A 144,179-nucleotide genomic window follows, 5' to 3' on the forward strand; every position below is an offset into this window, starting at 1 on the left:
TGTAAATGATTTCTTAAAAAGTTAGATTTTAATTATTATTTTTTTCCCTGCTTTTTTGTGGGAAACCTTTGAGGTTTCTAGTTGGAGCCAGCAGTCTTTTTGAGGTGAGGTGCAAGATTTGGGCCTCTGACCACCTTTTAAATCCACATTTATATGCAAGCAAATCTAGCAATGTAAGATTGAAATGTACAAATGTAAAATATTAAATACATAAGTGTAAATGTAACATATTTAAGATATAAATGAGGCTCCACAACAAAGATAACTTTGAAGAAATGTGATTGCTTTTGCCATAAGCAGCCCTATGACAGAAATTGGTCTCTCAAATGGTTGCACTAAGCATCTGCTCAGAGGCACTTCAGAAAGAGGAATACAGGTGCATATTTGAGTACATGGTCAGCAGTATAACAGCCATATCTGAGCACACACACTATGCGCTTGCCAGGGGCAGAACTATGGCAGACAATGGAGGCGCCTGCCGCTGGGTACCAGCACTGAAGTGGCACCTCCTCAATCAGCCACAATATATTCACCCCACTTAGGGCGGTAAATATGTACCCAGAGTGTACCATTACAGCCTCTCAATACTTGGCACCTGAGAAGCTACTATAACCATATACTAGTGGAGGGATCTGTGTCAGACCATCAGCTGCCGCTTCCACCTATCTACATAGCGTGTCCCTGCTCATTGGTGTTGCTCTCCCCAGCAACTTCTTATGCCAGTGAGACATACCCAGCACCCCCCCTCACCCACAACTCTCCATCCCACTCCTCCGTGGCAGCAGCCCTAGCCACGGACCCGTGCACCAGTCCCGGTGCCCTCCTCACACACAACTTCTAGGAGCTGGATGTTAACAAGGATGCACCAGATGGAGCTACGGGTAAGGGTGCATGGGAGGCGGGGGCCTGGGGCACCAGTGAGTCTGGGGGCAGATCTTTAGTGGAGTAACTTCCCGGCATGTAAAGCAATCGGCAGTAGACTGGGCATTTTGTGATTTGAAGTCCCACCACAGTGGCAGTCTTACAGTATCTTAACTCAAACTCAGTCCTCAAAACCTTCACATCAGGTAGTATTCCTCTCCATCAGGGCTATTAGGAAGGTTCCCCACCCACATCAGGTGGTTTTCCCCTCCACCAGGGGTATCAGGAGGGCTCCCCACCCCACAGGTTTTAAACTCCATCAGGAGGACTCTCAGCCTCATGCTAATTGCGCTATACAGGTCAGGTCACTATCTTATCTGTGACTAATGCATAGCTGTATATACTCCTAATTAACCCCAGGGCTGTAGCTGAGGTCACTCTTCATACAAACATACATTACGCTCCTCAATGCAGTCCCCATCTTTATAATAGACAATGTTGCAATGTTATCACTTATCTTGTGTCTCTGGTATACTATGAGAGAGTTGTATACCTTTGCATGGGGATGCGTTCGGCATCCCGACTACCGGTGCTAGGGGGATCGGTTAGGGTTAGGCACTGAGCAGAGAGGGTTAGGTTTAGGGTGCAGGGAGGGGGAGGTTAGATTCAGGCACTAGAGGGGGAGGTTAGGGTTAGGCATCAAAGAGGGAGGGTTAGGGTAGGGAGAGGGGGTGGGTTAGTATACCGACTAACAAGTGTCGGGATGCCGTAGACATGATTCTGAACTCTGGGATCCCGACTGCTGACATCCCATACCCAACCCCTTTGCATGTGTTTCAGGAACATTAACTGAAGGTGATCTATACACAACCCTAATGCAAGCCCTTAACTTCTCCTACAGTGCTACTGTGCATGAGTGGTCTGAGTAGAGAGTGCCAGGGAGGGATGCTAGGGACTTTTTGCGATCTGTAGACTATAGCAGCTAGTAAATAGGCCTAATAGAAACAGTCACATATTCGGGAGGGGGGGCACCAAATGATAACTTGCCTTTGGGCGTCTGGGATGAATTTACGCCAATGGCGCTTGCATATTTCTTGCTTCATGAAAAGAACCTCTTTATGTGGTGCTACAGCATGAGGAGTGAGCAATAAGTTTCTGGATATGCAGTGCATAGGTAGAGTAGACACAATCTGACTGTCTGGTTGTGAACTATAATCTCTGACTAAAGTTCTTGTGAAATTTCAGGGCACATAACAGTATATAAGCAGCACTGCACACCAAAGAAGCCAGCTTGTTCACTTACTTCAAGAAGCTCAACAGAGGCCACTGGAGAGCCATGATCTACTATGACTACAAGCATGGTCTGTGACTGCAGGAGAATTTTGACCGACTGCGAGTTGCTTTTGAGGAGAAAGCACCTTCCCGAACCACTGTTTTTCAGTGGTTTGCAGAATTTCGGACCAGGAGAAGAAGCGGAGCACAGCGGCAGGCCATAGTTGAGGCGGAAGCCAGGGTGACTGTGTCCCAGTTAGAGAAGGATCTAGGCATCTCTTCAGGATCCATTCGCTCGATACGTCACAAAAAGCTTGGCCTGAGCAAGGTTTCTTGGACGCTAGCAGCTCCATCAGCTGACTTAAGAGCAGAGGGTGGCTCGGGTGACTTGCAACCGCAACATGCTGGCCAGGTTTGATGGCGGTCACTCAAACTCTGTCTGGGAGATCATCAGTGGTGATGAATCCTGGAACTACAGTTTCGACCCAGAGACCAAACAACAGTCGGTCCAGTGGACCCCAGTTGGGGGTGCACTACCACAGAAGTTCCCACGTGAGCGCAGCGTAGCCAAGCAGATGTTGGCTGTTTCTGTGGCCAAGACTGGTCATGTAGCTATCGTACTACTCGTACAGTAGTGTGCCGCCACTGGGGCTGGTATGCCAACCAATGCTTGCTGCAAGTGCTGGAAACCATTTCCAGATGCCATCCGAGAATTCGCACTCGTGGTGCCCTTTTCCATCACAACGCACCTGCCCACAAGTCCAGGAAAGTGGTGGATTTTCTGCCCCATGAACGCATCCAGGCGCTTGATCATCTGCTATACAGTCCAGACCTGGCACCCTGCACTTCTTCGTGTTCCCACAAATCAAGTGCAAGATACATGGGATTCATTTTAAGTTACCGAAAGCTGCAGTGGAGACCTTCATCCACCATGTAGAAGGCATACCTGCTTCGGACTGGTCCAGCTGCTTCACTGAGTGGTTTGAATGCATGCAACTTTGCATAGACTCTTCTGGCAAATACTTTGAAAAAATATGTTTACTTTGTTTGTAAATATAATACTCTTTGAACATCCGGAAATTTATTGCACATCCTCATGAATGTATGAAACACATAATTAGTTTAATTTCCTCACATACATGCCATTGCCATGTATTTCAATGCTGTCCGTTTGTTCTGCACATGAATGCCTGCCATCAATCCCAAAGGGGATGTGACCTGCTAAGAAAGGGTTGTGGTCTGGATAGGGCACATCATGGTGTGGCAGTTTGCCAACATTCCCCATTGCGAAATTGCGTCGGTTAGACACAGGAAACTTGGATATAAAGCTCCGTATCCCCCAGTATTTCAATGTCAGTTTAGTTGTTGGCTTATGTTCCATTTGGAAGACAACACAATTCTAAGTGTAGGATTAGAGAAATCAACACACTGTGCACACAAAAGCACATTAGGGCTGATGCAGAGTTGGAAGTCCATCGGGCGTACATTACTCAAAGGTATTGAGCATGGGAAAATAGCGCATTTTCACCCATGCAGAGTTGTATGTATCTGTAGATGTGGCTGCTTCTGTGTGGGCAACATATGCACCTGGTTTACTATCAGTCATCATCATCAGTGTGTATTTGCACCCGCTATATATTAGGTGCAAAAGATACACCTCCTAACAGGTGTATATAGCCCATATGCTGTCCTATGACAGACCCGTCCCCTAAACCAGTGATATCATGAAATCACACTCAGGGGACTGGGCCATCAGCTCTAGGCAGTAGAGCACAGCCCAGAGTGTCCTTAGGACTTTACAGGCACCCTGCAAGCCACATACAGGTGCAGTGGGGCAGTCGGTGCTGTCCTCAAGTCCCCGCGTGACTGCACCTCTCACCTCTAGTCATGGCCGTGTTATAGCCTTAAATGCAGTTCTGCATGGCCTGCATTTGCATTAACACGTCCTCACTAAACTTTGCCAATGTGAAAACACCTCTTCCCTCCCCTATTGTGGTTGGTAAATTGCAAAACAACTGCATGTTTTGTTGGAATTCAGGCAAGATATGCTATGTAGCAATCAGCCACACTGTGCATATATATACACTCAGTGCACACATTGTTTGTACACACTAAATACACACACTCAACTGACAAGCTTACCTGACGGAATGTAACGAACAGGATAACACACTACATATAAATATATTACATATTTACATACTGACACACAGACTGACCAGTTCAATCATTCCCTCCATGTAACTTTTACACTTTTGTCAATCCATAATTGTTTAATGCAACAATAAAGTCACTTACATCATAACAAATGTATCAAGAATAAGTGATTATTGAAAATTTTTAACCCAGTGTTTTTCATAATTTGAGTGACCGTTGATCACAAGGTGATACTGGAGTTTCCTAGGTGTTTTTTTAGATAAATGCAAATATCTGACATTTCACAAATAACAGGCTTAATATATAAAAATTGTGTATCGGATACAAATTTTAAATGTTATACAAAAAAAATCTATAAGCGGGACATTAACTTTGATTTTACAATATAACATATATTGGTCTCATCTCAATGAACACTTATGGCTTCCAATGTTTATACCATTAGATAAGTAGTATCCCTTTTAGTAAAGGCGCAGTGTACATAAAGTATAAGTCTCAGGCAAAATAATTTTTATAGCAAACTGTTTGGCTGAATAAGTGGGTGTGGTATATTAAGTCAACATGATTATTTACATTCAGAATTTCATCATGGACAGAATGACAACCTGTCAAATGCATTCACATTGCGAATATCGACAGTCGGAATTGCGTCAATGCAATTTTTATCTAAGCCTAAACCTAACCCTCTTTTGACTCATAGCAGCTCGTAATGTAACAATCGGTGCTGTAGACCACAGGTTCTCAAACATGGTCCTTGGGACCCCAAACAGTGCATATTTTTCCCTCACAGATTCACAAGTGAAATAATTAGCTCCAACTGTGGATCTTTTAAAATGTGTCCGTTAATAATGACTACACCTGTGTGTGGTACCGAGTTTGAGAACCACCGCTGTAGACACATTACAAACCGCAATGTGTCAAAAGAGCAGTGCTTGCTATTGGTAGAAGGAGGATCAGTTGAGAATCTCCCAAATGACAGGAACCCCTGCTGCTCTTGTATCCGAGAGAAAGAGTTTACTGGTAAAATAACTATATGGGTGGACATCTCCTTTAAAAGTGTACAAAACACACACACGCACAGAGTGGTGGCAGCTATTGTGAGTGACAATCCAACATTCAACCTATCAGTTCACATGGAACTAGGGACATCACTGAGGCATTATTCAGTGATGTTACAAGTTAGTAGCAGACAGATGGGCTACAGTCTCAAGAATATTGTTTTACACACAATATGTCCATATAAAATGGTACTGCATTTCCTATGGCATTTGTTTTGCTACATTTTTGGATTAAATTAACGAAAATGTTATATTCATGTTAAAGATTGGATAATAATACTCCACCTTGAAGATAATGAATATTTACATATTTATAAAAAGCTAAGACATTTCAAGCTACAAAATATTTGTATCTATCTATTTTTTTCTTGGATGATATTACACCTCAATGTGTTATTTAAGGCAAGCTATTATAAAGTTTATGGTATTTATCTGTCATTATCCTAATCATTCCTTATACAATTTACTATAAACATTTGGTTATTTATAAGCAGTATACACTATAATAAAACATATATTTACACTTTTAGGGGAAAACATGAAATTTTGCAGTGAGTTATTTATTGCTGATACCTATTATATGCATCATACCTCACTGAAGGCACAACCCACTTGACCAAATCAAATATCTTTCCATCTGTTATGTTATTATAGTGCAGTATTACACATTATAAAGGTTTACTTTCTTCAAATATTTACAAGAATACTTATCTGCATGTTTGTGTTACCCATAACAATTCTTACACCTTTGAGCAGTATATCTCAGGGGCTACAGCACTGTATGTCTATCAGAGCCTTAATTCTCAATAGTGGTGGCACAACAGTGGTAAGATAATCGTTCCAATGTAAGCACTAAACAAGGCAAGTGATTATCATCTCTGATGGGGTGACAGCAACATATATCTGAGACTTATTGAAAGGGTTGCTGTGATACAGTAGTTGACTTATTAAGGGTGTTATTTCCAGCCAACTTGTAAAAATAGTGCTTACTTCCATTATGTACATTTGGCTTTGGCAGAAAATAACAAGACAACTTTTATTTTGCTAAGTACCTTTTGAACAGGAGGATGAAAGCCCAGACAGATTTGACAAAATGGTGGACAGTTAGGATTTTAGTAATCCAAAACCATAATCTAAAAACTACATCAAGTGAAATTCTTAATCCAAAAATGTTGTATACAATAAATATACTTTCACATGCCCCGCGGCAGACATGGGTACATGGGCACAGCGAAAACTATGCATGGCCTGGGCATATCTAGGAGTTGTGTGGGAAGGTTGGTCTCATGGACTATTTTGTCACAATTTTTCTTTCTGAAGTGATGAGAGTTAAGCATCAGGACCACCAAGGTTTGATAGTCCAACATAGATATAACTAAACAAAACTATGATGTTCCAGGCGGTGCTAAGGTTAGGGAGCAGCATTTGCTTCCAGCCAAGACCTGATGCCATTTTTGTTACTTGCAACCCATGCAATGTTGTTTTTGACAGTTTCAAGTGCTTGTTTTCTTGGGGTCGCTCCTGCCCCGGCTTCTGGATATCTCTCAAAGAAATTTTCCATCTAGAAGATAAAAAGAACAAGTGAGGAAACATTTTAGAAAAATACAATATAAAGTTGTAAAAAATATTTAAATGATTATAGATTTCTGTTTAATTAAATGAAAAGAAAGAATAACACTACAATTACATTTGTTCTTTACATTGAATTCTTAACGGACTGTCTTTAAATCCAGTATTTATTTTCATTGAATGTGTAAACATAAAAGGACACCACATATACCATTTCTTAATTGTTTGTGACAATATCCACCAATTGATGCTCTGTTAAATCTACTCTTACAGCCTCATGCTTTGGGTAGCATTTCAAGACAAGAGTGAATGCAGCCTTTTCATCTTATTGATGTTAGGGCTGACAGACATGGAGGAAATAGGATATGCATTGCTACAGGCCTATTTATGAAGATGAAACATAAGGCTGAATTTCAGTTATCAGTGCAAAATCCTAAAAAATGTGACACTCAGGTCCCCAGTGATACTAGCTGGCAGCACAGAGGCTGAATTTATTGCTATGCCCGACTCCGCCCACCTGCTTCTCCTTACCAGGCTTCTCCCGGGGAGGAGAATTTATAAGTCAGCAAGCATGATCCAGTTCCACATTTAAGGTATGGCCACAAAACGTCTTACATAAGCTTACCTATGGAAGTCATAATTCTTGTGAATAGTTTTCACTGGGGTTAGGGCTTCCTATCCTTTAAAGCAGGGATGGGGAACCTAAAATCATTTGGTCTGGACCTCGGAGCTTTTTTCTGCTAGCCTCATCTGGCACCCTGCAGCCAGAATCTATGCAGCAGTGCCGCCTGGAGCATCCTTATGACACTTCAGATGGTCACACTGCGGCTCTTACATCTCCCCGGAGCATCCTCAGGGTAAACAATGACACTCTATTCTGCATACTTTCTTATAAACTAATCTTATTTCTAAGGTTTTATACATTTTTATTTATTGAAGTGGAGTTTTTAAAAACAAAAAATTATATCATAAGAAAGCGAAATAATTATGTCATTATGGGGAGTGTAGTTAATCAAGACTGAAGGAGACAGTATCACAGACTCAGAAATTAGTCCCTGGGAATGATTTTATACTTATAGTTTGTAGCGTTCCCGCTAGGCTGTTTTAGCGGGGCGTGGCGCCCTGCCCTCCTTCTGGAGGGCAAAAAGCACCCTGCCCTCCAAGAGGAGGGCAAAAAGCGTCCTACCCTCACAGCCTGCAGGTGCCGTTCTCACCCGCGGGACGCAGTGTCCCGCGGGTGGAGAAACATGCGGTGACCCAGTCACCGGCGGAGAATAGACGCCGGGCGCATGCGCCCGGCATCTATTCTCCCTTTCTGCAGCGCTTGGGGGCTGCCCGGCATGTCCGTTAGCGCCGGGCACGCCCCCAAGTATGACGAAAAGGGGACGCGTCTTATAGACACACCCCCTTTTCATGACCACGCCCCCTTTTCGGGCATGCGCGCCTTCGGCGCGTGCACAAGGTTGCCCTCTCTAACTCTGGCGCCCTGCCTGCCGCCGGAGCTAGAGTGAACACTAGTTTCTTTGATAGTGTTATCTGAAACCTGGTCTGATGTTGGCACATTGGTGGAGCCAATAATCGCTGCCTGTATTTGCAGTTATCCACCAAACGCACAAACATGTGTCCAAATTTTTCACAAGTACCTATGCCCAGTGTCGGACTGGGACATGAAGAGCCCACCGTGGGAATGCAGTGATAGGGGCCCATATTTAGGGGTGTGGCCAGCCTCTAGAGGGGATGTGGCCAGCCTCCACAGAGGCTTGGCTAACCATTAGAGAGTGTATGGTCTGGGCCCCTTTAAAAATATATATACTAAAAACTGTTAGTGCATGCAAGATAATGTTCCAGATTAATAACAGCAATGCATTGTAAAAAATACACCATAGTCCTGTGCAGTATAATGTAACATATGTATAATGTATAATTCAAGTGCACAGTCTCAAATCTGATCCCTTGGGAAGGGGTTGGGCCATCAGGCAGTGAGGCCCACCGGGGGTTTTCCCCTGTACCCCTGTGGGCCAGTGCAACCCTGCCTATGCCAAGTGACAGGGTGAGCTCATGTGCAGCAAGAGTATAAAATAATTATTGTCTCAAAATGTGACCTACTTTTTATACTCACATAAACTAAATAACTGAAACATCATAAAAGTACTAAGGTGATTGATAAAAATATTAAAGAGACCTTTATTTCTTTACTCATGACTTAATCAATAAGAGCCTGATGTAGAATTGCATGGAAAACAGCGATGCGTGGTCCCGTATTGGGTATATTTGCCTGTATGCAGAGTTGTACACATCTTGTAGTGTGCATGCTCCTTATCTGCATGCTGCATAGCCTGAAGCCCATGGTCTTGCAGAACTTTGGCCACGTGGGGCTAATATAAGAGGAGTGATTCAGAGATGAGTGTCTCCAGGAGCTGTAGAACTACAAGATCCAGCATGCCATGTCAGCAGCATAGTCTGAGAGACATCTCTGCTCACGCCATTGTGGCCCCAGCTGTTATCCGGGCAAATATGACAATGGAGCGCATCTAATAAACAGTACTATGGATTTTCTATTGAAATATGATATGTTTATATGTCTATCCACAAGAGGCGTCCCTTGGTTATTAGATAATTGTCCCTAAGTTCAAAAGACATACTTAAGTTTTCACCTGTCCATGTCCCTATTTGCACCTGTCCATGTCCCTATTTGCACCTGTCCATGTCCCTATTTGCACCTGTCCATGTCCCTATTTGCAACTGTACATGTCTCTATTTGCAACTGTACATGTCTCTATTTGCACCTGTACATGTCCCTATTTGCACTTGTACATGTCCCTATTTGCACCTGTCCATATCCCTATTTGCACCTGTACATGTCTCTATTTGCACCTGTACATGTCTCTGTTTGCAACTGTACATGTCTCTATTTGCACCTGTCCATGTCCCTATTTGCACCTGTCCATGTCCCTATTTGCACTTGTACATGTCTCTATTTGCACCTGTACATGTCTCTATTTGCACCTGTACATGTCCCTATTTGCACCTGTCCATGTCCCTATTTGCACCTGTCCATGTCCCTATTTGCACCTGTCCATGTCCCTATTTGCACCTGTTCATGTCCCTATTTGCACCTGTCCATGTCCCTATTTGCACCTGTCCATGTCCCTATTTGCACCTGTACATGTCTCTATTTGCACCTGTACATGTCCCTATTTGCACCTGTCCATGTCCCTATTTGCACCTGTCCATGTCCCTATTTGCACCTGTACATGTCCCTATTTGCACCTGTTCATGTCCCTATTTGCACCTGTCCATGTCCCTATTTGCACCTGTCCATGTCCCTATTTGCACTTGTACATGTCTCTGTTTGCACCTGTCCATGTCCCTATTTGCACCTGTACATGTCTCTGTTTGCACCTGTACATGTCCCTATTTGCACCTGTACATGTCTCTGTTTGCACCTGTACATGTCCCTATTTGCAGCTGTCCATGTCCCTATTTGCAGCTGTCCATGTCCCTATTTGCAGCTGTCCATGTCTCTATTTGCACCTGTCCATGTCCCTATTTGCACCTGTCCATGTCCCTATTTGCACCTGTCCATGTCCCTATTTGCACCTGTCCATGTCCCTATTTGCACCTGTCCATGTCTCTATTTGCACCTGTCCATGTCCCTATTTGCACCTGTTCATGTCCCTATTTGCACCTGTCCATGTCCCTATTTGCACCTGTCCATGTCTCTATTTGCACCTGTCCATGTCTCTATTTGCACCTGTCCATGTCTCTATTTGCACCTGTACATGTCTCTATTTGCACCTGTCCATGTCTCTATTTGCACCTGTACATGTCCCTATTTGCACCTGTCCATGTCTCTATTTGCACCTGTACATGTCCCTATTTGCACCTGTACATGTCTCTATTTGCACCTGTACATGTCCCTATTTGCACTTGTACATGTCTCTATTTGCACCTGTACATGTTCCTATTTTAAAATAAACAATGACACTCTATTCTGCATACTTTCTTATAAACTAATCTTATTTCTAAGGTTTTATACATTTTTATTTATTGAAGTGGAGTTTTTAAAAACAAAAAATTATATCATAAGAAAGCGAAATAATTATGTCATTATGGGGAGTGTAGTTAATCAAGACTGAAGGAGACAGTATCACAGACTCAGAAATTAGTCCCTGGGAATGATTTTATACTTATAGTTTGTAGCGTTCCCGCTAGGCTGTTTTAGCGGGGCGTGGCGCCCTGCCCTCCTTCTGGAGGGCAAAAAGCACCCTGCCCTCCAGGAGGAGGGAAAAAAGCGTCCTACCCTCACAGCCTGCAGGTGCCGTTCTCACCCGCGGGACGCAGTGTCCCGCGGGTGGAGAAACATGCGGTGACCCAGTCACCGGCGGAGAATAGACGCCGGGCGCATGCGCCCGGCATCTATTCTCCCTTTCTGCAGCGCTTGGGGGCTGCCCGGCATGTCCGTTAGCGCCGGGCACGCCCCCAAGTATGACGAAAAGGGGACGCGTCTTATAGACACACCCCCTTTTCATGACCACGCCCCCTTTTCGGGCATGCGCGCCTTCGGCGCGTGCACAAGGTTGCCCTCTCTAACTCTGGCGCCCTGCCTGCCGCCGGAGCTAGAGTGAACACTAGTTTCTTTGATAGTGTTATCTGAAACCTGGTCTGATGTTGGCACATTGGTGGAGCCAATAATCGCTGCCTGTATTTGCAGTTATCCACCAAACGCACAAACATGTGTCCAAATTTTTCACAAGTACCTATGCCCAGTGTCGGACTGGGACATGAAGAGCCCACCGTGGGAATGCAGTGATAGGGGCCCATATTTAGGGGTGTGGCCAGCCTCTAGAGGGGATGTGGCCAGCCTCCACAGAGGCTTGGCTAACCATTAGAGAGTGTATGGTCTGGGCCCCTTTAAAAATATATATACTAAAAACTGTTAGTGCATGCAAGATAATGTTCCAGATTAATAACAGCAATGCATTGTAAAAAATACACCATAGTCCTGTGCAGTATAATGTAACATATGTATAATGTATAATTCAAGTGCACAGTCTCAAATCTGATCCCTTGGGAAGGGGTTGGGCCATCAGGCAGTGAGGCCCACCGGGGGGTTTCCCCTGTACCCCTGTGGGCCAGTGCAACCCTGCCTATGCCAAGTGACAGGGTGAGCTCATGTGCAGCAAGAGTATAAAATAATTATTGTCTCAAAATGTGACCTACCTGCCATAGTTGTTCCTCTGTATTATATGTTCCTGATATTCTTAAAATAATACGGCCAAGGTTTCGGTCATTGATAGTATATCTGCGAGAGAGAACAATGTTGTTTTACAGTGAAACGGGAAAAAGAAACAACACATTAAGAAACTCACAGGGAAACAACAAAGTACCTTTTGACTAAATAGTCCCAGTTAATCCGCACCCAGTCCCAAGCCATTTGTTTTCCAAGCTTGCTGTATACAGATATATAATAAATGACGTTCAGTGCATCCTGGCTCTTAATAAGATTGGTGTCGTAAATATATTTGAGATACCTAAAGCAAAATAAAGAAAATATATTATCAATTTTATAATCATAAATACAGAATGACAAAATAGTGAAAAGTAGATAAACAACATAGCATCACATATAGGAACATTTCTAGTTGGTGGATAAATGCAATTTCACAACATACAAGGCAGCAGGAAAAGTTCTCAGCTGACCTGTCCAGAAGTGGGATGCTATTTGCTGATGCTAGTCCTTGCAGTAGTTTTTCTTTTTCTTGAGCTAATGAAGTGTTTAGATACTTCTGGAACATGAACTGCCAAGATTCTTCATCATTAGACTGCTTCATCCCATAGCGGTACACCAGTTGCCTGAGATTCACCGGAATGCTAGGGATATTACATGTACAAACAATGCATTAATGAGAATGTTTAAAGATCCACTGACTCATGTTTTAAAATCTTAAATATTAATACGTTACAGTACAAAAAGTTCCTTTTCCTGGACTTTCCATATCTTCTATAAATGTATTGTTATGCTTTATTATGTTTTCTTGAATTTGGCATAGTCACAGTTTCATTTCTGTCCTATAATCACCTTACTAATGATTCTGTCAATGCTAATCATACAGTATATTAAAATAATCTAACATATAGCCTGTGCACCTGTCCTATTGGCAGCATGACATCATTGGACGCAGGGGCACTGAAAGGGGGATTGGCTGGACATAAGCCTGTCAAAGAGGTAAAGCCACGCCCACAACATGGTGTGGCAATGCTCCCTTGAACACTGCACTACAATGAATTTGTCAGAAGTCACAACCTGCAATGGTCACACTCCCACAAGGTATGGTCATGCCTCTTTCATGTTAAGCATTTCTCTTGGCAGCCCTGGGGGCATGACAAAATGTTTTTGGGGAGAGTGGTCAGGGTTAGAAAAATATGTCTTGAAGTAAGCCATGAGGGGCAGTCATAAAACCCTCATAATAACATAATAACATAAAACTAGGGCTAGCACAGTGGTTCCCAAACTTGGTCCTCAAGGCACCCCCGACAGTCCACGTTTTGAAAATGGCCATAGTTAAGTCCAGGTAACTTAGTATAGCAAGAGTCTATCATACGAAGAAGCAGGATAGCAACAAGAAAAAACTCCTTTTAGGGGCACACTTGTGAAATATAAACTATGTAGTTAAAACTTAACTTTTAATATAGTTTCTATAAAAATGAAGAGAGAAATATTTAAAAGTATAAAGGTAGATTGGGTAGAAAATATGGTTTTCACAACACCTTTAAAATGAGGATTAAATATAGATATTTATAGTAAGCTATGTAGATCCGTACCAAATAATCTGAGAAATTGGCAAAATATAACAATTATAATCTGACAGTAACCAAATACGTTATATTAGGATATTCCCTAATCACTGCTGACAATAATTATCTATTGGAAAAAAACAAACGATAAGAATGATGTGCATCTACTAAACATCATATGTAGTCATTTACATGCATATTAGACTGCCTGAGGTGTTTCCACGGGCCTACTGGAGGTCCCACAGTTCACCGCCAAGACAACATGCGGTGTGTAAGCGCGTTTCATCTATAGGCTTTGTCAACCCTGAGATCATTCTAGAGGATTTACTGTGGTCAAATTATTTTGCATGTTATTATCATGCCAAAAGTCTTTTTTTGTCATACATTATCCTGCATGTGATCATTATCCAGTGCATAACAACAATGCTTAAATAAGTTATTTTTCTTTCTACTGATATTGTATAGCAGAGTACACACGATAATTCAATGGCCCACTCTGTATTGTAAAAGTGACTATTAATTATAAGCCAAATATCATTTTCTCTGTATAGAGGGCCTGATTCAGATTATGAAATAGAATAAGATAAAGCAAGTAATTGTGCACCTGGACAAACCATGGTGCAATGCAAGGGGTACAAATACATAAATTTTTTTGGCATGTTGAGTAAATACTGGCTGCTTTTGCATGTAGCCCACAAATGTTGGACAGCTTTATTCTTGCAATGCAATTTAGATGTCAGTTTGAACACGCCCCTCCCAAAATCTAAATGTAAATCTCTCTGCACATTTTAAATCTGCCCCACCTGCAGTGCAGTATGGTTTTGCCAAGATGCAGTTACTTGCTATAGCTTACTCACAATGCGGTACATCCCGCCTCTTAGGTATGTACTTAGAAATGCGATTAAAATTGCAAAGGACAGCTCTCCCGATAAGAGCTGTCCTTTGCGATGCCCTAGACAGAGGGACTTTCGGGTTTAACACCCAGAAGTCCCCCTGGCTTCCTTCTGGACATGCGCTGAAGGTTACGTGCTGCGGGGGGAGATGGGAGGGATCTGATCGGATCCCTCTCAGAGGGGCATCCCGAAAAGAAGCCCACAGGCTTCTATTGGGTAACGTCACCTGAAGATGGCATTACCCATGGGGATGAAACTTAGTACATATGGGAAATGCGATAAACCCCCCCAAAACTGCATTTCGGGGGTTTTACCGCATTTGTTTGTTTAGTAAATCCCGCCCCTTGTTTGATCATTTCTTAATATTCAAAATCCTGAGGAGACCTATTCTATACAGGAATTTGCTTTTGCTCATACATAAACATTATCCTTCTCTAGTGGCATTTTATCTCTACAGGTACCAGTGGTTGTACATTTATATGCTTCCATGAATACACAAATGACTACATATGATCTAATAGTATATGAAGATCATTCTCATCTTTTGTGTTTTGCCAATAGATAATTAATGACAGTAGGTAATATCTCAATATAATGTATTTGATTGCTATCAGATTGCCATTGTTATGTTTTGCCAATTTCTCAGATTATTTGGTAAAGATCTACATACTTTACTATAAATATCTATATTTAATCCTCATTTTGAAGTCTCTCTCTTCATTTTTATAGAAACTATATTAAAAGTTAAGTTTTAACTAAATACATTTTTCACAAGTGTGCCCCAAAAAAGGAGTTTTCTCTTCTTTCTATCCTGCTTGTTCACATGATAGACCAGAAATTCCCAAACACTGTCCTCAAGGCTCCCCAGCAGTCCAGGGTTTAGAGATATCCATGGTTGAGCACAGGTGACTTAATTAGTACCTCAGTCAATTTGAATTAACCACCTGTGCTCAACCATGGATCTCTAAAACCTGAACTGTTGGGGAGCCTTGAGGACCATGTTTGGGAACCTCTGTAATAGACTCTTGCTTCATGTATTCACTACATTACTCCATGTGAGCACCATCAACAATGTTTATATAATACAGAAAGAGGAAATTGTCCCGTTATTGGACACAGAAAACGTTGCATTTTATATGCTTTTATATGATGTGCTAGTCCTGGGGGAAATCATATACCATCTTTGCACAAGCATGGTTTATCCTTAATTTCTACTTCAGGGTCCATAGGGGGTCCACAGGGTTGACCTTGGGGATATAGCTGGATCAGGATCCATGGGCACCACACAGTTAAGCTTTTAGCTCCCAGGATGCACTTGGGTCCTCCTCTATACCCCGCCCCCGAGCCACAGGCACCTCAGTGTAAGTTGGTGCCCGGCCGGAGTCGGTCACCGCGCAGGGGGGCTGCAGGAGCAGCCCCCAGAAGCTTTTTATTTTCTAATAGATTTTATTTATTTTATCTTTTTTACTACAGACGGCAGCAAAGGGCTGTCTATACAGACGCCCACGCTGCTGCTCTGATCCCCGACTGGCGCCGCGACGCCAGTACTGATCTGGGGATCGCGGCGGGAGGACAGAGTCCGTACTAGCCGGACTCTGTCTACCTCCCAGGACTGCTGCCGGAGTCGCCGGGGATTCAGGTAAGCCACACGTCGCTGGCTAGCGGCGGCGCGCGGAATGCCTTCAGATGCAGTCCTTTAGCCTCCGGTCCTGGGGACAGACCGGAGGCTGCTGGCAGTGGCGGCAGGCCCCCCATAACCCGTGGGACCACTAGACCACTTTCAGCACGCAGTCTGGCGTCGCTGAGCTGCAGACTCTTCGGCCACTCCTCCTCTGAGGTCTCTGGGGGCCATTTTCTTTGTGGCAACGCAGATCTCAGGGAGCACGCGGACCGGTCCCCCTGTGTACCTCTCCCCTCATTTAAGGACAGTGTACACAGCACTATATCCCTCCCAGACACTGAATCTGGGCAGGTTGATTGTAGTGGAAAGGTGCAGTGAGTATATCTTCTCTGCATGGTATGTGACTTTTGCTAGTGCTGCCTGTCTGTGCTTATTTTCCGCTTACTGTCAGCTTATACCTGTCCCTTTACTTCTCCTACAAGCCCTACAGGTTTGCGGGGGAGGGGCGTTTCTACAGACCTCACCTATATAAATCACGTATTTGTGAGGTTCGTCACATGCAGTTTTCTGGGACACAGTGCCATATTGTGGGCTGTTGTTCAACACACCGGTGAGTGCGTTTACTTCTGCCCTGTTGCCAGATATATAATATATTCTGTCATGTCAGGCGAGGAGGTTGAGCGCTCAGTGGCTCCGGCGTTGGCCTCCTGTGGACGCTGTTCTGCAGGAGTGGATGGGGAGGATTTGTCACAGGATGGCCTGTGTAGTCGGTGCCAGGTGGCTCCTGGCCCATCCAGACCTTCTCTGACGCAGGAACCACCGTGGGCGATGTTTTCTCAAGTGCTGGTGTCTATTGCGGACCGTCTGTCGGTCACGACTGCTCTCCCTACTAGGGCGTTACCCCAGCCGACCATCCCCCATTCCCCGGGTGTCCCGCAGTTATTGCGGAGTTCTCCTGGGTCTCAGTCTGTGGGTCCATATGCGGGGTTGCCTATGTATATACAGGCTTCCCCTGTGCCACAGCAGCCTGTGGTACCTTTTCAGGCCCCTATGGCGACTCCTCCACCCTGGGTGGATGTGCTCTCCAACTCCGTGCAAAATTTGGCGGCCACATCCTCGGCTTTTCAGTCAATGTTGCAGACTGACATGCCTTCCAGGGTTTCAAAACGCCCACTCATGGCGCGGGCGGCTCAGGTATCGGACTCATAGGGTTCCTCAGATGATGGGGAGGTCCCTGATGACACTGACTCGGACGCCTCGGGCCAGGAAATGGATACCAAGTCGTCCATTAATGTGCGAGCACTGGTTAGGGCGGTGCGAGCTATTCTTCTTATAGAGGATGAGGCACCGGTTCCTAAGTCAAAGTTTCCTAGTTTCAAAAAAACTAAGGTGGCTTCTGCAGTGTTTCCCCTGTCGGATCAGTTGACGGATCATATGGCGGTAGCTTGGCAGGCGCCCAGTAAGAGATTCCTTCCTCAGAAGCGGTTGACTTCTAATTATCCCTTCCCTGAGGCACATTGTAAAAAATGGGAAACTCCACCGGCGGTGGATTCCCATGTCACCCGTTTAGCTCGGGGCGCTACCTTACCATTACCGTCGATATCCTCGCTGAAGGATCCCACGGACAGGAAAGTTGAAACTTGCTTAAAGTCTATTTACTCCCTCTCCGGGGCGGTGGCCCGACCGTCCATGGCCATCTCCTGGGTGGCCAAGGCCATTGAGGGGTGGGCCAATGCATTGGAAGATACCTTCCCGGACAACGCTCCGGATGTCCAGAGGGTGTTGTTGGGACAGATGAGGGACGCTGCTTCTTACATTGGGGAAGCTTCTTTAGATGCTAGTCTGCTGACTTCGCGGGTATCGGCTGCAGCGGTGTCTGTCCGCCGATCCTTATGGTTGCAGTCCTGGAGAGCGGACTCTGATTCAAAGAAAGGCCTGGAGGCCTTACCTTTCAATGGGGAATTACTATTTGGTCCGGACTTGGACAAAATAGTGGATACCCTGGCTAAATCCAAGTCGGCTTTCCTCCCTTCGGCGGGACTGCCTGCTAAGGTTCGGAGTTCGGCTTTTCGTTCCTTTCGGGTTCAGGGTAAGGCAAAAGGTCAGTCCTTCCCGAGACAGTCTGCGAGTAAGACTGCCTCTAAACCCAAGAAGCAAGCCTGGAGTACTCGGCGCCCTTCTTCCAAGCAGGAAGATAAACCTGCGGCCTGATGGGACGGGCCTCCCTCTGGGGGACCTCAGAGTGGGAGGCCGACTTCTATTTGCTCAGTGCTGGCACAATACCACCACGGATGCCTGGGTTCGAGAAGTGGTCTCCCAGGGGTACGCCCTGTCTTTTCGGCACAGACCACCCCACCAGTTTTTCTGCACCAGTCCTTCTCAGGACAAAACCAAGGCGTTACAGATTCAGGAGGCTATAGAGTCCTTGCTGAAAGCAGGGGTCATTGTTCCCGTTCCTCAATCACAACGAGGGACGGGGTATTATTCGTCTCTGTTTCTGGTGCAGAAACCCAATGGTTCTCATCGCCCTATCCTCAACTTGAAGTCTCTGAACAAATTCCTCAGAGTTCCCAAGTTCAGGATGGAAACGTTATGTTCCATCATTCTGGCGATGGAACCGGGGGATTACATGGTGTCCCTGGATATCCAGGACGCCTACCTCCATGTTCCGATAGCACCTTCGCACCAGCGGTATCTGAGGTTCGCTATCCTTCAACACCACTATCAGTTCCGAGCGCTACCCTTTGGTCTCTCCACTGCACCGAGGGTGTTCACGAAGATTATGGCGGTCATGGCCGCACATCTTCGGAACCAGAATGTACGGCTGCTGCCGTATCTGGATGACCTCCTGTTGCTGGCGAGCTCCCCAGAGGTAGTGCTTCAACATCTCCACCTGACGATCGCTTGCCTGCAAGCACACGGGTGGTTGATAAATTGGAAAAAGTCATTTCGGAGCCCTGCTGGATTCGCGTCAGCAAAGGATTTTTCTGACTCCGGAGAAGGTCGCCTCCCTACAGCTGCGGATACGCAGTTGCCTGAGCAGTCGCCGCCTGTCGGTCCATTCGGCTATGAGAGTTCTGGGGTCCATGGTGTCGACATTCGACATGGTGGAATTTGCCCAGTTCCATTCCCAGCCCCTGCAGGGGCTGATTCTATCGGAATGGAATGGGTTACCTCACCGGATCCGCTCTCAGGTGCTGGCGTTGTCTCCGGAGGTTCGGCAATCTTTGGCTTGGTGGCTTCAGACAGCTCATCTGGTTGAGGGGCGCCCCTTTTGAGCCCGGACTGGGTCCTGCTCACGACGGATGCCAGTCTCCGGGGTTGGGGGGCAGTGACCGGTTCATTGTCTTTCCAGGGTCGTTGGTCTGCGGAAGAAGCACTTCTCCCCATCAACATCCTGGAACTGCGGGCAGTATACAGGGCCCTGCAGTCGTTCGGTCCCGCTCTTCACGGAAGGGCGGTACAGGTGCAGTCCGACAACGCCACCGCGGTGGCGTATATCAACCACCAAGGAGGAACTCGCAGTCGGGCAGCGATGTCGGAGGTGTCTCGCATCCTGACTTGGGCGGAGTGTCACATTCCAGCGATCTCGGAGGTCTTCATCCCCGGAGTCCTCAATTGGGAAGCGGACTTCCTCAGCCGTCACGACGTGCATCCCGGGGAATGGTCGCTTCACCCAGAGGTGTTTCAGCTACTCATGGACAGGTGGGGACTGCCGGAGCTGGACTTGATGGCCTCCCGTCACAATCACAAGTTGCCCGTTTATGGGTCAAGGACAAGAGACGCAGGCGCAAGTCTGGTGGACGCGCTGTCGGTGAAATGGACGTTTCACCTGGCGTATCTGTTTCCTCCGATATCCCTACTTCCTCGGGTTCTGCGGAAATTCAAGCAGGACGGCGGCACACTCGTGCTGGCGGCTCCGGCGTGGCCCAGACGGCCTTGGTACTCCGATCTCAGGAGCCTCTCCATCGACGCACCGTACCTTCTTCCTCAGTGTCGGGACCTGTTGTCTCAAGGGCCCTGCCTTTACCCGGATCTGGGTCGGCTGTCTTTGACGGCGTGGCTCTTGAGACAGCCGTCTTGAGGTCTCGGGGCTTCTCCAGTTCGGTTATTGGTACCATGCTCAGGGCACGCAAGCCTGCTTCAGCACGGATTTATCACAGGGTGTGGTACACTTACTTTCAGTGGTGTGAGTCCAGACATTATGATCCTCAGGTGTTCCGAGTTTCTAGGATCTTGGAATTTCTTCAATCAGGATTGGACCTCGGCTTACGCCTTGCATCTCTGAAGGTTCATGTGTCCGCCTTGTCCGTGTGGTTTCAACGGCGGATTGCAATACTGCCGGATGTTCACACCATTTTCCAAGGTGTTCTCAGGATCCAGAAACCCTTTGTGCCTCCTGTGGCTCCTTGGGACTTGGCGGTGGTTCTATGGGTCCTGCAGGGTCCTCCGTTTGAGCCTCTTGAGTCGGTGAAGCTCAAGTGGCTGACATTTAAGACTGTTTTTCTCCTGGCAATTGCTTCGGCCAGGAGGGTGTCTGAATTGGGGGCGCTTTCCTGTCGCCCTCCATTCCTGATTTTTCACCAGGACAGAGCGGTGCTCCGCACTCGTCCTGAGTTTTTGCCCAAAGTGGTCTCGAAGTTCCACATTAATCAGGAACTTGTTGTGCCAGCTTTTCAGTCCCCTGATCTTTCAGCTGGTGAGACTTCCTTAGATGTGGTCCGGGTGCTTAGAATCTATGTGGACCGGACGGCTTCGGTTAGGAAGTCTGATTCCTTGTTTATCCTATTTGGTTTTCACAAGAGGGGTTTTACCTGCCAACAAACAAACGTTAGCCCGTTGGCTTTGTTCCGTTATTTGTGAGGCTTATGCACAGGAGGGTTTACCTGTGCCAGCCTCTGTTAAGGCTCATTCCACTTGTTCTGTGGGTCCTTCTTGGGCTGCTAGACGTGGCGCTTCTGCTGTTCAGCTGTGTAAGGCGGCCACTTGGTCTTCAATTCAAACGTTTTTGAGGTTCTATGCGTTTGACACCTTCGCCTCTCAGGATGCATCCTTTGGGCGCCGGGTGCTCCTTTCTGCACAGGAGCGTCCCCGCCCTTAGTTGAACTGCTTTGGGACATCCCCAAGGTCAACCCTGTGGACCCCCTATGGACCCTGAAGTAGAAAACAAGAGATATGGTAAGAACTTACCTTTGTTATCTCTGTTTCTACGAAGTCCATAGGGTCCACAGGGCGCCCGCCCTGACGCACCTGGCTTCAAATGGGCTGTGTGGCTGGTCACCGGTTTTCCGTCTCCCATTTCTGTGAGTATGGTTTCTTGTGTGTTCCAGTCTTCCTTCTCTCTTCCATATTCTCCTCCGGCCTAGGCTGCTTACCAACTGAGGTGCCTGTGGCTCGGGGGCGGGGTATAGAGGAGGATCCAAGTGCATCCTGGGAGCTAAAAGCTTAACTGTGTGGTGCCCATGGATCCTGATCCAGCTATATCCCCAAGGTCAACCCTGTGGACCCTATGGACTTCGTAGAAACAGAGATAACAAAGGTAAGTTCTTACCATATCTCTTGTTTTTATCCTGCCACAGTGCTATTTTTCAGCAGGAACAAGCAGGAACTCAGTTCCTGAATCTCTCATTAACTATGATGTAATATAATATCCTGGCCCAAAATGTATTTTCTATAAGATAAGTTTTATTTCAAAGGCCCTTTTGAGTGCCTTATTTTCTAAATACTATATACATACATACATATATATATATATATATATATATATATATACATATATATATATATATTATATAGAATATATATGTATATATAAAAAAATTATATAGCTCCACCCCCAGTAGCTCCACCCACAGTTCCTGAACCTAATTTTCCAGAAAAATAGCCCTGTCCTGCCCTAATCTCTGTAACACGTAACTCACCAAAAAAAATAAGTACCTTTCGTTTTCACTAGGTTTCTATATCAACATCATCTCAGCCAACTCAGCCTTGGACACTTCATCAAGCTGAACAGTCTTCTACTGCCTGACAAACATGCCTGGCCTGACTAATCTATCTATACATAGCGCTTAGTATGACAGTATGTATACTGCTCTAATGCATGAATCACAACTATTTACAAACCCTGTATAGTATAGTAAATTCTATTTTCTCAATTGTTTCCTTTATTATTCCAGTTAAATGTAACATTATGCTGATAAAACAAGTATTATGCAAATAGTAAATGACTAAGGTCTCTTGCTTTGCCACACCATTATGTCAAATGATTTGGGGCGCCTGGCTTGATCTTTCAGTGTTACGCCGTTATATATCACAAACAAAAGAGAACAGCATATATCACAAATGGGATGCACATTACATCAGAAGGAAATACGAGAATGTTTCATTTAACTAAATCAGTGACAGGAATGTTGGACTTTCAGATTTTTCCACCATTCATGAAACCTACCTGCAATTCCATTTTGCAGAAATGTCCCAAAAGACAGGAAATTAGGTATGCACTGTGTGCGCTGTAAAACATTTGGGCCATAGAAGCTAAACTCACAGCTCTCAGGTTGCATGATGCCTTTATGGTGATTTTATGGCGGCTCACATGAAGCCAGACAGATATAGAGGTGGCGGAACAAAACGCCAAGGTAGATCTACAACAGTAACATCTTGGGTCTCCCTGTATCTATCCTGTTTTGCATTGTTCCACCCTCACTGTACTGGTGGGTGTAGGGGTGGACTCTGTCCCACAGCAAGACCCAGTCATTCATCAGTCAGGTCATACAGGGGAAGATGTATCAAACCTTAGAGAGAGATAAAGTGGAGAAGTTGCCCTTACCAACCAATCGGCTTATTACTGTAATTTTACAGACTGTGCTATATAAATAATAGCTAGAAGCTGATTTCTTGCTGTCAGCAACTTACCCACTTTCTCTCTCTCTCTAAGGTCAGATACATCTTTCTCACAGTCCGGCAGTGAATCAAAATGTCATTAGTCTCAGATATAATGCCAACTAACTCTTAACTCAGGGCAAGTAAGTAATTTGAAAGGTAAATGTGCTACAGGTGAGAGGTAGGGATGCAATATTGGAGATACACATGTTAGAGATGAGAAAGGCAATTATTATCCAGGTCTGTTACAGGGGCATTAAATAAATGTATTATAGGTGAGAGGGAATAAATATGTATGCATACGCATCCAATTGGGATAAGTGGTAGATTGTACCTAATATAGATCACTTTCATGTATTCATCATTACCTGGTCCCTGTTTTCCAGTTATTGAAACGTCTTAATGCATTGTCTAGTGCGTCAGTGTCTTCCATCTTACAAGCAAGTGCCAATACAAGAGATCGGAGAAGTCTGAAAAATTAATCATAGCAAAATCAGTGATATGTGTCATCCTAAAATACTGCAAAGCATCCTAAGATACTGGACAAGCTGCATTTTCACTGGGTTAGCTTATACTTACTTCTGTACATGAGAGCCACTATCATCCCATCCGAGCTCATTTGTGATTTGTCTAACTTGTTTGCGTAAATACTCCTGAAATATAGCATACATAGGATCATAGCCATACAGCCTGCAACTTGTCTATTATCATCTATGCAGCACCATAAGAACAAGGCATAAATAGAATGCACAGCAGTAAGTACAGAGCATAAACACAAACATTGCGAGTGACAAATACAAGAGAAAGGGTAGAGCAATTTGTTATAGCTGGAATCAACAGGCTGTGATGAGCCAAAGGAGTACAACAGCTCTCAATGAACCCGTACCCAATGTATGGGTGAGCAGACAGGGTCAGAATCAGAGGGGAGAAGGAGATGAGAGACAAGGAGCATTGGTGATAGGTAATAACAAGAGAAAAGGGGACAGTGTAAACATTTGGAGGGTGAACTGGGAAGGAGACATGGTGGGTAGGAGGGGGGACTGGGAGAGGCGTTAAGAGTAGGGACTGGTAGGCTTTAGTGCAATGTTGAGACTTAACGGAGAGTTTAAATCTGGGGAGACTGGAAGAAGGTTTGACTTGGCGAAGAAATGGGTTCCAGGGAAGCAAAGGAAGGGGGGAAGGACGCAGAGGGAGATGGGCAAGGGAAATTACATGGGTAGGGGTCTGAGGAAGAGTGGAGAGGGTGGGAGGGAGAGTGTACAGAGATAAGTTTCTAGATGTAGGTTAGGAGAAGTGATTAAGGACTTTAAATGTAAAGGGTCAATCCAATTACCCACAAAGGGAGTGAGTTGCCATTGCAACGGCGTACAAAACCCTGCAACGTCACCCAAACTCACGGTCCCTTCTCATGCCGGACTCACACATTTTTGTACATAGCCCTATGGGGTTGCAACATTTGCATCCCCCTCTCTTTACACTTAAGGGTCTATCCAATTCCTGCGAGTCCCCTAGTGGTGCGAGTAAGTGCGGCTGTATGATGCATCATACCGTAAGTGAGGCATACAGCCGCACTTACTCGCACCACTAGGGGACTCGCGGGTAATTGGACTGAGCCCTAAGTGTAAAGAGAGGGGGATGCAAATGCCATGCAGTGAGAGGAAAATGAGCTGGCAGCAGTGTTAAGGACAGATAGGAGTGGTGAGAGGCGACATAGTAGGCAGACCACAAAGGAGAAGCTTACAATAGTCATGACATGAGGTGATGAATACATGGATGTTGGTTATAGCAGCATCTGCAGTGAGGAAAGGACTTATCCTAGTGATGTTATGGAAGTAGGAGCAGCAGGACTAAGATGTGAATGTGGAGAGAGTAGGAAAGAGCATAAGAGAGAGTGATGTTATCAACGGAAAGAAAAAAGGTGGAAGGTGGAGGGATCCTGGAAAGGGAGTAGCAATGATTTCTCTCTTTGGGCTGGATTCAATTAGAAGCGAAAAGTGCCGTTTGGAGAAAAGTTTCCGCGGATTCGGACTTTCCGCCTGTTTTCAAAATACATTTCCATATTCAATTCCAGAACAGTTTTGCCTAAACGGAAAGTCAATGCAATGTAATATGCGGAAAAGTATCTCCTATGAATAGCAGGTAAAAAAAATCGTTATTTTGGGGGTGCAAAGATGGGGAAACAACCCAGAACCCTTTGGACAGCTCCCCAAAGGAAAAATCAAACAAAAAATAAAATTAAATTACCTCAGAACACCCCAAAAAAGTACTTTAGTTTTGGGTCGAAACAGTAAAAAGTGTGGGGACAACTATAAAAAGTATCTAAATAGACTTCTTGTGGTGCTGTAAGGAGGGGCACAGTGTTTTTGGGATTGCAGGTGCATGTATGAGGGTGGTTTTTCACGTTTTTTAAAAGTTCACTTTAAAAATATGCTAGCACCCATTTTCAAGTACCCCAAATTTGACTGGACTACTTATTTTCACCAAAAAAATACTGCTTTATGCCATTCTTCACCACTTTTACAAAGACGCTAATAAGAAGCAATTTAAACAACTTAAGTACCCCAAACACTTTTATTAGGGCTATTAGTATACATCTAAATTGATTCCCTATGTTAGTGCATATTTTTTGGGGGAACAGACTGATTTCCCCACCTCTGATAGTACTTTCCACCTGTTACGCATTTGCTGCTCTCAGTTTTCGCCTGTTTAGGAATTGATTAATGAGAAAAGCAGGGACGTGCGTGTAAAGTTTCCGCCTCTGAAATAGGTGAAGGAGGCGGAAAGTCGAACAGGCGAAACTTTTCCGACTTTTCGCCTCTAATTGAATACGAGCCTTAGTCACAATAAGATTTATAAGTTAACACAGAGACAATTAGTGTTGCAAGAGCGAATGGAGGGCGAAAGGTCAAGAGAAGAAAGGTAGATTTGAGGGACATCAGCAGTGACATGGTACTGGAGGCCGAAGAAAGTGATGAGATTTCCAAGGGAGGAACTGTACAAAGAGAAGAGAAGGGGGCTTTGGGAGATGCCAACAAGTAGAGGGAATGAGGGGGAGTCACGGTGGCTAAAGGAATGGAGTTTGTGAAAGAGGATGGTGATTGACAGCATTAAAGGTGGCAAACAGATCAAGGAGAATTAGGAGAGAGTAGTGACCCTTAGCTTGGAGTTGAGAAGGTCATCGGTGACCATTGTGGAGGCGGTTTCTGTGTAGTGGCAGGGATGGAAACTAAATAAAGGGAGAGTTAAGAAGAGAGTGAATAGAAATGTGGTAAGGCGCAGGTAGGCAATCCTCTCAAGGAGCTTGGAAGCAATCAGACAGAGAGGCACAGGGCCTGATTCAGAAATGCATGATAACCAATTGGTTAGCGCACATCTCCAATGGTATGGGGTCTGTGCATGCGCAGGACCCTTTCTGCATATGTGCAAAACGGAGTCTGCGATCTCGCTCGCAAACCCCCCTAAGCAGCAGTGTGTTTGGGGGATGGAGCAAGGGGACGTGGCTGGCTTTCCAGGAAGGACGAGGCCAGGGCAGATTTCCTGGCATCGCAAGTGACTAGGACCCGGTCAGGCTGCAGTAAGCTTCAGTCTGGCCAAAGGAGCAACCATCGCAACCAATGGTCACGATGGTGATCCTAGGTTGCAACTTCGGATGCAGCGCTGGGATTGCAGATGCAGCTAGGTGTCTGTTTCCTACAGACACCTACTGCTGCATTAGCATTTTAGATGGACGGAATTGCACAGCCGCTTGTGTGTTGCTCTGTAACTCCAGCCATCTCAGAATAAAACCCATAGTTTGATATAGAGTCAGGGTCAAGAGATGGTTTTATCAAGATGGGGAAGACAAGAGCATGTTTGAAGGAAGAGGGGACTGAGCTGGTAGACAGTGTAAGGGTGAAGAAAAGAGCGAAGTAAGAACAAACAGGACAGAAGGAATAGAGGAGGTGATAGGGGATAGGGTCAAGGGGGCCTCTTATCAAAAATAAGAGGATTCGGACTTCATCCGCGGTGGGGGTTGAAAAGGTGGAAAGGGTGGTCAAGCCAGACTTGGGGGAAAAGCATTGAGAAAGTCGGAGGCTAGGGGGAGGAGATGGCATTACAGATGGTTATGATTTTGGTAGTGACGTAGGTGGTAAAGTTGAGGGCAGAGAGGAAAGATGAGAGGAGATTGGGGCAAAGGAGGGAGTTTAAGGTGGCAAAGAGGCTGCTGATGGGTAGGATGATTGGGAGGATATTAGAGATTTATGACTGTTTGTCATGAGAAATTACAAATTGTAGAGGAAAGCATAAATTTGCAGTGGAAGTAGTCAGCGCGAGTGCAAGACTTCCTCCAGTATCATTCAGCTGTACATTTCGGCAGGTAGTGAGTGAGTTTAGAGAGCCAGGGTTAGTGTACAGAATGACAGAGTCTGAGGATAATTGCAGGGGCAGCAGAGCAAGAGCAGAGATGAGGGTGCAATTTTAGAATGAGACATCTTGTCTAGGGCAGGAGAGGGTGGAAATGGTAGAAAAGAGGATGTCCAGTGAGGAGGTGAAATGGAATGGGCCAAGGGCATTAAGGTTGCATTTCTTATATACTATGTATACTTGGGAGAAAGGAGGGGTTATGGAGATAGGAAAGGCAGAATGAGAGAAGTTGGTGGTTAAAAAGGAGGTGGAGTTCAGAGCCGTGGGTGAAAACTAGACTCATCAAGTGACCGCTGGAATGGGAGGGGGGTGGAGAATCCATTGGGTCAGGTCAAAGGAGGAAGTAAGAGATAGCAGCTTAGAAACAGCAGCATCCATGGAGTTGTCTAGTGGGATTATGAAATCACCCATGATGAGAGAAGGAAGGTCAAAGAAGAGGATGTGTAGTAGTGAGGTAGCGAAGTTGTCAAGAAAGTGGCAGAAGGTACCAGGGGTATGGTATATGACCGTGACACAAAGATGAATAGGGTGAAAAAGGCAGATACAGTGGTGGAAAAAGAGAGGTAGGGTTCAGGAGGAAGTATGGGAGAGAGAGTTCCCTGAGGGAGAGAGCCGCAGGCAAAATATTATCAGACTGGGATTGCCAAGTTACAGTGATGGCGAGGAGGTTGAGACAGTTTGAGATAAAGTAGTCGTAAAGGCCAGTTTAATGCAAGGTGATCTAGCATTTTAGAGTGCACTGGAGAAAGAAAAGGAGTGATGAGGGAGATGAGGACGAGGATGGGGTTGGCAGGATTCTGGGGAGTGGCTGTGCAGAGAATAGGAGGTGGACCAGAAGAAACGTAAAAGTCTGAGAGGGGGTTAGTCAAGAAGAGGGAGAATAAAGAGGAGGCAGAGGGAGAAGCATAGATGGGTGTTTGAAATTGTGGAAGGATTATAAATATGAGGTGTGATAAATATAAGGGAAGAGTGGAACATGAGATATTGGAGGGGCGAGAGTGTAGAATTGAAAGTAGAGTCAGGACCAACAGAGGTCACAAGTGTTGGGGGGGGGAAATAATAACATGGTGGGTGACTGCACATGTAATGGAATATGGTGGCATAGCAGAAGACAGGGGGAGCAAAACACCTAAGGAGGTGCTTGGCTTCCCCCAAGTCTCACCTCAAGGCGAATAGATTCACACGGCGGTGATCCCACTCCAATGTATTCAACAGAGTAGCCCCCTGCAAATAATTCTGCTTGGGCCATTTAAACACATATACATACCTGGAATTTTGGATAGATGGTATTGTCATCTTCCATCATATCATTTAGGTAGGAGAGGGCGGAGTTCACTCTCTGCCAAGGAAGATAGTCTCTCTCATTCTGAAGATATTTTGTTACATCAAGAGATATGTTGTAATCCAAACTTTCAGCACTGAAGTCAAGACCGTCATACAGATAGAAATTATTATAACGTCAAGATTTTCATATAAAGTTTCATTCATCAATTTTACAGGCTGCCAGCATGTAACCAGTGACTATGGGAATAGCATTTTAGAGAAGGCAGGGACAGGGTGGCCAGCTCAGTGCAACAGGACTAAACAGTTAAGATTGAGGCACAGGCAGGGTGAAATAATGGTCACTAAAGCAGCGCTTATAGCCATAAGCAGCAGACAAAGAACAAGTCTAGGTTGACAACAGAAAACAAAACAACACATGGTAAAGACGAACTTTGTATTATCATATCTTTATGTATATAGAACAATAGATCATATAGTGCTGTACAATCATAGAATGCCCCAGTAGAGCTTACAATTTAATTTCCCTACCATGCACATATAAACACATTCAGGAGCCATTTAAACTACCAGTAGGTTTTGGACCAAAGGAGAATCTAAGTGGTATATTTACTAAAGTGCGAGTTTACAGAAGTGTAGTTGTTGCCCATCGCAACCAATCAGATTCTACTTTTAGCACCTTCTAGAAGAGAATAGCTAGAATCTGATTGGTTGTGATGGGCAACAACTCCACTTCTAAATACCCACACTTTAGTAAATATACCCGTAAAGGTATCTAAAAAAAATCCACATCAACATGGGGAATATATGCAAATACTGCACAGATTGTGCACTGGATCGGAACCAGGGCCCCAGGGAATATAAATAGTAGACTAAAAGTACAAACCGGTTATCACTTATGCACCCTGATTATCACTGTACAGATCATAGTATATGCACATAGGGTACAGAATATGCAAGATGCAAATGCAACTGGATATATGCTTGCATTGGGTATTTGATTACTACATATAGAGCTAACCATTTATATTAGTCAAAAAGGACACAAATACACTCTTAAGTTAAGTTTCTCAACAAGTGAAATCTGTATATTTTATATAAAAACTTAAACCGATGAAATTGTGTTTTTTACAACAAGTCATAATAGAGAATCCCATTTGTAATACTTATATAATTATAGTCTACAACTAAAATAAAATATCAACATTTCAGTTTGTAGTCTCATATTTAAGATGCTACATGCATGTTGTTGTCATGTCTGAGCAACAGTTTAATACATTGCAGGGTCTACAGTAGCTTTTTTTATGTGCCTTGCACACTATGCAATTATCAAACCAAGTGGTTGCTTCATGATTCCATTTGCACAAAACACAGCCATTAGCACAGCATGCTCTCTATTAGTCTCAGGCCAGGTTCCACAATACCTCATGCAGTGTATGCTAAGACTGTAAATGGAAAGGACATATAGCTCAATCAGTGTATCATATGTGCTGAGATAGTACTTGGATAGGACACACACCTCAATACACGTAGTGTATGCTGAGACATAGAGTTACAGCTCAATTTGGCTGCACAGTGGCTGCATTGCTCATGGTTATTTACTGACAAAGTGTGTGTGTGTGTGTGTGTGCAGTTAGCCATAGCAACCAAACAGCAATTTGATTTGATCGGTGTAATGCAAGGTAGACAACTAAAATAATTATCTGATTAGTTGATATAATTTACTACATATATGCACTTTGCTAGTAAATAACCTCCATCATTGTAGTGATCTTGGCACCTACTGTTGCTGTCCTGTTACTCCGGACTGTCAAACCATTTCTTTAGTGACTGTAATGATAATCCTTGACAATAGGTATCTAAATATAAGCTGTTACAAGCAGCTTGCTTTCTTATTTGTGACAATAATTATCAAAATTCTAGAAGGAAATTCCAGGCCACACTCTGCACTTCGTAATGTGTGACATGTCATTGTGAGGGTAATCTGTCATTCTCACTCCCTGGGGCCCTTATCCAAATGTTGCTTTTGGCAGGCAGAAAATTGTTTTGCATCAGCCTGTGGTTTGAGACATCTCAGAAAAACCTTCTATTCTTATTATAGAAAAATTGCTAATTCTATGTAAAATCTGCCCCATATCTTAAACATTTATGAAAGTGATTACATAAATAAATAATGTAATCAGGAAGCATGTACAACACGGCCTGCTTTAAATGTTTAATTTTAACACAAAACAGTGTTTATGAATTAAGGGGGATATTTATCAAAGCTTGGAGAGAGATAAGGTAGAGCAGGGTAAAGTGCCAACCAGTCAGCTCCTAACTTCCATTTTACAGAGTTTGAAAAATGACAGCTAGGAGCTTATTGGTTGGAACTTTATCTCTCTCCACTTTATCTCTCTCCAAGGGGTATATTTACTAAAGTGAGGGTTTTTAGAAGTAGAGCTGTTGCCAGTGGTGTAACTTCATCCCAGGTGCCCAGAGGCAAGATAAATGTTGGTGCCCCCCCCCCCAAAAATTAAAATGTACCACCCCCCCAGCACCTATGACAGCTCCAGCTGCCGCCCCCTTATGCAGTTCCCCCAGTAGTTGTCCCCCTGTGCAGTGCCTTCTGTAGAGGTCCCCCTATGCAGTGCCCCCCAGTAATGGTCCCCCTTATGCAGTTCCTCCAGTAGTGGTCGCCCTTTGGAGTGCCCCCAGTAGTAAGGGCCCCTGTAGTGCCCCCAGTAGTAAGCCCCCTGTAGTGCTCCCAGTAGTAAGCCCCCTGTAGTGCTTCCAGTAGTAAGCCCCCAGTAGTAAACTCCTTGTAGTGCCCCCTGTAGAAAGCCCCCAGTAATGCCCCCTGTAATAAGCCCCGTAATGCCCCCTGTAGTAAGCCCCCCTAATGCCCCCTGCAGTAAGCCCCCAGTAAAGCCCCCTGTAGCAAACCCCCTGTAGTAATCCCCCAGCAATGCCCCCTGTAGTAAGCCCCCTGTAGTAAACCCCCTAGTAATGCCCCCTGTAATGAGTCCCCAGTAATGCCCCCTGTAGTAAGCCCCCAGTAATGCCCCCTGTAGTGAGCCGCCAGTAATGCCCCCTGTAGTGAGCCCCCAGTAATGCCCCCTGAAGTGAGACCCCCCCCCCCACCCCCGCGAGCGCATACACAATACTTACCTGAAACCCCGCTCCAGTGCCGCTGCCTTCCGTCCCCGGCGCCCGCTCCTCATGACGTCACTCCCATAGTGCATTGCAGGACCCGGAAGCGGAGCTCAGGAGTGAGCTCCGTTCCTCCGGCTACCGCCGGGGGGAAAGAAGGAGCTGGGCGCCTGCTGGTAACACACTCAGCGGGCGCCCGGCAAATAGGGGGTGCGACCACACCCCCTGTATTGACGCCGCTTTAGGTGGAGCGCCGATAAGCGGCGCTCCATCTCCATAGCAGTGCCCAGAACGGCCAGGGGGACAATGGAGCCAGGAGCCCCCTTAAGGGCTGGAGCCCGGTGGCAAATGACTCCATTGTCTCCGGGAGTTCTGCCACTGGCTGTTGCCCATAGCAACCAATCAGGTTCTAGCTATTATCTTTTAGAAGGTGCTAGATAAATGATAAGTAGAATCTGATTAGTTGCTATGGGCAACATCTCCACTTCTAAAACCTGCATTTTAGTAAACATATCCCCAAGTTTTGATAAATATCCCCCTAAATTTGGGAAATCAATTCGTAAATATTTTATCAACCATTTTATTCTGACAGTGTTATAGATAATTTTCCCTTTAAAATGTGGCAAATTTTTGTGACCCTACCATATTTAGGGCTCCTTTTAAGAAAGTTCATTATTACCAGGGGCATATTTTGTTTAGTATCACAGTGATACTAACGAACATGCCACTTATATTCATCATTATTCACCTCTCCAGCGAGATGCGGCTGGGTCCAGCAACAATTCCCCTACTCACCGACGTCTTCTGCTCTGCCGAAAGCCTATCTCTACCAGCAAAGGGGTTTCTGTGTCGTGTGCATATGCATGACACCTTTACCTGGCAGGGACCCGGAAGTGCCTGGAAGGCTTCGCTGAAGCCAGAAAGGCTGCTGACAGGTCCCCATTGCCGACAATAGGGACCGTATTGCTCTTGCCATCTAATGATGACATAACCGATACAGTGGCAAACAGCAGTAATCTTAAATTACAGCTGTTTGTTAAATACTGAAAAGAGGACATAACACCTCCTACAGCAGGGGTTCCCAACCATGGTCCTCTAGGCACACTAACAGTCCAGATTTTAAGGATAGTCGTACACAGGTGTATTAATTAGTACCTGTTATTTTCATTTAACCATCTGTGCTCAACCACAGAAATCACTAAAACCTGGACTGAAAGGGTAAATTTACTAACATTCGTTTTGGTCCGAGATTGCTATCTCGGGTGAAAATATAACTATTTTGCTTAATGGGAATTGACTCTTAATTAAACTTGGGTGATTTATTCATCTTTTGGGGATGAAATCGGGTGTGTTAATGCCACAAATTTGTCCGTTTTCATCACTAGAAATGAATACACCATCAGCTCAAATCGGAAGTACTTTTCATTCACTTCAGCCTAAATCGGGAATTAACCATTATTCGTTTTGCTCTATTTGGCCGTTTTTGCAGCCAAATTGGGGAGTCAAAAGAAGTTTCAAATGCACCACCTCCTGAGCTGTGAGATTCAATCAAACATACACAAATCAGTGTGATTTGTGTATGTTTAATAATGAAAAATGGCTGCGGTGCCTGTCGTGGGGGAAATAAAATGCGTAGGGGTCCCCCTATATTTAAAGCCAGCACCGGACCCAAACTGACTGGGGTGTAATGCCACAGCCAGGAGACCCTATTACAGGGTCTCCATGGCCAAAGCATTCGCATCCCAAGCTGGTCAGCCCAAGCCGGGGATCTCAGGGGAGGTGGGGACCTCCCAAAGAAGGGGTCCTCCCTCTCCTAAGCACCCCAGGCTTGGGCTGAAGCCCGTGGCTCTTCCCCGCACCCCTGGAGTGGTCGGTACGGGGGTAATAATGTGTTAAATAGTTGAAAACTATTGTATTTTACAGTGGAACTACAGGTGCCAGCATGCCTGCCCTTTGGCACTTGTGGAACTACAAGTGCCTGCAGGCGGCCGGCACACATACCCCCACTGTAAAATAAATCATTAAAAAAAGACAGAACGCACACACCATATATAGTACAGCCTACCTATCTCATTCACACATACTTACCAACTACCAGCTGGTCTGTCCCCTTGTCCCATGTAGAATCCATTTGGATGTACCTGGAATAAAGATGTGATACTCACCTCCATCCTTCACCCTTAACATATAAAAAAACAAACAAGCAGCCTGCACATATTTCACTGATATGTGCAGGCTGCTTCTTCGGGAGAGAACGTCAAGCAGGAAATTCTGGGCTTCAACACGGACAGGATCGATCAAATACACCATCAAACAAAATGATCCTGTCAAAACCGGGAGCTTGGTAAATTCTCGATTTTTAAGGTGAAAAAAACAGCCATTTTTGATCAATCCTATCCGAGTTGAAAAACGGGCCAAATCGGGACCAAAACAAATCTTAGTAAATTTACCCCTTAGTGTGCTTTGAGGACAGTGCTGAAGGTGTTATGTCTCGTTCATATATGGGGCCCTTGATCCAAAAAGATAACTGAAATAAAACAATGCAGCATAATTCTTACCTTGCTAAGGCAAAAGCATCATCAATTAATCCAGCTCGATCTCCTGTAGTAAAAGCCTAAAAAAAACATGTAGTGAGTAAAAGTGAAAACAAATGTACAGCTAATAATATCTTACTCCGCTGGGTTGTTATTTCTGAAGCAATAATTACTATTATATCATAAACGGATAAATGAAAACCCTTAGGTCTAATTTACTCCTGTCCACTCTTAGGGGGTTATTTACTCATCTGCAGTTTTACAAACTGCTAACTTTTGGTAATTTTGAAGCAGGATTCAAAACAGATTTTTTTTTTAAAGACAATACACTATGCATATTGGTTTGAAAAAAAAATCAGCTCTTTAAATACCACGGCAAAACCACTTCTTAATGTTCTGTTCATCTGCTAACGCCTGAAAAGTCCATTAAGATATGATGAATGATTTCTTAGCTGCTCCTTCTCATGAATGCACTATAAGACTCCGGTGCTAGTTTTGGAAAATACTGGAGACCCGTACGTCTTTTGACCCCCGTATTTTCACAACAAGGACCGTCACAGAAAAGCCTTGTGCTGGTTGTGCTTTAGGGGCGGACACCACGTCATATTTTTTTTACATTTTAACACTTTACAACCTTTTTCCACACTGATCTGTGCATGCATCTGTGTAATTCACACCTGCTCATACTAAAAATTCCAGCATGAAGCAGGTCTATTATTTTGGGGATTTGAAGTCCGATTTTCTGTTCGATTTGGACATGGGCATGCAAAATCGAACAAGATTTTTGAAAAGGCTTCCAAAATTGAATTTTAGTAAATGTTGAATTTTGATAGTGATTTGTACATTCGAGTTGATTTGATTTCAGGTGAGCTAAATCGAACATAAATCAAATGCAAAATCAACCTTTGATAAATATGCCCCCTAGTATCAGCCGTCTGAAACTCCTACTGACAGTGATTTACCTGTTTAATAACTGCTGCGGCAATCACATTTTGGATTGAGAGGTCAACATGGACCTTGTTTATAAATTGGATATCAACAGCTAGGACTAAAGCTGGGTACACACTGACAGATACATTGGCCAATCAATTGATCAGCCACTATATCTGCTGATCGTCAGCCAGTGTGTACCCGCGATATGTTGGTGAACATCGGCATTAACTGACATATCGCATTGGCTGTGCTGCACATCTGATGGACAGATATGTCTGCAGACCACCCATACACACACAGCGGCATCCGCGAGGGGGCGGGACACGCCCTCGACCCGCCCACCGGGTCCTGCCCCCTGGCCGCCGGGACCCGAGGGTACAAGCAGATGAACGACCATCATCTGCAGATATATCTGTCAGGTGTGTACCCACCTTTAGAAACCTTCGGGAGGCTGCTACAAGCTGAAAAGAGTTTGTAGGATATATTGGCTTAACATTAATTTGTTTACATTGATCTGACCCTAAACTGGCACTTTGGAGAAATAGAGGGTATTTTTTTTTTTGCATTTAATTAATTGTTATAGTGAATATTTTTTTCTTAATTATGAGGCAGTTTTAGAGTATTGTTATATTTATTTATATTTGTAAGGTGAAAGTGCATATTGTTACTTCCATTCTATTTAGGACCAAAGTTGGTAGCTCTTACCCATTCATCTGCAGAGCCTTAACAGGACACAATTGCGCCCTTTGTGTCAGCCCTGCCCCGAGTGCGTGACGGCATGACATCATTATGAGCGGCAGCTTTGCGCATATATTGTGCAGGGTGCCCATCTGGAGCATACACAGGACACTCCATGGATGCTGCAGCAGCAATCCTGGCTGCAGGGTGCTGTTCCGGGCACCCTGCTAGCCAGGAGCAAGGCCCATGGGCCGGCAACGGTGCTGCTCATAGAGCACTGTGTTCTGTGCGGCAACACTGGTCGCCTATAGCTAGTTAGGGTCCTGTTCATCTGTATACTATCAGTAGTTGCTGATATTTCATATGATTACACAGCTGCACTATCCTCTCCTCCTTTCCTGCCAGGCACAGTCTCAGCTGATAACCTCCCTCCCCCTATTTACCAGGGCATGGAGCAGTCTTTGATTTAATGATAAAAGTAAATCATTACTTCATAAATAAGCAGGATGGTGTCATGCCAATAAGACTTTATATGAAGAAGGCCTTTTAGAAGATATAACAACATATTTCTTCATGCAAACATAACAAGACGAGCAAAAGTCATTAAATCTGACATCTAGCAATATATCATAATATTCCTGAACATTAAAATATTTAATATAAAGGATGCTGGTATGCTTATTTTTTATTCAAAACAAATAGAAGAAGCCATTCATAATATGATAATAAAAACCATATAATATAATAATATGGTGAGAAATGCCAGACTGGTATAAAAAGTGTCCAGCTATAGCTGCGGTAATACATACCTCGTGACCTGTCTCTAACAACATAGAGAGCTGATGCCAAGTTGGAATTTCATAATTTACTCGAAAAAATCCAAAGTGTTTGTAGTTTATTTTAAAGAAATCCGCAGAAGAGTTATATGGAGTTAAGGTCAATGATGTGTCTAAAATACAGAAATACATGTACATCTATTACTTTAGGAATATACATTTATATTCTTCAAGTAACAGGGCAATGACTGTGTGCTGTATGTTTTTGACTCCTGCAGTCCGGCATGTATGCTGACTGTCTGCTACTACTAAATCTTCCCCCCCCCGTGAGAAATGCCAGCCACCTTCTGCTGCTTTGCTTTGCCCCTGCATGGTTATTAAGATTTGTATGCAACTCCATTCTGAGGATGGTTCATGCAATATAAGCACTACGCGTGCTCCATGACTGCGCATGCGCAATTAGAAGCAGCTGCCGCGGGTTTCAGAGTCACATTTCCACTTGCAGCTGAATGGGTGTAAGTGGCTGGCACAGGGCATTTGCATGTAGGCTAAGTGTCCTGGCTGTGAAGGTGAAATTACTGGCTATGCTGAGTTGAGCAAAGGCAGAGATCTGTCTGATAGCAGACGGATCATTTGCACCATTTGTAGGGCTAGTGCTATTGCTGGCTGAGAGTGATGATGGATAATTTTTGTGCAGCAATGAGGCCGCACTTGTGCCGACTTGCGTGCAGCTCTGAATCATGCCTACAGACACTACATGAGGAAGAACAATTAGCACTTCCTCGTGTAGTCACTTAGGAGAAGTGGAGTGAAAGAAGATGAGGTGAGAGGAGTAATAATATTTCTTTGCCTTCCCTGTACCTCTACTGCTCCTGTTGTCAGCAACTGGTGAAGTCCTTGTGCACTGGCCGCAGCAGGCAATGCAGGGTGAAGGGTGAGTCACTCTTCATCATGTGACAGCATGAGCAGCATGGTGACTGAGGGTGAGGGAAGGAAACTCCCTACTACACCTTGGTGAGGTCCATTCTGATCCTTTGAAATATCTGTTATCTCCTATTCTCTTCAGGTAATTTTATAAGTACTTTAGAGTCGTATTCAATTTGATTGGACCCGCGATACTTTTCCGCGTCCCGGACTTTTTGCCTACTTCGCCTGTTTTGCAGGCGGAAAAGTATCACATGCATGCCCGCGTATCCCTGTGTTCAATTTGAAAGTACGCGAAAACGAGACCCGGCGAAACTTAAACAAGCGGAAAGTCATGTCAGATTTGGGGAAATCAGGTATTTGGTGTTTTTAAACAGGATCAATAGCTGCTAAATAGCGTTTTTGTATAAGTGGTGAAGAATAGTATTCAGGAGGGTTTTTTTTTCAGAAAATAACTTATCCCAGCAAATTTGGGGTACTTGAAAATGGGGGCCAGCATATTTTAAAATTGCTAAAGTTAAGTTGAAAAAATCGTGAAAAATCCACCTGCCGCAAGCCCCTGCAATGAAAAAAAACACCTGGGGCATACTTGGGGACCCCCCTAGACTGTATTTCTCTAGTTTTTAACTTTGTCCCCCAATTTTATTTTTTTTTGCCCCCAAAATTTAAGTGATTTTTGGGGTGTTCTTAAGTGTTTTTTTTTTCATTTTTGATGCAGTTTACCTTTGGAGGACTGTCTAAAGGCTGCACGGGGGTTCCCGCAATGTTGCACCCCAAAACCCCAATTCTGCACTTTTTTCCACCTGCTATTCATAGGCGAAACTTTTCCACCTATTACATTGCATTGACTTTCCGCCTAGGCGGAAAGTCTTTCAAATTGAATACGGCGGTACTTTTCCGCCTGGCGAAATGACGTCATCGGCGAAACATTTTTGCCGATTCCGGCTATTCGCCTCAAATTGAATACGGGCCTTAGTGTTATATGATTTCTGTAAGGGCATATGTACGCTTGTGGTGCTAAATAAACAAACATCAACATATAACTATATAAATACATATCTATAAAATATATAAATTCATACAGTACATCTTGTCCCTCATTCCAACATTATTGAGTGTGAGATTCGTTATCAGCTACAATTCATAGACCCATGTAATAGGACGGATCACATGTACTAAAGACCCTTTATCCCCTTTCTTCCATTGTACCTGATTTATTGTAGATAGAAATAAATATGTCACTGGAATTGGAAGTTGCATAATAAGTTACTGGAATGTTCCACATGTAACTGAAATGATACAAACAGAGATATTATAGGTCATCTTCATAGTTAAGTGCAAATACATAGAGGGGAATTCAATTGAAGGCGAAGGGTGTGAATTGCCGTTGCAACGGCGATAAAACACCAGCAACATCAGCCCTTCTTCCAGCCTTCGCATGGTCAGCCGAATGCCCAATTCGCTCAAAAGTGCTCGTTACCCTATGGGATAGCAAACACTTTTGAGCGAAATCCCGCTGCTGTAAAGTGTGGCAGCTTCCACGCAGATTCGACCGGGCGAATGTATTCGTTTCTAATTGAATTCCCCTCATAAAGTCCAGATTTCAAACAAATTTGCTCTTATTGACCTCAAGCTTTCTACCTATCCACTGTACAGTCCAAACGTGTGCTTATTATTATTCACAGATCTCAGTGCTTATTATTATTAATATTATTATATACAGTACATATATAAGATACTTACTTTACTATAAAAACAGGTGGATGCCCTGAATGTCATGCAAGTCTCTTATATATAACAGGTAAACGGTTATATGGGATACTGTGATATTAGTGATACTATAATATACAGAATCCTATGAGACATGCTTAGACCAGTGATTATTACAGAAGCGGGCTGGGAGTGAAGGCTACTACAATTTATACAGAGCATATACATTTAAAACTGGGGTCATTTATGGCAGCTAGGTACAAAGGTTGTATCCTACTATATAAAATTGATACTGTGTGACAAAAATATACCTGCTTACCAGCCAAAGGTGGTGTTTATATACATATATATCTTTGTAGATATTCACACAAATGTAGCAAAGCGATTGTAACATACAAGGGGCCAGAGCCGTAACTAGACTTTTTGGTGCCCTGTGCCAGAAAGAGCATTGGCGCCCCCTCATTTTTCAAAGGGACATAATGCACCCAAAAAAGGGCCATGGCTTCATGGGGAAGGGCCAGGGAAGAGATAGGAGAGGCCAGGAGATGCTGGGGATAAAATAAGAGGAAACTACAAGTGAGAATGATAACAGAAATTTGACAGCCCCAACCTGCGCCCCCTGACCTGTGGTGCCCTGTGCGATGGCACCGGCCGCACTAGCCTAGCTACAGCCCTGCAACACAAACACAATATGGCAGCTCTGCATCACTGCTTTTCAAAGAAACTAAATGGAAAGGTGACCAGGCAGAAGTGTTCGGTCACCCCCCCATTAGCCTAGGCTGCCCTCGTACGGGTACTAACAAGTGCACTGTGTGACACTATTTTCTCCACTGTTTCTATACTGAATATGACCCACTATAACTTTATTAACTTAATTCCTGCTATATGATCAGAGGTGTGGTTCAGAACAGCATCACACAGCTTTTTTTTAAATCTAATATTTTGATATATAAATACAAACAAAATAGTAACATATAAAACTTACTTAAATGGAGAAGTTAGTCCTGTTACATTTGCTGTTGAATCCAAAAGAAACCGTTGCTGTATAACAGTATTTCCTGATTCCACATTAAGTACTGGGTAACCCATCTGTCTAGTCCAGGTATCCATAACTTCCTTAACTGGTTTGCCGCTTGCCTAAAGGAAGATAGCATTAGTCATTTATGTCACACAATAATAAAGCATTATTACATCTCAGTGGTACAGAGAAAACAAATGTGTCATATGGCCCCACCTGTGCCAGCGAAGCCCAGAAGTCATCTGTTTTGGCATTCTTGAAGTGGTAGTCCTTTAGGTAATTCTAATGTATAGAGAGAATACTGTTATGGTTTATACTATATTATATTAATAGCAGGGAGAGATTATACAATATTAACATGAAAAAACAAGCGAATTGTGTAAAGTAAATCTTAAGAGTTTCACACAAAAGCATAAGCTTGCAGTAAAGTATAGCAACCAATAGCAATCAATCAACTTACTATTTACCACTGTTCAGCACATATTTGAACATAAATACAATATTAGTAAATAACTCTCTGTAATCCCCTTCTTATGGTTGGCAGACAATATTTACCACACTGACAGTCATGAGTTCTCCCAGGCTTGCAGAGAAAACAATTCAGTACAGCTGACTTCTCTTTTGCACAATCTCTTTATGGACTATGTTATGACAGTGAGCAGGCAAAGGGATAGAGACCAGCTCCCTCACCATTAAGGATTGTGTATTGTGTTGTCAGTCACAGCAATGTAACACCTATAAATGCATTTGAAAATTACAGTGTGTGTGGACCTTGGAATTTTGTATATTTTGAAAGAAGTGATTGCCTACTTTTTGGCCCAGCACCCCTCCCATCTATCCATAGGTATTTGTAATCAAAGCAACATGTTTCCTACCAATTTAACTTATATTTCAGAGGCACAAAGTATGGTAAGTCTCACATTAAAATTCTAGTGCTGGTGTAGGTTCCCATCTGAAAGCCGTCACCTTCCCATAGTAAATGGGCCTCCACAATTTGATCACAATGTACAGTAAGAACCTCATGCTTATTCTACAACTCAGATTATAAAATCTATATAGTCCAACAGCCATTATATTATTGTATTAGTGTGAAAAGTGTGCACCTAGATTTTGGATTATGCCCATGGTTGACTATTTCTGGGCACAGCCATAGTTGTACACATAAAAGCTATTGTCAGACCAGAATACTTTCTTGTGGATATTGGGCCTGATTCAGACGCGCTCGCAAGCGCATAGCGTTCGGAAGTGGACCGATAGCCGGGCAGTGGGCACGCCGCGCATGCGCGAGCCCCGGAGCGAGTGAGAAATTCACTCGCTCCGGGGCTCGCTACAAACGAGGCGGTTGTCGATGTTGGTCGACAGCTCGCCCCATTTTGTAGGCGAGGAGGAGGCGTGGCTGGTCAAATGGAGGAGTTCCTGAAGGAACGCCTGCCGTTTGGGCGCGGCCCCACTGACATCACCAGTGATGTCAGTAGTGAGCTTCCGGCTCTATTACAGCCGGAAGCTCACTGGGGCTTGCGGCAGACGAGACCCTACCACAAGGGTCTCGTTGCAAGCCCGATGGTCGCGATGGTCGCCCTCCAGACCTGCGAGCTGTCTCCGGCAGCGAGCGGGTCTTAATCAGGGCCATATTGTTTTATGCTAAGCATATTCACTGTGTAGGCTGTGCATGCATCTAGCTGTACTATATTCTGTAGCTTTAGTCTGTATAGTTAACGCAGATAGAAAACATTCACCTTTGTATGCAGAATACTCATGGCAAGCACTAAACTAAGTTTTTTATTTTTTTAAAGAAAAGTATTTATACTGTACCTGACATCCTTCTTGGAATTTCTGTGGAGTAATCCACTCTTCAAGCATTCTCAGGATGGATGCTCCCTAGGAAACATAACTCACATTTACAATGTGAACTTTTATTTTGCTTGTTTGCGCATACAAGTCTATTAGAAAAGGGTTCTATTACATTCTATGATATGTACGATCTATGTAAATACTATGGCCCGTATTCAATTAGTGAGCGAAAAGTCCATGCTGGACTTTTCGCTCCACATCGGAACTTTTCTGGGGATAAAGTATTGGGCGAGTGCCCGCTTTATCCCCATATTCAGTTTAAAATATGCGAAAACGGGACCCGGCGACTTGGGATCTACGGAAAAAAACGGGAATTTTCGGGAAATAATTGTAGGACCCCCCTAAAGATGTCCACACATGGGGGATCACTATGGGTACCCCCGTTTTTGCTAGCAGAAGAAAGTCGGGTTTTTAATTAGCCGCGGCAGGTGTTTTTTTTCCGACATTGAAGAAATGATGCAGAAGAGCACTTAGATTTTTTTATTCGTTTTTTTAAATGATTCCATCAAATTTGTGGTTCATGAAAATGGGTACTAGCATATTTTTAAGTCCCTAAAGTAATTTTCTTTTAAATTCTGCAATAATGCACCCTCCGCTAATAGCCTATTCTAGAAAACACCTGCCGCATACTTACAGAATAGCCCTGAATCTATTTCCCTATGTTTAAACACTGTTTTCCCTTTTTTTTTACCCCACATTTTTCATTCATTTTTTTGGGGTGTCCCTATTTTTTTTTTTTTACTTTTTTTGAAACAGTTACATTTTAAATGACATTCCCAGGGGTGCAGGCTATTTTTTTAGCCTGCATCCCTAAACCCCAATTCTGCACTTTTTTTCGCCATGTAAAACATGGTGAAAAGTTATCCCCATTTTTTTTAAAAGACTTTTCGAAGCTGCGAAAAGTCTTTGAAATTGAATACAGGGATAATTGAAATAGGCGAAAATGACGTCATCGGCGATAAATTATTGCTGATTCCGACTTTTTGCAGCCTAATTGAATACCCCCCTGTATGTTTTAAAAAGGCTATTGCTATAATAAATAGATGCGGATGTATTGCAAAATCCAGATATTTGTCTTTAAAGATGATAGGATTTGAAATGTAAGTGGAAATTTAATTTATATAAGTATTAATATAATTATTATATAGTATAATTTTTATATTATTTATAAGTAGTTCTCTATATATTGTTATTAAAATAGTACTTGTCTCGCACAAAGTGCTCATGTAATAGGGTGCGAGTGTTTATGTATTTTTAAAGTGGCAATCATTTTAAAGGCAAAACCATTTTGGTTTTGCCTTTAAAATGGTTGCTTCTTTAAAAATATGGGAACAATCAGATGTATTCCGGCAGCGGCACAAGCACGCACCCTATTACATAAGCTCAAAGGGTACTTATTTGTATAGAGCTTGTGACCGCAAGCATGGTAGCTCGCCTCACGGTGGTAGCATGTAAGGTGCTCTCCTTAAGGCAGTGGGCTGATGACACGCAAGTCGCACATAGGGCAGTGATCGCAAAAGCCCTATAGGAGTCCTGAGCATCTCCTCGTCCAATTGCCACCTAAGCCCTGCCGACCACCTCCCCACTGGCACTGCCTCCTACATTCCGGCAGCTGCTAGGATATTATCCCGGTCTGTCGCTGGTGATTGGGGCCGGCTACCTCTCTGCATATAACTGGCCCTCCATTGTCTGGTCACTCAGGGCCGGCTCGAGAGCAGTTCCAGTGCAGCTGCCACTGGGCACTAGACTTGCGCTGACCCCCAGCTGCCGGCAAAAGCACCGGGGTCTGGCGCAGGTGAACAGCCCATTCTGTCACCTGGGAGGTGGACACTGCCCAGTACAGAAGGGAGCTGGAGGTCTACACCCAATTGTTATCTATCCTTGACCTCCTCCCTATCCCCAGCACTGCCCCAGCTTCTGTCCTGGCCCCATTTCTACCCCCAGCACTGCCACCAGTATTGCCTGATTCTAATGCCCTCCTTGCCCCCCAGTACTTCCATAGCTGATATGTATCCTTACCCCCTTCCCTACCCCCAGCACTGCCTGACGCTAACCCCATTCTTGCCCCCTGTACTGCCTCAGCTGCCATCTATCCTTACCCCCAGTACTGCCTGCAATTAGCCCCATCCCTGCCCACCAGCATTGTCCCAACTACTTACAAATTAGGGATGGGGAACTAGGAAAGCACCTCTGCACAAGGTTTAATTTGATAAAGATAGTTAATATAATGGCCCCAAATTATTGATAACTCACTAATGTATAATCATCCCATGGGGGTGCTGCCATAGACAGTAATAAATGGTAGAAAAGAGAGAAAAGAGAGAAAAAAGGACTGTCTCTTTGTTGGCGCACAAATAAAGAGATAAATTAAAATATAACTTTTATTACAAATATTTAAAATTCACTTTGCCTCACTAGTGAAATATTCCATACATAATAAAACATGAAACACACATATGAATATATATTGCTCTAATTATTAATTATAAATACCAATCAATTAAATAATTTATAGTACGTAATTTATAGCCGACGTACGTTTCACTATTTTTTTTTTGCCTTGATAAAAAAAATAGTGAAACGTACGTCGGCGTTAGCGGCCATTGCCGCGTGTTATGTCCATGTTGTGACAATAATAATAGGGAATTGTCTTTCTGTATTGCACTCAAAATTATTGTAATAAGATAGTGTCAAAAATCTATGAGTGGAGATAATGATATGGGGTAATATAATTCCCCCTAACTGAATACAATGTGTATGATCATGCTAATATAAGCAATGCTAATTAGTATTCCATGCAGGCAAAATCCTAGAACCCTATAGGGGGAGCTATAATAATTGTATTTACTCAATATCATTTCTGTATTCCTACAGAGGGCGCTGTAATAAATAGATGACACAAGGCGTTAGCGGCTACTGCCGCGTGTTATGTCCATATTGTGACAAAGATGAATAGGGAAATCGTCTCTCTGTTTTACACTCGAAAATTATTGGAGTAAAATATTGATAAAATATATATGAGTGGAGATAATGACATGGGCAATATAATTCCCCTCAACTGAATATTGTGTGTATGATCATGCTAATATAAGCGATACCAATTAGTATCTCATGCAGGAAAATCTCAGAACCCTATAGGGGGAGCTATAATTTTTGTATTTGACTCAATATAATTTCTGTATTCCTACAGAGGGCGCTGTAATGAATAAATGATACAAGTGCATAGTAATGCTGATATAAGCAACTGTGCAGCCTGAGTTTAATGCTGTGTATATGATAGAGCTAATATAAGCAATTAATATGTAATATATAGAATCTACCCAGCATTAAAAGAATATCTATCTGTACTCTCTTCATGATTAGAAAGAACTTTACAGCCCTAGAGGGGGAGTCACAATACTTGTATAGATTCAGATGCAAAATAAATTTTTTTGTGTTCCTATGGAGTGCGTTGTAATGAATCAACTTACATGTGTATGGTAATGCTAATATTAACAATTGCGCATTACGCACCTTACAAACACCTCTATATTTGACTATGTCACTGGTGAATTTCACAATTATGATAGTGGTTAATTTCCATTAAACCAATATTATAATCTAATTATATACCCCTATAAGGGACGCTGTAACAACAAATCTGGATAATAATTTTCAGTCTATGCAATTAAAGGTTTGATTATATTTTAGCCTAACAGGGGGCGCTACACCTTATAGTGGGATATGGGTGCATGTTCCCATGTAGTATATTACCATTATTGAGGATGTATTTTGCCCTACAGAGGGCTTTGTGATTGTTATATTGGAAACAGTCACCAGTTTATAGTCCTGATTATTAATCTTAGGTAATTAATGGCAGAATGAGACTGGCAAGCAATATTAGTTGCATGCATTATTAGATTGGAACACATTTGCCTTTACCAATACATGAGTTTACTATATATCTACAGTCATAGGTTTGCAATGAACACAATTTATCTGGGAGTGCATTATCAATAAGGAAGTCACCACAACCCAATTATAATATTGAATGTTTTATTAAACACAACAGAACAAGGACACAAAGATAAACACACTATAAATTATTTAATTGATTGGTATTTATAATTAATAATTAGAGCAATATATATTCATATGTGTGTTTCATGTTTTATTATGTATGGAATATTTCACTAGTGAGGCAAAGTGAATTTTAAATATTTGTAATAAAAGTTATATTTTAATTTATCTCTTTATTTGTGCGCCAACAAAGAGACAGTCCTTTTTTCTCTTTTGTCCCATCTGCTGTCTGCACTTACACCTTCCTATCCCCAGCTCTACCCCAACTTCTCCCTGCTTTTAACCCCAGCTGTACTCCAACTACCGCTTGCCCTTAACCCATTCTACTCCAAATGCTACCTGCTCCCAGCACTGCCCAAGCTGCCACCAGACCCAGGACTGTCCCAACTGTTGCCTGCTCTCATCCCCCATAATATTAGATGGGACCCAGAAACCGTAGAGTAGGACTCCAATTTTTGAAAGTGAGGGGTTCCTGGGACCCACATTTTTTTTTGCTCAGTGCAATCATTGATAGGGCATGTGTTATAAGTAGGGATGAGCGGGTTCGGATTTCTGAAATCCGAGCCCCCCCATCCGAGTCGGGAACTGAAATCGCGGCAAAACGTCATCATTCTGCCTTCCGGATCTCGCAGGTTTTGGATTCTATAAAAGGTCCCCGCGTCGGCGCCATTTCTCATTCCGGCTGTGGACAGTGAAGAGGGAGGGAGGGAGCTAGGGCTGGCTGGGCTCTGTTGTGCTGCTGTTGTCCATAGGGGCTGTGTCCACTCAGTCTATAGGGGCTGACTGGACTGTGTTGTGCTGCTGTTGTCCATAGGGGCTGGCTGGGCTGTGTTGTGCTGCTGTCATAGGGGCTGGCTGGGCTGTGTTGTGCAGTCAGTTGTCCATAGGGGCTGTGTCCACTCCAAAGTCTATAGGGGCTGGCTGGACTGTGTTGTGCAGTGTCCCAAAAAGGCTGTAGTTCTAAAGGGGTGCTGTAGTGTCCAGGGGGTGATCTGTCCATCAGGGGTGCCCCCCCCATATTTATTTTTCTGTGTTTGTGAATTGTGTGCGCAGTAGCCGCACATGCATCAACAAAGTAGCGCCAAGCGTACGCCTGTGTCATAAATCAAGGGCCGGCTGGCTTGTCAGTTATAGGGTGCTGTAACCCCCAAAGTGCACTCCAAAAAAAATAATTTTTTTTTCTGTGTTTGTGAATTGTGTGCGCAGTAGCCGCACGTGCATCAACAAAGTAGCGCCAAGCGTGCGCCTGTGTCTTAAGTAAAGGGCCAGCTGGCTCGTCTGTTTAAGGGTGGTGTAACCCCCAAAGTGCACTCCAAACCAATAAAAAAATAATTTTTTCTGTGTTGGTGAATTGTGTGCACTGTGTTGCACATGCATCAACAAAGGAGCAGCGCCAAGCGTGCGCCTGTGTCCCATAAGTAATGGGCCATCTGGCTCATCTCTTAAAGGGTGGTGTAACCCCCAAAGTGCACTCCAACAAAAATAAAAAATTCTTCTTTTCTGTGTTGTGAATTGTGTGCGCAGTAGCCACACGTGCATCAACAAAGGAGCAGCGCCAAGCGTGCGCCTGTGTCCCATAAGTCTGTTAAGGGTGGTGTAACCCCCAAAGTGCGCTCCACAAAAAATAAACAATTCTTCTTTTTTTTCTGTGTATGTGTGCGAAATGTATGCGCAGTAGCCGCACGTGCATCAACAAAGGAGCAGTGCCAAGCGTGCGCCTGTGTCATAAATCAAGGGCCAGCTGGCTCATCTGTTGAAGGGTGGTGTAACCCCAAAGTGCTCCAAAAAATAAAAAACATTTTTTTTTCTGTGTTTGTGACTTGTGTGCGCTGTAGCCGCACGTGCATCAACACAGTAGGAGTGCCAAGCGTGCGCCTGTGTCATAAGTCAAGGGCCGGTTTGGACATCTGGTCCGGACTGAAGGACGTGCCAACAATTTCTGACATGTCTACTGTCACTGCATATGATACTGTCACCACTGACAGAATGGTGGAGGTTACATTGGTGACAGCATCCAAGTAGGGATGTCAGACAGTGGAAATGAGTGGAAATTAATGTTATTGAGGTTAATAATAGCATAGAAGCAGAAAAACCAACACATTCTGTGATTTTAGCTGTGTTTATGCTTTTTTAAAAAAAAATACAGATCTAAAACACAAACCCCAGAACCCAAAACACAGAAGGGTGGTTTTGGCAAAACCAATCCAGATCCAAAACACGAAGAAAGATCCAGAACCAAAACACAAAACACGAAAAGTGGCCGGTGCACACCCCTAGTTATAAGCGGCGCAACGGCAGTGCATGATGGACACTGCTAGCAGCCTCGCTGCTGTCCACGCCGTGTAGACACCGGGCACTTGTTTGGAGGGAGTGTAGGACCTGTCCATCCACTGTCCTGCCTGCACAGTCCATCTACCAGCCCTCTGCTCCCCACTGACAGCTCTCAGGCATCAGAGGTAGAGTCGGGCACTTTGAAAGAGGGTGTGGGGCCTGTCCATCCAATGTCCTGCCTGCACAAACCATCCAGCAGCCCCCTGCTGACAGTTCTCCACATTTTATTTTTGAAAACTAAAATCTGACTAATAATTGCATTTTTCATACAAAAACAATAATGCATTAATTAATACAGTGATTTATCTCTGTATTAATAAATGCATTGTTGTTTTTCTATGAAAAATTTGGTTATCAGCTAGATTTTAGTTTTCAAAAATAAAATGTGACTCTTCACGACGTCTCATTTTTCTCAAGTAGCTCCCACCCCAATTAAGGTTGGAGGCCACTGGAACAGAGAATATCATATTAGCAAATCATACTCATCCTTACGCCAGAGAATATGAAGTTTTTGCTGATGAGCTGATACTGTGTGTACATGTGTCTACATTGTCATTTATTTGTGAGCACTACACAAAACTAAATTAATATTGAACACATATACAGTATTACATTTGAATGAATCACTTGACCAGGCTAGCCCATTACTTGCAAAAGTTTTTAATATTAAATTAAAGCTGGGATCAACTCTCCTATTAAATGGAAAAAGATCCTTCTTTATCTGATAAAGACGCACATTGATGTGGCATTATTGCAGAAGACATATCTCACCAATAATGAACATGCCAAACTGTCATCTATGGTTTATACTATGGTGGGTTCTGCTTCTTATTCCTCTAAGGCGGTCTAGTCAAGAAATCTTTCAATTCTCAAGCAAGACTTATTTCTGCAGATCCAGAGGAGGGATATGTAATTGTGGAAATTTCTAAATTAACAGAAAAGTTTATATTCTGCAATCTGTATGCATCTACCACGTATTCTAGGGCATTCTTTCAGGTCTATTGACAAAACTATACCCGAATGCTCATACCCCAATGTTAGTAGGGGGAGATTTTAATATGGTTGCCCTTCCCTTTATGGATAAATCCTCCTGTCCCAAACGTGCTCCTAGCCAGCCCTTATTGGGAATTCGACAACTCACCGAACAACTCCACTTAATTGACTGTTGGAGATCCGTGCACCCGACAGATAAAGTAATTTGTTTGTTTGCAGCACATGATACATTGTCCAGGATAGATAATCTACTTCCAGCTAGTATTATGTTCTCCAAGATTATAGATACTGGTATATCTTCTATATGTCTATCTGTTCATGCGCATATTTGGTGTACTATTTCAAAAGTAATAGATGTAGGCTCTACTTGTCATTGGAGATTACCCTCATATCTATCATCGTCCCTAACATTTCATAATATGTCCATAATAATCAGGAACATTTATCAGAATTCCTGTTATTTTGGCAAACAGCCAAAACGATTATGCAAGGCTAGATAATATCATTTTTAGTAAGCATAGAAAGGAACATTTAACTTATTTTTGCAGTCCCAGGCTACATATGTCTGGTTTAAATCCTCTCTCACTTCTACACACAAGAAGGCATATTAACATGCCAAAACTCAATTTGATGCTGTTACAGACTATCAAGCCACACTGAATACATTGTACAGCATGGCAACAATTTACAGCACTACAGCACTTTTCAATTCTATCATCATGGCAAGAAGCTGGGTTGTCTTATGTCTAATCTAACTAAAAATGCCATAATACCACACATATCACAGCACTGAGAAATGCGGTAGGATCCCGAGTGCACAGAGGTGAGGAGGTTATTGAGGTCTTCTGGGACTATTATGCCCATTTATATTCTCAGGAACCAATAGATTATACTCATAAGGCTGCCTTTTGGGCTACTCTTTCAATGCTTAAGGTGTCCGACTCTCATTCGTAGTCACTCCTTGCTCCGATTACTACTGAGGAAGTCTCAAAGGCCATTACTCAGTTGAAACCGCTTAAAGCGCCTGGCCCTGACGGGGAATATTACACAATTCTATCTGTTAGGGCAGGGGGCATATTGTGTTATGTTTTTAATGCTCTTCCCCAGAATCGATCTATACCTCTTATTTTAAATCAGTAGCTGTTCGGATGTTGCCGAAACCTGGCTGTGACTTGGAGGATCCTGGGTCCTATCATCCAATTTCACTTTTAAATGTAGAATATAAACTACTGACAAAGATTCTCGCTGAGAGATTTAAATTTATTTTTTCCACTGTCATTTCTCCTGACCAAACAGGATTTATAAAGGGCAGAGATTTGGTGGTTAATGTCTGTAACGTATTGGCTGTAGTTCAGTAGTAGGGACTTTTGGGTGGGTCTAGTGAACAGGTGGTAATTTCTACGGGCGCTGAGAAAGCTTTTCATCTAGTCACTTGGCATCACCTGTTTAAAACGCTGCTTCGCTTTGGATTTTCTAGTGACTTTGTATCTGCACGGTTGCCCGTTGTCGAGACTTTTGTTTGCTCTAGCTTTGGACCCATTAGCTATTGCTCTTTTGTGCTAATGCTGATTTTAAGGCGATATCTATTGGCCCAGTAGTATTAAAACTTTGTCTATTTGCAGATGATATGTTGCTTTTGGTATCAGACTTAGGACCTGATTCAGACCCACTTGCTAGGATGCGTTCGCTCATAGCTGCCGGTGGTTCGCATTGTGCGCATGTGTATGCATTGCATTTCGTGTACACGACCTATTCCATGTGATCGCGAAGTGATCGCTCCATGTCTAAAGACGCCCTGCCAGAATGAGTGACAGTACAAGCCATTTGTGGGTGGTGACAGGGGTTGGTCTATGAAAACGGGGGAGTGGAGGTGCGAACGCAGGCGTGTCTGAGCGTCTTAATGCTGTTTCAGAGGTGTGCATAATTAAGACGGAGCGTCATAGTACACGTCACCTGGCTGGATTTTACTCTGAAGTGCTCGCAGTGCTTGCAGTAGGGTATGGTCAACCACAAGCGCTGTGTTCGCTTCCAATGGTAACGATGGTTGCTTACACTTCATGGATATGACGTGCATTAGTGGGCATTTTAAGACAGGCTAGAGGGCATCTGCATACACAGAGCGATCGCACGCCAAGACATAGTGGACATGCTTATGCCTTGCCGAGCGATCGCCTGCCTTGCTGACGCTTAGCCGAATTTGCATACGCATTGAGCGAGCGAATGCATCTAGCGAGCGGGTCTGAATCGAGCCCTTAGCTCGCTCTATCCCTGCATATTGGAGTTATAAATCCGAGACCCTCCAGGTCACCGGTCCTACTGTTCAGCCTCTTCCCCCTCAATTGTTGGGTCAATTTAAGGTGACTACCCAATCCATTCCATATTTGGGTATACAAATTCCTACTCCTACTCATATTTCTCAGTTATATCGCAGAAATTTCTCCCTGATTATCAACAAAATATCTCAACTTTTAGAGAATTGGAATTTTCTTCCTTTACCTATGAATTTTGGGCTAATCCACTTTTTCAACCGGGCCTAGATTGTGCTAGTTTCTTACACTGGAAAGAAAAAGAGATAGTGACCATAAGAGATATCTTTGACCTGGGAGGTGCATTTTTTTCTTTCCAAGTCCTCAGAACTAAGTTTTGTCATTCTAATAAGGATTTTTATATGTTTCTACAAACCAGATATTATGTTCAGTCATTACCATCAACTATGGTGCTCCCTAATGCTTATGATACATTGCACTCATTATTTACTATGTGCAGTGTTCCCGCTAAAATAGCATGCGCTGTGCTTTCCCCAATCGTGGGCCACAATATCCTTTGGGAGGGAAAAGTTTCAGTGACCAATCACAACCGGGTGAATACAGTTTTCCCTTCAGAAAGGGCACTCTACAGAGTGTGCCAAATGGGGCATGCCCTCTAGAAAAATAATGTGCGCCCCCTTTTTTCTCACTCTTGGGGGCATGCCCGGCACTTACACATGCTGGGCTGGCTCCAAGCTCTCCTCTCTCTGTGACATCTGGAGGTAATTGTGAAAACCTTAAATCTCCTGCAACATAGCAGAGTGTATGTCAAGACTCTACATAGGACTTACCTGAAACAGTCATAGGAGGTACTGAATATGGCTCCGGGGAAGTCTAGAGCTTGCCTTATGTAGAAGCTCACAGGTCTCTTTCTATCACAGTTTGTGGGAATGTGGTAGAATTAAAAAAAAATCTGGGATAAAACCATAAAGTTTATTAATGGAATATGTGGTTTACACCTGAATAAAGACCTGATGGCCATGCTTTGTGCTAATTTTAAAAATTGGGATTTGCAGGGTCGTCATAAGGAACTTATCCCATTCCTCATGACTGCTGTTACGGTAGCAAAGAAAATTATTTTACGTAACTGAACGGTCTCCTCCAGCTGTTAAAGCTATACTGCTCCAACTTATGTATCTGGGTAGGCGAAAGTCTTTGCACCATATTGAAAAGGGGGTGGTTTGGTTTCATCAAAAGTGCAGAGTGTACATCGATTCCCTGGATTGTGACACGCAGACACACTTTCAGTATATTTGAATCCACTAACTGGTACCTTTAATGCACGCTAGAATGATACTGAGGCTCTGGGGGGCGGCATTTTGAATGTTATGTCCCATATTTTTTATTTGTATTACTCATATTGTACTATGTTTTTTGGTATGTGTCTATACCAATCCTAGATAAGATGCATTGTTTTTCTTGCAGTCTAAGATTGCTTTTCTTATGATAAGATGTTATTGATCTGGTTGCACTATTTATATTCTGTAAATACATCTATGTGACATGCATTTTGTATTTTAACATGTGTATGTATGTCATAATGTTTTCTATTTCCATTAAAATTACTGTTTGTGAAAAAAAAAAATGAAAGCTGCCCAAGCACAATAAAATTTAACTTGCGATGTGATCGGTGCTAGAACATGAAAAACATACACACTCCAAAAGCAGAAAGCACAGCACTCAGGGAAGCATAATATACACTCCAAAAGCAGAAAGCACAGCACTCAGGGGAAGAATAATATATATAAATACACTCCAAAAGTAGAAAGCGTCTGGAGTGTCTGATGCTTTTTATGTTCTGGCACCGATCACATCGCAAGTTATACTTATTCAACCTTCTAAAGAGGACAAGTGGAGATGTTGCCCTTTGCAACCAATCAGCTGCTATAATTTACCAAGTACATTTTATAAAATGATTGCTAATAGGTTGCTATGGGAACCTTCTCCAACTGTCCTCTTTAGAATATTTGATACATCTCCCCCATAGTCCTCTATTTCTGTGGTCACCAGTGTAATGCAGATCTCTAGGGATGTATTTAATTCTTTATTGGTAAGATTTGTTTGTAAAGACACATAAAACTCTATGAAATTAATTGTATTATATCCAACCTTGTTGTACGAAATGGCATCAAAGACGGACGTGATCTCTGCTGGAGTTGAGACTGTGACAATGATCGGGTGGGAGGACAATAATGCATCGTCTCTCATTACAGGTAACAGGTCATCAGTTATAATCTGGTCAATCTGAAAAATAAAGTGCTCTCATGATGAGAATTGTTTTGTCTGGATATTAATAAATCAGTCAATTATAGTAGATTAGTAGCATACCTTATTATAGTCTAAAGGCATAGCATATCTGTATTGCGCAAGCAACATGTCTATTAAGGTGTCAGAATTTCATTGTTTTTTTTTAGTTTGAATGGCACAAATACAGTAGGTTTTGTGAAATTTGAGATCATGTCTAAGACGCCTTAATGGGACATGTGAAACCGTAAGGAATTTCATAGCTTTTTTATAATTTATTAACCATCAGGGTTTTGTCGAGCAAACCGGGCCACCTGCAGGGCAGAAGGACAACAAATAGGTACACTAGCATGGGTGGAGGAGTGGACAGCACACAGGAGGTGTTTAGGGGGTGCAGAGGGAGAGATGGCTGTGGAGGCAGGCTGCAGGTGTGTAGGGCAGTGGCAGCAGCGGGGGTGCGGAGCAGTGGCAGCAACAGGGCCGTGCACAGAAGCATCAGCGGTCGACAGAGGGACTCTGTACCTGAGAAAATCAAATCAATAAGACACAGATGCATGGACGTATCAGTGAGGTCCATCTATGCATCTGTTAAAAAATTAATGTGCAATATAAAAAAAAAATTATGTGCTCCAACAGCACAACCAGCATCGGGCTTCTGAGCCCCAATGCTGGTTGTGCTTAATACAGGGGACAAACTACGTAGGGGTCCCCTGTATTAAGTACAACCAGCACCAGGCTAATCAGAGCCAGTCCTGGTTGCCAAAATACAGAGGACAAATGATGTAGGGGGTCCCCTTGAAAAAAAAAGAATTCTCCCATAGAGAACTCTTGAAGAGGAGTATGGTGTTTAAGGGGCTACAATTCAAAAGCTATTGGAGGTATCGAGCTGAAATTTGACATGGGCTGGAAGAACTGTCGCTTGGTGCTGCATGCCAAATTTCAGGGCAAAAACATAAAAAAATGAGGATTTGGGAGTAATCTAAAGTTCCAACTGTCAGTTTTTTCTAAGACTCAATTAGGACCCCTTTCCTGCTGTTCTTTATGGGGGATTTTTGGGAAGGCATAACTCAGGGTAGGGGGCGAATTTATACTTGGGGTTTGTTTTATTACTTAGCTATTGTTCCAGGGTAGGGTCTTTTGGGGTTCAGGTAATTGAGAAGGTTACAGTTTTTAAACTGCCTCACAATTGCACCATTATAGAGATAGGAAGTTTCAATTCCTTGCGCAGCCTCAGTAGGAGCCTTCAGCAGGTGCAGCATAAAAGTGGTCCTAATTGAGAGTGCGAAAAAACTTTGGAAACTCCCAAATCCTAATTTTTTATGGTTTTGCCCTGAAACTTGGCTTGCAGCACCTAGCCACAGTTCTACCCACCCATGCCAAATTTCAGCTCAGTACTTCCAATAGCTTTTGAGCTGTAACCCCATAAACACCATGCCCTCCCCCTCCAGAATTCTCTAAGGAGAAACCCGTTTTTTTCGATTCAGCCTTAATATTAGGGCACGACTGTGCCAATATATATATATATATATATATATATATATATATATATATATATGTATATATATGCTATAACTGTGCATATTGTTATGACATCGGGTGAGATGCACTAACACAGTGCAAAACTTACCGTCAGTCACCGCATTTGTTCTGATCACACATGCACTAACACATACGATCAGTATAGCAAAGGACAGCTCTTCCGATAAGAGCTGTTCTTTGTGATCTCCGCTGCGCCCTGGACTTCCGGGTTTATGACCCAGGAGTCCATCTGCGCATGCGCAGAGTGACGCAGCGGCCGCTGGGCATGCTGGGAGGGATCCAATCGGACCCCTCTAGCAGCACAATGCAGTAGAAGCCCATAGGCTTCTGGGTAATGGCAGCAAAAGCTGGCGTTACCCACCGCATCGGAGCCCGGCGGCCAGGACAATAGTACATACGGAAAATGCGGTAAAACCCCAGAAACTGTTTTTACCGTATTTTCCATTTAGTGCATCTCGCCCATCATCTGAAAAATATATTGAGTTATGTGTACTACAGAAATTTGTTCAAATGATTTATGAATATATATGTGTCGCCATTTAAATATTTTCTGCAAATATGAGTGAAGTTATTATTTTATTATTATTATTAGATCAGAAGCCCTGTTGGCAAATTTTACAAAAAGTTGATAAACATAACTGATAACTGTTGATTTTGTTGTGTGAAGCGTTTTTTAATATAACCAATTTGTTTTCACCTAGAAAGTAAAAAAAAAAAAAAAGAAAATTGCTGAGGTGACACATGTATTCAATGTCAATAAAATTGTCACCCATCTCTGTGTAACTGGCATCTGAAAGTCTTATGTACATATATAGTATATCACAAAAACCATAAATATATAGTGGTGTTTTTATTTTATTTAATACGTCATCCCTGAAAGCAATTTACCATTTCCCAAGTGGGTTCTGCAGAATTTACTCCGGAATATTCAAAGAAGCTGGCAAAGCCTTCATTCAGCCACAAATCATCCCACCAGTCCATTGTCACTATGTTTCCAAACCACTGAAACAAACACAACATAATCTTTTTAAACTCATTATTTTAATTAGAAGCAATTGATAAAAACAAATAAAACAAGTTAAATAGTGAGTACCTACACAAGGCCTGTTTTTTCTAGTTATGTAAAAAACTGTAAAAATAAACAAGCAAATAAACATAGAAGAAGGAGGAAGGGATAGTGTTATGGGAGCGTTTCGTATTCCCCTTGGTGGAGGAAAGATTCACTAAGAACTAAAGATAAGCATAACAAATTTGTAAAGACATCTGTATATTTTTATTATATTGATCCAAATAATATTCATAAAAAAACACCATTGAGCGCCTTCCGGACATTTTTAAAAAGTATCTGTTGTTTTAGATCCAAGGCTGACAGGGGATCTGTCAGGAGGAGCTGCTTACATTTAGTGATTATTGCTGTATAAGTATTTAACATCATATAGCACAAGATAGATTTTTTTTTTTTTTTAGTTCTGAGGTTGGTGTCAAACTATTGTAGGAAGTGATGTCCAACAAATTATTCTATTTGGAAGAAAATTCACACATCCAACTTGTTTTACTTATGTTATATAGTATGCAGTTTTATACCTGATGTACAAGCTCATGTGCAATCACAGCTGCCACTCTCTGCTTATTGACTGTTGCAGATTCATTACTGTCATAAAGCAGATTAGTCTCTCTGTATGTGATGAGTCCCCAGTTCTCCATAGCTCCAGTGCCAAAATCAGGTATTGCTATTTGATCTACATCAGAAAAGTAATACAAAATGAGTACAGAGGAAAGAACCTACAATGACAAAATAAAGGCTATGCAACACAAAATCAGAACACGAGAGAGAGACATTATTAGCTTTGTTTGGCATCTGACCTGGCGTCTACAGCAGTCAGTGTCTGGGAGTCGGCTAATACACATGCGTGAAACCACTTCCCAAAATTGCAATCATCTGACACATTTCTCAACCAATAGCGGATGGGTGTTTCATCAGAGGTGTTAGAGGAAAAGCGTCAGGTGATTGCGATTCCAGGAAGTGGTTTCATGCATACGCACTAGGGAAGTAGCTGTACCTGGAAGTGACGTGAGTGATGGCGGAAGTGTAGGTTTCTGCCCACACTTTGCAGGAAAATAAGAAATTCGTCCCCTTGCGGGCATGGTGGCTCGCTTCGCTCACCACAAGAATAAATTCTCCCTCAAAGCCCACTTGGATGGTAGGGAATGACGTTGGACACTGGCTGTTGATGTCATTGTACAGAAACGGAAGGGGATCTATCCACTAGCCTGCCCCCGAGCCCAATGTAAGGGTTTTTCTCCAGACACAACATCATTGTGGCTGCAGCTCATGCTGATTGTAGGAGACCTGTCTGCATACAGCCAGCTCCCACAGTCATAGGTGCCTGATAAAAGGATACTACACTGACCGGTCCTTTACAATATATTTGTAGTGTTCCTTCTGGATTCTTGATCGGGTAGGGTGCTGATCAAGAAGCAGGACACATATGCATGTGTACGCCCGAAAATGGGGCGTGAAATCCCTGGGGAGGGGCATTGCCTTGTGGCACATCCCACTTTCCATCATTTTAGGGGGCATGCCCAGCACTCACGGAGACAAATAGGAATCAGGGTTGGCTAGTGTTCCTAAATAAAATCTATGCAAGGTTGACCTCTAATCCTATTATTAATAATAAGGCTGAATGTGCACTTTTTCAAAATGGGTGGGTCCCCAGGGACGCGTTCCGCTGCAGCCAAGGGGGGGCCGGCACAGAGACCTCTTTGGCGCCTCTCCTGGCATGCAGACGCTGCAATGGCACTACAGGGAAATGATGTGGCTCCCTGACCCGGCATGAAGATGGCCGCTGCACTCACTAGCGCACACAGGGCCTGATTCAGGGTCGATGTTAGGTCGCTGCGCATGCGCACGCCGGAGCCGGCTCCGGCGTGCGCATGCGCGAGACTCGGCTAGCAACGGGCGCTCCGTCGCTCCGGATCTCGCACCGAAAGGGGGCGGCTGTCAATTTTGATTGACAGCTCGCCCCATTTTGGAGGCGTGGCGTGGGGGTGGCTTCACAAATGGAGGCATTCCCATGCGAAAGCCTGCCATTTCTGGGCGGCCCCACTGACATTACCAGTGATGTCAGTGGGAGAGCTTCCGGCTCTATTAGAGCCAGAAGTTCTCTGGGGCTTGCGGCCACGAGACCCTACCACAAGGGTCTTGTCACAAGCCCGATGGTCGCGATGGTTTTGACCGTCACCCACAGCTATGCCAGGATGCCGCTCCAAAAAAACCCCCAAAAACGCCCAGATTCAGAGCGAGCGCTCTTTCAGAATCAGGGACACAGTGTGTATGTATGTGTTTGTGTGTATATGTGTATGTCAGTGTGCATATATGTGTTAGTGTGTATATATGTGTATGTCTGTGTATAGTGTGTATACGTATAGGTTAATTTGTATATGTATGTGTTACAGTGTATATGTATGTGTTATTGAATATATGTGTTACTGTGTATATATGTGTATGTATGTGTTAATGTGTTAGTGTGTATGTATGTGTTAATGTGTATATATGTGTTAGTGTGTGTATACTGTGTATTTGTTAGTGTGTATGTATGTATTAATGTGTATGTATGTGTATACTGTATATGTGTTAGTGTGTATATATGTGTTAATGATGGGGCACCTGCTACTACTACTACTTTAAGCTGCTATATACCCTTACCCCCTCCCTACCTTAAGCACTGCCTGCCCCTAAACTCCTCCTTGCTCCCAGTACTGCCCCAGCTGCTATCTACCCTTACCCCCTCCCTACCCCCAGCACTGCCTACCCCTAAGCAACTCCTTGCCCCCCAGTACTGCCCCAGCTGCTGCCTACCCTTGTCCGCAGTACTGCCCCAGATGCTATCTACCCTTACTCCCTCCCTAACCCCAGTACTGCCTTCCCCTAAGCAACTCCTTGCCCTCCAGTACTGCCCCAGATGCTATCTACCCTTACTCCCTCCCTACCCCCGTACTGCCATCCCCTAAGCAACTCCTTGCCCCCCAGTACTGCCCCAGCTGCTGTCTACCCTTGCCTCCTCCCTACCCCCAGTACTGCCTGCTCCAACCGCCTCCTTGCTCCCAGCACTATCACAACTGCTGTCTGCCCTTAATCCCCTCTACCCCCAGCTCTACTCCAACTTCTCCCTGCCTTTAACCCCAGCTCCACACCAACTGCTGCTTGCCATTAACCCCCTCTACATGATCTGCTACATGCCAGCAGCATTGTCCCAACTGCTTCTAGCCCTCGCCCCCATAATATTTGATGGGACCTAGAAACAGTGGAGTAGGACCCCAATTGTTTAAAGTGAGGGGTCCCTGGGACCCACAAATATTTTCATTCAGTGCAGTCACTGCATATATAGCTAATATATGATATTTAGAAAACAGGAATATATACAGTAGACTCTTCTGTAACTACTGACCCTAAACAGGCCAGATTTAGCATTAGGCAAGGTAGGTTTGTGATTAAGGGATGCACAGAGACCATATGGGATTTTTTTTCCCTACTGACAAAGAAATTAAATGTAATGAATGAAAAAAATATATTTGTAATTAGGAACTGGTAGAATTGGTGGAAGGTCAAGGGTTTGGCTGCCAAAATGGGATTTTGGTACCTACCAGCAAATCCTATTCTCTGATTCCACAGGGGACACTGGAGGTTGCTTACGCTGGGGTATAGAGGCGTAGATAGCTGGAGCATTTAGAAGTGTGAAGCTCCTCCCTCTCTATGCCCCACCAGCCCTCAGTTTAGAAAATGAAGACTGAGAGGAGATGGAGAACAAGCGGAGTAAAAGGGAGAGAAGAACACACAATAATCAAAACATACAACATATGGAACACACCGAACAGGCAGGCTAAGAGCACAGAGGTGGGCGTCCAGTGTCCCCTGTGGAATCAGAGAAAAGGATTTACCGGTAGGTGCCAAAATCCCATATTCTCTTTCATCCACTAGGGGACACTGGAGGTTGCTTACACTCGGAACGTCCCAAAGTTTTCCCCACGGGCGGGAGCGCTCTGCGGAACCTGTAAAACAAGATGGCCAAAACATGATGCCGAAGCAGAAAACGTGTCAAATCTGTAAAATTTTACAAACGTGTGAACAGAAGACCAAGTGGCAGCACTGCACAATTGTGATGTGGAGGCTCCCCTACCGGCCGCCCATGACGCACCCACAGAACATGTGGAATGAGCCGAAATGGACAGAGGCCGACGACCAGCACTAACATAAGCCTGATGAATAGTCAGCCTAATCCAACGTGCCAATGTCTGCTTAGACGCTGGCCAACCCCTCCGAATAGCATCATAGAGGACAAAAAGCGACTCTGACTTACGGAGGGATGCTGTCCTGGCAACATAAATGCTGAGAGCTCTAACTACATCCAAGGTAGAAGAATGACCCGAGTCCTCCACCAACGACGGAACCACAATAGGCTGGTTGATATGGAAAACCGACACAACCTTGGGAAGGAAGGCGGCTACCATCCAGAGTTCCACCCTATCAGCATGAAACACAAGGTAAGGTGGCTTATAGGACAGAGCACCCAATTCCGAAACTCTACGAGCCGAAGCTAGAGCCAGAAGGATGACCGTCTTCCAAGACAAGCACTTAAGATCAACCTCTTCCAAAGGTTCGAACATGGCCGACTGAAGAAACAGAAGCACTAAGTTCAAGTCCGTAGGAGCTACCCGAGGTACAAAAGGAGGCTGAACACACAAGACCCCCTGAAGAAACGTCTGCACCTCAGGAATGAGGGCCAATTTGTGTTGAAAGAAAATGGAAAGGGCAAAGACCTGCACCGTTAAAGTTCCAAGGCGAAAGCCAGAATCCAATCCCGTCTGGAGAAAAAGCAAAAAACCGGGACAAACGAAAAATCCTAGATGGAAGACCCCGACTGGAACACCACGATATAATAGAACACCAGATACCATGATAATGCGCAGCCGAAACTGGCTTACTGATGCACAGCATGGTGGGAATAACCGAGTCTGGGATACTTCTACGTCTTCTATCATTTCAAGAGCCACCCCATTAAACTCAGCTGTGCTAAGTTGGGGTGAACGAAAGGACCAACTTCTCCGAGGCCAGTTTGGAGCCACTAGAATGAAAGAGGCCGACTCGTGTTTTATTCTCTAGAGAAGACGAGGAAGAAGAGGAATTAGAGGAAAAAGGTAAATTAAGCCGTAGATCCATGGAACTGTCAGAGCGTCGACTGCCTCTGTCTGTGGATTCCGAGTTCTTGACACGTGTACTGGGAGCTGATGATTCTATTGTGACTCCATGAGGTCCACCTGAGGACACCCCCAACGACGAATCAGTGCGTAGAACACGTCTGGATGAAACTTCCATTCCCTGGGATGGAGGTGCTGGTGACTTAGGTAATCTGCTTCCCAGTTGTCAACACCCGGGATGAATACCGCTGACAGGATTACTGACTGATTTTTGTCCCACCAGAGAATCTTAGTAACTTCTCAAATGGCCATGCGACTTCGAGTCCCGCCCTGAGACTTTAGAAACTCTGTTGCTTCTATCAGAGCATTGTAAATAGCTCTGACTTCCAACACATTTATGGGCCACTTCTGTACCAGAGGGGACCATCGACCCTGAAAGTGATAATTGAGGACTACTGCTCCCCATCTTCGAAGGCTGTAATCCGTTGTTACAATGATCCAGTCCCACACTTCGAATCTTCGGCCCACCAAAAGATTGTTGGATTGAGTCCACCAGAGGAGAGCCCCTCTGGTAACCTGGTTCAGACAGATCTGTCGTTGCAGAAGCATATGAGATCCTGAGACTTGTGACAGAAGATCCAGTTGAAACACTCTGGAGTGGAACCGTCTGAACTGTAGTGCCTCGAAAGCAGCTTCCATTTTTCCCAAGAGATGCAGACAAAGAAGTAGGGACACCTTCTTTGGTCTGAGGACCAACTGAACGGATATTCCGGGTTTTGTCTATCAGAAGAAAAGCCCTCTGTGATGCCGTATCCAAGATCATGCCCAGAAAACAGGAGCTTCTTGGATCGATTGAGATGTGATTTCTTGAAGTTGATAATCCAACCGCATTGGGTTAAAGTGTGATATGTCAGTAAGGCATGGTCTGAGAGAAGGGTTACTGATGGAGCCTTGAGTAATAGGTCGTCCAAATAAGGGATTATGTTCACTCCCAATGACCGAAGGAGAGCAATCATGACTGACATGAGTTTGGTGAAAATGCGGGGAGCCGAGGATAACCTGAATGGTAATGCTTGAAATTGGTAGTGATTCTGCAGTATAGCAAACTGCAGGAAGGCTTGATGCAGTTCCCAAATGGGAACATGGAGATAGGCATCCTTGATATCCAGGGATAATAGGAACTCCCTGGTCGCAATGACGGACTGCAGAGACTCCATTTCTGGAACGATACAGCCTCAGATACAGGTTTAAAGACTTGAGGTTTAAAATGGGTCTGTCCGAACCATCCGGTTTGGGCACCACATACAGGTTTGAGTACAACCCCATACCTCGCTGATGCTCCGGAACTAGCACAGATGACACTTTTAGAGACTGGATAGCCTCCTGTAGAACCCTGGCCTTGTCTGTAGGTATCTGCAGACTCGTAGTGAAGAACAGAGGTGGAGGAGGGACTCTGAAGTCTATTCGGTACCCCAGGGAAATTAGTCTGCGAATCCACTGTTCTGAAGAGGTCTGGTTCCAAACTTGTTGAAATTTCTGCAACAGTGTGTGGGTGACCTCTACCTCTGCCGCCTCTAGTTCTACCATGAAACGAAGGTGTAAGCTCTTCTGGGAGCCGGAGCAGTAGGCAGGAGGAAAGAAGACTTACCCCACGAGGCCTGGGATATCCATTTGTCCACTTCAAGACCAAAAAGCATGTCACCAGTGAATGGTAAACCCTCCACCACACGCTTGGACTCTGTGTCCACTTGCCAAGCGCGCAACCAGAGAGCTCTGCGGCCCGAAATAGCATACGCAGATATTTGGAAGTCCAATTAGAAAATCAGGGGTTTCCAGCTGCGCCAACAAGCTGTTCCATACAGAGCTTAGTTATTGATTCTTCTATCCTCCACTGATGGTATCTCTCCAAAACAGATGGATATATGTGGAAGAAGAAAATATATACTGATGAGGATAAAAGTCAGACCTAAGTCACAAAGGTAGGAATACCCGGAAGGCCAAAGTGGAAAATAATCTTCAACCAACACCTTGGTGAATTCAAAGGAAATGAAATTACACCTCAGTGTATAAAGGCAAACTCCAAATGATGGCTTACATTTATGCTTACATAAAATAAACATGCACCATGCACATAAAGGTATCTTTAAATCTTCTCCTTTCTCTTACAATTTCACCAGGGATGCATAGGGGAAAACAAACTCCAGGTGTATAAAAACAATAATATCTTTATTAACACCACATTCTAAAAGATGGGAACATCCGTACCATCATGCATATACAGCTTCCAGATCACCTTCCAGATGGAACAAAACCCGGGTTCAAGTGGGTGAATAGACAGAATCTGTATAATGCACCAATAACGGACTTCTCAACGCGCTTCAGTGCCTAGAAGCATCTTTTTCAAGATTGGTGGAATATGTGCGGGTCTCTCTGAACATCCGACCGCGCCGTCGGATGTTCAGAGAGACAAGCACATGTTCCACCATCTTGAAAAAGATGCTTCTAGGCCATTTAATTTCCTTTGAATTCACCAAGGTGTTGGTTGAAGATTATTTTCCACTTTGGCCTTCCGGGTATTCCTACCTTTGTGAGTTAGGTCTGACTTTTATCCTCATCAGTATATATTTTCTTCTTCCACATATATCCATCTGTTTTGGAGAGATACCATCAGTGGAGGATAGAAGAATCAATAACTAAAATCTGTATGGAACAGCTTGTTGGCGCAGCTGGAAACCCCTGATTTTTGAATTGGAGTAAAAGACTTTGGATAAGGTGTTGTTTTATCTGTGGGGGTTCACTGCAGCCCGAGTCGTCAGCGCCTTACTATTGCAAAAACTTTTTTAGTTAGATATCTGGAAGTACCTGAGTCCAAACTTGTAATCAACTGGTCAGCCCAGCAAATCACAGCCTTGTTAACCCACGCGGTAACAAGGGTAGGTCTAATTGAGCTCCCGCTGCTTCTTAGTGTTGTCTCCCACTTACTATCCGAAGGGTCTTTTAAGACTGTAGCTCCCAGCACTGGAAGTGATGTTTTCTTAGAGAGACGGGAGACAGACGCATCTACAGGAGGAGGCGTTTCCCACTACTCCATCATGGATGATGGAAAAGGATAGCTAGACAGAAACCGACGTGGAATTTGGAACCGCTGTGAGAATGGAAAAACAGCCGAGCTCTTAGGTTGTTCATGAAATAATTCACACTCCTGGGATGCAGGAACTATATCCTCAGGTAAATTAAGGACATTTCTGACCGCCAAAATTAGGGATTCCACCCCGGGAGAGGCGTACTCTAACTCTTGAGGGGTACAGTCCTTCTCTTCGGTATCCTCCGTGGTGAGGAATTCTTCATCCGACTCTTCTAACTGGAGAACAGCCGTTAGAGTACGCCTTTGTGTCGTCTTTGGTAGGAAGTGGAGGGTGCAAACACCGCTGTGCCCATAACCTGTACCAGGGTGTCTAGAGACTTGGTTAACCCAGCCACCCAGGGAGGTTGAGACTTGCGTGCCTCAGCTAACTCTGACGTTAAGTCTGACATAACTCCTACCATGTCAGCGGCTCATGGAGGAGCCGGTGAGTCAGTAATAGCCATATGTGGATCCATTGTTATACAAGCATCACATAACGTGGACCCAGTAGCATGCGGCTTGGTCTGTTTGTTGTTACACTTGGAACAGACAAACAGCTTTTGAGAAGCTTTGGTTCTGCTGGACATGGTACACACAGTCACCCAGCTTAAACAGAAAAGACACAGAAATTACAGAGAAGGCTGGTTTGGGACACAAGGAGGAGGTACCCTCTTCCCACAGATCAGATTCCCCTGCACTTATACCCCAGTTACTTACAGCCTCTTTACCAGGGATGTAGTCAGGTGATGTAAATGTCCTGCAACACAGGGATGGCAGCAGAGGAATCCAGCCTTCTGTGTCTACACTGCAAACTTCCTCAGTGTATATCACCTACAGCCCTTTGCATAGGATCCTGTAGTGGAAGCAGGAGCCAACCTTCTGATGACAGCTGCACATTACCTTCAATGAGGGAGAGGTGCAGGTTGAGTGTCAAATCGGCATACACGCTGTTCATAACAGCTCTCTGCCATGCATTTAGTGAGAGAGAGAGCCCGTGCTATTTAGGCTCCGCCCCCTGCTTCAAGTCCCCAGGGCTCCAAAATGCCTTGCTAGCTCACGACAGTGCCCCTCCGCTCCCGCAGCATAGTTCTCGGCGGGGGGGAGGAGGGCGGCCACGGAAAGTGCGTGTGGGAGCAGCACATGTAATACTGCCAGCATACAGAGCCCCGTTGCCGCAGTGAAGATCCCGGCGGGCAGGGGACACGTGTGAGCCCTGCTATGCTGCAGCCGCTAACGCGCGGTTACCAGCGGGGGCTGAATAGTTATCAGCACTGTAGCGCTAAGTACCTGGGCAGTGGGGGAGGATAGCGATGGGTAGTGGGGTTGGAGCAGCGGGGAATGCGCAGACACATACTCACTGCATTCCCCGGAGGGCTCTCTCAGCTTCAGCACTCTCTTCTTTCCCTGTTAGAGATGTGCTGTGGCGATAATGAGCTGTGCACTCCTTCCTGCTTCTAACAAGTCAGGGCGCCGGGTACCCGGACCCCACCTTTAGAGAGGTGGCGAAGGGTACCTATCAAGTGTAAAAGATGTAAAGAAAAAAATAAATATAAATTAAAATAAAAATCAAATGTATTGCTGGAGCACAGCAGATTGTGACCAACTCCAAAGGGCACATTTTCTAAACTGAGGGCTGGTGGGGCATAGAGGGGGAGGAGCTTCATACTTCTATATGCTCCAGCTATCCACGGCTCTATACCCCAGCGTAAGCAACCTCCAGTGTCCCCTAGTGGATGAAAGAGAAAAGTTGTGTGATTATTAGGGGTGAGCGGGTTCGGATTTCTGAAATCCGAACCCCCCCGAGCCCCCCCCGATCCGAGTCCGATCCGAGTCAGGCTCGACTTTTCCCGCCTGACTCGGATCTGAAATCGAGGCAAAACGTCATCTTCCCGCCTTCCGAGTCTCACGGGTTTTGGATCCTATATAAGGTACCCGCGTCGGCGCCATTTTCTCACTCGACTGTGGACAGTGAAGAGGGAGGGTGGGAGTTAGGGCTGGCTGGGCTGTGTAGTGTAGTGCTGCTGTTGTCCACTACTTCAAAGTCCATAGGGGCTGGCTGTGTTGTGCTTTGCTGCTGTTGTTAATAGGGGCTGTGTCCACTACTTCAAAGTCCATAGGGGCTGGCTGGACTGTTTTGTGCAGTCAGTTCTCCATAGGGGCTGTGTCCACTCCAAAGTCCTGTGCAGTGTCCCAGTCCTAAAGGGGTGCTGTAGTGTTGTCCAGGGGGTGCTCTGTCCATCAGGGATGCTCCCCCCAAGTGCTAAAAAAATAATATATTTTCTGTGTTTGTGAATTGTGTGCGCAGTAGCCGCACGTGCATCAACAAAGTAGTGCCAAGCGTGCGCCTGTGTCATAAGTAAAGGGCCGGCTGGCTTGACCGTTAAAGGGTGCTGTAACCCCCAAAGTACACTCCAGTCCAAACCAAAAAAAAAATTATTTTCTGTGTTTATGAATTGTGTGCGCAGTAGCCGCACGTGCATCAACAAAGTAGTGCCAAGCGTGCGCCTGTGTCATAAGTAAAGGGCCGGCGGGCTTGACCGTTAAAGGGTGCTGTAACCCCCAAAGTACACTCCAGTCCAAACCAAAAAAATATATATTTTCTGTGTTTGTGAATTGTGTGCGCAGTAGCCGCACGTGCATCAACAAAGTAGTGCCAAGCGTGCGCCTGTGTCATAAGTAAAGGGCCGGCTGGCTTGACCGTTAAAGGGTGCTGTAACCCCCAAAGTACACTCCAGTCCAAACCAAAAAAAAATATATTTTCTGTGTTTGTGAATTGTGTGCGCAGTAGCCGCACGTGCATCAACAAAGTAGTGCCAAGCGTGCGCCTGTGTCATAAGTAAAGGGCCGGCTGGCTTGACTGTTAAAGGGTGCTGTAACCCCCAAAGTACACTCCAGTCCAAACCAAAAAAATATATATTTTCTGTGTTTGTGAATTGTGTGCGCAGAAGCCGCACGTGCATCAACAAAGGAGCAGCGCCAAGCGTGCGCCTGTGTCCCATAAGTAAAGAGCCGGCTGGCTCATTTCTTAAAGGCTGGTGTAACCCACAAAGTGCACTACTCTCCAGCAAAAATAAAAAAATATTTTCTGTGTTTAGCCGCACGTATATATCAAATCGATATAACATAAATGGAGGACCAAACTTTCTCCGATAAAAATAAAATAGAGAAAGATCAAGAACCACTTCCTCCTAGTGCTGAAGCTGCTGCCACTAGTCATGACATAGACGATAACATGCCATCAACGTTGTCTGCCAAGGCCGATGCCCAATGTCATAATAGAGGGCACATACAATCCCAAATGACAAAGTTCAGGAAAATGACCTTGAAAAAAACATTTAAATCAGCTGAAGAGAAACGTAAACTTGCCAATATGCCATTTATGACACGGAGTGGCAAGGAACGGCTAAGGTCGATCCCTAGTATGTTCATGACTAGTGGTTCAGCTTCACATGACGATGGAAGCCCTCCTCCCACTAAAAAAATCAAAAGAGTTAAGCTGGCAAAAGCACAGCGAAGAACTGTGCTTTCTAAGAAGATATCACAAATCCCCAAGGAGAGTCCAAGTGTGGTGGTGGTTGCGATGCCTGACCTTCCCAGCACTGGATGGGAAGAGGTGGCTCTTTCCACCATTTGCACGCCCCCTGCAAGTGCTGAAAGGAGCACCCACAGTCCACTTGCTGATATGCAAATTGAAGATGTCACTGTTGAAGTACAACAGGATGAGGATACTGGTGTAGCTGGTGCTGAGGAGGAAGTTGGCGAGGAGGATTCTGATGGTGATGTGGTTTGTTTAAATCAGGCTCCGGGGGAGACAGTTGTTGTCCGTGGGATAAAAAAGCCCATCACGGTCATGCCTGGGCAGAAGACCAAACATTCCACCTCTTTGGTCTGGCAATATTTCTATCCAAATCCGGACAACAACTGTCATGCCATATGTACCTTATGTAAAGGTGGAATAAGTAGGGGTAGGGACATTAACCACCTAGGAACATCCTCCCTTATACGGCACCTGCAGCGCGTTCATAATAAGTTACTGTCAAGTTCAGAAACTTTGGCTAAGACCGTAAGCAGTCCAGGGACACCTAAATCCCGTTGTCCTGTTGTATCCAAGCACCTGCAAACCACACCGTCAACTCCCTCCTCGTCAATTTCCTCCTTAGTCAGGATCGGAAGTAGTCCTGCAGGCCATGTCACTGGCATGACTGACTCTCCTATCCCGGATTCCTCCGGAGGATCCTGCATTGCTACGCCTCCTGCTGCCGCTGCTGCTGTTGCTGCTGCTGGGAGTCATTCATCATCCCAGAGAGGAAGTAGGAACACCACTACTTTTACTAAACAATTGACCCTCCAACAGTTCTTAGCGAGGAGGATGAAGTACGACAGCAGTCATCCTGAAGCAAAGCGTATAACTGAGGCCTTGACTGCTATGTTGGTGTTAGACGTGCGTCCGGTATCCGCCATTAGTGCAGTGGGATTTAGACAATTGATGGAGGTAGTGTGTCCCCGGTTCCAAATCCCGTCTAGATTCCACTTCACTAGGCAGGCGATACCGAGACTGTACAGAAACGTCAGAAAAAGTGTCCTCAGTGTCCTGAAAAATGCCATTGTACACAATGTCCACTTAACCACGGACATGTGGACAAGTGGAACAGGGCAGACTAAGGACTATATGACTGTGACAGCCCACTGGGTAGATGTATCACCTTACGCAGCAACAGCAGCAGCGTCACCAGTAGCAGCATCTCAGAAACGCCAGCTCGTTACAAGGCAGGCTACGCTGTGTATCACTGGTTTCAGTAAGAGGCACACCGCCAACAACCTCTTAGAGAAACTGAGGGAAATCATCGCCCAGTGGCTTACCCCACTTAGACTCTCCTGGGGATTTGTGATATCTGACAACGCCACCAATATTGTGCGGGCATTACATCTGGGCAAATTCCAGCACGTCCCATGTTTTGCTCACACAATAAACTTGGTGGTGCAGAATTTTCTGAAAAGCGACAGGGGCGTGTAGGAGACGCTTTGGGTGTCCCGAAAAATTTCAGGCCACTTTCGCCATTCAGCGACTGCGTGCCGAAGACTAGAGCGCCAGCAAACACTCTTGAACCTGCCCCGCCATCACCTGAAGCAAGAGGTTGTGACGTGGTGGAACTCAACCCTGTATATGCTTCAGAGGATGGAGGAGCAGCAAAAGGCCATTCAAGCCTATACATCCACCTATGGCAAAGGAGGGGGTATGCACCTGACTCAAGCGCAGTGGAGAATGATTTCCGTGTTGTGCAAGGTTCTCCAGCCCTTCGAACTTGCCACACGTGAAGTCAGTTCAGACACTGCCAGCTTGAGTCAGGTCATTCCCCTCATCAGGCTTTTGCAGAAGCAGCTGGAGAAAGTGAAGGAGGAGCTAAGACGGAGCGATTCCGCTCGGCATGTGGGACTTGTGGATGAAGCCCTTCATTCGCTTTGCCAGGATTCCAGGGTGGTCAATCTGTTGAAATCAGACCACTACATTTTGGCCACCGTGCTCGATCCTAGGTTTAAAGCCTATGTGGTGTCTCTCTTTCCGGCCGACACAAGCCTGCAGAGGTGCAAAGACCTGCTGGTGAACACACTGTCAGCTGAAGTGGAACGTGACACGTCAACAGCTCCTTCTTCATTTTCTCCCGCAACTGGGGCTGCCAGGAAAAAACTTAGGTATCCTAAGCAACCCGCTGGCGGTGATGCAGGGGAGGCAGGACCAAGTTTGGACATCTGGCCCGGACTGAAGGACCTGGCAACAATTTCTGACATGTCTACTGTCACTGCGTATGATACTGTCACCATTGACAGAATGGTGGAGGATTACATCGGTGACAGCATCCAAGTAGGCATGTCAGACAGTCCATACCTGTACTGGCAGGAAAAAGAGGCAATTTGGAGGCCCCTGTACAAACTGGCTCTATTTTACCTGAGTTGCCCCCCCTCCAGTGTGTACTCCGAAAGAGTGTTTAGTGCAGCCGGGAACCTTGTCAGCGAAAGGCGTAGGAGGTTGCTTCCACAGAATGTGGAGAAGATGATGTTCATCAAAATGAATTATCAGCTCTTCCAGGGAGACCAGCCTCCAGAACGTACAGAGGGACCTGTGGTGGTGGATTCAAGTGGGGACGAGTTAATACTTTGTGAGGATGAGGATGTACACACTGAAGAGGGTGAGGAATCGGTGGATGAGGAGGATGAGGATGACATCTTGCCTCCGTAGAGCCAGTTTGTGCAGGGACACATTAATTGCCAGCTTGTTTTGTGGGGGCCCAAACGAACCAATCATTTCAGCCACAGTTGTGTGGCAGACCCTGGCACTGAAATGATTGGTTTGTTAAAGTGTGCATGTCCTGTTTATACAACATAAGGGTGGGTGGGAGGACAATTCCATCTTGCACCTCTTTTTTTTCTTTGCACTATGTACAGTTTGGGGCCTAGTTTTTCAAACTGCCATCCTGTCTGCCACTGCAGTATCACGCCTAGATGGGTCACGTGTTTGTGCCGCCCACTAGTGTCGCTTAGCATAGTCATCCAGCTACCTCGGTGCAACCTTTTGGACATAAAAACACTATTGTGAGGTGTGAGGTGTTCAGAATAGACTGGAAATGAGTGGAAATTAAGGTTATTGAGGTTAATAATAGCATAGGGACAGAAAAACCTACAAATTCTGTGATTTTAGCTGTTTTTATGCTTTTTTTCAAAAAAATACAGATCCAAAACACAAAACCCAGAACCCAAAACACGGAAGGGTGGTTTTGGCAAAACCAATCCAGATCCAAAACACGAAGAAAGATCCAGATCCAAAACCAAAACACAAAACACGGTGCACACCCCTAGTGATTATAGACCAGGGATAGAACATCATCCTAAGTGGTACCATCTTAGGTTACCTAAACAAGGTACACACCTCAAGGAGGTAGAACACACCTGCTATAGATTCCAGTTATATAGCTCTGGTCCTGCATTCATATGTAGTTTATGATCTAATTATACATATTTTGAAATGTGCATTATGTGATTGTTTGCTATGACCTTCTAAAACTCAAAGATTATTTTTAAAACCTTCTAAATTGAAAAAAAAAAAGGTTTACTGATATTCTGATGTGCGCTAAAATAATGTTATACATGATACAGTAGAATGCACATTAACATTTCTGTATAATATACATACCAAGCTTTGGAAGAGAATAGGTCATATTAAAATACTCTTCAAAAAAGTCAAAAACAACTTTAGTGGTATCCGCGGCATACACTGCAGTGTTTTTTTGCAATGGTTGCACATAAATTCGCAGCTGCAATCAAGAAAAGGTGATTAGTTTGAAAGGAAAGTGCCCTATTTTTTTTATTGTTGTGACATCATTTTACAATTTTTGCAGATATGAATATGATCGATGAATCAGCCCTATGATTCAATTTAATGAAGTTGAGGAGGAAACAACAATTGCTTCAATGCAAAAATGGAGAGTGGAGAAAAGATAGACTAAAGGGGGGTATCCACTTGATGATATACAAACGACAGCACGATTACGACATTGCAATCGTGCTATCGTTTGTATAGCTAGTGATGTGCCTAGACTGAACGTTCACTCGTTCAGTCCCGGCACATCCCTCATCCCCGTACATGGTGAACCTGACGAGATCGTCAGGTTGAACTGCATGTACGGGAGATGTCAGATGTCAGAAGCGACCAGCGGGCACGCGCATCGCTGGTCGCTTCTGACCAAAACATGCCCGATGCATGCGCGATTTGCAAGCGATTGCACGATAACGATGTTGTTATCGTGCAATCGCTTGGCTAAATCACTAAGTGGATACCCCCCATAAGTGGTTCAGAGCATCTGTGTTGAAACCGAAGTTATATACAGTATATACAGGGTGGATAAGTGTTTGCACTTATAGTAACACTAAAAACCGTATAAAATATTTCGAAAGAATTGAATGCAGACAAAAATGAGACTTGTGAGTGCACTATCCTTAATAAAAAAGTCCTTCTAAAATAGTTGCTTAATAGGACAAATGTAAAACACAATAAGGCAAATAATACTCAAATTGTTGCCACTAGTAGGTTAAGTCAAATGTTGCAATATAGAAAAAAAATTGTAACCTTAATTAAATGAAACAATTAGTTTGCAGTGTCAATTCTAAAGATTCAAAGAATACCTGACATCAGTTATGACAGTGATAATCCATATAGTGATACTGTCCTTATTAGAACAAGTCTGGAAGAGTCCACTGTCTTCCCAAGCACTAGTTTAGAGATCCTCCTCAGTAGCCTGTGATACACGGCTGATATTGGGGTCTATTTACTAAGCAGTGTTAGGAGACAGAGTGAAAAGTGATAAGAAAGTGATAAGGTGCCAGCCAATCAGCTCCCAACTGTCATCTCACAGGCTGTGTTTGAAAAATGACAATTGGGAGCTGATTGGCTGGCACCATATCACTTTCTTATCACTTTTCACTCTGTCTCCTAACACTGCTTAGTAAATAGACCCCATTGTCCCATTCAGACAGCTTAGAACGCAATCAGATTGTCAGCAAAAGAACCTTGATGCGTTTCTCCCCTTTAGCAGGCTGCATTCTAAGCTGTGTGAATGAGACGAATATCAGCCGTGTACCACTTGATTACCTGGGAGCCTTTGCCGGTTATCATTTCACCTGCACTGCAACATATTTTATCGAGCAGGCTTTATGCTCACCACGGGAGTTTCCCATCAGTACATTAGTGGGATACCAAGACTGAACAGGCGGTTCCTGTTAGCGGTTCCTCAGACTCTTAGTTGCTGTTGCCCTATTACCCCTAAGTGGACCCAGTGTATGGAGATTTGCATCAGGTTAACAGTTTCTATCAGCGTGATTGTGGACACACGCTGGCATTCAGCCACATGTGGAGAATTTCATTGTATCTTAAGCAGCACTGGTTATACAGGAGGATACTGATAAGGATCTCTAACAAAGTGCTTTGTAACAGCTCCATATTCCCCCTATCAGCGACTCTTTGCAGTAAATTTTTGTTTTTGCGGAATACTGCTTCCCATGTCCTAATGTCTCCCTACCAAATTTTGCAAGCTACAGATGGCTTAATTTGATATAATATTTTTTTTTGTGTGTGTGTGTGACTAATTTGTAGCAGATATCCAGACCATGACCATATTTATTACTGCTTTTCAAAGAATAAATTAGTTGACGACAGTACAACAGCTTTGTATTTGGGTAGAGAAAAAGGTTATATTGTTGGACACTAATTTGTGTCATGCTACAGGAATAAGACGATCTACAGCAGATAATGTTACACAATTCATCTTCATATTGGATTAATTACATTTCAGGATTACACTAGTAGCACAATTTTAAGCACTCTTTTAAATACTATAGACAGACATTCTGTTTTTTTTACAACAAGTGCAAGCTTACAATTGTGCTATAATCTATAGCAACCAATCACAAATTAACTTTAGTTAATCTAAGAAGACAATAAAAGCAAAGTTCTGAATGGTTGCTATGGGTTACTGCATAATTTGCACTATGCCAGTAAACAGGGCTGTACCAATGGTGCAACCAGTGCTGCTACTAAGGGTTAAGGGCCAAAGAGGTGGCACAGCTGCTGCCCCGGCTGCACCTATGCCCAGCTTGTGAAATGCCTGGAGAGGTTCCTGGCCCACCAAGGATGAGCCTGAGGCCCAGATACCTGCTCCTGGCTTTCTCTTGTTTGCAGCGCATGTAAAGTCATGGCTGCACAGCCCTGCTCAGGGTGCTATGTCACACAAGTAGAGCACTGATAGTAAATAAGCCTTATTATCATGAACATTTTGAAACATTTTGTTAACTTTAAGACTGCAAACAAAACACAGCAAACAAAAATATGTCTTCCAGCAATGGGGCAGGGACTGATGTGACTGATTAAATAATCTCTTTGCAGCGCTGCCTAATATAATTGATATAAATAAACAACAATAACTGTAGAATTGCCAACCCCTGTGATCATATAATTTGGGGAATAAGGTTTAGCAGCAAAACAACTGCCCCCCCCCCTTCCCCCCATCAATCCCAGATGACATGTTGCTTCTCCCTAAAGAGATCCATGGATCAGTACACTGGAAAACTTTGAATGCATACAATGTGCAACACAATTGTATCCAGGAAGTTTGTTGGACAGAAAAGCTGCTAGCTGAGTGATGTTTCCTTTTTTTTTCTTTTAATGTTAGCTTCTGTCTGGTGTTCCAATGTCATAGAATCTTGCAATTTTTATTTACATTTTCTGACATTGATTACAAATAAAGAAAAAATGTCTTATTTCATACATCATGGGAAAACAATATTATCATTTTATGCTATATTCATCCACACCCAGACTTTCCTTTATAACTAATCACTGCAGGAGCTCATGGGATAGATGCCAGATTTTTTTTTTCTTATGTTTAAAGATTTTATTCCAATCTAACAACATGTGACTTAATTTTCATCAGTACTGTTATAACATAGATTATACCTGTATATCAGTGGTCGGGGAACAGGGGTAAATTACCCCATTTGGGGTAAAACTGAAATTCCTGGGGGTAATGGACGGACAGCTGGGCATGCATATGAATCATTGCATGCCTGGCTGTCCGTCCATTACCCCCATGAATGGAGGTCACTGGCGCCGGGTGCAGCCGCAGGGAGGCTCTAAGCCGGACGCCCGCTGAGATGTTATTACCAGCGGGCGCCCGGGTCCTCTGCAGCACCGCGTTAGCCGGAGGCTGGAGTTCTCTACTGAACTCCAACTTCCGGCTCTCTCCATGCGCACTATGGGAGAGACGTCATGACGTCTCTCCCATAGTTCTGAGGAGCAGCCGGGCGGACAGGACTGCGGCGGATGCAGGAGCGGGGATTAAAGGTGAGTGTTTTTTTTTTTTGTACAAGCGGCGCTACAGGGGCATAACTATGGGGGCACAACTATGAGGGCACTACTACAGGGGCATAACTATGGGGGCACTGCTACAGGGGCATAACTATGGGGGCACTGCTACAGTTGCATAACTTTGGGGGCACTACTACAGGGGCATTATATGGGGACACTACTAAAGGATTTCCTTCCTTTCAAATCAAGGGGGTGACGTCGGCGTATCTAAATATATTTTGGGGTAAAAGGGAAAAAAGCTCCCTGACTCCTGCTGTATATGATGGGACAATATAACCAGAGAAAATACTCTTTGCTCTTTTAATTATACGTATATTTTATGTAATAAAGTTTAATACTTACAGGAATCCCCCGTTTGGAAATTCGCTCTTCATATACAAATTGGTGGACAGCAAAGGCAACCAAGTACGTGCTCATGGGAACGGACTTCTGGAATTTAGTTATGTTCCATCCTCTTCCTATGTCAATAGTATGCTAAGAAGAATGCAAAAATTAAAGGGAAGTATGCTGCTCTTCAAACTGGAGATGGGGATTAAAGTTATGATTTCAGTGAAATATATGACAGTACATAGAATATACACTGAGTGGCTAAATTATTATGACCACTAGGCGATTTTACGCAAAGTAGCTATTCTGCAGATAATGCTGACACAGGATGTATAAAAACGAGAAGGCGTAGGTAGGCAGAGACTAATAATGTGTATAACTCATGGAATAATGTGTAAATGACACAATCTGACGGACTTTGCGCGTGGAATGATTGTTGACGCTCTCAGCAGCGGTGGGAGCATTAGTAAAGTGGCTGCATTGGTGAATTGTTCGAGGGCGGTAGTTATTAAAGTGTGCACAGAATGGGCCAGCAGACAAAGAACTGGGCCTGAGGTCTGTGGTTGTAAATGGCTACTCAAGCAGAAAGGAGAGTGGTCAGATTTGTTCAGTCCCACAGACAGGCAACAGTACATAAAATAGCGGATAATATGGTTTAGGGACTAATTCAGATGGTCTCTCAATGGGAGCGATTCAATTGTTTTCATCGGCAGCTGATAGTGCCAGGCACCCAGTGGAACAATTCAATTGTTGCTCGGTTAGGGCGCAAACAACCGTTGGTGCTGGCATTTCTGGTTGCCCCCTCCTGAGGAACGAGCAGAAATGTGCGATAAATCCCGTTTGGGCCCCCTAACCTGGACTTTAGACGGGTTTAGCCGTTTCATGTGGCTAAAACTGGTCTAATTACACGTGAAGACCGCTATAATTAATGGGCACCCAAAACAAATGAATTGTAACATTGGATGCCAATTAATTACCGCAACATAAAAAACAATTGAATCACCCGCAAAGAAAAGTTTGCCGCACATTACGTCGATTTGGCTACAGAATCCTCATACCACTGCTGTGATCGCCAACAATCATCCCATGTAGAGTCAAGAACACAGGTATTGGACAGTAAATGATTGGAAACAGGTTATGTGGGCTGACAAATCACGTTTTCAATTATACCTTGCAGGTGGTATGGTGAGGATCTGGCAACAACAGCACAAAAGCATGGATGCATTGTCACAATCCGCTACCATAAAACTTTCAGGAAATGCAAGATGCAGTTTATCGCATTTGAGCTAATTTTCTTGTAAAAGTTACAGACAGTAATTCTAATCCTTGCCTAGAAGAATTCAAGCCGTATTAAGGGTAACAGGTGGCCCAACAAAGGACTATCTTGGTTAATAATTTGGCAATTTTTAATTTAGTATCACTGTGATACGAATGAAAAATGTACTGGCATTTACCAATACTTACCCCTCCGACGAGGTCCAGCGAAGTCCTCCTCACCTGCGAAGTCCTCCGTTGGGTTGCTGGAACACTCCTGTGCTATGCGCATACACAAATGTCTGTCTGCACATGTGCTTGACACGGGGACCCGGCAATGCCTGGTAGGCTTCGCTGAAGCCGGAAAGGCACCGCCGGGTCTCCATTGCCGGCAATGGGGACCGCCTCGCTCTAGCAATCTAACAGATGGCGAGAGTACAATCCTTGACAAACTAAGATTACCGCTGTTTTTTAAATCCAGAAACGGTGGTATAGCCCCTTTTGTGAGCGCTAAAGGGGTTATGCTACGTTAATAAATGGGGGCCTCAGGGTATGAGTGAATGCATATTTCTCCCAAAGTCTAATTTCTCTGGCAAATATACCTTCCAACAGTTTCTTGATTCCAGAGCGCACATGTCATGCCATAAAAGGGAGTCCATTTCATATGCACCTTAATGCCGCCAGTATAAGTGCCCCTTATGCAATGCCCCCTGTTGTAGTGCACATTATGCAGTGCCCCTTATACAGTGCCCCCAGTAGTTGTCTCTCCAATGCAGTGCCCCTAGTAGTGCCCCCAGTAGTGCATCTTATACAGTGCCCCCATTAGTGGTCCCCCCTATGCAGTGCCCCCATATACAGTACCACTTATGCAGTGCCCCCATATACAGTTCCCCAGTAGTGCCCCTTATGCAATGCCCCCTTATACACTGCCCCCACTAGTGCCCCTCATCCAATGCAACCTTATACAGTGCCCCCAGTAGTGCATCTTATACAGTGCCCCCAGTAGTGGTCCCCCCTATGCAATGCCCCTTATAGAATGCCCCAGGTAAGGTCCTCCCTGTGCAGTGCCCGAGTGCCACCTTTAGAGGTCCTACCTATGCAGTGCCCCTTATAGAGTGCCCCAAGTAGTGTTCCTCCCTATTCAATGTCCCATATAGAATGCCCCCAGGTAAGATCCTCCCTGTGCAGTGCCCCCAGTTTAGGTCCTCCCTGTGCAGTGCCCCCATTAGTGCCCGAATGCCTCAATAGTGTTTCCCCATTTCAGTGCCTCTTATAGTGCCCCCAGTTTAGGTCCTCCCTATGAAGTGCCCCCAGTAGTGGCCAGAGTACCCCCAGTAGTGTGCCCCCATATGTATTGCCCCTTAGAGTGACCCTAGAAGTGGTCCCCCATGGTCCTTACAAATACATAGACAAAAACAAATAAAATTCTTACCTTAATCCCCGTTCCTGTACTCCTGCCGCCACTGTCCACACCTCTGTCCTCCCACGTCTCTTCATCCATGGCGGGAGCCGGAAGGTTGGGCTCGGGAGTGAGCTCCAGCCTGGCTCCACCCGTGGGTGCTTGGCTGCTACAACAAACACATGTGTTTGTTGTAGCAGCCAAGCACCCACGGGGGGAGCTGGTCTGGAGCTCGCTCCCAAGCTCAGCCTTCCGGCTCCTGCTGTGGGAGGACAGAGGTGCAGACGGCAGCGGGTACAGGAGCGGGGAAGGTAAGTATTTGTCTGTGTATTTGTAAGGGGCATGGGGGATCACTTCTGGGGGCACTTAAGGGACAATGCTGTATATATTGGTGGCACTACTGGGGGCACTTCATAGTGAGGACCTAGGGACAATGCTGTACATATCCGGGGCACTACTGGGGGCACTTCATAGGGAGGACCTAAACTGGGGGCCGCCGGTGTGTTTGTTTATAGTGCAGACTGCACACTACTTATTGCGGTCACCCCCTGCCCTATCTCCCCCTAGATAATCGGGTGCTGGAGAATCTGCTTGGGTTACCTCGGCTGACGTCGGGTAGCTGGGTCTGGGTGTGCATTTAGTGAAGAACGGATAATCGCCGCCCACCTATTTTACACGCTCACATGAAAATGATTTGAATTGCGACCTAACCAGCAGGCTGGCTAGCCGGGATGAATGTGAACAAACAGGGCAATGAAATAGCACGACCAAAGAAAAACAATTGAATTCCCCTTACTGACTGTTGACAAACCGATTACTTCCGTATACTACTATGTGCAGTAAGAAACAGATTATTTTATTAGTATATAACATTTAAGATAACCCTTTGGTTCAAAATACATACCTCCACTGGCATGTTTGACAGTGCACTGTAAGTGTTCAGATGAATAATAGTTATGTTATAAGTTGCCTTTTTGTTGGGCTCATCAAAACATGGGAATGATTTACGCGCATCTGTTGGCTCGTGATCTGTTGCTGCAATACTCCTGGTGTACAGAAAGATACAGAATCATTCAGGTTTTTTTCTACACAGATTTGCCATAGTCAACATTTGAACAAGGATATTGAGTATTCCTTTAAAATTTTAGGACAAGGAATTTTTGTGTTAAAATATTTTGAGGTCATTACCTAGAAACATCACAAAAAAGAATTTTGATATTTAGATATTAGTGAAATACAGAGCTATGTTATAACTTTTTAACACAAGCTGTTGCAATAAAATAAATACTTGGCTCGACAGTTTCCTTAATAGGAATAAAAAAAAAAGAAAAGAAAAAAACACACTCAAACAAAAAGAAATATATACACAATTAAGCTGGGTACACACCATATGACGATGCAACACAGCAAGCGATGTAATGATACATTGCGTGCGCCATACACACTGAACAAGCGTAATGTGGCATAATGTGTCGTTACATTCTGCATGTAAATCAGGATCTGACAAATTTTTCGAAAATCTAGGAGCCAGGATGAAAGTGTAGGAGCCAGACCACTGCCCCCCCAAAAAAAAAATTAGAGGAGTGAGTGAGGAGCACAGCTCTGTGTGTTATACAACTGTTATACACATTATAATAGTCCACAAAATGGTCACAGTTGAATGGATATAGTAACATGGAGGCCCGTCACTGCTCTGCACAGCTCCCTTGCTCCACCCTCTAGTAATAGCAGACCACATTTCACATAATACAATGGTGCCAGAAAGTACAACGGTAGCCCTCTCCCCTCGTGGTCACACCACTATCCCTCTGAAGCTGCTCAGCAATCCCGGGCCACGCATAGACCCTATTACCGGGGAGCTCTATGCAGCCAGAGATAGGAGACTGTAGACAGCCAGGACGTACAGGAGGATCAGCGTAGACTGAGACAGACAGCAGGGATCAGAGCAGGCCAAGATGGAGAGGAGTCATCAATGCATGCCGGGATGAAGAGGAGGAGTCAGCCCAGGCCGGGATGGAGAGGAGGAGTCAGCGCAGGGTGGGTCGGACAGGAGGAGTCAGTGCAGGCCAGGATGGACACAGGCACAGCAGTCACCGCAGGCGACACTCAGCACATGCACTCCTGTGCATGAAATGAACGCCGCAATACTATAGGCACGAATCTCTGCCAGGGCTGATGAGGATCTGCTTCCGCCCTCACTGCAAAATCTGGTAGCCATGGTGACCTGGCCCCTGGGATTTGTCAAGCCCTGTGCATGTAAATATACTGCATCGTTCATTACATCATCCCATCTGATGTGACAATGCAATGAATGATAGCTTGGAACGAAGAATCAGGCGTACACACTATACGATGTGTACGATATTTTTCCAATCAGTGTCGAAACAATATATCGTACGATACATTGTGTAGTGTGTTAGACACATTTGTGTTCAAAACAATGGTGAAAGTGTGTGTTACCAAAAAAGCATATCAATATGTTTATTTTGAGTTGTGTATTGCTAACAATATGTGCATTGGCAAATGCTTAAGTGTATCATGATGCAGATGCAAATTCAAGGCAACAATGATGGTCAGCAAGAGGTCCCCCTGCAAAAGCTGCAACAAGCACCAAGCCATGACGGGCTGGTCACTCTACTCTAGAGTCTAGACCAAATAAAGACTGTACTCCTGCACCATGTAAAGACTGTAAACATCTACCTTTCTAATTACACAAACGGGGTATTCTGTTATCCGCGGTACTTTACAGCCAGCTAATTGATCCCACGAGCTTATTCAATTAGCCCCGAAGATGGCATTTATGAGGGGGCGCAGCCTAATCGCGGGCTGAGGGGTGAAGGGGGGCGCGATCAGGGAAAGGAGACTACTGCTGCTCATAAAACTTATATTTCATTTGACATATACAATGCACCACAAATAGACTTCATTTCTTCTTTTGTTTCACTTTTCATGTTGAGTCTATGGTAGCAACCCCTATTCCATGAAAGAAAGCATAATAATGGGCCTGATTCTTTTATAGATTGCAATTGCAACCGCGTATGCAGAACGGTCATATGCTCCGCAGTGCGCGAGTTAGCATAGTGATCACTCGCGCACATAAAAAGCCATCACAGACATAGGGGCGGGACGCCAATGTTTGGGGGTGGTGACGGAAGTGGTGGGAGAAATGCAGGCGTGCCTGTCAGTTTGAACACCGTTGCATGGGCGTGTATAAATTAGCCATTGCAACGGCATACGCAGCTAGAGTGCTCACTGCGTGCAACGAGGTTACCAATTTCTGAGTAAGGTCTAACTTGTTGTAATTGTGCGTGAGAGGCCAATGTTACTTGATGTTCCCGATGTATACGTAGGATTGCAAGGTATTACGGATGTACAAAAGAGGTAGTGGGTGTCTCTATGCTGGCTCTGGGCATCTCTATACTAGCTTTGCGATTGCAGTCATTAGCATATTTTCGCAACAGACCTGCGTGTTCACAATAGCGATCCGGAGTGAATCAGACCCAATATACGTAAATCTGTGAAAAATCAGGAGTGTATTTTTAGTTGACGACAAACTCTATTTTTCTGTGCAATAAATACTATATTATCTTCCATTATCACTAAAATATCAAGTAGAGTTTCCTACCAAATACTAAGTTAATACTGAACAAGTAATCATGTACTTTTGCTTAGTTTTAAAAGTTCTCTTTAAATAATAGCTAAAATCTAAATAATTAAACCTATCTAAACCCACCAGAAATAGCTGCTAAGGTCTTGAAATATTCTAAAATATTGACCTTTACACAGTTTTGCTTTCTGTTCCTTACTACTACAGCAGGGTATTACATTTAGGAGAATCTTGACTCTTTGATCACCCTGTTAGGTATGAATATATATAAATACTTTTTATATGTTTAGTGTTTGTTCGTACTTATCTTAAAACAGTGTTAATAAATGTTAAGTTTTATTTATGATTTTTTTTTCATATTTCATGATAAGTAGAGCCCCCAAATAAGAGTCTTCTTTTTCTTCTCTGCTCCATTTGATTGTGTCTTTCTGACTCTGGGGAGCACCGCCAGCGTTTAATAATTACCATCTGTGGTTTTAGTTGTCAGGTTAGTCTTTTTCCACTACTAAAACTATGGACCTCATTCAGAGTCGGTCGTAAGCGGCCGCTCGGTCGTACGCCTAACGACCGAGAAACTGAAAAAGGAAGCAATCGCACAGCCGGTCGGTCGCAACCAAAGTGACGCCCATACATGAACAATGCACCTCCTCTAGCTAGCGAGTGATAGCAGCTAGCGATCGAGTCAGTCGTTGTCAGTCGCTGTATGTTAATTTTCTTCTGAGGGTTGCGGTCGCTTGTGTTGTATTGTTTAAATGTCATTTAGTTCATGCTGATGTTTTACTGGTAGTGTGTTTGTAAATAAAAAAGATTTCAAATCCTGACAACACGTGGCCGACAGAGGAAGAAATCCCGATCGTCCCTAGGTAAGTATTCACTAACCTAATCTACCCCCTAACCTTAACCCTCCTTTAGGGGGCCTAACCCTAACCTTCCCCCCCCCATGCCTAACCCTAATCCCCCCTCTAAGTGCCTAAACCTAACCCCCCCTTCCCCACCGCCTAAACCTTAGTCCCCCGGTGGGGTGCCTAGCCCTAACCTCCCCACGGGGGTGCCTAACCCTAACCCTCCCTCCCCCTAGCCTAACCCTAGCCTCCCGGGGGGTGCCTAACCCTAAGTCCCCCCCGGGATCCTTAAACCTAACCCTCCCCCCCTGTCTATTGCAGCGCCCGGCATCTGCTCGATTGGCGCCGGTCTCCTGACATCGGTCAAATGACAGGCGTCTAGATTTAGACGCCTGTCATTCGTTCCTAGTCAGAATAACAATGTCTGGAAGTTGGTGGTCGGCATTCCGTCCGCCGGCTTCCTGAACGTATACCGGCCCAATCTGCTTCGAGAAGAGCACTCCACTATACATAAAACAGTTCTGGCCCGGTTGCCCATCAAAATTATATCATATATCAAATTATATCAATTTTATCATAGATCATCCAAAATAGCGCACTCACGGGACTGTATAAATGAAGATACAGACACTCACTGAAAATCCAACTTTTCTGATATAGGGCACCATTTAATAATGAATCTCAATACCAGCGGCATATTTCATTTACTATCGCAGTAATACGAATATGACGTCTGTATTTAACATTACTTACCTTGCCTGCGGGGTCCAGTGATGTCCCCCTCCTCAGCGGCATCCTCAGCTCAGCTTCTGTGTTATGCGCATGTGCGACAGTCTGCATGACAGTTTTACCCGGTGGGGACCCGTCAGTGCCTGGAAGGCGTCACTTAAGCCGGAAAGGCTACGCCGTTATTGCTAGCAATAAGGTGCATATCGTTCCAGCCATCTATAGATGGCATAAGCAATACAGTGACAAACAGGGTAAACTTAGTTTATTGCGGTTTGTTGAATACTGAAAGGAGGACATAACCTCTTTAGCGAATGCTAAAGGGGTTATGTCTCGTCGTTGTTAAATGGGGACATAATTCCTTTGTCAGGTATCCCTGAGATATATATTTTCCTAGCTTCTGTCTGGAAGTAGCAACATTGGTTGCCAGGCTGCCTGTTAGAGGCTAATGAAAGATGAGTAAGTTTATCTAGTCTGTCTCTCACTGCCCAGAGAGCAGGTTGAGGCCTAGAGAGAGAGAGAGAGAGAGAAAAAGAAAGAGAGAGAGACTATTGCTTGTGATTGCAAGTGCTGTGCTAAATGCTATTTTGTGAGTTGGACACGAAGGGTGGAATGTACTAAGCTTGAAAATGTGGCAAAACTCAGAAAATGCAGGTTTCGGAGTTTTGGCCGCATTTCCATGTGTACCAAGCTCCGGAATGCGAAACATCCGGAGCTTGGACCCAGTTGGTAACGCTATCTATTCGCAACACTTCTGGAAGGGATACAATCCCTCCCAGTGTTCCCTGCGGAAGCGTTCAATTTTCTGTGCATGTGCAGAGGGATTTCTGGGTATTAAACCCGGAAGTTCCTCTATCTGAGTCTATCGCAAAGGGCAGCTCTTATTAGGAGAGCTGTCCTTTGCGATTTTAATCGCATTTTTAAGTACATACTGGCATAATTAACACCGGTATGTAAGCGATAAGTGGTAGGATTTATGCGTCGCGAATGCTATGCTTTGTACATCCCTTCAGAGAGGGAGTAGTATGTTATTTAGAGCTGGAGAGGCTAGGATTTATTTTTAGGTTTAGTTAATTTTGTGCTTTCAAATAAACTAGCTGCAGACTCTTGTACGAAGGCCCTGGACTGGTGCGCTGCTAATTGACTGCTGCATGCAAGGTGCTGCAGTTTATCCCAGGAGATGGCACCCCAAACCTGATCTTGCGACACATGGTGATGAATGGGACCATTGCACTTAATTTGCTGCTATATAAATCTATGTGAAAAATTTAAAGTCACAGACACACTTTTCTTTTCTTTATAAAAATTATTATAGTATATATTATATTGTGCACTTCTTGGTGGTGTCATCATCAGGTGATTAGGGAAGCCAGATTCTGCTGCCCCCCCTTGCATCAAGACATAAAAGCCATAGTTAAGGAGCTGCTACAGGCTACCGTAACTTAGCAGAAAGCTACGGGGTGCAGCAATTAGCCACAGAGGTGTCCCGGAGGCAACAGAAATTGGGTTGAGGAGATCCGTATGTAACAGCCATGCTGGGACAGAAACATGGAGTTGCTCTTTACACTATGGCATCTGCTGAATAAACTGGCTGTTTTGTACAAGTCTTGGGGCCCTAACTTGGATCCATTTGGGTTGTCACCCCAGCATTACATGTACTCGAAAATATATAGCACACAGCTGGGTACACGCTAAATGAATGTGTACCCAGCGATGCGACACACGACCCCAGCGCAGATGGGCCGACATATCTGGCGGTACGTACACACTGGACGATCCGGTGCTCGATCGCCCGATATGCCGGCCCCCACTGCATAGTGCTACATGGGATCGTCAGCCACATCGCCTGATTTTACTGCAGGTACAAAAGATCAGCGATGCGGCTGATGACCCCACGAGAGCGCGCTTTGCACGATGTAGTGCATACACACTGCATGATATTAACAATTTGTCTTTAGGATGCGTCGGAATCGGCCCAATCGTTAGCAATATTGTGTAGTGTGAAGGGGTCTTTACACATACTTTCAGAACACTCCTAGCAAAGGAACACCAAACCTCCTATACCATATTCTTACACTTAACTGTGATGCATGCGCAGTACAGTACACAACAATTGTCCGTCTGCGTGCGAAATCGCAATTGTGATCGGTAATGAATCAGGCCCATAATACATACATACATGCTGCTGGTTGTGGATGATGCCCCAATTATTGTCCCCTGTGTTGGCTTATCTAGTATGTGGTGCTATTATATAGGCTCTGAGAATATCTTGATGTACAGTAGCACCTTTCAGACATACGCCAGACCCGGGCTGATGCACGTTCACGTGCAAAAACACAGGTTTTTGGCATAAGTCTAAAAGGGGTATTATATAAACCTGTTGTGCATATAGTTGTATATTTGTGTTTGAGCCATTGTGTATTATGAAACAGGTTGACTTTGAATACTCTAGTAGGTATTGAGATGAGAAACTCAATTGAGAATAAGTAATCAGAACTAGTTCTCCTTTGTTCTACATTGGGCCAGACAATATTTGTCAACAAATAGATGTTTACTTTGATAAAGTAATCTAGATTTGTGAAAGTTCAAATATGCTAAGGCATTTGACAAGGTCTCATTACAATTTAAAATACAAAGAACAATATTTCCATATAGCCTTGACCTAAATTAGACTTCTATGTAACAATGGATTTAAGGTTCATTTGGTTATTTTACAAGTGGGTGATATTGATCTCAGTAGAATGTAATGCTGGGTACACACCTGACAGATATATCTGCAGGTGATGGTTGTTCATACACATCTGTCATCTGACTGTGGGTCCCGCTGGCCGGGGGCATGTCGCGACCACTCCCCGCAGCCTCTGCAGCAAGTGTATGGACGGTCGGTAGACTACCCATACACACAGCACGATGGACAGATATGTCTGCAGACATATCTGCCATTGGCTGTGCATCACAGCTGCCGCGATATGTCTGTGAACGACGTCGTTCACAGATATATCGCTGGTACACACTGGCCGACGGGCACCCAATATATTGGCCAATGAATTGATCGCCCAAATATCTGCCAGTGTGTACCCAGCATAAGAGTAGTAAGTTTTTTACCTTATATGAAGACAGGATCTAGTGGCCACCGCCCAGAATTTCATGTTAAATACATAGGGCTCTATGGTCCCCAAAATTACGAAAATCAGCAGTCTCCCTGAGACTTTTTACTGCTCCTTTCGAAGCAGTGAATCTGCCCCTTTGCAACCCAGGACTCCTTCCCATAGTGAGGGAGTGGGACGCGGGAGCAAACGCCATCTGAAGAATATTGTATTTTGGAGCTGGATGAATTCCTGTATCGGGACAGCGGGCCATTCTGGGAGAAAAAGGCAAGCGGGAGATATCTGTGATATCCCCTGTATCACCTTTTTCATGAATGGCCCGAAAACGTACCTACAAAGGCAGGTAAAAATGATTCTACAAAAGCAGGTAAAAATTTTAATTTTCACCTGCTTTTATAGAAATTAAGGGATGATGAATTGACCCCATAGTCATTGCAGACTGGCCTGAGTCTCGCTCGCGTTTGAGATTGCAGTAGTGTGCCCGTGTCTGACCAATAACGCAGGTGCTACACAGTGAAAGGGGGCTCCCTGGAACCACACCCTGGGTGGGATGTACTAAAGTGAAAATGCGGCCAAAACTCCCATTTTGATAGTTTTGACTGCGTTCCCCATATGTACAAAGCTCTGTAAAGCTAAACATTCTGGAGCTTGTACCCGGTAGGCAACACCACCCTCTATAGATGCTGTTGCCTTATAGAAACCTATGGACTTCTTTTTTTTTCGCATTTTACCCAAGAGTCCCCTGTGGCCGACTCCCGGGTCATAAACCTGGAAGTCCCCTCTTCGCAAAGGACAGCTCTGTACGGAAGAGCATTCCTTTGTGATTTTAATCACATTTGTAAGTGCATACTAGCGTTATTAATGGTATGCGGTAACAAACGGGATGTATCGTATCCATAATGCAATGCTTAATACATCCCGCTCCTTATGGTAAGACTCTGATTATTCTGTATAACCTGCCTTAATAAACAAAGCTTGGTATAAATTTTTTTTGTTAATGATATTGTAAATAGATTCTAAGGGGTAAATGTACTAAAGTGAGAGTTTTTAGAAGTGAGTTTTAAAAGTGATGTTGCCTATAGCAACCAATCAGATTCTACTTAACATTTAACTAGCACCTTCTAGAAGATAATAGCTACAATCTGATTGTTTGCTATGGGCAACATCACTTTTAAAACTCACTTCTAAAAACTCTCACTTTAGTACATTTACCCCTAACTGTTAAACTGTATTGAGGTGTCCCTGACTCTCAATATACTTCCGATATAATAATCCATAGGGTGAACACCATGCCAACATATGGAAAATGAAATCTTGTATAAAAGTAAAATCAGACTTGCCAGAATCTCGCAAGAGCCTGTGGGGTCTATTCAGCAAGAGTGATGATGTTGCCCAGAATTAGGGATGTGCGCCGGACCATTTTTGCCGGATTTGGATTTGGTTCTAATTCGTCATCCGGCTTTGGATTTGGATTTGCCAAACTGCGGTGACTGGCTTTGGATTTGGATTTGGATTTGGATTTTTTGCCAAAATTGGCAAAAAAAGCTAAAATTACATAAATTGGGCTTTTTTTTCTTCCTAGAGTGTTATTTACCTCAATAACATTAATTTCCAGTCATTTACAGTCAATTTAGACCACCTCACAGCTTAAATTATTGGTTTCACCATTATTGGCCAAAGGTTGCAGTGAGCTGACTGGTGACCAAGCGTCAGAGCAGCGGCGCAGTGGCACAGACACCACAGTTTAAAGCACATCTATGAAACTATGCCACACAGCAGTGGCAGAAATGAAAGGTAGTGCTAGATGGAATTGTCCTTGGGCCCTCCCACCCACCCTTTATGTTGGATCTTAAAAAGGACATGCACACTTTAACAAACAAAGCATTTCAGCAACAGGTACTGCCACTTTGTGGCTGAAGTGCTTGGTTTGTTTGGGCCCCCACAAAAAAATCTTCCAATCTACTAAAGGCAACAGGTCTACAGTGGCATGATGTCACCATCATTGCCATCCTCACCCTCATCAGTGTGTACATCATCCGATTCCTCACACAATATCAGTTCATCCCCGCTGGAATCTACCATTACAGAAGTATCTGTACTGTGACGTGATTGGTGGGAAAGGTTTTCCTCGTGAAATTTCCAGTTCATTTTAATGAACATCATTTTTTCTACATTTTGTGGAAGTAGCCTCCTTCGTCGTTCACTCACAAGGTTCCCGGCTGTACTGAAAACTCTCTCCGAGTACACACTGGAGGGTGGGCAGCTTAAATAATGCAAAGCCAGTTTATACAAGGGTCTCCAAATTGCCTTTTTTTTCTTCCAATATTCGAAGGGACTCTGTGACATGTCTACGTGTATGGTGTCCTGAAAATAATCCTCCACCATTCTTTGGATGGTAATCGTATTAGATGGAGTTGCGGTAGAGGTGTCACTGGTGTTGGGCAAATCTTTTAGACCCGACCAGATGTCAAAATGTTGACTTGACTTATCTGCATCACCACTGGGTCTTTTGGAAAAGGTGCATTTTTTTCTGGCTGCTGCTGCAGAAACCGAAGGAGGAGACGTCATCGTAGTGCCATGTGTCACTTCAGCTGCCAACTTGCTCACCAGGAGCGCTTTGGTTCTTTTAAGATCTGGGTCAGTTGTAAAGAAAGACACAGCATATGACTTGAACCTAGGATCAAGAATGGTTGCTAAAATATAATGATCAGATTTCAAGATCTTGGCCACCCGTGGATCCTGGCGAAGTGAACAAAGGACTTGATCTATCAGTCCAGCATACTTTGCGGAATCACTTTGTTTAATATCATCCTTCAATTTCTCCAGCTGCTTTTCCAAAAGCGAAATCAGGGGAATCACCTTACTCAAGCTAGCAGTGTCAGCACTCACTTCACAAGTGGCAACTTCAAATGGTTTGAGCACCTTGCACAAGACAGAAAGTACTCTCCACTGTGCTGGGGTAAGGTACATTCCCCCTCCTCTCCCAATGTCATGGCTTGTCGTATAGCTATGGATGGCTTTTTGCTGCTCCTCCATCCGCTGAAGCATATACAGGGTTGAGTTCCACCTCGTTACCACTTCTTGCTTCAGTTGATGGCAGGGCAAATTAAACTGCTCTTGCAGGTGCTGCAATCTCCTGCACGCTGTTGCTGAATGCCGAAAATGTCCCGAAATTTTTCGGGCCACAGACAGCATCTCCTGAACGCCCCTGTCGTTTTTTAAAAAACCCTGTACCACTAAGTTTATTGTGTGAGCAAAACAGGGGATGTGTTGGAATTCACCCAGCTGTAATGCTTTCACTATATTTGTAGCATTGTCAGAAATCACAAATCCTGAGGAGAGTCCAAGTGGGGTAAGCCATGTTTCTATGACATCTCTTAGTTTTTCTAAGAGGTTGTCAGCGGTATGCCTCTTATTGAATCCGGTGATGCACAGAGTTGCCTGCCTCTGAATGAGCTGGTGTTGTTTGTTAGATACTGCTGCTGCTGAAGGCGATTCACCCACCCAGTGGGCTGTCACAGTCATGTAATCTTTAGTTTGTCCACTACCGCTTGTCCACATATCTGTGGTTAAGTGGACAGTGGGTACAATAGCATTTTGCAGACCAATAATTAGGTTCTGTTTAACGTCCTGGTACAGCCGAGGAATGGCTTTTCGGGTAAAATGAAACCGAGATGGAATTTGGTACCGGGGACACATGACCTCAACTAGCTGTGTAAATCCCACTGCATTAATTGAGGATATTGGACGCAGATCTAATATTAGCATAGCTGTCATGGCGTCAGTGATCCGCTGTGCGACAGGGTGAGAGCTGTCATACTTGCTTCCCCTTGCAAGAGATTCTTTAACAGTCAATTGTTTTTTTGGTATACTACTAGTAGTCTTCTTTGTCCACTTCTGGGATGAAGATCCACCAGCAGCAGCAGCAGCAGCAGCAGGCCTAGCGCTCAAAGATTCAGTTTCTTCTGAGGTGTCCTGGAAATTGGAGGAGTCACCGTGACTTAGCACTAATAAATTGGATGTTGTACTACCACTGATCATTCCTGAGGATATTGAGGAGGAAGGTGTTGTCGGCGGAGATTGCAGGTGCTGGGATTTAGTAGAGAGAAGGCATCTAGCTAATGCTGGACTGCTTGTTGTTATTTTTTTTGCAGTAGTTTCTGTTATCAAACACCTGTCATGAGCTCGCTGCAGATGACGTAATAGCGTAGAGGTTCCTAGATGTTTAACGTCCCTACCTCTACTAACTGTGGTCTCACAGAGGCTACAAATGGCTTGACAAACGTTGTCAGGGTTTGGGTAAAAGTAATTCCACACAAAAGATGTGGATTTCTTGGTTCTATGCCCAGGCATGGCAATGGCCTTCTTATCTTGGCCAAGAGCTGCTTCCACTGGTGCCTGACTTATACAAATAATATCCTCATCCTCAACATCCTCATTAGTGCCAGCATCAGCTGCACATATATTCCTCTCATCCTCTTGCAATTCCACGGTGGCATCCTCAATTTCTATGTCCTCGGCAATACTGCTCATCCCCACAACTACAGATGGAAAAGAAACTGTGGAGGGCGGCTTCTCTGAAAGGTCAGGCTTACACATAGAAATGCCACTTGTGGACCCACTTAGACTCTCCTCAGGGATTTCTGACATTTGTGTTTCAAAAAACACAGTTTGTTCGACTGCCTTATTGGTTTTAAATTTTTTCACACTTCTATAGTCTGATTGAAAAGGTCTTTTATCATCACGAGAGGCACAAGATGCCTCACTGACAGCTGCAGAACCACCACTCAGAAATAAAGGGCAAAGCCTGAGTCTTTCCTTGCCGCTACGTGTGGTGAATGGTATGTTGCCAATTTTCTGTTTCTCTGCAAAAGTAGTAGTCTTTAGAGGTTTTTTTTTTGTCTTTACCCCTGTAAAATCTAAATTTTTTGATTTCAGGTTCCCTAAGGTTTTAAAGCCTCTACGCCCTTGAGCATCAGCTTTAGATAAAAGTGATGGACTTCCAGCCGCTGCAATGCTAGCATTTACATGTTGTTTCTGCTCTCCTCTCAGTTCATTCTCGTGATCCATATTACTTTATCACTATGAACTGGAGTCACAGAGCTTGTATACACACAGTGGGCTATGCCCTTTCACGGAGCTTGTATAATAGACACAGTGGGCTATGCCCTGTCACGGAGCTTGTATAATACACTCAGTGGGCTATGCCCTGTCACGGAGCTTGTATAATACTCAGTGGGCTTATGCCCTGTCACGGAGCTTGTATAATAGACACAGTGGGCTATGCCCTGTCACGGAGCTTGTATAATACACTCAGTGGGCTATGCCCTGTCACGAAGCTTGTATAATACTCAGTGGGCTTATGCCCTGTCACGGAGCTTGTATAATACTCAGTGGGCTTATGCCCTGTCACGGAGCTTGTATAATACACTCAGTGGGCTATGCCCTGTCACGGAGCTTGTATAATAGACACAGTAGGCTATGCCCTGTCACGGAGCTTGTATAATACTCAGTGGGTTTATGCCCTGTCACGGAGCTTGTATAATAGACACAGTGGGCTATGCCCTGTCACGGAGCTTGTATAATACACTCAGTGGGCTATGCCCTGTCACGGAGCTTGTATAATAGACACAGTGGGCTATGCCCTGTCACGGAGCTTGTATAATAGACACAGTGGGCTATGCCCTGTCACGGAGCTTGTATAATACACTCAGTGGGCTATGCCCTGTCACGAAGCTTGTATAATACTCAGTGGGCTTATGCCCTGTCACGGAGCTTGTATAATAGACTCAGTGGGCTATGCCCTGTCACGGAGCTTGTATAATAGACACAGTGGGCTTATGCCCTGTCACAGAGCTTGTATAATAGACACAGTGGGCTTATGCCCTGTCACGGAGCTTGTATAATACTCAGTGGGCTTATGCCCTGTCACGGAGCTTGTATAATAGACACAGTGGGCTATGCCCTGTCACGGAGCTTGTATAATACACTCAGTGGGCTATGCCCTGTCACGAAGCTTGTATAATACTCAGTGGGCTTATGCCCTGTCACGGAGCTTGTATAATAGACTCAGTGGGCTATGCCCTGTCACGGAGCTTGTATAATAAACACAGTGGGCTTATGCCCTGTCACAGAGCTTGTATAATAGACACAGTGGGCTTATGCCCTGTCACGGAGCTTGTATAATACTCAGTGGGCTTATGCCCTGTCACGGAGCTTGTATAATACACTCAGTGGGCTATGCCCTGTCACGGAGCTTGTATAATAGACACAGTAGGCTATGCCCTGTCACGGAGCTTGTATAATACTCAGTGGGTTTATGCCCTGTCACGGAGCTTGTATAATAGACACAGTGGGCTATGCCCTGTCACGGAGCTTGTATAATACACTCAGTGGGCTATGCCCTGTCACGGAGCTTGTATAATAGACACAGTGGGCTATGCCCTGTCACGGAGCTTGTATAATAGACACAGTGGGCTATGCCCTGTCACGGAGCTTGTATAATACACTCAGTGGGCTATGCCCTGTCACGAAGCTTGTATAATACTCAGTGGGCTTATGCCCTGTCACGGAGCTTGTATAATAGACTCAGTGGGCTATGCCCTGTCACGGAGCTTGTATAATAGACACAGTGGGCTTATGCCCTGTCACAGAGCTTGTATAATAGACACAGTGGGCTTATGCCCTGTCACGGAGCTTGTATAATACTCAGTGGGCTTATGCCCTGTCACGGAGCTTGTATAATAGACACAGTGGGCTATGCCCTGTCACGGAGCTTGTATAATACACTCAGTGGGCTATGCCCTGTCACGAAGCTTGTATAATACTCAGTGGGCTTATGCCCTGTCACGGAGCTTGTATAATAGACTCAGTGGGCTATGCCCTGTCACGGAGCTTGTATAATAAACACAGTGGGCTTATGCCCTGTCACAGAGCTTGTATAATAGACACAGTGGGCTTATGCCCTGTCACGGAGCTTGTATAATACTCAGTGGGCTTATGCCCTGTCACGGAGCTTGTATAATACACTCAGTGGGCTATGCCCTGTCACGGAGCTTGTATAATAGACACAGTGGGCTATGCCCTGTCACGGAGCTTGTATAATACTCAGTGGGCTTATGCCCTGTCACGGAGCTTGTATAATACTCAGTGGGCTTATGCCCTGTCACGGAGCTTGTATAATACACTCAGTGGGCTATGCCCTGTCACGGAGCTTGTATAATAGACACAGTAGGCTATGCCCTGTCACGGAGCTTGTATAATACTCAGTGGGTTTATGCCCTGTCACGGAGCTTGTATAATAGACACAGTGGGCTATGCCCTGTCACGGAGCTTGTATAATACACTCAGTGGGCTATGCCCTGTCACGGAGCTTGTATAATAGACACAGTGGGCTATGCCCTGTCACGGAGCTTGTATAATACACTCAGTGGGCTATGCCCTGTCACGGAGCTTGTATAATAGACCCAGTGGGCTATGCCCTGTCACGGAGCTTGTATAATAGACACAGTGGGCTATGCCCTGTCACGGAGCTTGTATAATACTCAGTGGGCTTATGCCCTGTCACGGAGCTTGTATAATAGACACAGTGGGCTATGCCCTGTCACGGAGCTTGTATAATACACTCAGTGGGCTATGCCCTGTCACGGAGCTTGTATAATAGACACAGTAGGCTATGCCCTGTCACGGAGCTTGTATAATACTCAGTGGGTTTATGCCCTGTCACGGAGCTTGTATAATAGACACAGTGGGCTATGCCCTGTCACGGAGCTTGTATAATACACTCAGTGGGCTATGCCCTGTCACGGAGCTTGTATAATAGACACAGTGGGCTATGCCCTGTCACGGAGCTTGTATAATACACTCAGTGGGCTATGCCCTGTCACGGAGCTTGTATAATAGACCCAGTGGGCTATGCCCTGTCACGGAGCTTGTATAATAGACACAGTGGGCTATGCCCTGTCACGGAGCTTGTATAATAGACACAGTGGGCTATGCCCTGTCACGGAGCTTGTATAATACACTCAGTGGGCTATGCCCTGTCACGGAGCTTGTATAATACTCAGTGGGCATATGCCCTGTCACGGAGCTTGTATAATACACTCAGTGGGCTATGCCCTGTCACGGAGCTTGTATAATAGACACAGTGGGCTATGCCCTGTCACAGAGCTTGTATAATAGACACAGTGGGCTATGCCCTGTCAAGGAGCTTGTATAATACTCAGTGGGCTATGCCCTGTCACGGAGCTTGTATAATACACTCAGTGGGCTATGCCCTGTCACGGAGCTTGTATAATACTCAGTGGGCTTATGCCCTGTCACGGAGCTTGTATAATACACTCAGTGGGCTTATGCCCTGTCACGGAGCTTGTATAATAGACACAGTGGGCTATGCCCTGTCACAGAGCTTGTATAATAGACACAGTGGGCTATGCCCTGTCAAGGAGCTTGTATAATACTCAGTGGGCTATGCCCTGTCACGGAGCTTGTATAATACACTCAGTGGGCTATGCCCTGTCAGTTGTCACGGAGCTTGTATAATACAGTGAGTAGTAGAGTACACATACACACAGTGGGCTTATTATGCCCAGTCACGGAGCACACACAAGGGCTTATGCCCAGTAAAGTCACAGAGCACTGCCTACTCTAATCTATCTAACACTAGAACAGACAGCGCACTAGCTAACTACCTAACTACGCGTCACGCGAGAAATGGCGCCGACTGCCGGGCGCCGCGCCTTTTTATTGAGGCCGAACGTCACTCGGCTCTCGCGAGAATCCGACGCCGGACGGGTGACGTTCGGCCTCGAGGTGGAATCCGAGTCAGGCGGGAACACCCGAACTTGCGTTCGGGTGGACTCGGATTCCACCTGTTCGGAGCGGTTCGGATTCCTCAGAATCCGAACCGCTCATCACTACCCAGAATATTATCGGGAAACATCGTCAAGAGATTTGATCAATTATGATAATATATAGAAGCTATGCAGCAATATTTTGAGCAGGGACAGCGGTTGTGGTAACACGCTGTCCCTGCGATGACACAGAAGGCATTGTTATCAGGAGTCCGAAAACAATCCCTTCTGTTTCTTCCTCTGTGCATGCTCAGTCCTTCGCTCAGGAACAGTTTCCATCCCTGCTTGCTGTGACCGCCGACGGGGTAAGTACAGATCCAGCCTCCTGAAATTGATTGACATGTGTATACAGGCTTTATACTAGCCTGTATACATGTATATTTATGTGCTTTTATATTTAACATTTATATATAAATGTTAAATATAATCGCAAATAAATATACATGTATACAGGCTAGTATAAAGCCTGTATACACATATCAATCAATTTCGGGAGGTTTAAAAGGCTCTAGAATGACTTACCTGTCGCCGATCACCGGGAAACCGGGACGGAGACTGGGCGGAGTTACAAGATGTTGCAGGGACTTATGGGAAAATTTTCCTCTGTCCCTGCAGTTTTTGGGATATTTAAGTATTTTCCTCATATAACGCCATTCTGAAATGGCATTATATAAAGTAAATATTTATTGAGTGATTTTTACACTTTTTGCTTTGCTGAATAGCAAAAAGCGTTAAAGCACTGTAGAGATCAATGGCTGATCCCTACAGTACGGTATTCAGCAAGAAGATAATTACGTTATCTCCTCCATTATCCCATTGCTGAATAGGGGAGTTATATAAAAAATATGGAAATCATAGTTTCCGTATTTTTTATTTAAAAACTCAATGTTGAATAGACCCCTGTGTCTCGTAGGCTATTATATAAACCACCTAATGTACAGCTCCCATCTGATCAGGGCCAGATTAACAATGGGGCGGATGGAGCTACAGCTTCAGGCCTCCACATAAAAATAAGCCCATCAACATGACAGCATGATTACCAGCTGCCTAACTGGCCATAAATAGTTTTTTCCAGTTTTCCCCCTAAAAAAATTATGCAATTTTTCTATTTCTATGTAGTTAGGGAGACTATGTGTCTCATAGTTTAGGGGGTGTACACACCAAGGTGACTCTGACCACACCCACACCGCACCGATCACAGCTCTTCCCCTTCTCAGTATAGGCCCTTGAACATTTTGCAGCTCCAGGCCCATGTGGGCCTTAATCCGGCCCTGCAGCTGATGCTTTCATTTCTAGCAGAAGACAGAAAACTTTGGAGTAGAACGTATCCTAGAAACAAGAGCATGGGAAGTAGTGTATATTAGAATTTTTTTAACAAATCTCTTAGTTCAGGGACCTTTAATAGCAATTGCCCTATCTTGTCTCCCTAAACATGTAAGCTTTGAACATATGTTAAGTAATTAAAGTGATGCATTAGCAACCTGGTATATAGAAAAGAGCAGTTTCAGGGGCTAATTTAACAACAAATATTTGCAGGCTAATTTGGGGCTGCTTTTTGCTTTTGGTGATTTTGGGGGGTACCTGCAAATATTAACTATCCTTTCAATGTACCTAGGGAGCATCTTTTATAAAATGGCTACCACCATCATAAGTAAAGTCTCAATGGGGACTACGGTCTGACTTTTATGTACCGAACACTTCTCCAAAATGCTTAGCTTATTCGGAGTTTGCCCCTGTTGGTTAACGCCATCAGATAATGTTAACACTATGGCCCATATTCAATTTGGAGCGAAAAGCCGGAATCGTCGAAAAAGTTTCACCGATGACGTCATTTCGCCAGGCGGAAAAGCATCACCTATGCGGAAAGTCAATGTAATGTAATAGGCGAAAAAGTTTCACCTATGAATAGCAAGCGGAAAAAAGTACAGAATTGAGGTTTTGGGGTGCAACGTTGCGGGAACCCCCTTGCAGTCTTCAGGCAGTCCCCTAAAGGTAAACTGTGTAAAATAAAAAAAGAGTTAAGAACACCCCAAAAAATAACTTTCAATTTGGGGGCGAAAAAAAAAAGTTGGGGGACAAAGTTAAAAACTAGTGAACTAGACTCCAGGGGGGTCCCCAAGTATGCCCCATGTGTTTTTTACATTGAAGGTGCTTACAGCAGGTGGATTTTTCATGATTTTTTAAACTTAACTTTAGCGACTTTAGAATATACTGGCCCCCATTTTCAAGTACCCCAAATTAGCTGGAATAAGTTATTTTTGGCAAAAAAAACCTCCTGAATACTATTCTTCACCACTTATACAAAAACGCTATTTAGCAGTTATTGAGCCCATTTAAAAACACCAAATACCTTCAGCAAGCCAAATCGGGGGTAACAATAGCTAACCCCCATGTCAGAGCATTTTTTGGGGGGCGTCAGGTGGATTTCCCCAAATCTGACAGGACTTTCCGCTTGTTTAAATTTCACCGGGACCCGCTTACGCATACTTTCAAATTGAATACGGGGATACGCGGGCACGCGCGCGATACTTTTCCACCTGCAAAACAGGCGAAGTAGGCGGAAAGTCCGGGAGGCGGAAAAGTATTTCGGGTCCTATCAAATTGAATACGGCTCTATGGGGGAATTATCACAAAAGAGTTATCTCCAGATCCCACTTCTGCAACCTCTGTGCGTGCTCAGTGACAGACAATTCCGATATGGCCTGGATGTAACTCGCAGGGATAGCAGTTCTCGCAATCAAGTGTTTCTGCTATCCCTCATTAGTACAAAAATATGTTATAGATGATATTACACGTCACGATACATAGTGATAAAAATTAAGGCATTTCTGCAATTTTTAATACATAAAGCCAATACCAAATTCATTATTTCAATTCTAATATAATTGGCTTAATGCTGTATTAAGAAGTGCAATGAACTTTTGCTGACACTGTAATAATGACTAACTTTTTTTTTATCACTGTGGGAGTAGATCACAGGAAGGCAACTTGTGATTCTCCAGCTGTTGTCAGCCTAAACATTCCAGTACAGGGGAATGGTAGCATGGAATATGTAGTTCAGCAACAGCTGGAGAGCCACATGCTACCTTTGGCAGATACAGTTCAGATACACAACCTGGAGGACAGATATGAGAGGAAGCATCAGCTGAGTAATACATTACCTGATCACTTCATTTTCCTGGTACGTGGTCCTGTAGAACCCCACAAGAGAGCCATTCAGCAATCCAGCAAACGTCAGTGTCAGGCGATAAGTATCGCCAACGTCATTATCGTTCGCATTGGACGGCAATTGCTGCTCAGACTCTATGACAAGATATTCATGTTCTCTGTACTGGAAGCACCGCTGGAGGGGGATGGAGTTCCCGGCTCTATTCCTCAGTACGGGGGGCTGTGTGATCTTGGTCTCCCTGATGTGCAGCCACAAGTGCTTCTTCCCTGAGCTGATCAGCTTCAGCCATATGGTCACCGTGCCATTATATGTGTCTTTCTCCAGCTCAGGTTGCAGCTCCAGATCATAGTGCAGAGGAATGATATCATTTGGGAGCCTGAACTGGTTCCAGTCACCACTGCTGTTATCTTCAACAGGGCAAGCTCCCGTGTCTGGCTGTGCAGGGGTAGTAGAGCTGGCGGTGGAGGTTCTGCTGGTGGTAGTAGTGCTGGCGGTAGATGCGCTGGAGGAGGACGTGCTGCTGCTAGAAGTCGGTTTTGTGTCTCCATTGGTATTATTACACGGCTCTGGATATGTAAGTCCTACCCCCAGCCCCACAGCTAGCCCCACTAAAACGACAGCCCCTACTATCATGGCCACATGTTTCCCCGTGATGCAATGCTTCATATCCTTTGCCATTATATAGCCTGATGTACTTGTGCTGCAGCTGGCACTGCCCCTCTCCTACCCACTGGCTCTACTGCTGCTGCTGAGCCCTGCGGACTAGTTGTGTGTGTATAGATGAGCAGCTGAGCACAGCTCTGCCAAGTGCCCCGACTACTTGTAACTTTCTAATCCTCCCTCCGCCCCTCCTCACATGGCATATTATATAATGTAGTTGAAAATAAACCCGTGTTAATCAGCAATAAGAATAGCAGAATTGTTATCTTTCCAGGGAATTATGAGCGACTTGCATGGTAAGAAAGTAACAGCAGTGCCCTCTTATGGAGACATAAGAATGCTGTATCAGTGGACCTTGTCCAAATAGCTGCAATGAAAATTGTATTAAGTTTGAATGACCTTCTTTAGGCTATATAGTTAGATTATGGGACATATGCATCAAGCCATTTTATTACTTAAAATCATCCAGAAACTATGACCTGGTACACATCAGAACAATGTGTATCCCAGGCAACCTAATTTTTTTAGAAGTATAGTAATTTTTGCGCACTGTTTACCACATGGGAGACTGTATTTTAATTTTGATAGCAGCTGCACTTATCAGCGACCAGCCTGATCAGTAATTGTAAATATCGGAAAAAAGTGCTGCGCTTATCTTATGTAGTATAGTGCACGATATATTCTGTTTGATAGTTAAACCAGGCAGTTTAAATAGGATGGTCTAATTACCTGACACTTGATACAGAGTCAAAAATAATAGTAATAATACATTTTTACTTGTAAATACAAATTCTAAATACACAAAAAACATGAAATGTAATGAGACACATTAATAAAATAATACATTAAACTTGTGCCAGTATTGACATAAAATGTATGTGTAATCAATAGGAGTTAACAACTCCTTTCTGATTGGTGGCTGATGTTATACTCTCTGGCAATTATTCAAAAGGAAGAAAAAAAGAGTTTTTTTTATATAGTATATGTAGCCAGGGGGCATATGTTGTCCTTTTTTAAGAATGATTTGTCCAGGCTTACTTCTTAATTCAATCGTCTGAATATAATCCACATGTAAAAGTACATAAATGTCACACAAATATTCCGCATAATGCTCAATGTACTCAAAATCAAATTGGTGAATGATGTGAAGATGGAGACTGAGCGGCGTCCCGCTTTAAAGACAAAGGGATTTTGTAAGAAAGAACTCTGATGGTGCACATGCAGCGGTACAGGGAGTCATCTGGTACACTTACGCCTTGGGGTTGACGGCGCGGGGCTCTTCAGGGGCTCCGGACCTGGCTCCGTCTCCCAGTGCCAAATCACCTAGGTCCGTCTCACTCCAGATGTCCCCCGGTTTGCAGCACTTTTGGACTACTGCCTGCGTCTATGTGGGGGTAGGCCAGGTTGGGCCTGTGATGGCCGGCCGCCGGGTACCCTTTCACTACGGAGACTCACCTGTTTGCCGCTCACGCCGACTTTCCTGCGCACTGGTGCCCGATCTCCCTGCTGTCCGTACGGCTGATTCCTTCTCTCTTCTCCTGCTGTTGGGCGCTCGTTGGACCACGTGATCAGTGCGGTGCTGGGGCTCATATGACTCCCTTAACCCCCTGTACCGCTGCATGTGCACCATCAGAGTTCTTTCTTACAAAATCTCTTTGTCTTTAAAGCGGGACGCCGCTCAGTCTCCATCTTCACATCATTCACCAATTTGATTTTGAGTACATTGAGCATTATACGGAATATTTGTGTGACATTTATGTACTTTTACATGTGGATTATATTCAGACGATTGAATTAAGAAGTAAGCCTGGACAAATCATTCTTAAAAAAGGACAACATATGCCCCCTGGCTACATATACTATATAAAAAAAACTCTTTTTTTCTTCCTTTTGAATAATTGCCAGAGAGTATAACATCAGCCACCAATCAGAAAGGAGTTGTTAACTCCTATTGATTACACATACATTTTATGTCAATACTGGCACAAGTTTAATGTATTATTTTATTAATGTGTCTCATTACATTTCATGTTTTTTGTGTATTTAGAATTTGTATTTACAAGTAAAAATGTATTATTACTATTATTTTTGACTCTGTATCAAGTGTCAGGTAATTAGACCATCCTATTTAAACTGCCTGGTTTAACTATCAAACAGGATATATCGTGCACTATACTACATAAGATAAGCGCAGCACTTTTTTCCGATATTTACAACCTAATTTTTTTAGCTTGGCAACGAAGGCCGCTGTCGTCAGATGGCGAGAGACACTTTGGGCGGTATTCAATTGTTGAAAACTCACGTATTGCGTCCAGTTTGGGCGCGATAATATAAGCACGATATGCTTTTGCTATTCAGTTGTTTTTTTTAAAGACGCGATATAAAAATTTAGAACGCCCATATGGTAGCTATATTACAGAATGGGGATCAGCATTCAATTGTTTGTAATGAGCGCAATAATTTTGTTATTGTGTCTGTTTTGAGAAGTTATCACAGATTATTTCTCGCTACCCTCTCGGGTGGCGAGTAACCAAAAAAATAATAATTATTTTTTTTAAATAGTAATAATTAAATTATAATTTTTCATTTTATATTATTGTTGCCCTCCAACTTATTTAAATCCAATTAACCTTTAAATAAGGAGAATTGGTATCTTCCTTTCTCCCATGTCATGATACTTTTACCCACCAGGAAGTGTCAGTGAATAGAGAAGTCATTGCAGTAAGGAGGCTGGAGGTGTCTGCAAACAAGCTGCTCTGTATTGTTCCTAACTGATTAGTTCCATATTTTTATATTACAGCACACCTTACTTATACACAACTTACGTAAATATAGACAATCACTGGTAGTTCTTATGGAGGATTTTCCAGACTCTGTGTGGATACTAGCTTTGTTAGCTTGTGCACAAAAAAGTCAATCTGACCGGCTTCATGCTCGAGGTACTTTTGAACCCACAGTAACAGAAACCATTCTCCAAAGCATTGCAGATTATCCAGTCGACAGATTCAGCTGCAGTTGTTCATCAAGTTCCCAGGCCATGTGTATATTTGCCTAGACGAGTGCTTAATATGCCCGAGGACAAAGGGCCTGATTCAGACCTGCTCGCAAACACTATACACTCACAAGTGGGTCGATGGTGGGGCATTGCGCACATGCGGTGTGCGCAATCCGTGTGCGCAAGCACCGGAGCTAGAGAGAAATTCTCTCGCTCCGGGGCCCGCTACAAACGGGGCGGCTGTCGATGTTGATAGACAGCTCGCCCCGTTTTGTGGGTGGGGTGGGGGGTGGCTGGACAAACGGAAGCGTTCCTGAAGGAACGCCTGTCGTTTGTGGGCGGCCCTACTGACATCACGAGTGATGTCCGCAGTGAGCTTCCGGCTCTATTAGAGCCGGAAGCTCACTGGGGCTTGCGGCAGACGAGACTCTACCACAAGGGTCTCGTCACAAGCCCGATGGCCGCGACCATCGTGACCATCACCTGGCCGCTCGCTAAAGCTGTGGGTGGTCACCCACAGCTTAGCGAGCGGCCAGAAGGCCGGCTTATTTAAAACAAAGCGGCCGAACCTGATTCAGAGCGAGCGCTCGCTTTTTGCGAGCGGCTCTGAATCAGGCCCAAAGTACGGAAATTTTTTCGTCTTTCCACAAATTCCATTTATTCACTGTACAATATGCTAAAGGATGATTTGGAGCTGAAGTACTCAAGCAATCGAGCTGCCCCTGGTATTGCCAAGTTGCTTGGGGCTCTTCATTTTTTTGCATCTCCATCTTTCCAGCCAACTTTGGCTGAAATTGTCGGTTAGTCCCAACCTATGTTTTCATGTGTTTTAGGGAAGGTATTGAAGGCCATGCGTAAAAAATCTGGAAATTTTATAAAATTTCCCAATAGCGAAGCAGATTGGCGTAATGTAAAATCAGATTTTTGTAATATTGCAGAGTTTCCCAATGTAATAGGAGTAATTGATTGCCCCCATGTTGCTGTTCTTGCACCAGCGCGAATGGAGATTTTCCGCAATCAGAAATGTTTTCCATTCGCTTAACATCCAGATGGTGAGCGATGCCAAATGCAATATGATGTATGTGAATGCATGTTTTCCTGGGCCAACCCACGACTCTTTCATACTACAACAATCCACTACTGTATTTCTCCTTCATCCACTAAGGGACACTGGAGTCTCAGTACAGTGGATATAGATGTGGGTTAACCAGGAGCTGGCACTTTAATAATTTTGAATGGTAGCTAGCTCCTCCCCCTCTATACCTCCCTACAGGTCAGTCTAAATTTTGTGCCCAGGGAGCTGGTACACTCCTTCAGGGCTCTCTATAATAACAAAAGATCCTCTATCAAGGCGCCCTAGCTGTCTGCTGCGTTGGATCTGCCGGGGAGACCAAACCGCAGCTGCTTGCGGTGTGCGCTGAGGTCTTCTGCTACCGAGCCCACAGTCTCTGGGGAGTACCAAGACATGCTGCGTGCGGCCCCAGTCGCGGTCTCCCACTAGCAACGCCCACCGCCGGAAACACTAGCAAGCATCAGGTTAGTGTTTTCCTGGCACCCTGAGTAGCAGGGGAGCCAGGACTATAGGCGGGCATTGTAAACAGCGGCCCGCTCAGCAGGGGGGGTGGAGCCTAATGACAAGTTCTGCTCCTGCCTCCCAGCAGCTCCAGCGCTTCCAGAAAGAGGCTGGTGGCCATTTTACTGTAATAAGCTGCTGCTGAATGCGGAGACTGTCCTGCCTACCAGCATATGTCTAATGACAGGCATCAGGACTTCGACGCCTGTATTTAGACCCTTGTCGGGATTAGACAGTCGGGAAGCCAGCGGTGGGCTTCCCGACTGCCACCCCTGCAAGTTACATCCAAGCCATGAGCCATATTCAATTTGACCCGAGGTTCTTGGTTAAGGGTTAAAATAAGAACTGTACTTATAAATCTATGTAATATTTATAAATGTACAATTTATAAGGTAAAATATATATGTATAGTCACAATGTATCAATTTATGTGGTACTTTTTTATTTCAGTGGGGAGGATGTGTTACAGTGTGTTGGATGCACTGGAGGAAAAGGAGCAGAGTAATATAGGTGAGAGTGAATTGGTTCCTGTCAGGAAAAGAGGATCCGGTGAGAAGGAGGATATATAACAGCTGTTAGCAGCAGCTGACAGGCAGTCTGCTGTTCCCTCCCTCCAGTGCCTGCCCTCCTGTGACCTGGGCAGCTAGTGAGCAGCAATGAGCTACCGGGCGCAGGGGGGCAGAGCCAGAGAGGGAGTCCAGCCGGAGCTGGGGTAGCAGGAGGGATGGTGGTACTCACCGCATCTTGCTGGAGATGCCGGAGAGGCGGCATAGCGAGAGGTGGTCCCAGTGGTGGGGAGGAGCAGAGGGACCCGCACTGATCAGGGCATTCCCTGTGGGAGGAAGCGTCTGGCTCAGACTGGGGCCGATGGTGGAAAGGAGACTGCCGGCGTCATGGAGCAGGTGGCTACAGCCTGACTGGAGGTGGAGCCTTCCATAGCCTTGAGCAGCCGAGAGGGGCCAGAGCCAGTAAGGAACAAGAAGCCTGAAGGAGGGGCACAAGTCGCCGGGTGTGTAGGCTGTAGCAGTAGCGCTAGTGAGTAATTCAATCCCTGGCACTCACTTAAGGTCAGCCCTATCACTCCCTGTGTAGTATAATCAGCTAGGGATAGATTCAGTACCCTAACAAGTATAAAGTCACTACATTTAAGGAGACTCAGCTCATATCTAAAATAATAAGCAACCTACATATAAAGCCTGAAGAGATAATAAACTCCACCACGTTGAATTAATAACTTTCAGTATAACTTGATTCAATTCCAGCCAGGCTGCATAATAAAGCGAGTATTGCTACAATTTATATACTCTGTGCAAGGGATCCCAGTTTAGAAAGGAGTCACAGTGTAACATTCTATAACATAGGGAAGGTATTCATCTAATTACTACAGTCTGGAACAAATTGTCTAATTTAACATCTACAGCAGCAAGGTGAAACACTATATGCAAGCAGGCACACAGCCTTATACTTTGGCTTTTGCAAGGACAACCCCACAGGACTATGGGTCTCATTCAGAACCGGTCGCAAACGCTGAGCGCTCGCAACCGGGTTGATGCTAAGGCCCAGCGCACGCGCAGCAACCGCCCTGCGCATACGCAAGCCCCGGAGCGAGAGAGAAATTCTCTCACTCCGGAGCTCACTACAAAAGGGGCAGCTGTCGATGTTGATCGACAGCTCACTCCATTTTATAGGCGGGGCGGGGGAGGTGGCTACACAAATGGAGCCTGTCATTTTGTGGGCGGCCGCACTGACATCAGCAGTGATGTCAGTGGGGAGCTTCCTTCCTGCTCGATCAGAGCAGGAAGCTCCCTGGGGCTTGCGGTTGCCGAGACCCAACCTTAGGGTCTCGTCGCAAGCCCCGATGGTCGCGATGGTCTTGACCATTGCGACCATCAACCTGGTCAGTCGCTAAAGCTGTGGGTGGTAACACACAGCTTAGCTAGTGACCAGTAGGCCACAGTAAAAAAAACAAGTGGCCGCCCTCATTCAGAACGAGCGGTCGCTTCTTGCAACCGCCTCTGAATGAGGGCCAATATCTGTTGACATTGTAAGGCTTATATACCTACCAAGGTACCAGCATAAGCACATTATATGGACTTATATTGTGGTGGGGAGTCCAGTTACACTAATTTATGGTATGACAAAGTCTATAATACGAACAAGGAAAAGTGAAGGTTTGCTAGAGGAAAATCCCCATAAGGATAATAAACAAAGATAATAACTACACTTGAGAAACCGAACTGGGACTATAAACTCTGGATTGGAAGTATTTATTAATATGTTGGTGGTAAATGTGAAGTGAAATGATACAGTATTGTATTGTGATTACACATCTATACACCACACTTTATATTCTATCACTGGGTTTTCCCAGGTGAGCCCATTTGACATTAAAATAATTAACCTGGGTGGAGGCACTGACAATGGGGATGTACACCACTTAGAGGAATGCTAAGGGTGGGTACATTAGGAGTAACAAAGGAGTTAGTAACCTGGTGACCATAGGCAGAACTAGATATTTGGTAATGGGTGGTCCCAGTTCCAACTCACTGCCAGAACTAATGTTACCTTGGAAGTTTGCCACTGTATTTTGTTATAATTATTTAGGCAGCAAAGATTTATAATATAACCTTATCCCTATTAGTGTTCATGCCACACCAGGGGCAGGGCAGGTCAATGAGGTGTGGACAGGGCACTGCTGCGTGCGCCCCTGTACAGGTGGCGTGGTAATCCGGGAGGCACTCATCCTCGTGACACGTCGCCAATTCGTCACATTTGAGGGTACGGAAACTGAGGTGGAGTTACAAGGAGGGTGAGAGCAGGAACATTGAGGGGAGTTAAAGGGTGTTTGAGGGCAGCAAGGACACTGTGGGAGAGTTACAGGGAGGGTGAGGGAAGGAACACTGAGGGGTACTTATAGTGAGGTACCTGTCCCACATTATTTAACTAATTTTTAAGCATTTTAGAGAATTTCACCAGAAAACTGTCATGTCAGTATTGGCCATACTGCGCCAGTGATCACAAAATATGCGCTATAGTGCGTTTTTCTCAGCTGAGCTTTTTTAGCAAGCTGAGCTCCCTGCACGCAGGAGGCAGGGAGGTGGACACTGCACAGGAGCTACAACAGTGACCGAGCTGGGGCTCCCAGCAAATGCAAGGAGGTCCCCCAGTATAGCACCAGCTGCTATCTGCCATTGCCCCCTCCCTACCCCCAGCACTGCCTCTCCCTAACCTCCTCCTTGCCTGCAGTACTGCCCCAGCTACTATCTATCCTTGCCTCCTCCCTGCTTCAAGTACTGCCTGCCCACAACCCCCCCGTGCCCCCCAGTAGTGCGCCAGCTATCTACCCTTTCCCCCAGTTTTGCCTGTTCCTAACCCACACGAGTATAGCGCCAGCTGCTATCTGCCATTGCCCCCTCCCTACCCCCGGGCACTGCCTGCCCCTAGCCCCCTCCTAGCACCCCAGCACCATCACAACAACTGTCTGCACTTATCCCTCCCTACCCCCAGCTCTGCCTGCCCTTACTCCCCTCTAGCTCCAGCTCTACCCAAACTTCTCCCTGCCTTTACCTCCAGCACTACTCCAACTGCTGCTTTTCCTTATCCCCCTCTACCACAACTGCTACCTACCCCCAGCACTGTCCCAACTGCTTCCTGCCTTCACCCCCCATTTTATGTGATGGGACCCACATTTTTTGAGGGGTCCCCGGGACCCACAATTTTTTTTTGCTCAGCGCGATCACTGCTGTGCTATTTAAATATCTCCAAGTGCCTGATTATTCATTGTCAAAGGTGTATGAGAGGTTTGGTACTGGTACTTTGTCCCAGAGTTGGTAACTTTTATATATATATATATATATATATATATATATATATATATATATATTTCCCCCATCGTCTCCCATAGTCATAAGCGTGCAAGGGAAAAAAATTTATTTTGCTGTAAAACTTGTTCGTGAGTTTGGACTTGAATTACAAGATTGTGCGGAGATGACTTTTACCCACATTGCTGACCTAAACTCCCAGCACATCGCACTGAATTGAACCGCCCTCAAAATGCCTATCCAAGAAAATTTAAGTATATATATATATATATATATATATATAAAATAAAGAGCGGATTCACTATAAACAACTTGATATCAAGACAAGGTATTTTAACTACATATCACTCAAAGTGTTACACCATAAATGGTTAATGTTTTATTACTAGACAGTGGATAATTTTCAAGACACATTCAGGACACCATTATTTTCCAGCCAAGGCAAAAAGTTAATTGCAACATACTAAAAAATATATGCGTTTAAAAGTACCTGCGTAAATGCAAGCTATTGCTGGGTACACAGGACGTTGTGCTGCACAGCCAATGCCCGATATATCTGCAGATATATTGGTGCATCGTGCTGTGTGTATGGGCGGGCTGACCGCCCATACACTTGCTGCGTGGGCCGGTGGTGATTGACAGCTCAACATGTAAATGCCTGTCCAGTACCGGGAACAAAAAATGCAGTTTAGCGTGACTAAAGCTGGCCACACATCTAAAGATTACCTGTCCAACCAATCAACTAGTTGATTGGTTGGAATGAAAATCTGGTAAGGTATGAAAGCAAATGACAATCTGCAATTTGCTCCCAAACGCCGGAAAATGGACACAAACTGTTGTTTGAACAAATTGTTTGGATCAAACATTTAACAAACTTGTCTGAACGACCAATTTCATCTGTTTTCTTACATGTAGGAGCAAATTACTGATCATCATTTACTCCCATACCTTACCAGATTTTCATTCCAACCAGACAACTAGTTGGCTGGTTGGACAGATAACCTTTAGATGTATGGCTAGCTTAAGCCCCAGGCATTAATCAAGGTAAACTACATCTCCTATTTTAAGTACGGGGTACTATACGGCCAATTGAATAGCTCTAGCCACTTATCCCAGGAGTAAAATCTATGGCCTAGGCAGGGGCATATTTAACCCTTGGCCAGGATGGCACTCGCCAGGGCAGTCATCTAAAGGGGGTACCACTCGCGGCCAGAGGGTAAAATTCAGGGCTTCCAATCTTGACTGTGGTGTGTGGTCTAGGCCTGGGCAGCCTCTGCCGCTTTCCAGCGGCCAGTGACTTAGTGGAGGCGCTGGTAGCTGTACAGAGCCCCGGATCACACACACTGTGTGACAGTTCACCTAACTCCTTGGATCATTGGCTGAAAGATCCAAGGAGTGATCAGGCAGCCCAACCCCTACCTATACAGGCCCGCTCCCTGGCCACAGCAGCATCTTCAACCTAGCAGGCAGTCACACTCTGCTGAGGACCGCAGTCCCTTCTGGATTCCTGGCTCCCTGCACTGCAACATCTTACAACTACCACGTGAAGTCTGGCAGTAGGCCGGCCTGTCACTGACAGATTTAGAGGTTCCATTGAGCAACACTGGAGCACCTTTCCAGCATTGTCAGTAAGTTACTTAAAGTAACTAGTGCTGGGGGGCATCTGGTCCTATGAAGCACAAAATGTGGGATCAATGTGGAGGGGGAGCACAGAATATAGGCCCTCATTCAGAGGCGGTCGGAGGATGCGAGCGGTCGCTCAGAAACTGGGCGGCCGCTTGCATCCTGACCGGCCGCCTCTGTTTCGGTTGTTAGGCTGTGGGTTTACACCCACAGCTCTAATGACCGCTAGGGTGATGGTCACGATGGTCACAGACCATCGTGACCATCGGGGCTTACGATGAGACCCTAAGGTAAGGTCTCACTTGTCGTAAGCCCCGGAGAGCTTCTGGCTCTGTGGAGGCTCACCACTGACATCACTAGTGATGTCAGTGGGGCCTCCCCCAAATGGCAGGCATTCCCATGGGAACGCCTCCGTTTGGGCTGCCACCCCCCGGCCCACCTTCCAAAAGGGGCTAGCTGTCAATCAACATTGACAGCTTCCCCCTTTGGAAAGAGACCCGCTACGACCGGCGCTGTCGGTCGTAGCGGGTCTCACGCATGTGCACGAAGGAGTCGGCTCCCTCATGCGCATGCGCACTGGACAAACATCGAGGCGGCCGTGTGGTCGTAGACCGTAAGGCCGCCTCTGAATGAAGCCCCTAGTGTGGGAGGAAGAACAAGGAAGCACACAGTGGGATAGGGGAAGGGGAGCAAAGAGTGGGGCTGGATGGAGAAGGGGAGCAATGTGGGATGTTGTAAGAGAAGGGGAGCACAGTGTGGGGGCTGGATAGAGAAATGGAGCACAGTATGGGATGTGGAGGGGGAAGGGAAGCACAGTGTGGGATGGGGAAGGGGAGCGCAGAGTGGAATGTGGAGGAGAGCACATTGTGGGGATGTGGATGGGGGAAAGGGAGCGCAGCGTGGGATGCGGAGGTGGGAAGGGAAGCACAGTGTGGAGGGGGGAAGGGAGGAAAGCACAGTGTGTGGGTTGTGGATGGGGGAAGGGGAGCGCAGTGTGTGATGTGGATGGAGGAAAGGGAGCCCAGTGTGTGATGTGGAGGGAGGAAGGGGAGTGCAGTGTGTGATGTGGAGGGAGGAAAGGGAGCGCAGTGTATAATGTGGAGGGAGGAAAGGGAGCGCAGTGTGTGATGTGGAGGGAGGAAGGGGAGTGCAGTGTGTGATGTGGAGGGGGGAAGGGGAGCTCAGTGTTGGATGTGGAGGGGGCAAGGGAAGTGCAGTTTAGGGTGTGGAGGGGGGAAGTGAAGTGCAGTGTGGATGGGGGAAGGGGTGCACAGTGGGATGTGGAGGGGCAAGGGGAGCGCAGTGTGGGATGTGGAGGGGGCGCAGTGTGGGATGTGAAGGGGGAAGGGGAGAGCAGTGTGGGATGTGGAGGGGGGAAGGGGAGAGCAGTGTGGGATGTGGAGGGGGAAGGGGAGAGCCCTGTGGGATGTGGAGGGGGCACAGTGTGGAATGTGGAGAGGGAAGGGGAGAGCAGTATAGGATGTGGAGGGGGGGCAGGGGAGAGCAGTGTAGGATGTGGAGGGGGGGGTGAAGGGGAGAGCAGTGTGGGATGTGGAGGGGTGGAGTGGAGAGCAGTGTAGGATGTGGAGGTGGGGGCGAAGGGGAGAGCAGTGTGGGATGTGGAGGGGGAAGGGGAGAGCGGTGTGGGATGTGGAGGGGGGGAAGGGGAGAGCAGTGTGGGATGTGGAGGGGTGTGGGATGTGGAGGGGGAGAAGGGGAGAGCAGTATGGGATGGGGACTCCTCACTGTGTATTACTCTAAAGGTGCGCAACATGAACTGCGGTGATAACGGCAGAAGCTGTTACAGTCTCTGATGCCGTCCACCAGGATCATAACTTTTGATGACACACACAACCAGTGAGACAGAGACTGGGCAGCTAAGTGTGCTGATTGTGACGACTGGGGGTTGGCTTGCAGGAATGAATCACATATATATATATATATATATATATATATATATATATATATAATCAGTCAGTATCAGCCGGCACTCTGCTATTTACTAATTGTTGTTGCCCAGGTGCCATAAGGTCTACAGGACTACCTTGTTTACAGAGGTGAAAGCAGCGGCACTCACAGGACTTAGAAACAAAAAGACTCGTTTCACAGCAGTCAGTTCGTTCGACGTTTCAGTCGGTGAAGACTTTATGAAGAACGCTCTTGATAAAAGTCTTCACCGACTGAAACCTCGAACTAACTCACTGTTGTGAAACGAGTCTTTTTGGTTCTATGTCCCGTGAGTGCTGCTGCTTATATATATACATATATATCTGTCCAAAGATGTGCAACACAGGTTATAACATGGCATATGCACAGTGTGGGATGTTATAAGAGAAGGGGAGCACAGTGTGGGGGCTGGATAGAGAAATGGAGCACAGTATGGGATGTGGAGGGGGAAGGGAAGCACAGTGTGGGCTGGGGAAGGGGAGCACAGAGTGGAATGTGGAGGAGAGCACATTGTGGGGATGTGGATGGGGGAAAGGGAGCGCAGCGTGGGATGCAGAGGGGGGAAGGGAAGCGCAGTGTGGAGGGGGGAAGGGAGGAAAGCGCAGTGTGTGGGTTGTGGATGGGGGAAGGGGAGCGCAGTGTGTGATGTGGATGGAGGAAAGGGAGCTCAGTGTGTGATGTGGAGGGAGGAAGGGGAGTGCAGTGTGTGATGTGGAGGGAGGAAAGGGAGCGCAGTGTGTGATGTGGAGGGAGGAAAGGGAGCGCAGTGTGTGATGTGGAGGGAGGAAGGGGGGTGCAGTGTGTGATGTGGAGGGGGGAAGGGGAGCTCAGTGTTGGATGTGGAGGGGGCAAGGGAAGCGCAGTTTAGGGCATATGCTAAATACCCATATAATTGGATTGCTGCACCTCCCCGCTTCAAATTTACCCGATATCTCCCAGGGTACAATTTCTGTTAAAATAGAGGAGGGGGCGCACCATAGTGCATAAAAGCTTTTTATTAGCAGACATAAAAAATATTCACAAGTTTCATAGTAATGTTCATATCAAATTGGTTAACTCTTTGGGCTGGTTACCACATGGCTTAACACTACATCAGTCGGGGCAAGCTGCTTCCACCACAATCTCCTCGGACTCTCACACTGCACTGGTCACCTCCAATAGAATTTTGGCCGAGCCCTCTGACGAAGTCGGTGACGAAATGCATCAGGGCCATACCGGTATGGGACTTTGTGACATTGTGGTTGCGAGTTGCTCCAGCATGGAGGAACTTCTATTGGAGGTGACTTATGTGGTGAAAGAGTACGAACATTACTATGAAAGCTTGTGAATATCTCTTTTACGTCTGCGCTATGAAAGAAATATATATATATATATATATATAGAAATATATGTATGTATATATATATATATATATATATACACACACACATATAACAAATATACTTATATTGTTATGTATAGGGCTACATTTAAATACCTAAATAACTACACTAAAGTTTTATTTTCATGTGGCTGAACAAAACATTATTAGTGCATAATTTCCCGACAGCATGGCTAAACCTGACGCCTATGTTAATCCCGACGCCAGGACCCCGACAGGACTCCGGACCGATCGTCCAGCGCCGGAGGTAAGTATCAATATTGCCGGGGATGGGGGGTTAGGTTTTGGAACCCCCCAAGGGGACTTAGGGTTAGGTACCTCCCCGGGGAGGGTTAGGCTAGGGGAAAGGGGGGTTAGGTTTAAGCACTAGGGGGGAGGTTAGGGTTAAAGTGCCCATACACCTACATGATTTCGGGCTTATTGCCCGATTTTCAATGAGTCATAAGATGGATCTTGTGAAAATCGTGTATTATTTTAGTAAGATAAGATCCGATGCGCGCTCCTGCAGCTCCTATAATCGGATCGTATGATCAGATGTGCAGCACATCTTGTCCATCGTATCGTGTGCAGATCGTGTCATTTATTTTGTTCATGTGATCCATCGTGCAGCAATTCAAGTCATTTCAATGACACAGGACACAGGATCGATCTTACGACAGATCGTGTGCTAAGAAAAACAACAGACATGCTGCCGGGACTGCCAGGGAGCTCCGGGGAATCGTAGGGGAATCGTATATGAATCAGATCTTATGCTGGTCGGGTAGGTGTATGGGCAGCATTAGGTACCCCACCCCGGGAGGGTTAGGTTTAGGCTACGGGGAGGGTGGGTTAGGTTTAGGCACTAACGGGGGGAGGTTAGGGTTAGGCACTAGGAGGGTAGGTTATGGGGAGAGAGGGGAGGGTTAGATTTGAACCAGCGGCTACACAGCACAGCCACCGGCATTTCAATCCCATTCCATATATATATATATATATATATATATATATATAATGTGTATGTGGTCCTGACGAAGGGGGCATAAACGTTGGCTGACTTGGAATACACTGATATTGATTTGTTTGTGGATATATATATATATACTGTATATACACACACACACATATATATATATATATATATATATATATATATGTTGCATTTAAAAAGTTTACATGAGAGAAATTACTAATTAAAAATATTAATAATTAAAAATAGGGATTACCATCAAAACATGCATAGCACCACCTTCCCTCTCCAACCCCTCCAAGCTGCTGCCAGAAATAAATGAATGCCTTAAGGCGGGTATCCGCTACTAGATATACAAACGAGAGCATGATTACGACTTTGCACTCGTGCTCTCGTTTGTATATCTAGTGATGTGCCTAGACTGAACGTTCACTCGTTCAGTCTAGGCAGATCAAGACACGGACCTCTCTGCCGCTCTTGCTGCCGCTGGACCTCTCTGCAATACACGGGAAGGGAAACAAACAGTCACAGCCTGATAACGCTGGACACTCACATGTTGTGAGTGTCCGGCGTCATCAGGCAGTGACTGTTTGTTTCCTTTCCCGTGTATTGCAGAGAGGTCCGGCGGCAGCAAGAAGAGAACAGTAGGTGCTCTCTATTGCTCCCTGTACATGATGAACCTGACGGGATTGTCAGGTTGACCAGCATGTACGGGCGATGATAGATGGCAAAAAACGACCAGCGGACACGCGCATCGCTGGTCGTTTTTGTCATTTACATGCCGAATTTGCGGGTTATTGCACAATAACTACATCGTTATCGTGCAATCGCCTGCCAATATCGCCTAGTGGATACTCCCCTTTACCTGCAGCAGAAAGGCAAAGCAATATGTGGCTTTTTAAAACAAATAAAAACTCCCTGGCCACCACCCCTCTGCAGACAGGCTGGACGGCTCACTTTGGTAGTCTATCTGTCACTGTCAGGCAGGGGCGGATCTAAACTGTTCTTTTAGGGGGGGAGATAAATGATTAATTATGACTCCTCCTCTTCCTATATTGCCACCTCCCCATTCTGTTCCCAATGCCTTCCCATTACAGGTTTTTTTTGTGGCCAATGATAATATTTATGTATTCACTTTGTCCGAATACACAGTTTGAGCACCAGCAGCCATCTCTCTGCTCCCCCCACTCCCCACCAATTCTCTGCTCTCCCCTTCCCCAGCCATCTCTCTGCGCCCCCCTCTCCCATGCCCCTGTAATAGTGCCCATATAGTAATGTCCCCATAGTAATGCATCTGTGTCCATATGGTAACGCTCCCATAGTAATGCCCCTATAGTCCCCATATGGATATGACCCCATAGTAATGCCCCTGCAGCGCCCATATGGTAATACCCTATTAATAATGCCCCTGTAGTGCCCTTATAGTAATGCCCCTATAGAGTACCCTTATAGTAATGCCCCCTGTAGTGCCCTTGTAGTAATGCCCCCTGTAGTGTCCTTATAGTAATGCCCCCCTGTAGTGCCCTTATAGTAATGCCCCCTGTAGTGTCCTTATAGTAATGCCACCTATAGTGCCCTTATAGTAATGCCCCCTGTAGTGCCCTTATAGTAATCCCCCCCTGTAGTGCCCTTATAGTATTGCCCCCTGTAGTGTCCTTATAGTAATGCCCCCTGTAGTGCCCTTATAGTAATGCCCCACTGTAGTGTCCTTATAGTAATGCCCCCCTGTAGTGCCCTTATAGTAATGCCCCCTGTAGCGCCCTTATAGTAATGTGCCCTGTAGCGCCCTTATAGTAATGCCCCCCTATAGTGTCCTTATAGTAATGCTCCCTGTTGTGCCCTTATAGTAATGCCCCCTATAGTGCCCTTATAGTAATGCCCCTGTAGTGCTCTTATAGTAATGCCCCCCTGTAGTGCCCATATAGTATTGCCCCCCTGTAGTGTCCTTATAGTAATGCCCCCTGTAGTGTCCTTATAGTAATGCCCCACTGTAGTGCCCTTATAGTAATGCCCCCCTGTAGTGCCCTTATAATAATGCACCCTGTAGCGCCCTTATAGTAATGCCCCCTGTAGCGCCCATATAGTAATGCCCCCTGTAGTGTCCTTATAGTAATGCCCCACTGTAGTGCCCTTATAGTAATGCCCCTATAGAGTACTCTTATAGTAATGCCCCCTGTAGTGCCCTTGTAGTAATGCCCCCTGTAGTGTCCTTATAGTAATGCCCCCCTGTAGTGCCCTTATAGTAATGCCCCCTGTAGTGTCCTTATAGTAATGCCACCTGTAGTGCCCTTATAGTAATGCCTCCTGTAGTGCCCTTATAGTAATCCCCCCCTGTAGTGTCCTTATAGTAATGCCCCCCTGTAGTGTCCTTATAGTAATGCCCCCTGTAGTGCCCTTATAGTAATGCCCCACTGTAGTGTCCTTATAGTAATGCCCCCCTGTAGTGCCCTTATAGTAATGCCCCCTGTAGTGCCCTTATAGTAATGCGCCCTGTAGCGCCCTTATAGTAAAGCCCCCCTATAGTGTCCTTATAGTAATGCCCCCTGTAGTGCCCTTATAGTAATGCCCCCTATAGTGCCCTTATAGTAATGCCCCTGTAGTGCTCTTATAGTAATGCCCCCCTGTAGTGCCCATATAGTATTGCCCCCCTGTAGTGTCCTTATAGTAATGCCCCCTGTAGTGTCCTTATAGTAATGCCCCACTGTAGTGCCCTTATTGTAATGCCCCCCTGTAGTGCCCTTACAATAATGCACCCTGTAGCGCCCTTATAGTAATGCCCCCTGTAGCGCCCTTATAGTAATGCCCCCTGTAGTGTCCTTATAGTAATGCCCCACTGTAGTGCCCTTAGAGTAATTCCCCTTGTAGTGCCCTTATAGTAATGCCCCCTGTAGCGCCCTTATAGTAATGCCCCCTGCAGTGCCCTTATAGCCGCTGACACACACACACAAAAAAAAAACTTACCTTAAACCAGATCCTGCGTCCTCCGCCCTCTGCCAGGCTGCTCCTCGGAACTATGGGATTGTCTGGCATCAGCTACCGCAGCGGCACTTCCTCCTTCTCTTCCGGGTGTAGTCAGCTGTCACTGACCTGCTCACAGCATGCTCCGCTCCTCACTGACATGCGAGCGTGCACGGTTCGACGTCATGACATCACCACGCGCTCGTGCACCAGAGGCCCAGAGGGTTGATTCCGATTGGTGCGCTAACATGGGGAGGCGGAGCTTGCATACATTGAAGGTCCTCCCAGTTAGGTGAGGGCTGTTAAGAGCGTGCAGAGCTGCATTAACGCCGCCCTGCCTCAGTGACTCTGGGCCATTAAATAAATAAAAAAAATGCAAAATGGCGGCAGAGGTTAATGGGTGGTCCTGTGCACCCCTGGACCACCCCTTAATTTCGCCTATGCTGGTGACCCTTTAGTGGTAAAAAGGGGGGTTACATTTGGAGGCGTACTGCTGAGATGCGAGTTATAAACTCAGGTGCAGGGCATGTGCAGATTTGGTTTATTAGCCAACAGGGCTTAAATTTCAGGAAGGAGGCCTGTGAAAAGCATAAGTACTCCAGAGAGGAGTTTAAATTATATGGGGCTAGTACAGACCCTGTAGAGATAAAGGATGAAGATGCAGGGTGAAGAATGTGAGTAATGATGTCTAATCCTGTACCAGCAGAGCACCCTCTGTGGTTACAGGTGAGGACAAGGGACTAATCCTCAGGGAGATAGGGAATGTAGTAGAGGAGTTATGGGGACCGGCTATAGCATGATATGGGAGACTAGGAGTAGAGGTGACCGGTATTTATATTGATAGATGGAAATAGCCATGCTCTCATAGAGAGTAGGAAAATATGTAGAAGTAGTCATGACCGGTATATAAATATAGTGAAAGACGAATGCAACCGTGCTTTCGCAGAGAGTCGGGGGAGTAGATTATAGCCGGGAGCCATGGGGGCTGACCCTGAGGAGACAGAAGGGGGGCCAGATGAGGGGTCCACCCTTAGGAGTAAGGGAAAGGTAGGGGTAGCAGAATGGAGTTCTGCTTCTCTAGAATGAAAGTAATAGTGTGAGGAGACTCACTAACAGAATGAGAGGGTAGTAGAGGATGCCACGGATGTGACAGAAAAAAAGAGAGAGGAAGAATCTCCCGGTAGTAATGGCAGTGGCCAGTAGAGGTTGGTTGTATGATAATCTGGATGATAACCCTGTATCATTCACAGTTTATCAGGGGGAGTGTGTAACCCTGGTTAAGGGTTAAAATAAGAACTGTACTTATAAATCTATGTAATATTTATAAATGTACAATTTATGAGGTAAAATATATATATATGTATAGTCACAATTCATGATATATGTATTTAATGTATTAACATATCAATTTATGTGATACTTTTTTATCTCTGTGGTGAGGATGTGCTACAGTGTGTTGGATGCACTGGAGGAAAAGGGGCGGAGTAATATAGATGGGAGTGAATTGGTTCCTGTCAGGAAAAGAGGATCCGGTGAGAGGGAGGATATATAACAGCTGTTAGCAGCAGCTGACAAGCAGTCTGCTGTTCCCACCCTCCAGTGCCTGCCCTCCTATGACCTGGGCAGCCAGTGAGCAGCGATGAGCTGCCGGGCGCAGGGGGGCAGAGCCGGAGAGGGAGCCTAGCCGGAGCTGGGGAAGCAGGAGGGATGGTGGTACTCACCACATCTTGCTGGAGATGCCGGAGAGGCAGTGTCGCGGGAGGTGGTCCCGGCGGCGGGGAGGAGCAGAGGGACCCGCACTGATCAGGGCATTCCCTGTGGGAGGAAGTGTCTGCCTCAGACTGGGGCCAATGGCTACAGCCTGACCGGAGGTGGAGCCTTCCATAGCCGTGAGCAGCCGACAGGGGCAAGACTGTAAGGAACAAGCAGCCTAAAGGAGGGGCACAAGTGGCCGGGTGTGTAGGCTGCAGCAGTAGCGCTGAGCCTATAGTGAGCAATTCAATCCCTTGCACTCACTTTAGGTCAGCCTTATCGCTCCCTGTGTTGTATAATCAGCTAGGGATAGATTCAGTACCCTAACAAGTATAAATTCACTACATTTAAGGAGACTCAGCTCATATCTAAAATAATAAGCAACCTACATATAAAGCCTGAGGAGATAATAAACTCCACCACGTTGAATTAATAACTTTTAGTATAACTTGATTCAATTCCAGCAAGGCTGCATAATAAAGTGAGTATTGCTACAATTTATATTCTCTGTGCAAGGGATCCCAGTTTAGAAAGGAGTCTCAGTGTAACATTCTATAACATAGGGAAGGTATTCATCTAATTACTACAGTCTGGAACAAATTGTCTAATTTAACATCTACAGCAGCAAGGTGAAATACTATATAAAAGCAAGCACACAGCCTTATACTTTGGCTTTTGCAAGGACAACCCCACAGGACTATGGGGGTCATTCAGACCCGGTCGCAAGCACCGATGTGCTCGCAACCGGGTCGATGGGTAGCCCTGCGCACGCGCAGCGGCCGCACTGCGCTTGCGCAAGCTCCGAAGCGAGAGAGAAACTCTCTCGCTCTGGAGCTCGCTACAAAAGGGGTGGCTGTCGATGTTAATCGACAGCTCGCCCCGTTTTGTAGGCAGGCCGGGGGGGGGTGGTTTCCAAAATGGAGGTGTTCCTTAACGAACACCTACCGTTTTGTGGGCGGCTGCACTGACATCATCAGTGATGTCAGTGGGGAGCTTCCTGCTCCTTCAGAGCAGAAAGCTCCCTGAAGCTTGCGAGTGCCAAGACCCAACCTTAGGGTCTGGTCGCAAGCCCCGATGGTCGCGATGGTCTTGACCATCGCGACCATCACCCTGGTCGCTAGCTAAGCTGTGGGTGGTAACCTACAGATTAACGTGCGACCAGAAGGCCACACAAAAAAAAAGAAGTGCCCGCCCTCATTCAGAGAGAGCGATCGCTTCTTGCGACCGCCTCTGAATGAGGACCTATATCTGTTGACATTGTAAGGCTTATATACCTACCAAGGTACCAGCATAAGCACATTATATGGACTTAGCTATATTGTGGAGAGGAGTCCAGTTATACTAATTTATGGCATGACAAAGTCTATAATACGACCAAGCAAAAGTGAAGGTTTGCTAGAGGAAAATCCCCATAAGGATAATAAACAAAGACAATATCTATACTTGAGAAACTGAACTGGGACTATAAACTCTGGATTGGAACTATTTATAAATATAGTCTCCTAACAAATCTTATAATATTGTTTACGCTTAAGGGTTTTGTATATTAAGTATTATATTGATGTAATAGGTGGAGTTTTGTTTATCCTCTGTATATTAACTAGGGGTGTGCATCGGCCACTTTTCGTGTTTTGGTTTTGGATCTTGATATTTCTTTGTGTTTTGGATCTGGATTGTTTTTGCCAAAATCACCCTTCCGTGTTTTGGGTTCTGGGTTTTGTGTTTTGGATCTGTATTTTTTTTAGAAAAAGCATAAAAACAGCTAAAATCACAGTGTTGGTTTTTCTGCTCCTATGCTATTATTAACCTCAATAACCTTAATTTCCACTCATTTCCAGTCTATTCTGAACACCTCACACCTCACAATAGTCCAAAAGGTTGCTCCGAGGTAGCTGGATGACTATGCTAAGCGACACACCTTATGTCCAAAAGGTTGCACCGAGGTAGCTGGATGACTAGGCTAAGCGACACGAGTGGGCGGCACAAATACGTGGCCCATCTAGGAGTGACACTGCGGTGGCAGACAGGATGGCAGTTTGAAAAACTAGGCCCCAAACAGTACATAATGCAAAGAAAAAAAAGAGGTGCAAGATGGAATTGTCCTTGGGCCCTACCACCCACCCTTATGTTGTATAAACAGGACATGCACACTTTAACAAAACAATCATTTCAGCGCCAGGGTCTGCCACACGACTGTGGCTGAAATGATTGGTTCGTTTGGGCCCCCACAAAACAAGCTGGCAATTAATCTGTCCCTACGCAAACTGGCTCTACAGAGGCACGATGTCGTCCTCATCCTCCTCATTCACCGATTCCTCACCCTCTTCAGTGTTGTGTACATCCTCATCCTCACAGAGTATTAATTCGTCCCCGCTAGAATCCACCACCACAGGTCCCTCTGTACGTTCTGGAGGCTGGTCTCCCTTGAAGAGTTGATAATTCATTTTTATGAACATCATCTTCTCCACATTTTGTGGAAGCAACCTCCTACGCCTTTCGCTGACAAGGTTCCCGGCTGCACTAACACTCTTTCGGAGTACACACTGGAGGGGGGGCAACTCAGGTAAAATAGAGCCAGTTTGTACAGGGGCCTCCAAATTGCCTCTTTTTCCAGCCAGTACAGGTACGGACTGTCTGACATGCCTACTTGGATGCTGTCACCGATGTAATCCTTTAACAGACAGACGCACGCTTGTCACTGCTGCTTTGAGGATGCAGGTGCGGCTACTGCGCATACATTTCACACACAAACACAGAAAAAAAGATTATTTTATTTTGGTTGGAGCGCACTTTGGGGGTTACACCACCCTTTAACAGACAGACGCACGCTTGTCCCTGCTGCTTTGAGGATGCAGGTGCGGCTACTGTGCATACATTTCACACACAAACACAGAAAGAAAGAAGATTATTTTATTTTTGTTGGAGCGCACTTTGGCGGTTACACCACCCTTTAACAGACAGATGCACGCTTGTCGCTGGTGCTTTGAGGATGCAGGTGCGGCTACAGCCCACACAATTCACAAAGACAGAAAAAAAAAGAAGAATTTTTTATTTTTTTTGCAGTGCACTTTGGGGGTTACAGCACCCTTTAATGGACAAACCAGCCGGCCCTTTATTTATGACACAGGCGCACGCTTGGCGCTGCTCCTTTGTTGATGCACGTGCAGCCACAGTGCACACAATTCACAAACACAGAAAGTAATTCCTCCACCATTCTGTCAGTGGTGACAGTATCATATGCAGTGACAGTAGACATGTCAGAAATTATTGTCACGTCCTTCAGTCCAGACCAGATGTAAAAACCCGCCCTTGACTTATGACACAGGCGCACGCTTGGCGCTGCTGCTGTGTTGATGCACGTGCTGCTACTGCGCATACATATTGCACACAAACACAGAGAAAAAAGAATTGATTATTTTTTGTGGAGTGCACTTTGGGGGTTACAACACCCTTTAACAGACTTATGGGACACAGGCGCACGCTTGGTGCTTCTCCTTTGTTGATGCACGTACAGTACACACAATTCACAAACACAGAAGAAAATGTTTTATTTTTGTTGGAGTGAACTTTGGCGGTTACACCACCCTTTAACAGACAGACGCACGCTTGTCGCTGCTGCTTTGAAGATGCAGGTGCGGCTACAGCCCACACAATTCACAAAGACAGAAAAACAAGAAGAATTTTTAATTTTTTTTGGAGTGCACTTTGGGGGTTACAGCACCCTTTAACGGACAAGCCAGCCGGCCCTTTACTTATGACACAGGCGCACGCTTGGCGCTGCTCCTTTGTTGATGCACGTGCAGCCACAGTGCACACAATTCACAAACACAGAAAATAATATTTTATTTTGTTTGGAGTGCACTTTGGGGGTTACAGCACCCTTTAATGACACAGGCGCATGCTTGGCGCTACTTTGTTGATGCACGTGCAGCCACAGTGCACACAATTCACAAACACAGAAAATAATTTTTTATTTTGGTTGGAGTGCACTTTGGGGGTTACAGCACCCTTTAACGGTCAAGCCAGCCGGCCCTTTACTTATGACACAGGCGCACGCTTGGCGCTACTTTGTTGATGCACGTGCAGCTACTACGCACACAATTCGCAAACAGAAAAAAAAATATTATTTGGAGTGCACTTTGAGGGTTACATCACCCTTTCACGGATGAGCCAGCCGGCCCTTTACTTATGACACAGGCACATGCTTGGCGCTACTTTGTTGATGCACGTGCGGCTACTGCGCACACAATTCACAAACACAGAAATTTTATTTTTTTGCACTTGGGGGGAGCACCCCTGATGGACAGAGCACCCCCTGGACAACACTACAGCACCCCTTTAGGACTGGGACCCTGCACAGGACTTTGGAGTAGACACAGCCCCTATGGACAACTGACTGCACAACACAGTCCAGCCAGCCCCTATGGACTTTGGAGGAGTGGACACAGCCCCTATGGACAACAGCAGCACAGCACAACACAGCCAGCCCCTATGGTCTTTGGAGGAGTGGACACAGCCCCTATGGACAACAGCAGCACAACGCAGCACAGCACAACACTACACTGCACTACACTACACTACACAGCCAGCCCTAACTCCCACCCTCCCTCTTCACTGTCCACAGCCGAGCGAGAAAATGGCGCCGACGCTGGTACCTTGTATAGAATCCAAAACCCGCGAGACCCAGAAGGCGGGATGATGACATTTTGCCTCGATTTCAGATCCGAGTCAGGCGGGAAAAGTCGAGCCTGACTCGGATCGGCCTCGGGGGGGCTCGGGGGGGATCGGATTTCAAAAATCCGAACACGCTCACCCCTAATATTAACAGCAAATTATATGCTAAGTACAAGTGAAGATCCTTTACTTATATTCCTCATAAAAGTAACTTTAATGCTTTTTAACTACTGTGTGTTTACTTACCGGGATTGATTACAGTGGGAGTTCCATTACTGCGAAATCCGTGGAATGAAAAGACATTGGTTGTAAATGTGAAGTGAAATGATACAGTATTGTATGTGATTACACATTATCTATACACCACACTATATATTCTATCACTGGATTTTCCCAGGTGAGCCCATTTGACATTAAAATAATTAACCTGGGTGGGGGCACTGACAATGGGGATGTACACCACTTAGAGGAATGCTAAGGGTGGGTACATTAGGAGTAACAAAGGAGTTAGTAACCTGGTGACCCTTTAGTGGTAAAAGGGGGGGTTACATCTGCCTTACATCTGCCTCGAATAAAATGTGGTTACCGACTCGCGTGAAGGGTTGTTATAAATGTGGCAGAAGCAAATGTATTACCTGTGACTATATTAGCCACAGGTTACAATGTATTTATTCCTATTCCCTTAAACAAGAGTTCAATATCGACCATTTCATCAACTGTTCATCCAACTATGTTATCTATGTGATAACATGCTGGTGCGGATTACAGTATGTGGGTCGGACCACGCAAAGCATGAATACTCGTTTTCTAGAACATAGGAGGAACGTCACTAAAGGCATAAAGACACATAGGGCCAAATGTAATAGGGTGAGAGTTTAGAAAATGTGAGAGTTTAGCAGTATACTCTCACATTGATTGAGTTTTATCTTCAAAATGGGAAAACATCTATATGAGATTTTAAATTGTGAGAGTTTTTTAAGTCTAAAAAAACATGCAAGTTCACTCTGTTACTTTGTTTTTGGACGCTATTACATTGGCAAAGTTTAAAGAGTGTCAGAAACTCTCACTTTTCTAAACTCTCACCCTATTACATTTGGCCCATAGTCTCTCCAGACACGTCTGGAATGAACATAATGGTAATGATAGGATGTTAACGATTACTGGCATTGAACATATTCCCATAACGAGTAGAGGAGGCGACAGATATGGCACTTTATGTAAACGGGAAGCCTACTGGATTTTTGCCCTGGGGACCCTTTTTCCCCAAGGGCTGAATGACAATATAGAACTTAACTGTTTTGGATAGAGAGTCCTTTTTTTTTTTTTTTTTAATAAATTAATAAAGATTAGAAGCATGGTTACGCCATCTATAAACACATTATATGTACAAGACTGGTTAGGACAGATATTGGGTACATGCATTTATCCATAGGTATGTTGCTGCGATGCATGCAACACATTGATACACGTAGAATATATACCATATTTCAACTTCATCAAATTATGGCATCTGGACATATAGGACTGCCTGCTGTGATAGAGTTAATACATATATATTTTTTTCTGTGTTTGTGTAGTAATACTATTATAATTATCCATCAGCATGTCACTGTGATTTTCATCTAATCGATATTATTTCCAGTGTACGTCTACACATTAAAGCGCAATACCCATGGTTGTTTAATAAGATTGGGAACACAAGTAATATTATTATATAATATCTAGTCTGTGTACAAATATGTACAAATATGTTATAACATTTGTGATGTTGGTCAATTGAATTTGGGACATTGATGGATGAGCTAGTCTCTAGTCATATTGTGAATAAAGATGCAGTCCTTTTATTTTATGTTCTGTTTATTCAAGAGAAGAATAACACAAAATAAGAAAATAAGTCAATAAGTCAATAAATTATTATTTTTCTATATATGAAACCATAAAATTGTTCTGTAGTGACCGGGAATTGAACCTGGGTCGGTTCGATGCTAGACGGATGCTCCGTCTCTGCGCTAACCTGAAGCTGTGCTTACTGAGCAAAGAAATATAGTCCCTTTAACATATGTCTTGTCTATTTTGATGCTGACTAACGTGATAATAATGTCAAATATCTCATATATAATGTTTAAATGTTATTGTGAAGATATAATTATAATGTTGAGTGATATATTTTATGTTATAATTATTATTTGAACTACGAATCAAGGAAGATTATGGCACACCTATACAGGTGATCCTGATGTCATTTAATTACTATGAACTTTTCATTGGCTGGTCAAGGTTTAAAAATATCCACAGGACCAGATGGAAACTTACCGTCTGACGAAACCGCCATTCTTTTTAGCGGAGAAACGCGTAAGAGTTTCCTTCCAATATACCAACTTGGTCTCTTATGCTTCAGCTGCCAACAGCGACTTGAATATTGCAATACAGATGACAGGCATGAACCCCGTCCAGGACGCATAGTTTGAGGAACCACTACTCATATCCTGGTATCTAATGAGCGTGGAACATTCACAGAGCGAATTATTCCTTACACCAGCCGGCCGGCGGTAAGCATTAGTGCTCTGCACAAGTGGGGGTGAACGGACTGTGCTAACTCTGCCACCTGTAATAAAATAGACTGTCCTCTATTACAATATATTAAAGACTCAAATTGTTTCCATCATATGAATAATATTCATACTCAATATGAGGACAATATACTTCAAGTGGACTGAACTGCATCTGTTTTAGATCCGAGCCAATATACAATAATATCTCCATTTGTATGAGAGAAAGGACGGATTCTTTGTTATTAATACTTGATCAGTGCTGTGTGGAGCTGGAGCAGACATGGCTATCTAAATAACTAACCACAATATATTTTTTTTGGCAAGAAACACCCACTGCAGGGGTGTATTTCTTCTGGTTTTATATATACATTCAAGCCAACCTATATATTTTTTACCAGATTGGTTTTATTATTTTTTGGTGTGTCTTTATTTATTGTATGTATGTTCAATTCATTTTTTATCTAATTATGTTTTATATACATATGTGCAATCAAATATTTTTATGATGTTAATAAATTGTCATTATTTAGATATTAGCGCTCTTTGTCTGGCAAGTCTGTTTAGTTGATACCAACACTTGACAATAGTGGTATTCTATATAATAATTGACATTATGTTCAGATTTTTTTATTATTCGCCTACTTCGCCTGTCTTGTAGGCGGAAAAGTATTGCACGCATTCCCACTTTACCCCGTATTCAATTTGAAAGTATGCAAAAACGGGACCCGGCGAAACTGAAACAAGCAGAAAGTACTGTCAGATTTGGGGAAATCAGCCTGACACTCCCAAAAGATGCTCTGACATGGGGGTTATCTATGGTACCCCCCGATTTGGCTTGCTGAAGGTATTTGTTTTTTTTAAACGGGCTCAATAGCTGCTAAATAGCGTTTTTGTATACATGGTGCAGAATAGTATACAGTTTTTTTCCCAGAAAATAAGTTATACCAGCAAATTTGGGGTACTTGAAAATGGGGGTCAGCATATTTAAAAGTTGCTAAAGTTAAGTTGAAAAAATCATGAAAAATCCACCTGTCGCAAGCACCTGCAATCAAAAAACACCTGGGACCTACTTGGGGACCCCCCCAGAGTCAAGTTTGCTAGTTTTTAACTTTGACCCTAAATTTTTTTTTTTTTTTTACGCCCCCAAATTCAAAGTCATTTTTTGAGGTGTTCTTAAGTGTTTTTTTAAAAAAAATTTAGACGCAATTTACCTTTGGAGGACTGTCTGAAGGCTGCAGGGGGGTTCCCGCAACGTTGCACCACAAAACCCCAATTCTGCACTTTTTTCCACCTCCCATTCATAGGCGAAACTTTTCTGCCTATTACATTGCATTGACTTTTTGCCTAGGCGGAAAGTCTTTCAAATGGAATACGGAGTAAAATCAAAAAAGGTGAAAATGACGTCATCGGCGAAAAGTTTCAACCAAAAACACGCAGAAATGGCTTTTCGCCTCAAATTGAATACAGGCCCATATCGGAATTGAGTGGCAGTCGGGAAGCCGACGGGCATAATCCCAACCGCCGGCTTCCCGAATGTCTAATCCCGGCAAGAGTCTAAAGACAGGGGTCAAAATCCGGACGCTTGTCATTAGACATACGCCGGGATCCCGACGCCCGGCATCCCGATCGAAGGGACACCGGGCGCCGAGCGCGGATTTTCACCCATGTCGGGCAGCCACTGTCGGGATTCCATAAATCATACCGATTCCACTTGCAGGGATAGCAGTTCTCGCAATCAAGTGTTTCTGCTATCTCTCATTAGTACAAACATATGTTATAGATGATATTACACATCACGATACATAGTGATAAAAATTAAGGCATTTCTGCAAATTTTAATACATAAAGCCAATACCAAATTCATTATTTCAATTCTAATATAATTGGCTTAATGCTGTATTAAGAAGTGCAATGAACTTCGCTGACACTGTAATAATGACTAACCTCTTTTTTATTACTGTGGGAGTAGATCACAGGAAGGCAACTTGTGATTCTCCGGCTTTTGTCAGCCTAAACATTCCAGTACAGGGGTATGGTAGCATGGAATATGTAGTTCAGCAACAGCTGGAGAGCCACATGCTACCTTTGTCAGGGCCTGATTCAGACCAGGTCGCTATGAGCATACACTCGCTTGATGCTTATGCAAATAATTGAAAGTGACACGACGGGGAGCGATCGCTCGCCAAGGCATAAGCACGCCCATCTTACCTGTACGAGCGTTCGCTTTGTGTATGCAGACTCCCCTTAGCTAATACAGAGACGCCCACTGCCACACGTCAACTCCTGGAAGTTTGTGAAAACATTGGTACATCGACCACTATCGGATGTGAATGCAGTGCTTGTGGTAGCTTTTTTCTACCGCAAGCATTGTGAGGAAAACAGAATAAAAAATGGCTGGTGACGTGTACTAAGATGCTGCCTGTTAATTATGCATGCCTCTAAAAATGGCGTTGAAACACTCAGGCATGCCTGCGTTCACACCTCCACTCCCCCGTTTTTACTGGACTGCCCCTGTTACCACCCACAAACGGCCACTCCTGTCATTCACTCTGCTGGGCTGGCGTTGCTGTGCGAGCGAGGTATCTACGAACGCAATGTGTAGTTTGCGCACGCGCACTGCGATGCATCTGCAGATTAGCAACCATCGGCAATAGCGAGCGCACTGCGGATAGCGTCCGGGTCTGAATCAGGCCCACAGTTCAGACACACAACCTGGAGGACAGACATGAGAAGAAGCATCAGCTGAGTAATACATTACCTGGTCTCTCCATTTTCCTGGTACGTGGTCCTGTAGAACCCCACAAGAGAGCCATTCAGCAATCCAGCAAACGTCAGTGTCAGGCGGTAAGTATCGCCAACGTCATTATCGTTCGCATTGGACGGCAATTGCTGCTCAGACTCTATGACAAGATATTCATGTACTCTGTACTGGAAGCACCGCTGGAGGGGGATGGAGTTCCCGGCTCTGTTCCTCAGTACAGGGGGCTGTGTGATCTTGGTCTCCCTGATGTGCAGCCACAAGTGCTTCTTCCCTGAGCTGATCAGCTTCAGCCATATGGTCACTGTGCCATTATATGTGTCTTTCTCCAGCTCCGGTTGCAGCTCCAGATCATAGTGCAGAGGAATGATATCATTTGGGAGCCTGAACTGGTTCCAGTCACCACTGCTGTTATCTTCAACAGGGCAAGCTCCCGTGTCTGGCTGTGCAGGGGTAGTAGTGCTGGCGGTGGAGGTTCTGCTGGTGGTAGTAGTGCTGGCAGTGCTGGTGGTAGTAGCGCTGGCGGTAGATGCACTGGAGGAGGACGTGCTGCTGCTAGAAGTAGGTTTTGTGTCTCCATTACATGGCTCTGGATATGTAAGTCCTACCCCCAGCCCCACAGCTAGCCCCACTAAAACGACAGCCCCTACTATCATGGCCACATGTTTCCCCGTGATGCAGTGCTTCATGTCCTTTGCCATTATATAGCCGATGTACTAGCGCTGCAGCTGGCACTGCCCCTCTCCTACCCACTGGCTCTACTGCTGCTGCTAAGCCCTGCGGACTAGTTGTGTGTGTATAGATGAGCAGCTGAGCACAGGTCTGCCAAGTGCCCCAACTACTTGTAACTTTGTAATCCTCCCTCCGCCCCTCCTCACATGGCATATTATATAATGTAGTTGAAAATAAACCTGTGTTAATCAGCAATAAGAATAGCAGAATTGTTATCTTTCAGGGAATTATGAGCGACTTGCATGGCAATAAAGTGACAGCAGTACCCTCTTAATTGGTGACATAAGAATGCTGTATCAGTGGAACTTGCCCAAATAGCAGCAATGAAAATTGTATTAAGTTTGAATGACCTCTCTAGGCTATATAGTTAGATATGGGGTATATGCATCAAGCCATTTTATTCAGAGCCGGATTTAGACCTCATGGGGCCCTAGGCAAGATACCGGTTTTGGGCCCCCTCTCCCTCAAACAATCCATAGCACTATATGTTCATTCCTAATTCATGTCACTGTACAGCACCCTGAAGGAAAGTCCACCGTGGCCTTGAAACGTCAGCTATGGGGTAAATTTACTAAAGTGAGAGTTTTTAGAAGTGGAGATATTGCCCATAGCAACCAATCAGTTTCTAATTAACATTTAACTAGCACCTTGTAGAAGATAATAGATAGAACCTGGTTGCTATGGATAGCATCACTTTTAAAACTCACTTCTAAAATGCTCCCTTTAGTAAATATACCCCTATGTATTTACAATACACTTGATCTTCGCTAGCTATTGCTAAGCTTTTCCAAGTTTGGCCCCGTTGATTGCCCCCTCTATTAGCTCTCACTGCCAGTCCATTCCATATCAGGCTGATCCACTGCCCTGTCACAGCAATCACTCACTCAGCACACTGATATCCATCCCAGCTCACTCATTGCCCCCCATAGCACACACACTGACATCCATCCCAGCTCACTCATTGCCCCCCATAGCACACACACTGATATCCATCCTAGCTCACTCATTGCCCCCCATAGCACACACACTGACATCCATCCCAGCTCACTCATTGCCCCCCCATAGCACACACACTGACATCCATCCCAGCTCACTCATTGTCCCCCATAGCACACACACTGACATCCATCCCAGCTCACTCATTGCCCCCCATAGCACACACACTGACATCCATCCCAGCTCACTCATTGCCCCCCATAGCACACACACTGACATCCATCCCAGCTCACTCATTGCCCCCCATAGCACACACACTGACATCCATCCCAGCTCACTCATTGCCCCCATAGCACACACACTGACATCCATCCCAGCTCACTCATTGCCCCCCATAGCACACACACACTGACATCCATCCCAGCTCACTCATTGCCCCCATAGCACACACACTGACATCCATCCCAGCTCACTCATTGCCCCCCATAGCACACACACTGACATCCATCCCAGCTCACTCATTGCCCCCATAGCACACACACACTGACATCCATCCCAGCTCACTCATTGCCCCCATAGCACACACACTGACATCCATTCCAGCTCACTCATTGCCCCCCTTAGCACACACACTGACATCCATCCCAGCTCACTCATTGCCCCCATAGCACACACACTGACATCCATCCCAGCTCACTCATTGCCCCCATAGCACACACACTGACATCCATCCCAGCTCACTCATTGCCCCCCTTAGCACACACACTGACATCCATCCCAGCTCACTCATTGCCCCCATAGCACACACACTGACATCCATCCCAGCTCACTCATTGCCCCCATAGCACACACACTGACATCCATCCCAGCTCACTCATTGCCCCCCCATAGCACACACACTGACATCCATCCCAGCTCACTCATTGCCCCAATAGCACACACACTGACATCCATCCCAGCTCACTCATTGCCCCCCCATAGCACACACACTGACATCCATCCCAGCTCACTCATTGTCCCCCATAGCACACACACTGACATCCATCCCAGCTCACTCATTGCCCCCCATAGCACACACACTGACATCCATCCCAGCTCACTCATTGCCCCCGATAGCACACACTGACATCCATCCCAGCTCACTCATTGTCCCCCATAGCACACACACTGACATCCATCCCAGCTCACTCATTGCCCCCCATAGCACACACACTGACATCCATCCCAGCTCACTCATTGCCCCCATAGCACACACACTGACATCCATCCCAGCTCACTCATTGCCCCCCATAGCACACACACTGACACCCATCCCAGCTCACTCATTGCCCCCATAGCACACACACTGACTTCCATCCCAGCTCACTCATTGCCCCCCATAGCACACACACACTGACATCCATCCCAGCTCACTCATTGCCCCCATAGCACACACACTGACATCCATCCCAGCTCACTCATTGCCCCCCATAGCACACACACTGACATCCATCCCAGCTCACTCATTGCCCCCATAGCACACACACACTGACATCCATCCCAGCTCACTCATTGCCCCCATAGCACACACACTGACATCCATCCCAGCTCACTCATTGCCCCCCATAGCACACACACTGACATCCATCCCAGCTCACTCATTGCCCCCATAGCACACACACTGACATCCATCCCAGCTCACTCATTGCCCCCATAGCACACACACTGACATCCATCCAAACTCACTCATTGCTCCCCATAGCTCACACACTGACATCCATCCCAGCTCACTCATTGCCCCCCATAGCACACACACTGATATCCATCCTAGCTCACTCATTGCCCCCCATAGCACACACACTGACATCCATCCCAGCTCACTCATTGCCCCCCATAGCACACACACTGACATCCATCCCAGCTCACTCAATGCCCCCATAGCACACACACTGACATCCATCCCAGCTCACTCATTGCTCCCCATAGCACACACACTGACATCCATCCCAGCTCACTCATTGCCCCCCATAGCACACACACTGATATCCATCCTAGCTCACTCATTGCCCCCCATAGCACACACACTGAAATCCATCCCAGCTCACTCATTGCCCCCCATAGCACACACACTGACATCCATCTCAGCTCACTCATTGCCCCCATAGCACACACACTGACATCCATCCCAGCTCACTCATTGCCCCCCCATAGCACACACACTGACATCCATCCCAGCTCACTCATTGCCCCAATAGCACACACACTGACATCCATCCCAGCTCACTCATTGCCCCCCCATAGCACACACACTGACATCCATCCCAGCTCACTCATTGTCCCCCATAGCACACACACTGACATCCATCCCAGCTCACTCATTGCCCCCCATAGCACACACACTGACATCCATCCCAGCTCACTCATTGCCCCCCTTAGCACACACACTGACATCCATCCCAGCTCACTCATTGCCCCCCATAGCACACACACTGACATCCATCCCAGCTCACTCATTGCCCCCATAGCACACACACTGACATCCATCCCAGCTCACTCATTGCCCCAATAGCACACACACTGACATCCATCCCAGCTCACTCATTGCTCCCATAGCACACACACACTGACATCCATCCCAGCTCACTCATTGCCCCCCATAGCACACACACTGATATCCATCCTAGCTCACTCATTGCCCCCCATAGCACACACACTGAAATCCATCCCAGCTCACTCATTGCCCCCCATAGCACACACACTGACATCCATCTCAGCTCACTCATTGCCCCCATAGCACACACACTGACATCCATCCCAGCTCACTCATTGCCCCCCCATAGCACACACACTGACATCCATCCCAGCTCACTCATTGCCCCAATAGCACACACACTGACATCCATCCCAGCTCACTCATTGCCCCCCCATAGCACACACACTGACATCCATCCCAGCTCACTCATTGTCCCCCATAGCACACACACTGACATCCATCCCAGCTCACTCATTGCCCCCCATAGCACACACACTGACATTCATCCCAGCTCACTCATTGCCCCCCTTAGCACACACACTGACATCCATCCCAGCTCACTCATTGCCCCCCATAGCACACACACTGACATCCATCCCAGCTCACTCATTGCCCCCATAGCACACACACTGACATCCATCCCAGCTCACTCATTGCCCCCCATAGCACACACACTGACATCCATCCCAGCTCACTCATTGCTCCCATAGCACACACACACTGACATCCATCCCAGCTCACTCATTGCCCCCATAGCACACACACTGACATCCATCCCAGCTCACTCATTGCCTCCCATAGCACACACACTGACATCCATCCCAGCTCACTCATTGCCCCCATAGCACACACACTGACATCCATCCCAGCTCACTCATTGCCCCCATAGCACACACACTGACATCCATCCCAGCTCACTCATTGCTCCCCATAGCTCACACACTGACATCCATCCCAGCTCACTCATTGCCCCCATAGCACACACACTGACATCCATCTCAGCTCACTCATTGCCCCCATAGCACACACACTGACCCAGTTACTGCCCATCTTACTATGGTAGAGCTTATTTCTTCTTTGTACTGGGGACCTGGAAGTGACGTGAGTGAGGGTGGAAGTGCAGTTTCCTGCCCATAAAGGCCACCTAAAGAACAAACTTGTCCGCTCGCCACGCTTCGGCCTCGGTGGCTCGCTACACTCGCCACAATGCTATGTTCCCCCTCTATGCCCACATGGATGTTAGGGAATGAATGACATTGGACAGTATCTGATGAAGTCAGGGTCCTTTTACGCAAAGGGCATCTAGACATTACCATCTTTTACTACAGCATCATATACTGCCCTCTCACAGCACCACTTACTGCCCCCTTCACTGTATCACATCACAGAACCCCTCCCCCTCACAACACAGACAAATCTACCCTTTAAGCACATACCCTCTCCCCCTAACAGCACAGAACCCACGCAGCACAGATCCCTGTCCCCTCACAAAACAGACCATCCTCCCCTCAAAGAACCCTTCTCCACTTACAACACAGACCCATTCTCAGCACAGTACCCCTATCTCCTCACAGCATACCCCCTTTTCCCTCTCAGCACAGACCCCCCTACCCTCTCAGCACAGACTGCCCCCCTACCCTCTCAGCCCGCACAGGCCCTCCTACCCTCTCAGCCAGCACAGACCCCCCTGCCCTCTCAGCCAGCACAGACCCCCTACCCTCTCATCCAGCACAGACCCCCCCTACCCTCTCAGCCAGCACAGACCCCCCTACCCTCTCATCCAACACAGACCCCCCCTAGCCTCTCAGCCAGCACAGACCCCCCCCCTACCCTCTCAGCCAGCACAGGCCCCTGCTACCCTCTCAGCCAGCACAGACCCCTCTACCCTCTCAGCCAGCACAGACCCCCCCTACCCTCTCATCCAGCACAGACCCCCACTGCGGAGACCCCTCTCAGCCAGCACAGACCCCCACTGCAGAGACCCCTCTCAGCCAGCACCTTTCTCCCCTCCACACCAAACTTACCTGCTGTGGATGTTGGTATTAGCGCCGCTGATCACCACGGCTCCTCAAGCGGTTCTTCCTGTTACTGTCAGCATAAATTGCGATGTGACGTGTTGACGTCACATCACATTACGGAGCAGTGCCTCCTAATAGGGTAGCGCAGGGAGGGAGGTTAGACATGTGACTCACAGGTGCTCTATCCAACTCCGCCTCCTCCTCCCCCCGTGTTGATATGTGCGTCAGTGTCCTCTCACCGGATGGTGTGCTGAAAACAAACAGCGCAGCCAGCAAGTACTTCCCTTGGGCCGGATTTCAGGGGAGCCCAGCCACGGGCTCCCTGGGATCCACCGGGCCCTAAGCGGCCAAAATCACTCCCACTGACATCACTAGTGATGTTAGTGGGGCCGGCTTCTGACAGTAGGCGTTCCCTTGGGAACGCCTCCGTCTGGCAGGCACGCCCCCGGCACGCCCACCAAAGGGGGTGTGCTGTCAATCAACATCGATAGCACGCCCCCTTTGATCAGACACAACGAGCAAAGGAAAGTCCTTCGCTCGTCGCGTCTGGCGCATGCGCACGACGGAGCTCCCTCCGTCGTGCGCATGCGCAGTGCACACCATCGACCCACTTGCGAGCGGACAGCCGCTTGCGAGTGGGTCTGAATGAGGCCCTTAGAAAGCCCATTTGTTAGCTATATTACAGAATGGGGATTAGTATTCAATTGTTTGAAAAGGGTGCGATAATTTTGTTATCGTGTCTGTTTTGAGAAGTTATAGCAGATTATTTCTCGCTACCCTCTCGGGTGACGAATAACTAAAAAAACATTTTTTTTAATATAGTAATAATTAAATCATATTTTTTCATTTTATATTATTGTTGCCCTCCAATTTATTTAAATCCAATTAACCTTTAAATAAGGAGAATTGGTATCTTCCATCCCCCCCATGTCATGATACTTTTACCCACCAGGAAGTGTCAGTGAACAGAGAAATCACTGCAGTAAGGAGCTATAAAAAGAGTAATTCACAACCTGCACGTAAACCCACAGCTGCACCGTCCTTTCCTTGGGATCACACTAACAATCCCACAACACAACAGACAATAATAAACAGAAAGACCAGAAAAGCACTGTGTTCCCTTCTGGTGTGAAGGGAATAGTATTTGTTATAGGAAAGCTTTATCCACACTAGGCGATGTTAATTCTTGCCATAAGCGTGGAAATGAAAGAAGTAAAAATAATGCAGTGGTAAATTTTTACAATCTCCAGGATAATGCACAATCCACGAGGTGTCATTAACACACTTACCCAAGGTAATCTAATGTTCACATAAAGGTATCTTTGACTCAATATGACTCCTTATTTTAGGCTCGCGAGTCCTCCTCTCAAACCCTCCGGACACTTTGTATTGCCAGGTCGGATAATGAAAGTCGGTATTCCATGCAAAAAAATACAGTTCTTTATTAGGTGTCACACACACCGTAAGGCAATAAGTAAAAACACAATAAAAAGATAGTAAAAAATATATAAAAAAAGCAGGTTCCCTTATCTTATAGGGACAAACTCCTCACTCCACACTGGAAAAAGTTATATATAGCATATACTTGCAAATAGTCCATGTCCATACAAGTCCTTAGGATAAAATGAAGATACCGCTTGCAAGTCAATCCACATGGTAGTGGGTAGTCACCTATAAGGAGCATGCTAACGCGTTTCAGAACATAGTCCTTCCTCCAAGTGTAGGGAACAACACTGAATGGGGCCATCTTTATACCCCTCCACATCAGGTCACCTGACCATAATTAACCTATACATGGAATACATATCTAATACACCAATCAAACTCCTAATCTGAATAAATACACAAAAACTTTCCTAAAACATCATCCTATTGCAGTAAAATATCTGATAGCTTGATTTTAATCTTTTGTTTACATTTCCAAACAGCGGAGTCTCAGCGTCAATTACCGAGTTCTCGCTGTGATTAGACATCTATCATAAACAAATAAATACTTAAACACATGAATCCAATCCAGGGAGGTGATTTTGTGTTAATCCTCGGGGATATAAGCAAAATCCATTTCTGTATGATCGTGATTATCGGCGTCTCACTTCCAGGATTTGGAACGCAAACCGGAAGTCTCTCATGGGCCGCAAGTGGCCTTTACACAGGAGCTCATAGTGAGTATCACAGCTTTCCGTCCCTGCGCGCTCCTACCGGTATTTGGAATACAAGCTGGAAGTTCACAGTGGAATGCAGTGTCGAGAGGATACCCTTTATCATAGTATCGGGCAGACCCAGATCATACAGCGCCTCCTAATGTTGGATGTGGAATTTCTTTATATCTCATAAAAAAGTGTATTGATAAGATGTGTCAAATCCTCCATTAATATTACGTGCAAGAAAAAAAGAAAAAATAGTTATTAAAAAATCTTAGAGGTATACAGGACTTAAACAATACTATTACCATGAAGATACGAATCAACTCTATAAGAACCACTTTACTTCAAAGTCACTATTGAGAACTAGAGGCTTTAACATTTTTAATATGTAAATGCTCCTCATCTCCATTTTAGCCAAATCCTCCTCAATAGTATTGGCCCTCCATTTAGGTTTAACACAGTGGATCCCACAAAATGAAGCCAAATACTTTGGATCACACATGTGTACATCCTTAAAGTGCAGTGATACATTGTGTGTAACCATACCTTTATGAATGTTCCTGACATGTGCACCCAATCGCTCTTTTAATTGATGCTTAGTGGATGAAGGAGAAATTGATTGTTGTAGTATGAAAGAGTCGTGGGTTGACCCAGGAAAACATGCATTCACACACATGATATTGCATTTGGCATCGTTCACCATCTGGACGTTAAGCGAATGGAAACATTTCTGATTGCGGAAAATCTCCTCCATCCGCGCTGATGCAAGAACAGCAACATGGGTGCAATCAATTGCTCCTTTTACATTGGGAAACTCTGCAATATTATAAAAATCTGATTTTACATTACGCCAATGTGCTTCGCTATTGGGAAATTTTATAAAATTTCCAGATATTTTACACATGGCCTTCAATACCTTCCCTAAAGCACATGAAAACGTAGGTTGGGAATAACCGCCAATTTCAGCCAAAGTCGGCTGGAAAGATCCATACGCGAAAAAATGAAGAGCCCCAAGCAACTTGGCAATACCAGGGACAGCTCGATTGCTTGAGTACCCTGGGCACAAAATTTAGACTGACCTGTAGGGGGGTTATAGAGGGGGAGGAGCTAGCTACTATTCAAAATTATTAAAGTGCCAGCTCATATAGACATGAAAGATGTCTCAGATACAGTTTGGAATCCCTGGATGGGAGAACAAGTTTGTGAACACCCTCGGGAGACCTAGGCTTGTGGGTGGAACAATAAAGTTTTTAACCCATCTTCAATGTTTGATTTAGATTATGATCATGGTTAAATTAGGTTGGGCTTAATCACCACTGGGTGGAGTTTTGATATAGGCATCACCTGTAGGAGGTAATGTTGGTGGCCAAGGTGGAGGAATGTACTTGTAGGCAAGGAAAGTCTAAGGGAATATTTGGTTAAGCTACCCTCATGTCAGGCTATGGGACATGTAGTTGTTTTTCCCACTGCTTATGTTATGATAAACCTTTTGGTTTGTTGATTTTGAATTTTAATAGAGTATGGTGACTATACTTACCAGGTCACAGTCTAGACAAAAGGATAAATATTTGAAAATAAAGACCTTTTTTTAAACCAAAAAAAAATATTAATTGAATTTTTATATTGATACTTACCTTTATCTTTTGTTTTTCTGTTTGTTAGAATCTTACACAGTAACATGTATATAAGATAAACTAAACAAAATAACTTATTATAAAGTACATTGATTTGAAGCACAATGTTTTGGTGAGCCCCCATTTATGTAGACCAGTAATGCAACTCATGAGTACCAAACATATCTTTCTACACTTCTGCACCTTATGCCATGCCTTCCTTTTTAAACCCTTTTATTCTTTATGCAGTTCTACTAGTCATCCTCCGGATTGTGGACCTTATTGCACAATTTTTTAAATTAAACCTTTATTCAATTTCCAACGAAATAGTGAATTTCAATTATTATTATTTTTCTTAAGTAAATCCAAAACTATTGTATTCATTGGTCACCTTTTCTTGGGCTTAATAAGATGCAGCTTGAATTTAAACACATTTAAAGGGCCTAAACCAAAGTGCATTACCTACCTTTATTTTCACTGGAATATTGGTACATATGTGTCAATTGTTAGTGCGGCAAAACAGATGTTATATATCTGCGAACGTTTATTTTCACACATATATTGCCAGTATTCACTTGCAGATTGGCAGCAGATATCCATCTGTTTTACAGCACAGAAAATTGACAGATATATTTGCAGACAGATCCATTTTCTGCTTCACAGATTGCACAGATGACTTGTGTATCACATTATATCCAAATGTGCACAGATGACTGCTGCCTCACGTTATATGTAAAAATACAAAACATACAAACTTGTGTCTAAACATTAACATTACATAAAATTTTCATTTTTTTAAAAATTTGGAAACATTTTGAAAAATAATACACCAATGCAATATGTAGATCAGAAAAGTTTAGGAACAATGCTATTGGAAAAAGAAAAAGTAATTTTTTCAATGCTTTGCAAAAATCCTCCATTTCTATCCGTTATATGTGATTACGTGATAGCATTATTATCAACAAAATTTTGTTTACATGACCAAAAATGAAAACTCAATAAAGTGACCAGCACCAAACATTTTGGTCAAAAATCTATGGTTTATTTAAGAGATAAATTTAAAACCAAACCAGTGCTTTACCAAGTGGCTAACGTTGTAGACTTGGTATGTATTATTTTGGGGCCTTAATAGTCTAGTCCTTTTGAGATCTGGTTGCCAAATTCTAATAATATACTTTTTCAATTTCTAAACAAAAATATCCTCGCCTTAAAAGTATAAAAAACATTCTATATGAAAATGAGGATGTTCACTACAAGGCAAAACTTTTTAAAAATATTTGAAATTTAATGTTTTTTTTTCAAAACCAGATTTTGTAATGACAATGGAATTATATTTAAACTGGTCTATCATATTCGTGAAGGAGCCTCCGACGGATTCCCTCAGTTTCTGATTGCAAATGAACATGTGAAAATGTACCGTGAAAGAGAGATTGTTGGTTAGTACTAGTCTCTCCCTGACCCACATCATTTTTATTTTCTGCATTATTCTGAAACATGACATGTTGTAGTGGTGTTAAAGGAATCGAGGTGTTTAGCTCTCCCACTTTTCTGCATGATTTTAAATCAGACGCAATCAATTCAAGACTTGTGGCTATTGATATTGATGCTGCAGCATTTTTCTGCAGTAAATTAGATATATTATCCACAGACATAGACATGCTGAGAATGTAGGTATTCATTGCATTTAACTGTGCAATGATAGATTGGTGTAGGCCCTCCCGAAGTGTGCCTTGTTCAACTCTTTGACCATGCTCTGTTTGAAAACACTTGATCATTTTGCCTATATTTTCAGCCATTAGACTAAAACGTTGCTCCATGTCTCATAGATGATTTTCTTGTCTTTCATTAATTCAGCTTGCAAACATTGTAATTTTCGTCAAAGGGGTGCCAACTGTAATCTGTTGATGATCACTTGAGTTTCCTAAATGATGAGATGTCCCAATTAAATTGGGAAAAGATTGTCTTAATAGTAAAAATCCTTTATAGCTCCCTAAAAGAAAAATATTTAAAGACTTTTTTAAACTAACTTAAAATCAATTAGGGCCATATTCAATTTGGCTGCGAAAAGTCAGAATCGGTGATAATTTATCGCCGATGACGTCATTTTCGCATGTTTCAATTATCCCCATTTTCAATTACAAAGACTTTTCGCCGGTGCGAAAAGTCTTTGTAAAAAAACAGGGATAACTTTTCACCATGCTTTACATGGTGAAAAAAAAGTGCAGAATTGGGGTTTAGGGGTGCAGGCTTAAAACAAGTAGCCTGCACCCCTGGGAATGACTAATAAAAAAGATCTGTTTAAAAAAAATTCAGGACACCCCCAAATATTATGTTTAATTTTGGGGTGTAAAAAAATAAAAAAATAAATAAAATAGCAAAATTGATTCCAGAGGGGTTCCATTAAATGTTGCAGGTGTTTTCTTCATTGCAGGAGTAGAGGCAGGTGCATTTGTGCTGAATTTTAAATATAATTTTAAGGACTTAAAAATATGCTTACCCCCATTTTCATGTACCCCAAATTTGATAGGCATAGCTATTTTTACAAAAAAAAATCTAAGTGCTATTCTTCACCACTTCTTCATAGCCGCAAATATGCACCTTTCGTGGCTATTAGAAACCCCGACTTCCTTCAACAGGTAAAAATGGGGGTACCCATAGTGATCCTCCATGTCTAGAAATCTTTAGGGGGGTCCCTGGAATATTTCCCAAAAATTCCCGTTTTTTGGCGAGACTTATCTTTCCGCCGGCTCCCGTTTTCTTTGATTTGTAATTGAATACGGGGATAAAGCGGGCATGCGCCATATACTTTATCCCCAGAAAACCTCCAAATTGAATACCCCCCGAATCTATTACATTATTTTATAGCCAACAATAATCCATCACAATGTGGTCGATCTACCATAAATGTTATTCTATATAGCCGAAAAACCAACAATCCTTTTCAAAGGTATTGAAAAATATTTGTCATATGAAAACAGTAAAGGGAGTAAAGAGTCCCATTGTACATTTCTAAAATAAAAAAAATTGCAATTGCTTAACATGTGATTATGAGCTAAAATTCTCTAGCAACAAGGTGATGGTAATTTACAACAGAAATAATTGACTAATTTCTACCAGGGCCTTTCGTTATAATGCTGTATACTATTCTGTTAAGTTTTTGTTTATTTCCAAAAAATCATAACTAATGCTAAAGTATTTTCTTAATATTTGTTTAGAAATGAATGTAAAAAAAAAAAAATGGCATGTATGTAAAAATCTGTGTTATGTGTTATATGCATCATTTACATTTTCTAATTATAATTGTTAAGAAACAAGATGAAATACCTTCTCTGAGTTCTGTTTTTCATTATTTCCCGAATTGGATCCATTTCCAGTGTTCTCCAAAAAAACCCAGATAATTATTTTAAATAATTTAGTCATTTATAATATAATTTTAAATGTACATTTGTCAAAACACTGCCTGTTATACACTGTGCTGGACCCTAATAATTTTGCAACTTTACACCCCAAAAAATAGAGCATATTAAAAAAAAAAGTATTTAAGGGCTGCTCAAACAGTGAAGACAGAGGGGGTCATTCAGACCCGCTCGCGAGCGCAGGACCCTCGCAAGCGGGTCGATGTTCCCCCACTGCGCATGCGCATGATGGAGGGAGCTCCGTCGTGCGCATGCGCGAGACCCGGCGAGCGACGGGCTCTCCATCGCTCCGGGTCTCGCACCAAAGGGGGCGTGCTGTCGATGTTGATTGACAGCACGCCCCCTTTCGTGGGTGTGCCGGGGGCGTGCCTGCCAAACGGAGGCGTTCCCATGGGAACGCCTACCGTCTGAAGCCGGCCCCACTGACATCACTAGTGATGTCAGTGGGAGTGATTTTGGCTCTGATAGAGCCAAAATCACTCCAGGGCTTGCGGCAGCGAGACCTACCACAGGGTCTCCGTCGCAAGCCCGATGGTCGCGATGGTCATGACCATCGCGACCATCATCATGGACGCTCGCATATGCTGTGGGTGGTCACCCACAGCTATGCGAGCGGCCAGGAGGCCACTCCATTTTCATGGAGGAGGGCACTGATTCAGAGCGAGCGCTCTGGTCAGAGCGTTTGGCTCTGATTCAGGCCCAGAGTTTTCAAACAATGCAGGAAGAATACCTCATAGTTATGCTACGTATAGATGCAGCAATTTGAAACAATCATTTAATTCATTTCAAACTAAATCTATTATTAATTTATAGTTAACTTCCTTCCAAAATTAGCATCCCACTAAGCCACTAACAAACTAAACTGCATGATCATGTACGGACTTTTGCTGTATCAACCATCAGACTTGCTTGCTGCCAAACAAAAAAATATGATGCAGGTAATTATATTGACCCTTGGCTGTTAATAAAGGGTCATTATATTCTTTAGGGATAACGTGGAGTGTTGGATGATCAATATTGATCATACAGGACATCAGGAAGAGTGCTTGACAAACAGACAGCGATATCATGTTTATAGAACATGGTGCATAGTGATCTCGCAGCAATACTATAACGCTGGCAGTTCATATTACACCCTCACTGGTGTTTTGGATGATCGATATAGATTAGGCATGTCAAACTCAAAATACCAAACCGGGATGAATATTCTGGTGTTAAGACATACATACCGACTTTCTGGCAGCCCCTTTCGGGAGGAGGCTGCCAAGTCGGTCAAGCAGGGAGGGTGCGGGCGGTTGTAATGGGCGGAGCGGGACATGTCCGTACATTTGCGTCATCGCGGCCCCACCCCCCACTTTATAATGCCGATATCACCGGCATTACAAAGTAGGGGGCGGGGTTACGAAGACGCGATTTAGCGCGAATCGCGTCATCGTCACCCGAACCGCCCACTTTTACATGCGGCGGACGATGCGGGAGACTTGCCTCCTCTTGCGGGGTGTCGGGAGCGGCACCCGATTTTCGGGAGGCTCCCAACAGTCTCGGGAGAGTAGGCAAGTATGTGTTAAGAGTGTGTCGGCCACAATGAAAAAATGTAAAAATTAATCTATTTTGAATTGTTTATTATTTATAAAAATCAATGCAGTGCCCCCTATTGTAGTGCCCATGACGCAATGCCCTCTGATTTTGGTCCAATTATGTAATGCCCTTGTACTGTCCCTAGTAGTGCGCCTTAAGGTGTGCCACCAGTAATGTCCCAAATAATGTCCCTTAAGCAAAGCCCCAGAAATGCCCCTTATGCAGAGCCACCAGTAATGTCCCTTATACAGAGCC

General features: G+C 44.8%; 1 protein-coding gene across 1 annotated transcript; it reads right to left on the reverse strand.

Annotated features, from left to right (window-relative positions):
- Positions 1-4,400: 4,400 nt before the first annotated feature.
- ENPEP (glutamyl aminopeptidase) lies at positions 4,401-100,013 on the reverse strand. Its single transcript, XM_088456386.1, has 20 exons — positions 99,328-100,013; positions 79,937-80,078; positions 76,395-76,526; positions 72,327-72,447; positions 57,406-57,560; positions 56,710-56,823; positions 54,148-54,282; positions 42,311-42,376; positions 40,715-40,780; positions 40,466-40,617; positions 38,980-39,059; positions 36,880-37,019; positions 34,484-34,539; positions 28,780-28,930; positions 23,688-23,761; positions 23,477-23,578; positions 12,621-12,791; positions 12,308-12,451; positions 12,141-12,222; positions 4,401-6,909 (listed from the first exon to the last, which is right to left on the reverse strand). Exons 1-20 carry the CDS (start codon positions 100,011-100,013, stop codon positions 6,760-6,762), a joined length of 2,919 nt encoding a protein of 972 aa, XP_088312512.1. The 3' UTR covers positions 4,401-6,759.
- Between the last annotated feature and the right edge of the window lie 44,166 nt (positions 100,014-144,179).

The sequence above is a fragment of the Taudactylus pleione genome, unplaced genomic scaffold (genome assembly GCF_031769625.1).
Source record: "Taudactylus pleione unplaced genomic scaffold, aTauple2 ptg000703l, whole genome shotgun sequence".
In the NCBI taxonomy this organism is placed as follows: domain Eukaryota; kingdom Metazoa; phylum Chordata; class Amphibia; order Anura; family Myobatrachidae; genus Taudactylus; species Taudactylus pleione.

Excerpts from the sequence above, each read along its gene's own strand:
- ENPEP (XM_088456386.1), bottom strand. The coding sequence starts at position 100,013 with ATGGCAAAGGATATGAAGCATTGCATCACGGGGAAACATGTGGCCATG. Across the intron at positions 80,079-99,327 it reads CAGGAAAATGAAGTGATCAG|GAGTATTGCAGCAACAGATC; the intron begins GTAATGTATTAC and ends TCTGTACACCAG. Across the intron at positions 42,377-54,147 it reads ATGCCATTTCGTACAACAAG|GGAGCATCCATCCTGAGAAT; the intron begins GTTGGATATAAT and ends TATGTTTCCTAG.